The sequence below is a fragment of the Juglans microcarpa x Juglans regia genome, chromosome 1D, assembly GCF_004785595.1.
Source record: "Juglans microcarpa x Juglans regia isolate MS1-56 chromosome 1D, Jm3101_v1.0, whole genome shotgun sequence".
Taxonomy (NCBI): domain Eukaryota; kingdom Viridiplantae; phylum Streptophyta; class Magnoliopsida; order Fagales; family Juglandaceae; genus Juglans; species Juglans microcarpa x Juglans regia.
This window is the reverse complement of record NC_054594.1, coordinates 47,394,563-47,535,927: the sequence shown is the minus strand read 5'-3', so window position 1 is coordinate 47,535,927 and position 141,365 is coordinate 47,394,563. Positions and strand designations below refer to the sequence as shown.

General features: G+C 35.7%; 16 protein-coding genes, 1 long non-coding RNA gene and 1 pseudogene across 26 annotated transcripts in view; 9 read left to right on the top strand and 9 right to left on the bottom strand.

Annotated features, from left to right (window-relative positions):
- The window catches only part of LOC121236230 (40S ribosomal protein S15a-1), a 1,849-nt gene extending 1,426 nt beyond the window's left edge, over positions 1 to 423 (top strand). The window contains exon 4 of the mRNA XM_041132775.1: positions 107 to 423. Within this exon, the coding sequence (XP_040988709.1) occupies positions 107 to 205 (99 nt within the window). The 3' untranslated portion in view covers positions 206 to 423. The remainder of the gene's footprint in view (positions 1 to 106) is intronic.
- A 2,366-nt stretch (positions 424 to 2,789) lies between these two features.
- Positions 2,790 to 6,888, top strand: LOC121253872 (ras-related protein RABE1c-like). Its single transcript, XM_041153801.1, has 8 exons — positions 2,790 to 3,172; positions 4,239 to 4,311; positions 4,941 to 5,041; positions 5,486 to 5,551; positions 5,714 to 5,811; positions 6,017 to 6,079; positions 6,166 to 6,258; positions 6,440 to 6,888. Exons 1-8 carry the CDS (start codon positions 3,100 to 3,102, stop codon positions 6,521 to 6,523), a joined length of 651 nt encoding a protein of 216 aa, XP_041009735.1. The 5' UTR covers positions 2,790 to 3,099; the 3' UTR covers positions 6,524 to 6,888.
- Positions 6,889 to 7,267: 379 nt separating this feature from the next.
- Positions 7,268 to 14,077, top strand: LOC121253863 (2-oxoglutarate dehydrogenase, mitochondrial-like). The gene is made up of 9 exons (XM_041153795.1): positions 7,268 to 7,500; positions 8,121 to 9,733; positions 9,929 to 10,155; positions 10,269 to 10,601; positions 11,194 to 11,440; positions 12,209 to 12,337; positions 12,444 to 12,659; positions 12,857 to 12,980; positions 13,619 to 14,077. The coding sequence occupies exons 2-9, from the start codon at positions 8,183 to 8,185 to the stop codon at positions 13,855 to 13,857; spliced, it is 3,066 nt and encodes a 1,021-aa protein (XP_041009729.1). The 5' UTR covers positions 7,268 to 7,500; positions 8,121 to 8,182; the 3' UTR covers positions 13,858 to 14,077.
- A 1,350-nt stretch (positions 14,078 to 15,427) lies between these two features.
- LOC121241123 (WAT1-related protein At2g39510-like) lies at positions 15,428 to 18,911 on the top strand. Of its 2 annotated transcripts, XM_041138745.1 has the most exons (7): positions 15,428 to 15,652; positions 15,755 to 15,817; positions 15,937 to 16,053; positions 16,157 to 16,394; positions 16,837 to 16,998; positions 17,970 to 18,121; positions 18,351 to 18,911. In XM_041138745.1, exons 1-7 carry the CDS (start codon positions 15,459 to 15,461, stop codon positions 18,598 to 18,600), a joined length of 1,176 nt encoding a protein of 391 aa, XP_040994679.1. In that variant the 5' UTR covers positions 15,428 to 15,458; the 3' UTR covers positions 18,601 to 18,911. The 2 variants fall into 2 exon arrangements, with proteins under 2 accessions (XP_040994679.1, XP_040994688.1); XM_041138754.1 differs by lacking the exon at positions 15,755 to 15,817 and having other exon boundaries at positions 15,428 to 15,601.
- A 14,750-nt stretch (positions 18,912 to 33,661) lies between these two features.
- Positions 33,662 to 35,972, top strand: LOC121234489 (WAT1-related protein At2g39510-like). Of its 3 annotated transcripts, none has more exons than XM_041130439.1 (7): positions 33,662 to 33,893; positions 33,998 to 34,060; positions 34,149 to 34,265; positions 34,379 to 34,622; positions 34,759 to 34,920; positions 35,133 to 35,281; positions 35,527 to 35,972. In XM_041130439.1, exons 1-7 carry the CDS (start codon positions 33,700 to 33,702, stop codon positions 35,732 to 35,734), a joined length of 1,137 nt encoding a protein of 378 aa, XP_040986373.1. In that variant the 5' UTR covers positions 33,662 to 33,699; the 3' UTR covers positions 35,735 to 35,972. The 3 variants fall into 3 exon arrangements, with proteins under 3 accessions (XP_040986373.1, XP_040986367.1, XP_040986381.1); XM_041130433.1 differs by having other exon boundaries at positions 34,134 to 34,265; XM_041130447.1 differs by lacking the exon at positions 35,527 to 35,972 and having other exon boundaries at positions 34,134 to 34,265; positions 35,133 to 35,394.
- A 1,133-nt stretch (positions 35,973 to 37,105) lies between these two features.
- Positions 37,106 to 43,190, bottom strand: LOC121265887. Of its 5 annotated transcripts, none has more exons than XM_041169562.1 (6): positions 43,032 to 43,190; positions 42,685 to 42,763; positions 37,987 to 39,393; positions 37,811 to 37,879; positions 37,508 to 37,706; positions 37,106 to 37,355 (listed from the first exon to the last, which is right to left on the bottom strand). In XM_041169562.1, exons 3-6 carry the CDS (start codon positions 39,367 to 39,369, stop codon positions 37,285 to 37,287), a joined length of 1,722 nt encoding a protein of 573 aa, XP_041025496.1. In that variant the 5' UTR covers positions 39,370 to 39,393; positions 42,685 to 42,763; positions 43,032 to 43,190; the 3' UTR covers positions 37,106 to 37,284. The 5 variants fall into 5 exon arrangements, with proteins under 5 accessions (XP_041025496.1, XP_041025492.1, XP_041025504.1 ...); XM_041169558.1 differs by having other exon boundaries at positions 42,560 to 42,763; positions 42,952 to 43,145; XM_041169570.1 differs by having other exon boundaries at positions 42,952 to 43,145.
- A 6,501-nt stretch (positions 43,191 to 49,691) lies between these two features.
- On the top strand, positions 49,692 to 50,550 carry LOC121248681 (zinc finger protein ZAT12-like). Its single transcript, XM_041147222.1, has one exon. It carries the CDS (start codon positions 49,860 to 49,862, stop codon positions 50,439 to 50,441), a length of 582 nt encoding a protein of 193 aa, XP_041003156.1. The 5' UTR covers positions 49,692 to 49,859; the 3' UTR covers positions 50,442 to 50,550.
- A 7,753-nt stretch (positions 50,551 to 58,303) lies between these two features.
- Positions 58,304 to 58,782, bottom strand: LOC121253904. Its single transcript, XM_041153864.1, has 2 exons — positions 58,661 to 58,782; positions 58,304 to 58,525 (listed from the first exon to the last, which is right to left on the bottom strand). The coding sequence occupies exons 1-2, from the start codon at positions 58,736 to 58,738 to the stop codon at positions 58,439 to 58,441; spliced, it is 165 nt and encodes a 54-aa protein (XP_041009798.1). The 5' UTR covers positions 58,739 to 58,782; the 3' UTR covers positions 58,304 to 58,438.
- Positions 58,783 to 75,870: 17,088 nt separating this feature from the next.
- LOC121235604 (F-box protein At2g39490) lies at positions 75,871 to 78,246 on the top strand. Of its 2 annotated transcripts, none has more exons than XM_041131947.1 (4): positions 75,871 to 76,263; positions 76,354 to 77,176; positions 77,325 to 77,483; positions 77,638 to 78,246. In XM_041131947.1, the coding sequence occupies exons 2-4, from the start codon at positions 76,364 to 76,366 to the stop codon at positions 77,998 to 78,000; spliced, it is 1,335 nt and encodes a 444-aa protein (XP_040987881.1). In that variant the 5' UTR covers positions 75,871 to 76,263; positions 76,354 to 76,363; the 3' UTR covers positions 78,001 to 78,246. The 2 variants fall into 2 exon arrangements, with proteins under 2 accessions (XP_040987881.1, XP_040987876.1); XM_041131942.1 differs by having other exon boundaries at positions 75,872 to 76,263; positions 76,351 to 77,176.
- Positions 78,247 to 78,407: 161 nt separating this feature from the next.
- On the bottom strand, positions 78,408 to 79,941 carry LOC121235619 (aquaporin TIP1-3-like). Its single transcript, XM_041131957.1, is given in 4 exon segments — positions 78,408 to 78,984; positions 79,217 to 79,359; positions 79,362 to 79,466; positions 79,687 to 79,941. Coding segments are annotated over 4 exon segments (756 nt in total). The 5' UTR covers positions 79,820 to 79,941; the 3' UTR covers positions 78,408 to 78,609.
- A 2,715-nt stretch (positions 79,942 to 82,656) lies between these two features.
- Positions 82,657 to 85,897, bottom strand: LOC121247782 (receptor-like protein kinase THESEUS 1). Its single transcript, XM_041146497.1, has one exon. The coding sequence runs from the start codon at positions 85,479 to 85,481 to the stop codon at positions 82,977 to 82,979; it is 2,505 nt and encodes an 834-aa protein (XP_041002431.1). The 5' UTR covers positions 85,482 to 85,897; the 3' UTR covers positions 82,657 to 82,976.
- A 2,011-nt stretch (positions 85,898 to 87,908) lies between these two features.
- LOC121251368 (ABC transporter B family member 20) lies at positions 87,909 to 99,357 on the bottom strand. Of its 2 annotated transcripts, XM_041150632.1 has the most exons (11): positions 98,490 to 99,357; positions 95,863 to 95,917; positions 95,597 to 95,772; positions 95,274 to 95,474; positions 93,493 to 93,752; positions 93,094 to 93,404; positions 92,693 to 92,913; positions 92,231 to 92,571; positions 91,238 to 92,037; positions 90,909 to 91,150; positions 87,909 to 89,744 (listed from the first exon to the last, which is right to left on the bottom strand). In XM_041150632.1, the coding sequence occupies exons 1-11, from the start codon at positions 98,865 to 98,867 to the stop codon at positions 88,515 to 88,517; spliced, it is 4,215 nt and encodes a 1,404-aa protein (XP_041006566.1). In that variant the 5' UTR covers positions 98,868 to 99,357; the 3' UTR covers positions 87,909 to 88,514. The 2 variants fall into 2 exon arrangements, with proteins under 2 accessions (XP_041006566.1, XP_041006571.1); XM_041150637.1 differs by lacking the exon at positions 95,863 to 95,917 and having other exon boundaries at positions 98,490 to 98,628.
- A 3,384-nt stretch (positions 99,358 to 102,741) lies between these two features.
- LOC121248321 lies at positions 102,742 to 105,305 on the top strand (annotated as a pseudogene).
- Positions 105,306 to 105,963: 658 nt separating this feature from the next.
- LOC121235578 (60S ribosomal protein L23a-2) lies at positions 105,964 to 108,302 on the bottom strand. Its single transcript, XM_041131922.1, has 4 exons — positions 108,168 to 108,302; positions 107,894 to 107,938; positions 106,522 to 106,885; positions 105,964 to 106,220 (listed from the first exon to the last, which is right to left on the bottom strand). The coding sequence occupies exons 2-4, from the start codon at positions 107,907 to 107,909 to the stop codon at positions 106,136 to 106,138; spliced, it is 465 nt and encodes a 154-aa protein (XP_040987856.1). The 5' UTR covers positions 107,910 to 107,938; positions 108,168 to 108,302; the 3' UTR covers positions 105,964 to 106,135.
- Positions 108,303 to 110,111: 1,809 nt separating this feature from the next.
- LOC121240513 lies at positions 110,112 to 116,501 on the bottom strand. Its single transcript, XM_041137970.1, has 4 exons — positions 116,152 to 116,501; positions 110,495 to 110,827; positions 110,290 to 110,365; positions 110,112 to 110,256 (listed from the first exon to the last, which is right to left on the bottom strand). Exons 1-4 carry the CDS (start codon positions 116,410 to 116,412, stop codon positions 110,168 to 110,170), a joined length of 759 nt encoding a protein of 252 aa, XP_040993904.1. The 5' UTR covers positions 116,413 to 116,501; the 3' UTR covers positions 110,112 to 110,167.
- A 4,223-nt stretch (positions 116,502 to 120,724) lies between these two features.
- Positions 120,725 to 122,122, top strand: LOC121250130. Its single transcript, XM_041149075.1, has 2 exons — positions 120,725 to 121,421; positions 121,727 to 122,122. The coding sequence occupies exons 1-2, from the start codon at positions 120,849 to 120,851 to the stop codon at positions 121,817 to 121,819; spliced, it is 666 nt and encodes a 221-aa protein (XP_041005009.1). The 5' UTR covers positions 120,725 to 120,848; the 3' UTR covers positions 121,820 to 122,122.
- A 183-nt stretch (positions 122,123 to 122,305) lies between these two features.
- LOC121250121 (protein-tyrosine-phosphatase MKP1-like) lies at positions 122,306 to 127,607 on the bottom strand. The gene is given in 4 exon segments (XM_041149065.1): positions 122,306 to 122,640; positions 123,623 to 123,795; positions 124,446 to 125,011; positions 125,014 to 127,607. Coding segments are annotated over 3 exon segments (2,493 nt in total). The 5' UTR covers positions 126,884 to 127,607; the 3' UTR covers positions 122,306 to 122,640; positions 123,623 to 123,738.
- Positions 127,608 to 129,756: 2,149 nt separating this feature from the next.
- On the bottom strand, positions 129,757 to 131,020 carry LOC121249221. Its single transcript, XR_005937614.1, has 2 exons — positions 130,534 to 131,020; positions 129,757 to 130,232 (listed from the first exon to the last, which is right to left on the bottom strand). It is a non-coding gene; the product is annotated as an uncharacterized LOC121249221 (long non-coding RNA).
- Positions 131,021 to 141,365: the final 10,345 nt, after the last annotated feature.

The window sequence follows — 141,365 nt, the reverse complement described above, 5'->3', positions numbered from 1 at the left end:
AATAGGTCTTTCCGTCAGATTATTCAGCAATAATGTGAATTACATCTTTAATTTATTCTTTTTAGTATTATTTTCCTGACCTTTTTAACATTTTCGAAAATTGTAGTTTGGCTATATTGTGTTGACAACTTCTGCTGGTATCATGGATCATGAAGAGGCTAGGAGAAAAAACGTTGGTGGTAAAGTGCTTGGTTTCTTTTATTAGGCCGAGTTTTTTTCGGGAATGATTTGGAATTTTCTGCTTGAGATGAGTTATTTGATGTATTTCGAACTTCCTAATATAGATCAGGGCTATGTTTCATTTGATTGATGCTTTTTTATTTTGTGGGTAGTGCGTTGTTACCCACATCAATGGAAGGCTGTAATGTTTCATTTTGGGTTAAACTAATCAATGGAAGCCTGTAATGTTGCTTTTTTGCTGTCGCCCTATCGCAAAGGTACTATGTTTGTTTAATCTTGTACTTTTTGTTTGATAACCATTTCAGCTTGGTTCTATTTAAAAAAAACTAATGCATTTTATTAAAGGCATAAAGTGGCACAACCCAAATACACTGAGGGTAAAAAATAAACTATTAAGATTAAGGTCTCGTTTGTTTTTTCAAATTAGATGAGATAAGATAAAAATTAAAAATTAAATAAAATTTTGTTAAATTTTTTTGTTTTTAATGTTGTTATTGTTTTGGAATTTAAAAAAATTAAATTGTTTATTTTATTTTGTGTGAGAATTTAAAAAATTATAATGATGAGATGAGATGAGATATATTGTGTTGTGAAGAGAGGCCTAAAAAGTGCAGGTGCCTTTCCAGTCTATTAAACAAGAGATCCCAAGTTGTGGGCAGCCATACAAATATAGAGGGTGCGGAAGATGGTAGTTTTTAACTCATTACTCATACACCGCCCCTTATCAAATGTTCGGGTGTTACGTTCTTGTCAAATACACCATATTAAGTATAGGGGACGTTCTTGTAAACATCTGAATTTCTTCGGCCTCCAACAACTAATAAAATGGGAGATCCACAAACTAGTCCTAAACAACCCTGCCAACCTAAATCTTGGGCTTTAATCATTTACGTATCTGTATGATTTGTAATTCTCATAATTAGTAAAATGGACAGGGAAAAGCAAACAACTAGGATCGCTGATGATATGATAAGCTGGTAGCCCTTCTTAAAACACTATTGATTTTTCTATATTAAAAATATGTTTTAGAAAAGTTGAACATAGATCTCAGACAATTGCTGAAAAGATTATATATATATATATAACATATTTTTAATATAGGAATAGGAAAATCAATAGTGTTTTAGCAAGGGCTACCAGCTTATCATATATATATATATATAAGATCCTAGAACTAAAAACCATCCGGAAACGAGTACATGAAATAGATCTAACCGTTAGTAAAGAATCCACGAGGATAAAACCAAGTTAAAAGCATTTCTCCCATCGAAACAGCTTGAGTAATAGCATTTAACGGCCATTATTATGGTCTCGAGTGAGTTGCATATGACATTGCCAAAGATTGTAGTTGCCCTCAAAATTGCAGGTTTCCCATCACAGTCATCGCCCACCTAACTTTCAGGATCACTCTCCACTTCGTCCTCCTCGTCGCCATTGTTGCTGCTACTGCCAGCCTCCATACCCATGGATTTACGATAAGAGTAAAAGTTTAGATAGCAAAGTGGAAAGGAACGATGGAAGACGAGTTTATAGTCTGTGAGTGATGGAAGCTTGGGCCTGTGAGTGCCCTTTTGTAGGTGTAGAGAGAGAAGAGGTGGAGCATCTTCTCAGCATATACCCTCAAAGTACAATTTTCTTTTTTAACATTCCCTTCCTCTGCCCTTTCTACTTGCTTTCAGTTAAAAACCGAAAAGAAAGCATATTGATGTTAGCAGCAATAGTGGAATATACGTAATAGTGGAATATACGTAATACAGATTCTCTTGTGATTTTTGTCGTTCCTTGGTGTTATATGAATTTTGAGTGTAGGCAGTTCCTAACCCCTTCGTGGCTTATTTATGAAAAATCCACTCATTATTTTCGAGCAACACATTATATATAATTTTTTAATTAATTAATTATTTTTATTTATTAAATATGTGGTGTATAGATGATAATTAGATGAATTCAATTAGTTTTAAAAAATAAAATAAAAAAAATTTAAAAAAATAAAAATAAACATAGTTTATAGTGTATAAAATTATGAGAAGCAAAATTACTTATTTACTCGCTTGCGATATATTTAGAAAAAGTGGACCTGGACTGTTTTCAGTAAGAGAGTTGGGCTTGTCTTTCGGCCCAGATACGGGTCTACTTCTACCGCAAAATCGTTTAGATAGTCAACTAAATTTAACTTAGTTTAACATCTAAATTTAACTTTAAAAAAATATATTTGACGAGCCACTTCTCAATTATATTCAATTAAAATATTAATAATATCTTATCTAAGGTCAATGTCGTCATTAATATTTTTATTATACCAAGATTCTAATTTCAGACTTCTTAAAATAATAAAAATATTAATTAATGATATATAATTGTAATGTGTTTAATTAGACTATTTAATTCAATCATATAATTACCCTAATTATTGTTAAACAGAACAAGCTTCACATAAATCTCTACTATCTATTTTTCCATCCAATTCCCATTTGAGAAAAAAAATAGAGAATATTTCTCTTATAATCACACTCCTTGGCCGACGGATCCAAAGACAGTTCTGCACTCACGTCATGTGTGTGGGGAAAATCATGGAGTGCATCCAAGGACCAAGACCATCGAAACAAGGCCTCGGGTCCCACTCCTCGTCGTAGAACAGTACCGCACCAACCTCCAACGTATTCAGTACGAGACCCCAAAACTCACGCACAGAAAACTATCGGATCGTCTCTCTGAATCTGTCGCCGACAATTTGCTAACCTGCGCCCAAAGCATTTTCTCTCCGTCTCCGTCTCTCATTCCATCTCAGATCTCGTACAGTCCTGCTCGTGCATTTATATCTTCTACTTTTGGTTTGATTGAGAGAGAGAGAGAGAGAGACAGAGACAGAGACAGAGAGAGGGATCGATTTTGTGGTTGTTGGGGGTTGGTGATAAATAGATGGCTGCAGCACCAGCAAGGGCTCGTGCCGATTACGATTACCTCATCAAACTTCTCCTTATTGGCGACAGTGGTTAGCTTTTCTTCTTCTCCTTCTTTCGTTAGCTTAAAAAATGGAGGAAAAGAACGTGTACCATAGAAAACTTGACTACTTGAGATATTTTTAATCTTCTGTGTTTTTTTTTTTTTTTTTTGTTTCAAGTTTGGTTGTGACGATTACGGGTGCTCTTTCTGCTTTTCATTTGCTCCGCGAAACGACTGGTATGTGTAATTCCGAGTGACATTCCACGTTGGAGAAGAGAAGTCATTGAGGATTATACAGTTTGTACTGACTGATAAAAAAAAATACAGCTTATACTGATTCTAAGGGGTTATAGTTATAAAATAAAGAAGATGAAGAAGTTCATGTGATTATTCAAAGGGACTCCAATTGTAACATTATTTAGTACTTCTGGAATATAAGTCTAGATGTGGTGTACTTTCCTTGGGTTGTTAAAGTATGCGTTATGTATCTCATTTTATTGGTCTTAGGTTGTCCATAATACGTGATTGCTGTAATTTTTAATGCGAGTTTTCACGCTTTCTTTTAGGCCGTTGATTCTTGATTTTGTTCAGCTTTGTCCTGTATTGTCCTACATGGTCTTTAGTAATGAACTTAGAGAAAAGCATAGGGTATTTATCCTGATGAGTACGCTAATGTGTCTGGAATCGTAATGGAGGCAAATGCTGGTGATCTATGGGGCTTAATTTTGATGGGTTCGCTTGAAAGATACTGGACATGATATTCGTGTTGATTTTCACATCGACACTTTTTTGTTAATAGATACTTAATAATGTTAACATCTGGAGTTTTTATTTCCTGTCTTGTTTGAACTCCCCAATCATGCAAAAGCATGCTCTCGTTTAATTCCCATACCTTGTTTTGTGGATTCCTGGTTTTCTTTGTTAGTTAGCCAAGTGTCAGGGATTGCCTGATCTTGACCATTAGGTTGTTAACTCACCAAATAGATCACAAAATCTAATGCATCATTCATTTTTATCATGTAAATTTGACTTGGTTCAAATTCCTGAAAAATGTGGACATGGATTATATTTGATATTTTTTCTGGTTACTGGACATTCCAATGAAATCTCTGCAGGTGTGGGCAAGAGTTGTTTGCTTTTACGCTTTTCCGATGGTTCCTTCACAACCAGTTTTATTACCACCATTGGGTTTGTATCATCTGGAACAATGAAGATTTTATGTTTTGAAATGTTATAGCATATTTGCATCAAGCAAAAGTGGCTGTCAAGAAGAGGATCGAGGAAAATGACGGGTCTCTGTAAATAATTGGGAAAAAGTAATGGCACTTGGATGATTGTTGGCCTTCTTCATCCTATGCTGGTATAAAAGATTTCAATAAACTGATGGAAATGAAGTCAAACTTCAGATGGTATACAATCACTCAACAATGGTCATAGCTATTCTAGACGTCTCTTTTAGGGAGGGTCTAGACTTCCAGGCGCCTTTTAGTAATGGATTGAGGAGTTGAGGACCATCATAAACATGCATGCATATATAAACACATACATACAAACATACGTGTGTACATGTGTGCGTGCATACATACAAACATACATACATACATACATATATATATAGCCATATTCAGATGCATGCGTGTATTTTTGCTAACAAGCTCTAGTTCAGAAGGCACCTCCTCTTCCTGTAAGTGCAAGGTGGAAGATGTGGTCATGGGCTCAAAAATCATAGGATGTGTGTCACTTACCAATAACAATTTCAGCACCTCAGTTACATATGCATAAGATTTCTTCTGATTTTGATACTATATTTTTTACAGCATTGATTTTAAGATAAGAACCATTGAGCTTGATGGTAAAAGAATTAAATTGCAAATCTGGGATACTGCTGGTCAGGAGCGGTTTCGAACTATTACTACAGGTTTGTTTCTTGTTATTCACTAATTGCATTCTTGATTTTAATGTGGGTTGATTTCTTGGTAGTTTGCCTCCTTATTTTCAAATGAGTGTTCCCTACGGTAAAAGCCGTATCTTCATTGTCTGTTCAAGCCTTGACATCCTAAAGCCACCCAGCTATTGATCTGTTCATTTAGAGAATCAAGAAAATGATTCTCCTGAAAACCCAAAACTCAAATGCTGTAGGCCGGATGATGATGATTCCATGTGATAGCTATCAGACCTTTGATGGAGTCCTACTGTATTGATGGTTCCCAGATTTCTGTGCTTGCTGGCATATAGAATGGGAGTTCTGATATATGCTTGTAGGGGCGGTTCATTTTCCAGTATTATCTTTACCTGAATTGTATCTCGCATTATCTTCATATGTTAAGAGGAGTTTGCTTATATACTTTATGCTCTTTTGCAGCTTATTACCGAGGAGCCATGGGCATTTTGCTCGTGTATGATGTTACTGATGAGTCATCTTTCAACAGTAAGTTCTCTTCCCATCTTGGTTTTGTTTTTGTGTCCGATGACAATGTTTGATGAGTTCATAGCATAATGTGACATATGGATCTATCTTTTGTTTTTTGGAGCTTTGAAATAAAGACTAATATCTATATATATATATATATATTTTTTTTTTTCTGTTCAGACATTAGGAACTGGATTCGCAACATTGAGCAACATGCATCTGACAATGTTAACAAAATCTTGGTGGGGAACAAGGCTGACATGGATGAAAGCAAAATGGTAGGTTTTCCTGATTAATCAATTAGCAGAAAATGCTTCTTTTTCACCTGTTGGTTTTCCTGATTAAGCACAGAACTGCATGGATGGCTATAACAGTCTATTCAATCCAACATGGAACACCCTGGAAGTATGTGTGTGTGTATTTGTGTGCCCGCCAACGTGTTCTACATTGTTGAATGGAAAGAGATTTTCTTTGTTTTCTTAGGCTGTGCCTACCTCTAAGGGTCAAGCTCTTGCTGATGAGTATGGCATCAAGTTCTTTGAAACTGTAAGTGGCAACAGGCTGTCAAGACGTAATCTACATTTGAAACACCAGATAATCTCCTGTTTGTAACAAAACAGTATCTTCTACAGAGTGCAAAGACAAATATGAATGTGGAGGAGGTTTTCTTCTCAATAGCAAGGGATATTAAGCATAGGCTTGCAGAGACCGATTCCAGGGCTGAGGTATGCGTTCTTTTTTTTCCTTGTTTTGTTTTTCCCAGCTCCGTTTTGACTTTCTGTGTGATCCATTCTCTTTTTATTTTTTATGTCCTGAAAAAGCAGTAGATTTGTCCCATCAAACATGGGAATCCTAGTTTATTCTTTTTCTCCAATTTAACGGACTGATTATTCCTGGTATTTTCAGCCTCCAACCCTCAAGATCAATAAAGCGGACCAGACGGACGGTGGTGGTCAAGCTGCTCAAAAGTCAAGTTGCTGTGGCTCATAAAGGGAGAGCATGGGGATGTTCTGATGGTCACACCCATTTGGGTGTTTAAGCAATTCCGATGACACTATGCAGGGTGCATGCATCTTCCCCGGTGTTATTCTTATAAAGTACAACCAAGATATGATGCCATTCTAATAGTCTTTTCTTCCCCCCCTTTATTCTGTAACCCACCATGTTGGGGCTTCAGATAATTGACTTATTTTTACTTGACTACTAGTCTTGCGTGTAGGTAGATGCTGAGCATCAAGCTTTTTTTCTTACTAGAGTTAAAATGCTTTGGTGTTCCTATTTACACCTTTCGAATTGAGACTACTAGAATATGTGTATATTTGACATAGAAGCGTGGAAACCTGCCTTGGTAAAAATATTTGGCAAAAGCGTTCAATTCAAGTTTTTTTTTTTTTTGAATAGGTGGTAAAAGTAAGCTGAAAAGATGGTAAGATAGCAATATTAAATATGTTTATTTATTTTTTATTTATTGAGTAAATTCCTAAGTGGTAAGATTCTCCATCTTGTACAATGGATATGATCATGTGACAAAAGTAAAAGGTTCTTGCGTTATAGGAACGTATCACGTGAGTTGATAAAGCTTATGTTGCATTTGAGCAGGATCTGGAATGCTCCTTAAGAAAATATTATTTATTAACATACTGTGTACTATATTATCGTGTAACAAAGGTGTGCATGTGATGTTACGTCGCACCAAACAGTAAACGCTTGGGAAGCCAAAAAGAAATGCAATTTAAAATGTTCGGTTCGTCCAAACAAGAAAGATCGTAGCTTCTGAAATCTATATCCGGTCTGGCCCGGACCAGAAGTTTTACGTCTTTCATCATGTACTCTTATCAGTTACGAGAATCTTCATGTTGTCGTTTGGGACGGAAGGCATAAAGAGTCATCGTGTTGCTGTTTGGCTCAGTCAGAGTCTTCACCGTTGCTTCAGAGATTCGGGTTCCCCCCCACTCTTCTCTCTCTTGGTAGGTACTCATTCTCCTTTTTTACAAACAATCTCTCTCTCATTTTGGATCATCGCTTCCGTTTCGTATTTGCTGAAACATTTACCAATACTTGTAGCTGTTCAGCCGGAGAATTTTGTTCTTTCGATTTTTTTTTCCAGTATGCAATTTCAATGTCTTGTGGGATATGCTACAAATTATAAAATCCTGTTAATATATTCATGTCACACCGACTTTGGAATCTGTAGGTTCATTTCGGGCGGTTATTTTTGCCTTCACTTTCGTTGTTCAATGTGATCTCAGTTTAATTTCGGCACTGGTTTTGATCTCTGGCTATTTTTATCTCAAGTAGCGTTTTGCTTTTAGAATATTTTCCGTTGTCTTTCACATTTAGTTGAGTTCTAGGTTCTTTTCTGTTCTGGTTTCTGATTGCTAGATTTAAATTTTATTTGTATTCATTCGTTTTCTTATGATTATACCGTTTTTCTGGAAGTATTATAAGTGGTGGAATTCACGATTCAGAGTCAGGGTGTTCACGACTTAGTGATAGTGCGCGTTTGCATATGCTTCCTTATATATGCTGGGAGTTCACAGTATCGGAAATATTTTTATTTCCTAAATAAGATTTGTTTCCTCTGCAGATCATTTAGATGTTCATCATTGAGCTTTGAGATTGGTCGCCAGGACAGTTGAATCGATAGTGATGGGTTGGTTCAGAGCTGTTTCTGGTGTAGCAAAGCTTGCCATTAGGAGAACTATATCTCCGGGTAGATCATATGCAACAAGAAAACGAATCCTTCCATCACAGAACCGGTATTTTCACACCACTGTCTTCAGATCGAAGGCGCAAGCTGCACCTGTCCCTCGTCCTGTGCCTCTCTCTAGGCTAACTGACAGCTTCCTAGATGGGACAAGCAGTGTCTACTTGGAGGAGCTTCAAAGGGCTTGGGAAGCTGATCCAGATAGTGTTGATGAGTCGTGGGACAATTTCTTTAGAAATTTCGTGAGTCAAACCGCCACATCCCCAGGAATTTCAGGCCAAACAATTCAAGAGAGTATGCGGTTGTTGTTGCTTGTGAGGGCTTACCAAGTTAATGGCCACATGAAAGCCAAGCTGGATCCTTTGCGTTTGGAAGAACGAGAAATACCAGAAGCATTGGACCCTGCTCTTTATGGGTTCACAGAAGCTGATCTTGATAGAGAATTCTTTTTAGGTACGTGGAATATGTCTGGATTTTTGTCTGAAAACCGACCCGTGCAGACCCTTAGATCCATCTTGACCCGACTTGAACAGGCTTACTGTGGGAGCATTGGGTATGAGTACATGCACATTGCAGATCGTGATAAATGTAATTGGTTAAGAGAGAAGATTGAAACCCCAACAACGATGCAATACAATCGGCAGCGCCGTGAGGTAATTCTTGATAGACTTATATGGAGTACAAAGTTTGAGAGCTTCTTGGCTACTAAGTGGACTACTGCAAAGAGGTTTGGGCTTGAAGGTGGAGAAACTCTTATTCCGGGCATGAAGGAGATGTTTGATAGGGCAGCAGATCTTGGGGTTGAGAGCATAGTTATTGGAATGCCTCACAGAGGAAGATTGAATGTACTGGGTAATGTGGTTAGGAAGCCATTGCGTCAGATATTTAGTGAGTTTAGTGGTGGTACAAAGCCTGTGGATGAAATTGGCCTTTATACAGGAACTGGTGATGTCAAGTATCACCTAGGAACTTCTTATGATCGACCAACTAGAGGAGGAAAGAGAATACATTTGTCTTTGGTTGCAAACCCAAGTCACTTGGAAGCTGTGGATCCAGTTGTTGTTGGAAAAACTAGAGCAAAGCAATATTACTCAAATGATGTGGACAGGATCAAGAATATGGGTGTTTTGATTCACGGAGATGGTAGCTTTGCTGGACAAGGTGTAGTGTATGAAACTCTACATCTTAGTGCTCTTCCAAACTACACTACTGGTGGCACTATACACATAGTGGTGAACAACCAAGTTGCCTTCACAACTGATCCGAAGGCAGGCAGATCTTCACAGTATTGCACTGATGTTGCAAAAGCCTTGAATGCCCCGATTTTCCATGTAAATGGTGATGATGTGGAGGCAGTTGCTCAGGTTTGTGAGCTTGCAGCTGAGTGGCGCCAGACTTTCCATTCCGATGTTGTGGTCGATTTAGTGTGCTATCGTCGTTTCGGGCACAATGAGATTGATGAGCCATCCTTCACGCAGCCCAAAATGTACAAGGTAAGCCCTTTCTCTTCAGCTCTCTGAAGTTTGTTTGCTTGTTTGTTTTTTTTTTTTTTATTATTTGAGTAACATTCGCCCAGAAATCTTGATATTTTTTTCTACTTATCCATGATGATCCTCAAAGCTACTCACACTGCTGCTCTCCAGCTTAGTCAGCAAAACTGCTTAGATTTCTCAATTGGGTGCTAACAGGTTATCCGGAATCATCCATCAGCTCTTGAGATCTATCAAAACAAACTATTAGAATCCGGGCTGGTGACTATGGAAGACATTGATAAGATAAAGGATAAGGTCATTAAGATCCTTGATGAAGAATTCTTGGCTAGCAAAGATTATGTTCCAAAAAGAAGGGACTGGCTTTCATCACACTGGTCTGGGTTCAAATCACCTGAACAGCTTTCACGTGTCCGAAACACTGGGTATGTTTGTGTTGTTTTGGTCAATTTCCACTTCTACTTGGCTGTCTTGACTATATATATATGCATGTATATGTAGTAGTGCGTGTGAATGACATTGCTTTTCTGATATAAAGGGTAAACCCAGACATTTTGAAGAATGTTGGCAAAGCAATCGCACACCTTCCAGATAACTTTAAGCCTCACAGAGCAGTGAAAAAGGTCTATGAGCAACGTGCTCAAATGATTGAAACAGGTGAAGGCATCGACTGGGCAGTTGCCGAAGCACTTGCTTTTGCTACATTGCTTGTGGAAGGTAACCATGTTCGATTGAGTGGTCAGGATGTTGAAAGAGGTACATTTAGTCATCGCCATGCAGTAGTTCATGATCAGGAAACTGGGGAGCAGTATTGCCCTCTGGATCATGTAATCATGAACCAAGATGAGGAGATGTTTACTGTTAGCAACAGGTAGTCTATGGTAACTTCTTCTTTTGTAAGTAATTCATAGCAACATTAGTGTTGGTTTCTAGCAAGGTTTTCATTTTCATTGTCATTTGTGTTTACAACCTACAACTGCTGTATATCAGCTTTATGGTGATATGGTGCAACTCTTTGCAAATGATTATTGACACAACATGCGATTCTCTACTGCTATTTTTTCTGCTGCCAAGAATTGTTTGTATAATTTATTTAGTGACACAACATGACGTACAAAAAAAATTATTGAAACAATATGCATGTCCATATTTTGTGTGTGACAGTGATGCTGTTGGATTTTGCCATTCTGGTTCTAGATGCAGTTTGTTTCCCCTTATCAGAATTAGGAATATTGTCAAAATTGTATGATGATCATATGTTGTTGTCAAAATTGTATGATGATCAAAATTGTAGACAGCATCTACTTGTTTCCAAAATTTCAGTACTACAGGACAGCTAAATGTCAGCCCAAACGTAAGAAGATTGCTGAACTCCTCCATATAATTTCTGGTGCACAGTGATTCTTGCTGAATTGGTGCCTTCTTAAAATGTCTCTTACATGAGCAATATGTGTTGTGTGCAGTTCTCTTTCGGAGTTTGGTGTTCTTGGATTTGAGTTAGGTTACTCTATGGAAAACCCAAATTCATTGGTAATATGGGAAGCTCAGTTTGGCGATTTTGCAAATGGGGCTCAAGTTATATTTGATCAGTTTTTGAGCAGTGGGGAGTCTAAGTGGCTTCGTCAAACTGGGCTCGTTGTGCTGCTTCCCCATGGTTACGATGGCCAGGGTCCGGAACATTCCAGTGCACGGTTGGAGCGTTTTCTCCAGGTATTCCAATCAAGAACTTCATGTTGTTTATATGTATAACAATTGGGCGCTTTCCTATTATTTTTCTAGAATTATCTCTCCCTTGAAATATTAAGGAAAACTCTCTCTCTCTCTCTCTCTCTCTCTCACACACACACACACACACACACACACACACATCCACGTTCATATTTGTATGTTCCTTTATTGATCTGTGCTTGTGATGGAGTTGGAAGAAAATTTGAGGGCATAGAATTTTTTTTATAAGTAAAAATATATGTTGGAAGAAATGTCAACTTGAACTAAATGGTTGTATATAACAATTGATGCATCATAAATCCTCAAACACTTTATGCTATGTGCACCTGCCTTGCATTTTTATTGGTGATTTTGTGAGCAAGTATATTGTACTCCTGGTTTGAATCTCTGGAGGCTTAATACGGTTTTTTTACCTCTATACTTAATCTCAGCATTACAGAAAATCAGTATTTCCTGTAGACTTCTCAGGACTTGATTGGTGCTCAAATCAATTATATTGATCACTGAAAGAACTTAACATATAGTGTGAGCATGTTATCAATTTTTCTAAAATGATCTTTGATTCTCCACCTTTTGTGCTGCAGATTCTCTGTCTTGGTTGAGGACTACCTTGTTTTACATTGTTCAGCCCCTCCCTCTTTCCCTTTCTTCCTCATGCCCCTTCTCCACTCTATTTGACCCCCATGATCTATTGTATTCCATATTATCTAGCGTATTCCCAGCTTATATCTACTCTCAATTTTATGGCAGATGAGTGATGACAATCCTTATGTTATTCCTGAGATGGATCAAACTCTTCGGACTCAAATTCAGGAATGCAATTGGCAAATCGTTAATGTCACAACTCCTGCTAATTACTTCCATGTCTTGCGGCGTCAAGTGAGTGCAACTAGTTAGACCATGGATACTTTCCATCTTTAATTTTTATGAACTACTTTTCATATTTAGCTTTTATTTTTTCATGATTTCCTGTTTCACTGCCTAGATACACAGGGAATTTCGTAAGCCTCTCATCTCAATGGCTCCTAAAAACTTGCTTCGTCACAAGGACTGCAAATCCAATTTGTCTGAGTTTGATGATGTCCAAGGCCACCCAGGTTTCGACAAACAGGGGACTAGATTTAAGCGTCTAATAAAGGATCAGAATTTTCACTCTGATCTTGAGGAGTGTATTAGGCGCCTGGTTCTTTGCTCTGGAAAGGTCACACTTTGACTGCTTTGCTTTTTTAATCTAGGTTTTTAGTTGAACACAAGGCTCTTTTGGTTATATTAGTTTAGGATTTCTAATATGTTTTATCTTGGTGAGTTATGATTTCAGATGTTTATTGTTTTTCATTTAATGCAGTTTTTCCTTTTCCTGTCAGATGCTAAACCTTATTGCTAATTCATCTCTTGCAGGTTTATTACGAGCTGGATGAAGAGCGAAAAAAGGTGGGTGCGAAGGATGTTGCAATATGTAGGGTTGAACAGCTTTGCCCCTTCCCGTATGACCTCATACAGCGAGAGCTGAAGCGATATCCAAGTATGTGTTTGGAACTTTTAACTAGAAAATAAGATCTATTATGTTTTACATGGAGTATCTCAGTACGACCTCCCTCTTTTCTATTTTCTCTCGAGTCACTACCAATATGTCACTCTTTAGTCAAATTTGGATTTGCATGCCTAATCTTGGGCTGCTTATTTCTTTCATTTATGTCAGTGGTTGGCACTCAATCAATCCACCTGTGTGCCAAAGTTGTATCACTTTTCTGTCTCCCCATAGATAAATACGAATATAGGCATATAGGATCATTTGAGATTAAAATTCTAGCTAGGTGTTTATCTTATATACGACCTGTGTACTTGGGCTATGCCTTGTTTTATCAATAAAAATAGTGATTACTTATTAAAAAAAAAAAAAAGGATCATCTGAGAATGATGTTTGATTAGTCCATGATCCTTAAAAAATTTTTGAAGCTGAGAAACAGCTGAGGAATGTGAATAGATTACAAGAATATTGGTTAATGTGAGTGGGTGCACGTGCATCCCTAAAACGGTGCACTCCCGAGCCAGGTCATTTTCTGAGTTGCTAGGTCATGCGAGGAGAGTGGATTTTGTCGGTTTTTTACTTCGCAAGTTCTGTTCACATTTTGAGGCTGAATCATTCTTCGTTTCTGTTAGATGCCGAAATTGTCTGGTGCCAGGAAGAGCCAATGAACATGGGTGCATACAGTTATGTTGCACTCCGCCTTTGCACTGCCATGAAAGCACTGGGCAGAGGAACTATGGAGGACATCAAGTACGCTGGCCGCGCTCCGTCTGCTGCCACAGCTACTGGTTTCTATCAGGTTCACGTTAAGGAACAGACTGAGCTTGTGCAGAAAGCCTTGCAGCGTGAACCAATAAACTATCCTTTTTAAGGTGAATTATTTTTTATGAAGAAAAATTACACACAGAGATCTACATTTACTACCTCCCCTAGGATCGACCGTCTATTGTTTGCGCGTTGCCGTTTCAGACTGCACTCACTCGTATGTGCTGAATAAAGTAATTTTTTGAATATTGTAATAATGACAACTTTGACACCCCCAATATCTATATTAGTAGGAGGCTTTAGAATTGGCTGTTCTATTTTGCAAATGATTTTCTTGGCTTTGGATGCTTTTTAATAGGACAATGATAGGTCACTGAGAAAGGTGATCCCTGTATTGTATCAATAGTGCAAAATGGTACCTTTTTTTTTTTAATTTTATTTTCAAATATTTTTTAAATTTCTTTAAATATTTTAAAAAAATCACAAACATATTAAAAAAAATACTTCTTTAATTATTAAAATAATAATAATAATAATAATAATAATAGAGAATCGGGTTGTCTGCATTGGGATGTTTGCGGCTGAATTCAGCCCATACTACGGCTCGAATCCTCCTAGCACCAGCACCACATACCTTATCTGCTTCCTGTATTAATACACACAATATATTTTACAACACATTTCGTAATAATATTGTAAGATATGATATTTTTTGTGAAGTAATGTTATTTTTATAAAGTGTTTTATAAAATTATCTTTCATTTAACACATTGTTGTGAAATATGTTGTATATAAATCATATTTCATTAAGGGTGGACTGATGGACAGAGAGTGAAATTTAAGGAAGAAAATTTTGAAATCTGGGTGCTGCTTTCACATCCGTTGATTGGTTGCCGATCATTCGATGAAAGTGACATTGATAACGGGCAAAAGTCAACAAAGGGCTAACAATAGATCATAAGATTAAATTGACAATGGGCTATATATGGCCTTGGTTAACCAAAATCAAAAGGTTAAAAATGGGTCTGCGACTTCAAACAATACTCATAACTGATCAAAATCTAATAAAAAATGCTCATAGTTAGTAAAAATATTCTCACTTAAAAATCTTGTGAGAGGCAAAACTAGCAGAATAAATTTTAAAAGAATAAAGAGTGGACGAACTTTTAAAAGAGATAATCCACAACATTGAGCGTAGTGTTAGCCAATAACTCTAATACCATGAAAGAAAATAAAATATAGAATAGAAAAATGAGATACACAAAGGATGAGAAAGGATATATATATTTTGAAGGCTACATTTTTACCATTTTGAATGTGTTTGAATACAAGGAATAGATCCCTATTTTTAAGAAAATTACATTGAAATGAGATAACGTAAATATTTTAATCATTATGATCAAATCAAGACAACATTAAATCAAATCCATAATTTGATATTATCTCCTACACTTAAGATATTATTGAGGAAAAAGACTGTTGAATCTGATGTTTGTGGTGATAAGTTATCTTTTGAGGAATGTTATTTGAGTATATGCAAGATCGTGGGGACCCCAAACTGTAGGAGGAAGACGTGTTCAGATTGATTTCATCCATGACAAATGAACCAGAACCACACACACAAAAGGGCAAAAAAAAAAAAAAAAACTGCATATAAAGTATAAACCCTTTGATTCGTTTTTTGCTCAGCAGAAGCGTAACGGGTCCATGGAATCCGTAGCAAAAATTTATATCCGGGCGAAGCCATTTTTGGCGGTAACTTTATTACAATCTATCTATGCAGGGATGGAAATAATTTTTAAGTTTGCTCTAAACCAGGGGATGAGCCAACATGTAGTGATAGTCTACCGGTATGCAGTTGCTACTGCTGTGACTGCACCATTTGCTATTGTCTTGGATAGGTTTCTCTCTTCTCTTTGTTTATGCGTGTCATTTCTTTGCTTCATCTTATAAGATGAATGAGTTGAATAGGCTTATCACATTGCTTTTAACATTCTTAACAGGAAAGTAAGGCCCAAGTTGACCTTCTCTGTCTTTGCTAAGATCTTTTTTCTCGGTTTATTGGAGTAAGAATCTCGACCATTAAGAAACAAGCTAGCTTTAGGTCTTGAGCTTCATTTAATTATCGTCATTATTTTTTCCGTTCTGTCTCACTTATAAGCATTCGTGACTTTCTCCTGTTCAGGCCTGTAATCGACCAGAGCTTGTACTATACTGGGATGAAGTACACTACAGCAACTTTTGCATCTGCAATGTGCAATATTCTTCCAGCCTTTGCATTCTTAATGGCTTGGATTTGCGGGTAAATCAACTCTCTTTGGACACATACTCAAATTCTTTCTTTTCTTTCGAAGCATATGGCGGATGAACTTTCGGGTGCTTCAAATTTGTGAGTGCTTTTGTAGGCTTGAGAAGGTGTCAATTAGGAGACTGCACAGCCAGGCAAAGATATTGGGGACTATAGTCACTGTCGGGGGAGCAATGGTTATGACTCTGTTTTCAGGACCCACGTTGAAATTGCCATGGACAAATAGAAATACCCACCAAGAATCTACGAAAGCTGCAAATGAGCAAGATCACATCAAGGGTGGTCTCATGGTTATAGCAGGTTCTGCCTGCTGGTCTGGTTTCATCATTCTCCAAGTAAGAGCAACTTAATTAACCACTATAATCAACTTAATTCTTGCATATGATATTCTCAATCATTTTTGTGATAAAGGGACGCCCAAAGTGGGCACTCCTTCCTCTTGATTTGCTCGTAAGTTATTGGCTAGCTTCGATGGCTAGCCTTTTAAGGGGGTGGGGTTACAGTTAGAGGCCCTTCCATCTTTGGATGAGTCGCACCATAAATATAATCTCTCTCAGTGTGTTGGTTCTCTCTAATTTCGAAATTTAGACCGTAGAATATGCGAATGTTGCTCTAATCTTGCCACGTAACACACTTTGTCATTGACGATGATGATTTCGGATAAACAATAACGATTGAAAAAAATCCATAAAACAACTGCACTAGATTTATGATCTGCCGTACGGGATAATATCGCTCTGATCAATTTTAATTAAAACGTGATTTTTACTTTTGCAGGCAATTACACTGAGATCATATCCTGCAGAGCTTTCCCTTACAGTTTTGATATGCTTGATGGGCACACTGGAAAATACCATACTTGCACTTGTAATTGAATGGGGCAACCCGACGGCCTGGTCGATCCACATGGATACCAAGCTTTTAGCTGCTCTATACGGCGTGAGAAACTCTATGTTTAGTCACACTTATTTCGTTTGAACTTTTAATGTCATCTAAATCATGCCCGTCTGGGTATTAATCTATTAGCGAAGAAAATAAAAACATGTTGAAGTACTTATACAGATACGGGTTTAAATTGCGTAGGGCATATTACATCAGCAATCGATTTGGACCATGTCGGAGCTGATCGTGTCGCTCAAACGGAAGGGACTAAGAATATATAGGGGTCAGTCTGAGTTAGGGGAAGAGGGAGCTTCTCTCTCTTCGAACTTTTGATATCTTTTGCGTCGGGCCGATACGGGTCGAATAGGTATGTGAATCTAGATAGGGTTAAATCAGTTTGGATGGATTAAAAAAAATATTCATCATTCTTTTCTAGTTATGTTATATTTTCATCATCTCTTAACGTGACATCAAATGATTAAGAAAAATTACAAATAATTTTTTATAATTTACTTATATCGCACTAAAGAAAAATGAAAGGATGGTAGTTTATAGTAGGATGAATGGTATTAATAGGGAAAGGAAATGGATTTCATAATGCCCAAGTTGGAGATCAGGCCAGACCAAATCGAATAACATGACATATACAATGTAGTGGATGAAGATATCTAGTCCTACTTATAATAATATGGCATGTACGATGTAATACGTGAGTGAATATATAGTATGTTATAGCAGATTATGCAAAATACATGAATAGCAAGTCTAGCTGTCAATTCATGTTGTCGTGTTAGGTTCGGATTGTATCGTATTTAACGATCGAGTCAGCTTTAATACGAACACAAATCTCTTAACCGGTTTAGGGGTTATATATATCTATATATATAGCCCAAACTCATAAATCGTAATAATTAGTTAATTTCGTGTTTGATTTGTGTCAGAAGTTACCAACCGTATTAGTATAACTTGAGTACAAAACGTAGTTGATATTTTTATATATACTAAAAAATGTTGCATGCTGCATGCAGGGCATAGTAGCTACAGGAATTGCATATTGGCTTCAAGGAGCGATAATAAAGGAAAGGGGACCAATTTTCGTGACTGCCACTGGGCCCCTGACTATGGTTCTTGTAGCAATTATGGGTTCGTTCATTCTAGCAGAGATGACATCCTTGGGAAGGTGGGCATGCATGTGCATTGGATCCCATTCTCTACAACTACAATTACCACAACAAAAAAGCTCAATCTTGGACTGATCTTACGAATGGTTTTGATATCCATGCATTTTCTTAATTATAGGATCAATAGTATTATAAAATTCAGTTATATGCACGATAGCATGCAAGGGCTAGTTAAATAACTTGGATACAATAACTAATTCATGTTTGTTTGTTTGTTTGTTTTTACAGAGTTATTGGAGCGGTTGTGATTGTTGGTGGCCTATATCTGGTTGTATGGGGCAAGAGCAAAGACGGACATGAACACCTAATTACGAGTACGTCAGACGTCGATAAGGCGGCAGCAGAAGCAGTAGTACCTACAACTGCCCAACATATGGCTACTACCAATCACGCCATAACGTTAACCACTACGACTTCTTCAAATCAAGATCAAATTGTGGTCATTGATCATCATCCGTCCGAGAAATCTAGCCTGTAGAAATATATATATATATATATGTAAGATGGCAACTGCATGCATGCTTCAATATTATCATGGGACGTACCTGCGTACGTACGTATATTGCTCATGGGTTGGGATTTATGTCTTCCACGTACGTGCGTGGAAAGAGTGTTAAGAACCTGCTATGATTTCTATTCATGTAATGACTGTTGTGTTTGCTATTGAGCTGCCGAATGTAATCCAGGAGATAGTATACTGGTAATTGAAACCGTGCAGCAATGGAAGGAAATGAAGGATGATAGGTGTTTGTGGAAATGTATGAAAGAATCACAAGATTGTATTGATAACAGGAATTCTTCGAGGGAATTCCCAACCTCCGTACAAGTTCAGATTTAGAAAATTCCAGATGAAAAAACACTACCTGACTTCCCTCCCTGGCCTATATAACAGAAAGATGCTCACCACCCCCCACAAGGAAAGCATATAAATCTACAATGAAAACGAGACTCACAGACATCAAAACTCACTGTTTTAACACTACTGACCCACTACTCAAAACGCACGTTTAGGACAGGACTCCCAATCGCAGCGTTCCGTTTATTCTCACAACACAAACTTAAACGACGTAACTTGGCTTCCAGCATGCACTTTACCTTCAACTCGTTACGCACCATTTCAGAACCACTTCCTGTCATCGAAACCTAGGGCACTTAACAAAGAGTTCCCAAGCTTCAACGTGAAATAATCCAATATTAATGTAAGAAAAAGTCTATTTATTATAAGCTCCTTTATTGATATACTAAATACATTTTTGATGTGCAAATCCGCCGCATGATTTAGCTAATATGAAAAAATGCCTGTACGTATTTCTCTTGTTGTTTCTCTGATGTGTACGTATCTGTCTACATTTTACGTGGGGACATCAATAGGTCACATCCGCGTGTTAATTATCTCCTATAAAGAACAAATTAAGTTATCGCCTCCAGACGTAAATGCATCCTATTTTTCGAGTATTCGTGCTCCAAATGATATAATACGTACGATCTCTCCAATTCCAAGTACTAGTACGTACGTAATTGATCCAAAAAATGCAATTTCTGAATCCATGTCCTCAGTAGTACTACTCATGCATGGATCGATCAATACTCATGAAACTCATAATTAATTCCTGAAGAACTTAATCGATCAATTTTGTTTAGTCCCTCAATCTGTCTCTAAATATGGTTCATTTTCGTGCAAGAGATAGTATTTCGTACCCGCGCGCCTCATTCTCAAATGTATCGGCGGCGTCTCAACTATAAATTAATTAGTACGTCGACACGTAACAACGTCTCACATTCTCAATTGGAAAATTTTATCACGATTTTATATGATCCCTAGCTCATGTATTAGATTAAATAATTAATTAGACCCACTTATCATGACATAAATAACATATATAATTACCGGCCTCCACTAATTGATTTACTTTTTCTATAGATCCAACAAAAAAGATGGGCGGGCCCATATCTTTATATATTTAATCACCCCCCGATTAAGCTATCAATTAGCTCATCCATGAAATATATTAATTAACTTCTCCAGCCTTCCAATTATCAGTTTAATTAATCCCACCTACACTAGATAGCGATTGCCTATCCGTTTTGTTAGTCTTCTATTCACTCACACGGACACCCATTTTGGTCAACACTAATTAACTCGTTTATTTTCACAATTCTTCTTAACTCATTTCATCTAATCATTACAATTTTTTAAAATTTTTACACAAAATAAAATAAACAATTCAACTTTTACAAATATCAAAACAAAAATAATATTTTATAATAATATTTTATTTAACTTTTAACTTTAATCTCAACTCATGACCTTATCCCATCTCATCTATAAAAACAAACTAGACTAAAAGATTTCGATCTCTATCTATAATTTTCAGCACAAATCTAAAAAAAAAGAAACGCATGAATATGTGAATCCTCCTGAAATAATTAATGTGCTTAATTCCTTCTTTCACATAAATTAAAACTGCTATTCATACATGCATTTACTTGTCATGTGAGCGATCATAGAGTAGTACTATTAATTACTTTCGTAAAGTGTAGTATATATATATTTTTTTATGTAAAACAAATGACATTACATTAAAATAAGAGCCATGCATGCAGAACTATTAGAGTGAAAAAAAAAGGGGCTAGCAAAGAAGGTAGGCCGTCGACTTGATCAACAAAAGTCCGAGCAAGTCCTAAGCTAGCTGAAGCTGGCTGACAGAATGTATTCTGTCGCGGTACGTACGTCTTGATCGAACTAATTAATGCAATGATAGATCATCGAAGTTATGATCATCATGTGGAAACGTCTCGGGGTCAATGTTTTGTCAAACCTAATTTAAAACGCGTTGCAGCAACAATTTCATGATGACAAAAATTAATCTCTAGCTTATTTTGCTCGTCTCTCGAATGATATTATTATTATTATTATTATTATTATTTTTATTTTTATTTTTATTTTTATAACACCATCGTAACTTCATTCATAAAGAATAGGCAATACAGACAATATCCCTGCATAGTTACATGACAGCATCAAAAAAAATTCTAGCCCGAATAAATTCTAGACACGAATGCGACCAATATTACAAAGTATCATCAATAAAATAAGCATGTCTTGCCAATATATGAACAGCCTAATTCCCTTGACAACCAACATTGAGAACTTCAAATGAATTAAAACAACGAAGAAAGCTTTTAATCTCATTGATCACAGACCCTTGCTTAGATAAATTAGCTTTATTGGAACAAATAACTTCAACAATAACAAGCGAGTCACATTCCAAATTCAGATTCAACAAACCATATGAAGTATTAACTACAAACCCCTAAAGCTTCAATATCATCAACTTCAAAAGCCCCGGTTTGCAGCCATCAAAACATTCTCATTATCATTTCGTAAAATAACACCAATACCAGCTGATGCAGAAGAATGAAATAAAGCTCCATCAAAATTAAGATTCCCTTTACCTTGAGTAGGAGCTATCCAAGAAAGTACTTTTTCCTTATACAACACTATATGACACTTCTTAACATAAAGATAACTCTCAACATACCCAAAACAACTATCAATTAATTCAAGAATGCAACACTCGGAGTTCTGAAAAATTTTTAGATTCCTGTCCTTCCAAACTCCCCATGAAATGGTAATAAATATAGGACCTAAATTAGAATCAGATTTCATCAATATCCAGACCAACTCTGATAAACTTCGCACTTGGTGTAAATGATGCATAATATGTGGACAGTGAATTGCCCAAGCTTCATGTACTAACGGACAACCACAAATAGCATAAAAAACATCTTCATCCCATTGCATGCAGTGAACACAAATGGCTGATTATAGGATCCCTCTTCTCAACAAGTTGTATCTTGTTGGTAAACTATCCTTGCATGCCCTCCATCCAAAGTTCTTCACTTTATTAGGTAGCTTTAAATTCCAAAAGTTTATCCAAAACCACTTAGTAGCTTATGAATGAGAGCTCTCAGGACCATCATTTAGAGAAAACAAATTTAAAGCTAAATAATACCCTGACTTTACAAAGTATACCCCATCTTATTACCCAGCCACATGACTCTGTCATTTTCTTGTCTGGACAGCAAAGGTATAGAACATATAGAGGCAACCACATTAGTAGGAAAAATTGAAAATACTAACTCCTTGTTCCACAAATGTATATTCTGCATTAATAAATAATCAATAGTGGTATCAGATTGAATAATATGCTGAGAAGACTGAGGTAGCAATTGAACATTCATAGGCAGCCATTTATCTAGCATGATTCGGACTTTATCACCCTTACCAACATTCCACTTACAACCAAAACAAAGAATTTATTTAAAAGCAAAAATGCTTCTCCAAACGTAAGATGACTTTCTTGGTAAACTAGCATGTAAGAAATCTCCGTCAGGAAAATACTTGGCTTTAAAGACCCGTGATAACAAAGATTGAGGTTCCATTAACAACCTCCACCCTTGTTTAGCAAGTAAAGCCAAATTAAACATTCTCAGATTCTTAAAACCCACCCCTCCTCTAAATTGCGAATTACACATCTGCTTCTAACTCAATCAGTACATCTTACATTTAGAATTTATTTGTCCCCACCAAAAAGGAGCAAACATAGACTCCAATTCACCACATACTCACTTAGGCAACAAAAAACAGCTCATTGTATATATTGGTAATGCTTGAACCACTGCTTTAATCAATATTTCTCTTCCAGCTTAAGATTGTAATTGTTCTTTCCACCCTTAAAGCTTACCCCACACCTTCTCTTTTAAATCTTGAAAAGTAGAACTTTTAAACCTTCCAACAAATGAAGGAAGCCCCAAATACCGAGAATGGTGTTATAAAGAAGAAACATTCCAAATTTCCATAATAGCTGAAACAACATCTTCACTCACGTTAGGGCTGAAAAGCAATTCAGTTTTATCTAAATTCAATTGTTATCTTGATACAGATTCATAAAGGGCCAAAAGCTGTCTCAATGCCTCATTTTTAGCACAGGTGGCTTGACAAAATAGTAGACTATCATCCGTGAAAAATAAATGACTAATAGTACGTGTCCGAGAGCATACCTTAACACCATTAATCATCCGACAATTATTAGCATGCCTCAATAAATATGATAGAGCTTCAACGCATAAAACAAACAGGTAAGGTGATAAAGGATCACCTTGATGCAAACCACGGGAAGAAACAAAAGACTTGGTAGGCACACCATTCAACAATACCCGATATGAAACTAAACCAATGCATGACCTCACTAATCTCACCCATAGCCGATGAAAATCAAGTTTCAGCATAACTTGTTCTAAGAAGCCCCACTCTACTTTGTCATTTGTTTTACTCATGTCTAACTTCATAGACATCACACCCTTATGACCTTTTTTCTATTTTTTATAGCATGGACAGATTCATACGCTACTAACACATTGTCCATAATTAATTGTCTTGGCACAAAAGCACTTTAACAATCTGAGACGACCTTTGGTAAAATAATTTTAAGCCTATTAACAATAACTTTAGTAATAATGTTATAGATCACATTGCATAAGCTAATAAGTCTAAAATCCTTCATAGATTCAGAATTCATCTTCTTAGGAATAAGCACAACAAAAGTCTCATTTAGATTTGCCTGAACATACCCATTAGATAAACAACACAAAACATATTTAGTCACCAAATCCCTAACAGTAGACCAATATTTGTAGAAAAATAAAGGAGACATACCATCAGGACCTGGGGCTTTCAAGGGTTGCATATGAAATAATGCAAATTTGACCTCAACCTCAGTGTACACCTTCATTAACTTCACATTCATTTCATTTGTTACTTGCAAAGGTATAACATCAAGAATAGCTGTCATATCACAAGGGTTAGAACTCACAAACAGCTCCTCAAAATAATTATTAACAACAATTTCCATAGCTTGCCCCTCATGCCAAATTCCTTCATTATTGCATAGCTTACTAATATGATTCCTTGCCTTTCTTTGTGATGATTTTCTATGGAAAAATTTTGATATCTGATCACCAGAATCCAACCATAAAACATGAGATCGCTGCTTCCACATTAACTCTTCTCGCTCCAATAACAAGTTAATGTCATGACGAAGTGACTTGATTAAGGCCATAAAAGAACCAGTAGAAGAATTACCCACTGCTCTAGATAACTCTGTTCTTTTATTCTTCAACTGAGTTTTAATCTCCCCAAACTGGACAGCATTCCACACTCTCAAACCCCTACTACAAAAAAGTAGAGCATAATTTAGACCACTATGGGCATCCTCATTATCTGACTTTTGCCAAGTACTACAATAGTTTCTACACACCCCATACTTCCTACCCACATTGCCTCGAATCTGAAAGGTCTACGTCCCCTTCTTAAACACTCTAAAGCACCAATCGTATTCAAAACCAAATAATGATGATCAGAATGTGAAGTCAAGAAATTATTAACAGTAGCATACGGGAACATAGAAAACCAATTTGAATTAGCAAGACATCGATCTAGCCGCTCTTCAATCAATGCACCACCCTCATGTAAATTAGACCATGTAAAGAATGGACCCTGAGAGTCAATCCCTTTCAAATCACAAAAATCTAATGCATCGCGAAAACCATGCATCTGTCTACTCGGACGTACCCTTCCTCCTCTTTTTTCAGCATTAGAGATTATCCCATTAAAGTCACCAAAGCACAACCAAGGAATGGGAGTTTCCACTGATAGACTTCTCATCAAATTCCAAACTAATTTTCTCTTACTAACATCAAGGTGCCCATAAACGGCAATAATGTGACTTCTCAAACCCGTGACTCTATCCACTACCCAAGCATCAAAATAATGTTTAGAGTAGGACATCATAGTTAAATCCACATCCCTCCTCCAAAATAAAACCAACCCTCTACTACACCCTTGACAATCCACCGACAATACCCTTGAGAACCCTATAGTAAATTTCAACCGTTCCATTGAGACTTACCAGAGTGCTGAGTAGAAACAGTAGCCTCCCGCCATCGTGGCCTCCCCTTTTTCTTCACATCAGATGCGGAAACCCTAGCCTTCGAAACCACAATGTCAATCTCCTCTACATTTCCTTCACAAATGTTAGCAGCAAAGTGGAACTTAGATCCCTCATTTTCCTTCACAACCCACAGGCCTTCAGCTAATCCAGGCAACTCTTCGACGTCTAAAAGCTTAAGACCTGAAGCAGATGACCCAAAATTAATAAATTTGTGCTTCTTCACATCTCATCTACCTTTGGGCTTGAGTGGGCCTTTAGGCTACTTAATAAAACCCTCCACATCTAGACTCTTCACACCCGAAACAGATGGCCCACGATTATGAGAAAGGCCCATGTCAGTCATCTTTAACCTTCCACAACAGATACCATCAATAGCACCTATATTCCTCTGCATTATCTTCTTCAAACCATGCATATTGGACTTCATTGCTCTTGATTCCTCATTAATAATCTTCTGCATTGAATCGCCATCACCCATACTAATATCTATTTTTGTATTTTCCTTAGTCACTATCTGGGATACATCTCCTAAAAAGGATTTACGTTGTCTATCAAAAGTGGTTCTTGCTTTCGCACGCAACCATGCTCCAAAGGGAATCTCATCATTCTCAAATAAAATCCTCTTAGACACCCATAAATCACATTCTCTATCAGAATGACCTAACTTCCCACAACAGTAGCAAAAATTAAGCAGACGCTCATATTTCAGACGGACCCAGAGCACCTCACCATTCCTCAAACAGAGTCTCTTAACACAGGGCAATGGTAATCTAACATCAATCCGAATTCACACCCTCAAAAACATTCCCCATCTTGGAGATTGACCAGACAAATCAATGTTTTCGACACTACCAATCAACCCCTAATACTACATATTGTATCATAATTCATCCCTGTTAAAGGCAAATCATATAATCTAAGCCAGAAGGAAGCGAAATTCATCTTAATACGTGACGCTTGAACATCACCAACATAGTCCATAAGCAAAACCAAATTCCTATCAAAAGACCAGGACTATTAAGAAGAACCTTTTGCTTATCGCTCGTATCAGTAAACTGAGCAAGAAAAACGTTATCTCCCAAATCAAAGAACTTAACCCCTTTCACTAGATTCCAAACAATGCACATTGCTGACTTAAAAGTCTCTTTATTGAAGAATTTACGTGAGAGTAAACTGAAAATGAGGCAATAATCCTTATAATCAACAATGGACTCCTGTGAAAAATCTTGAATACAAACGTCCACCTGCTCAACATCAGTCGGAGAAAATCTCTTCCATTTATCAACCAAATCATCCCCATCAGTCCAGCAAATTGGCAAAGTAGACCTTTGAAAGTAACAATCTTCACCTAAGACAAGAAAATAGACCCTCAAATCACAACAAATAGCCGAAATTGAGAGAAAACCATGAACCCACAAGGCAGTTAACAAAATTCCCGTAATCGTCGGAGCCAAGCAATTAGCCTAGCAGTTTCTCAATTTTTTAAGGGGTTCGAGATAGATATTAATTTGGTGTTAAAATATTAATTTGGACGTACTTATGTTTTGTGTTGTAGCCTATATATTACAAAGATCAAATGTTTAAAAACCCTATCATTCTAGCTTGAGTCTTTTGTCGTGATCATGAATTAACTTTAAAAGGGTCGTTTGGAACTTGAACTGAATTAAGATCAACTCAATTCGGTTTAATTTTAAGCTGAGCCTAACATCCAAATACCTAACTCTCAAATCACTAAACTCATCTCAACTCAAAAACTATTTACACGTGATACCTATAACTTTTTTCAATTCAACATATCTTTCATCATGGGACCCATAACCTTTTATAATTTTTCATAAATACATCTAAACTTATCTTAGGTGGACTACACAAAACTCGCTTTACTATCTCAACTCATTACTATTCATAAAGAACTCAACTCATTTCAACTCAATTCAACATCCAAACGGGACCTTGAAGTAATCTAGAGAGTTTTTCAATCTCCAATATTGAATATTACTAGTGGATTCTTTTTTTTTTTTTTTTTTTTGGATTTAATGTTGCTTGATGTACTCCTTATCCTTACACCTTAAACTACATGATAAGTTTTGCATGGTAAAATCGTAAGCGCATTTAAATTAATTTGGACCTTCGATTGGCCATATATTGCTGAATGAAAACTTGATTGTAATATATATGGCTATCAGGCAAAAGCAAGACCAAGAAGCTGGATACATTAATGAGATCACGTTTCAAGGCATGTCCAACTTATAAATCTCCACAAAGCCTACAACAATCTCATATTTTCTATATGTGTGTGTGTGTGAGAGAGGAAGGGGCCAGGCCTAAAGAGGTCAAGCTACGAAATTCCAGGCCCAAAGACAAGACCCAACCGTGGGTTGAGAACTCGAGTCAGAGGATCATGTGCCAAGCCTGTAATCGCAAACCAATCCAGGAAGGCCTTTCGGCACGGAACTTGGATACGACAAAAATCTATTTATTATAAACTTTTTTATTGAAATACTAAATATATTATTGATGTGCAAATCTGACGCATCAATTAACGAATATGAAAAAATGTTTGTATTTTGTTTTTTTTATATAATTGTAATATATATATATATATATGTTCTAAATTAAGTACTGGTGTACTCATGTTTACAGTTTCCTTGGTTTTGTAATAAAGTTTGCTTGGTTTTTATATAACTCTCCTTTTGTTCATTTCTTGATGTATACGTATCTGTCTACATTCCAAAACTTATGTGGGGACATCAATATGTCACATCCGCGTGTTATCTCCTATATATAAAGAACAAAGTTTCCGTCTCAGACATTCTAATTTTAAAGTATTTGTTACTCCAAATAAAATAGAAAAATGTTTTAGTCATAAAATATCTTATAAAAATAAATTTATAAATTGACGTAATCTGATATAATATATTAGATTATAAATTTATTTTTAATGTAAAATAAATTTAACATATCATATAAAATCATGTCAATTTATAAATTTATTTTTATATAATCTATTTTTTATTTGTAACACTTCTCAATGATATAATATGAACTCTCTAATTTCAAGTACTGCATGCAGTCTCTTGGTTGCCTAGACGTTTTTTCTCCCTCTAAAAAATGCAATTTCTGAATCCAACTCACTACTCATGAATCGACGAAACTCATAAATTTCGGAAGTACTTCAATTTTATAATTTACTCTCTGTCTCTAAATATGCATGTTTCATTCTCTATTTATGCATAGTTATCTCAAAATATTAGTTGTCTTTTGCCAAAGGCTATATAAAAATAAATCATATTATATATGTATATGTATTTTACAATTAATAACTTTTGCCAATTGTACTTAAAAAAAAAATAGTTTTGTCAATTAATGCAAGAGATCATAGTACGTACTACCGATCGAGTATATACCCGTACGCCTCATTCTCTAATTCATCTGCTGTCGAATATAAACTACGTCACGAAACAACTCACCTTCTCAATTGAAACTTTCATCACCTTCTCTATTTCTTCATCAATTAAATGTCACGAGTCTTTCACGAAACAAATTAATAAAAAAAATTTGTCTCACTAAAAATATACTTTTTCTCACGACTAATGCTTCCGAAAAAAAAATAGTATTTGTTGTTGTAACGCATGATTGTATGGTACTTCTAAAAGTAAGAGGTAATTATATATATATATATATATATATATATATATAGCTTGAATTAGATTAAAGCAGCAATGGATCAAGCATTTCCAAGAGGCCACGGAATGAGTGTATATATATCTTTATATATATATAATGACTATCAAACGGAACTTTGTTTTAATGGTTTTTATTTTTATTTTTTCTTTAAAGTTAACGCTGTTCAAGATCTGTATTAATGATCTATAGAGCTCATAAATTCTCGCCTCCTTTGTTTTAAATCATAGTGATCCGTTCAAGATCTTTCATCTTCTTTTTTCTTTTGCACAAATCTGAATGCCTCTCTCCCCATCTCTGAGGCTCTGATGCAGTTGTCTCTCAATCTTTCGTCTTCTTATAATTTTTTTATTTAAATATGTTTTTAATAATGTATATATTTGTAGACACAGGATGAATATAAGTAGATATAGCATGTTAAAGTTCTATTTTAAAAAACTTTCACCGTTTTTTACTTTGTCATGAAATTTTAGTATTGAAATTTGCATTATTACTTTAAGTTTTCATTAAATTTTAAATCTAAGCATCATTTTTGGATTAAAATTTTTAAATATTTGAAAACTTTTTTATGATTAAGGAAGTGTTTTTAATGATGTACTAGATTTATTTATTTTTTTTAAATATTTAAAAGGATTAAAAAAATTTATGTAAAAAATAACTTAAAAAAACATATTAAAAAAAACATATAGTACAACCAACGACAGCTCAGTATAGAGGCCAAAATAAGAATGAAGAAATTATTATTGTGAGGTAATTGATATGACAAGTAATAATAGATGATATTGATCTACGCCTAGCACGGTGTAGACCAGCTGGCCTAGATCTGAATCATCCACATGTCCTGTGTGGTGTCACAAAACCAGTTTCAGATTTTTCTAATGAAAAGAAATGGGAAAGGGTGCGGCTACTATGCCGCTCCATCTTGACCACTAGGCATATCGTCTAGTGTAATTTTTTTTTTTTTTTTTTCACATTTTTTTAACATATTTAAATATATTTAAAAAATAAAAAAAATACATAAATACATTTAAAATCATTTTTTTAATCACTAAGTAAAAAAAAATTAATTTTAACCAGCGATTAAATAGAAGTGTCAACTTGAAGCGACATAGTAGACTTTTTCAATGGAAAAATGTGTTTACTCTACTTCATGAGCTTGCCTGCAATTCAATAAGATATCTACACATTCGCCAATGACAATTGCCCGCCTACTTATTTAGTGATCCCGCGCCCATTGTTGGAAATCTTTCCATCCGATATTCATTTTATAAACAATTACTTTTCACCAGATATGAGTTGACGAAGGGTTTGCAATCAACGGCGATAAATATTATTTTATTAATAATAAATTAAAATATTTATACAAACATTTTTTTTTTAAAATTGATTATGATTTAACGTAGAAAACAAAATTTTAGATAGAGGCAAAGATAAATATGATTAACTTGGTCCAAGTATTTTATTACATATCATGTGTTGGTTGTAATAAAGAGACTGGATATAAATACTGGATATAAATACAATGAAAGCTTTGTTTGTATATATTGCAAAAACTAAGGGGTCTGCAAACCACAGTTAGTATCTTACAATTTTAATTTATAATTGATATCTAATTTAATTTAGAATTTAACATTGTTCAAATTGAAAATAATATATTCAATACATTTAAAGTGTTAGTGCACATGTTAAACTGGATGATAATATTAAAAAGATAGCTACTACAATGTTTGGTGAAGTAGCAGAAGAGGCACTAGGTTGTTCAGCAGTTAAGTTGATGGAACATGCTGGAGAGGTATCTTTTAAAAACTTTATTCAAAAATTGAGTTTGGTTATAATCAATTAATTAAAAAATAAATTAGGTTTTTATTAATTATGTAAAGCTATTTAAAATTTATTTTGTAGGAATTTTGAATATATATTAAAAGCGTTGTGGAAAAATTATCAAAAAAAATTGGAAGATTAAGTTTATGTAGATCCAGAGAAACTGAAGGGAAAAAAACATAGGCCTTTTAATTTCCTATCTATTGAGGCAATGCAAGATGAGAAAATTGCTGGATTGTCATCCTAGAATCAAAATTATCTCAAACAACTTTCATAAAACTATGGGCGATGTTTATTTATAGGACCATTTTATAGCTTCTATTAATACTCTTCTTTTATAATATATCACAACGTGTAAATATTTATAAATTACATAAACATTACATCGTTATTTAAATAACCAAAAACATTACGTCCTTATTAATAAAAAATTAATTCTTAATAAAAAAGAATTAAATATAAACTAAGCAAACGTGCATTGCATGTTGCTTTCACCTAATATATAAATATACACCACATGACATGCTCCAAACTTTTTTTTTTTTTTTTTATTCCTACTAAACTAATTGAATTCTTTTATTCATCATTCATACACCATATATTTGGTAAGGAAAAAAATTAAAAAATTAAAAAATCATGTATGGTGTGTGGTATAAGAATGATGAGTATAATTTTTCATATAATTATATTGTAAGTACGTACGCCACCACAAGCTAAGAAGCAAGCATCAAACTCTCCTCTCTTTTTTCCCCTTTTGGTGTCAAATAATATTTCATCTGATCATCTGTATTATCAGATCATGAAAGAAAATGGAATGAATTGAACCTTCGATCGGGTTAATAGGCTGCAAAAAGACCCGATTAATTAAGCTATATATCATGAACAAGCAGCTCATCCATGAAATATATGAATTTATTTCTCCAGCCTTCCAAATATCAGTACTTTAAGCTCCATCGGCCAGTACCTATACAAGATAGCGAATATTGCCTATATATGATTCGCTTTGTAAGTCATTTGGTGCAGTGTTGTTCACAAGCGCAACCATTTTGGTGAACACTAATTAAAAGGCTTCTCTCTGTACTCATGTTTTTTCTCAAACTCTAAAAAGTGAATCTTGAAATAATTAATGAGTAATGAGCTAATGCTTTATTAATTCCTCCTTCCACATAAATTAAAACTCATGATGTCATTCATACCGGCCATTAAATTCAAGGTAGTACTGGTACATGTATTTACTTTTCATGTGAGCAATCGAAGAGTTTGATTACTTTGTAATCATGATGTGTAGTATGTTATATATATATATATATATATATATATATATATATATATATTGACATTAAATTAATATATATAAGAACCAATATCCCGCTAGCTAGTCCCAAGCTGAAGCTGGCCGACAGATCAATATTATTGTCTTCGGTCGCTAGCTGTATTAATGCAATTATCGATCGTCCAAGTTATGATGATCATCATGTATTAATGGTCAAACCGGAATTGGCCTGAAACGTACGTTTCGGGGTCAATGTTTAGTCAAACGTCCTTATTTCAAACGCGTATATATGCTGCAGCAACATTAATTTCATGTATGATGAGATAAATTTCTCGAGTTTTTAGCTTATTTTGCTCGTCTCTCTAATGGTATTAATTAATTTGGTGTTATAATATTGTTATTAGCTAGCTAGAGGACGTACTTATGTTTTATGCTGTCGCCTATATATATATATATATATATATATATAAAGAAATGTTTAAAAATTCTTCTTATCATTCTTGCTCGATCGAGTCTTTTGTCGTGATCAATTATTAAGTAGTAATCTAGAGAGCTTTTCTCCAATAATTACTAGTGCATGGATTCCATTTTTTTTTTCTTTTTTTTTGGGTTTAACGTTGCTTGACTCCTTATCCTTATTCCTTATATATATAGGACTGCATGATACGTTTTGCATGGTAAAACCGCAAGCACATGATTTAGTTTGGACCTCGATAGACCTTCGGCAAACTATTGCTGAATGAAAACTTAAATATTGTAATATATATATATATATATATATATATATATATATATATATATATATATATATATATATATGGTTAACAAGCAAAAGCATGCAAGACAAAGAAGGATACATGCGCAGAATGAGATAATGTTTCAAGCTAGGCATGTCCAAATTAATCTCCACGAAGCCCACAATAATCTAATATTTTCTGTATACACTTTTTTTTTTTATTACTTGTTGTCGGCCAGATAAGTTAAGCTTGTACGTGCATGCAGCATATTGTTTGTTAGAAGTATTCATGTTCTGATATCTCCATGCAGGCCGCTAGGCTCCAAAGGAATGTCTCTTAATTTATAAGGGTTTCAGTATCTTAAATCCAATGCGCACATTTCTTCAAAAAGAAAAACCCATGACTATCTAGTATATATAGTAAGCATTGCTAAACCAAGGTTCGTACGTTCTGGTGAATGATTCTTAATTAGATCCTTTTCCTTGACATATTGTATATGCATGCCACCGCTACAAAGCGCAAAGGTAAAACCAGTACAGTAGTACTACTGGATTATGTAAACTCTATGACTCGTCTCTTTGCCAGCCATTGTACGTACTGTTTTAGCAAGGCATTATAATATATACCACTTCCAACTTGGTGCAAATTAAGAGATCAGATGTGATGCAGAGCTGGTGAATTAATTGAAATAGGTTATAAGAGCCTGCGTATTAATTAGTCGTACATCAGGTACAGTTTATGAAATGGCTATAAGTCGATCATAGCCTTGTTTGGTCAATTAGTGCAATTACCTGAGCCCTCTTAATAAGCATCATTTGATGGTATATGATGTAATTAGAGACCGCTGGCCGTTTGATATTTTAAAGAAACGCCATTTTTCTACATTGAGGAATGTTTTCTTAAAGGAGAACGTATAAAAATAAACTTGTCTAATCTGTGTGGTTTAAAACTCTATATAAGCTATATATTTCAGTACCCTAATTTCTATTGTATATATATAAATGCTTATAATAAGCTTTACAAGGAGATACAAAATATTAATATTTATCATGGAGTTCTTCAGTCGCTTATTTCGCCGGGTAAAGCTATATTTGGCAATGATTCTTTTGCAGTTTGGCTCTGCAGGGATGACCATTATTGCCAAGTTTGTTTTAAACCGGGGCATGAGCCATTACGTGCTGGTGGCCTACAGGATGGCCGTTGCCACAGCTGTTATGGCTCCTTTCGCCGTTGTTTTGGAAAGGTCTCTCTCTCTCTCTCTCTCTCTCTCTCTCTCTGTTGTAAAAACCAACAAATTAAATGAAGAAGCTGCTAATAATTTATATTGACATATATAATGCTTAACAGGCAATCAAGGCCAAAAATGACCTTCTCCATCTTACTCAAGGCCATGTTGCTGAGCTTGTTTGAGTAAGAATCTAGACAACTGAGATAGAATTTCTTAACTTACTTCAATCGTCTAAGGATTTTTACTGGGCTTCAGATGTTTTCTATACAGCCCTTTGCTTGACCAGAACCTATACTACATTGGGATGACATATACGGGTGCCTCTTTCGCATCTTCTATGAACAATATCCTTCCTGCTCTGGCATTTGCAACGGCTTGGATTTTTGGGTTAGTTTTAATATCAGGATCATTTATGCATGTGCTTGCATGTAAAGTCAAAGAAGAGATATAGAATTGTTGGAAATAGAGATGTAACTTTTGCGGATGGTAATGATCTGTAGGTTCGAGAAGGTCAATATTAGGAGATTTCAAAGCCAGGCAAAGATATTGGGAACCATAGTGGTGGTTGGAGGAGTAATGTTGATGACTCTAATCCAAGGACGCGAGCTCAATCTGCCATGGACGAAAGGAAGATCAGACCACCCTTCTCAATCTGCTAGTGCAACAAATAAGCAAGATCTCATGAAGGGTTCTCTACTGATCATAGCATCTTGTTTCTGCTGGTGTTGCTTCATCATTCTGCAAGTTAGCTTTCCCAATCCAATGTTATCTAACTCCCCAAGCTTTACATTATCTGGCAAAAAGATTTGAAGTATCATGATTTCTAATTTCCTGTTTTCCTTTTCCTTTTTCCCTCGCTGGTTATGGGTGCTTCTTGCAGGCAATTACACTAAGATCATATCCTGCCCAGCTCTCCCTCACAACTTTGATATGCAGTTCGGGCATGGTGGAAGCCGTCATGGTGAGTTTGGCATTTGAAAGGGGCAATGCTGCAGTGTGGTCAGTACACTTGGAAGTCCAATTACTAGCCAGTCTTTATGCAGTAAGAAAAATTTAACCTCAAATATATATTAATGTAACATTTGCAATCTAAATGTTAGCATTTTCTTCATTGTTTCAGATATGATACAAAAGGATGTCTGATGCATATATTAACAGAGTCCAAAAGTTGTATGTTTGGTGGTTGCATGCTGGGTTACACTCTTAACAGATTAACTTCTAGTTCTAACGCATGCAGATGATGTTGCTATACAGGGAATACTTTCTGGGGTCGCGTATTATATAATGGGAGTGGTAACCAAGGAAAAGGGTCCGGTTTTCCTCTCTGCTTTTAATCCCCTGACCACGATCGTTATTACAATTTTGGGCTCATTTGTATTAGCAGAGAAAATATATTTAGGAAGGTTTGGATCCATCGCATATTATATGATTGTGCTACATGACTCACATCTTACTTATATCCTACTGTAATGATGTGACATTATTCATCATATATTAAATTTTTAATTTTATAAAAGAATAATCGATCTAATAATTGATGAACAATGTCACATAGAAGTGGGATAAGAGTCATGTTTATTTACATATTGCAAAAATTCTAAAAAAACGTGGGTAAAAACTCGGTGATGTTGTCCCGTCGGCCTTGCAGGATTATTGGAGTAGTCATTATATTCATTGGCCTATATGTCCTTCTATGGGGTAAAAGGAGGGATCAACTTGCATCTCAATCAAACACAGGTTCGGCAGCACGAAGCGAACAACAAATGAGCACACCTACACCTGGTGAATGTTTGGGGACTTCCGATCATGCTGCCATTACTGTTAGCAGCGTTGTTCGGACGGATGAAACTGTTTGAAGGAACCAAAGAATTTGAACCCCCACACCCCTTCCCCACCCACTTTTTTTTTTTCTCTCTCTCTTGGTACGTTCCAGTTCCAGGCAACATAAAATATTATCCCGAAAGAATTCTAGAGCATCATCTTTTGCTGCAAGTATATAGCATCATCTGCCTGAGCTAGCTCTTTTGTGGTTGATTTCTAAAATATGAGAACATCAATTCTCTTTTGCAACCTCGTTTCTGCTGTAAAAGTACCTTTCTTTCACAAGCTTTAATTGTGCAGAAAAATCACCACCACTCACCAGATTTTCTTGCATCAGTATCTTTTCCCAATACGTTGTTGGCCAACTTTAAAGCTAAAAGCAAACCATGTAGGTAATCAGATCAAGACGCATGCTTAGGTGAGATGAGCACTTTATATTGTTTGTCGGACTGACAGATATGTTCATCAATGCTATTTCAAGGCACTGAGATAAACAAATCTTTATATTCGTTGCATCAAATCCAGATATATATATATATATATAACACAAACAGTAGACCTATCGCTCTAGTACTGGGAGAATTGCATGTACTAGAACACCAGTACTCTAATATGTGGAAGCCGCTCCACGCGGAATCCGCCAGGCACCAGATTCTTCACGGTGAAGCCACCCACAGACCAACAGTGAATATATATAATAGGTCTTACAGACGAAAAGCTCGTAAAGCACAACCCCAACTCGCATGGAGAGACCCTATCAGGAGCTGCTACTGGGATTTGTCCCCTCTCCTGCATCACTTGCAAGAGTAACTGATTGTGACCCACCCAAGACAATCGATACTGGACCTAAAATGGACCTGGACTTCACTAGACTGCGAAAAAGAACCACACTATTCGAATCTGGGTCCCATACTTGGAAAAACATTAGGTTTGGGCTAAAATTATCGAACTTGAGCTAAAATTTGGCAACATGGGGTGTGCATTGTCTCAATGTACAGTAAATTGTGCAGTCGGGATTGCTTGCAATCTACAACAGCTGAACACCAGATGATTGTTCCAAAAATTCCTTAGGGCATATACACATAATCCCACGAGTTTCATCGTCCCATTATCTGCAGTCAAATGCTTCTGATTTTCTATAATTTTAAATGTTATCTCGTTTCTATATCTGGTTGGTATAAAATAGGACAAACTACCACTCCCCAAAGCGCCTGACCAAGCACCTAACCTGCCCATTGCTCAAAAAGGGATTCTCTTGCACAACGACTAACACAGAAAAAGGCACCTCTAGTGCTCCAATCAAAACCAAAACTGTTAAATCTACAATCTAACAAATAATCCAAATTTCAAAAATTCAAAAAAAAAAAAAAAGTAATAATCTAGAGAAAATACAAAAAGCCATAGTTGTTATAAACATCCATATGCTCAAACTATTAAATCCCAAAAGGAGTCTATATTTTCTATAGGCTATATGCTGCTATGCACAGATCACATATCCACCAACCTCAAAATCGTCAGAAACCAAGGGCTTTCTTTTTTCTTTTCTTTTATTTTCTTTTAGAAGCGGAAAGTAAAGGTTTTCATCTCAGGATGGCATGTTTACTTCATCATTTCCATAGATCCGCTGGAGTTCCCGTGTGGCAGCTTGGTATGATGCTGAGAATAGGAAAAGAAGACAGAAAAAATCATATGAGAGAAAATAAGAGATATTTAGCTTCACCTGGTTCAGTAGAGACAATGGAGACAGAGAATGTATATCATTCCTGTTTATGTTGAACCAGTCACTTAAGTTCTAAATTGTGAATTACCTTTCCATATCCTGAAATTCTTTTGATTAATTGGAGAACCCGTCACATTTTGAATTGCATCAAATAGAATCTCCTGAGGAGTGCTCTTCAGCTCTTGAACAACAGCATAGATGGTCTTTCCATTCTCAAAGTAAATGTGATTATTTGGGTGTTTGGTCTTGCAACCAGCATGACGCTCAAACTCATAAGCATTAAGAGACTGTATAATGCAATCCAACATAAAAGCTTGGTCATTAAACTCAGATTGAACACTCTTTAGTTACCTTTTCTGAAAGAAGCTGAAAAGTAACATAAGGTCCTTACCTTGGAGAGATTGCAGTTGTCGCAGGAACACAAATACCCAGTTCCCTTTATAACTCCTTTAAGATTTTTCTGCCAAAGATGAAGTTTAGCAGATGTAAAATAATAAAACAAAAGAGATCCAGAAAGCAAGATCAGCATGACAAATATGTAAAAGCATCCTAAAAGAATAAATATACCTCGCGTGACCAGGAAACATACTTAACAGGGACCCCATCGAACATACCAGTTGACAACAAACTCTTGACATTTGAAGGGAAGTTGTTAGGAGGAGCCTTTTTAGTTGTTTTTGGCTCCTTTTTTCTGGGGTTGACTTCAAGTTTAGAGTTGGCTTTCGGAACATCATTTACAATTGGGTCGGCATTGGACTCAACCAAATCCTTCTGGCCAGATATTTCTGAAGCCTGAGCTGAGTTCTCAGTACCCATAAACAAATCATAGCTACTAATGATGCCACCAGAGGGATTTGTCTCTGGTTCATCATGTAGACCTCCAAAAGATATGGTATTGCTCTCACCCTTACTATAGTTTAGAGCCATAGAGAGAGCACTGGATTCTCCTTTGTCATAGGAAGTACCCATCGATACAACGGTGGAATCTGCCTTTTCATAGGTAGGACCCATCGATATGATGTGATCATTCCCCTTATTGAAGGAAGAAGTAATTGACATGAAATTCTCATTGGATTTACTGTAGGTTGGGCCCATTGTAAAATCCTCATGCCCCCTGTTATAGGAGGCACCCAATGATATGACACTTGTATCTCCCTTTTCATACGACTGACCCATGGTTATAAAATTTCCATCATCCTTGTCAAAGGGCTGACCCATGGATAATATGCTATCATCTGTCTTTCTAAAGTTGTGACCCATTGTTATGAAATTGCCATCTCCTTTATTGAAAGGGTGCCCAATTGATATGAACTTGTTATCTACCTTACTGAAGTTGTGGCCCACTGAGATGGTATTCTCATTTCCATTCCTGTATGCAGGGCCCAACGATATGGTGCCTTCATCATTCTTATTATATGAGGCATTAATAGAAAATCCAGTGTTATCAACCCTGCTGTAGGAGTGCCCCATAGATTCAGACATTTCATTGTCAGAGTTAACTTCATTGACTCTGACTTTTCTTATCCCACCAAAGCTCAGACACGATGATGGATCTTCAATGTTATGGGACCTAGACAAATCCACTGAAGGATCGTTTCCATACTGATTCTCAAAACTTCTCATTCCTATATCCATATTTCCACTTCCAACAGAAGGAATATTCCTATCAACAAGATTGACAGTCCGTAAAGGCTCAGATCCAAAGAGGCGTTCAGTGAACTGCCCTGGAACAGAATGGAAGCCAGAAGTGTTATCCCATGGAAAAACATTCATTTGTGGAACTCCTGAAACTGGCCTTCCATTCACAGCTTCTACAGCTTGCCTCTTAGTATTGAATAGATCTGGTCCACTGGCATCCATAAACCACTGATGACTCCGCTTCGGTTCAATTCTGGATGAATTATCACAACCGATCTCTCCATCGGTAAGACACCCAGCATCTCTCGGCATCCAAAAGCTTTTCTGCTGGAACGACTGCCAATAACAAGAGCTTATAAAGGTAAACTGCGAATGCACAATCTTCCTACTAAAAAAATGAGAATGCACAATCTTAAAGAAAAAAAAATAGAAGCGTGTCATAACACAAATTTCATGTTCACTAATCTAATAACAACAATAAAGACAAAATTGAAATACGGAATACAAGAATGGATAATCAAAACAGCCATATATAGAATGCTGCATTTTAGAACAAAAAAACTCATTAGTTATTTCTATTGGAAATTGGATAAAGTGACGAAGCTTTGGTGACTTAGGCAGTACATCTACCTCAAATGCTCAAAAATCTTCAGGATGGTCCACAGCCACAGGTTACATAGTTACTTCTAAATATATATATATATATCCACTCTTGCCTCATCCAGAGCTTATCCATACTGAGACCCTCAAATTCCCTCCTGAGATGCTCTTCTAACACAGCCATTATAGAGTTCTGTTTTCAGGTCTGAATAAGTTCTAGAAAAGGCACCCTTCAAAGGGACTTTTTAACAAGAAGATATTGGCAAGAATTGGTGTGAAAAATGCATGCCAGCTTCTTGCTAAGTTAAGTTATATCTCATAGAAACAATCTTCAAACAATTACAACTGATGCATAACTGACTTGAAGGAAAACCATCTCACACCATACTTACAAAACTTGCCTCCTAATGCTTTAGCATATTCAAAACCTCAACCCATTAAAAAAAAAAAAAAAAAAAAAAAAAAAAAAAAAAAAAAAACATATTCAAAACCTCAAGGAAACTCTGGTACAAGGGTACCCCCAAAATCCAACTGATATGCATAGTTTGTTGAGATCTTTGTCAAGACATTAAGGCTTGGTTTGGGTAATGAGAATACCTGAGAAGTGTTGAGAATGTTTGTGAATAGTAGTGAAAAAGTAATCAAAAAGTAATAATAAAATATTGAATAGTAGTAAAAAGTAGGTGAAAAGTAATGAATAGTAGAAAAGTAGGTGAAAAGTAATAATAAAGTAAAACACATTGAGATGAGACATCGGTCTTTTGTTTATGCCAAACAGAACGTGGATTGGCATAAACAGGAAAATAATAGGCTAGATCTTTTGACTCTTCTCAGGAAACTATTTGGGAATTTGTTCTATAACAGATAGGTGCAGCCAGAGGCACTTAGCTATAAATGAGAATTAAACATTAATAGATGCATACAAACTCAGATTCCATTTCACATGTCTAAGCTGTGTTTATAGCTAAGGCATTTCCTTGCTCAACCAAGCACAAGATTTTAGTTTATTTGGCTACAGATGAGAACAATGCAGCTCTAGAACAAAGATTTGACTTTTACCTATATATGATAGATGTTTACTTGGGCTATGCCTTTTATGTTTTTCAATAAAATCTTCGATTACTTATTGAGAGAGAAAAACTTACTATATGTATGAGATTAGGAAACTTGTTTTGGGATGGTCTTTATGTATGGAAGGAATGGTGGAGTTATGGAAGAAAAGGATGGTCTTTTTGATTAGTTGTTTTAGGGTTTGAGATTATGGAAGAAAAGGTGGAGTTAGCTTTCTTAAGAAAATAAGCAATAATCAAACACTCATGACCAACTGATCTGGACCCATAAACTGTGATATTAAGCTCTTCTCAAGAAACTCCAGCAGGTCTATCCTTGTAATTTGATGAAAAGTTTTCAGATACAATATCAGATACAACAGATTGATGGTGGCAATTAACAACCAGGTGTCCACCTTACAATTTGATGTGGAGTGGAAAAAGGCTAGACCTCATGCAATATCACTTGTCAAGTAATCCAAACCCAGTGAGATATGGACAGACTCCTAAGGAACTCGATGAAAGGCTGGATCACTTTATGAGCAGGGTCCAGACTCACTCAAATATCTTATTTAAAAACTGAATGTTTCGAGTTAGAGAAATTTTAGTCAGCCTAACTTACAGGGAGTAATCTCTTCAATTGATTCTTAGAAATAACTGCATTACTCCTTTCCTCTTTACAACTTTAAATAGTAGGTACGAAACCTTATAACTCACTAAATTTCCCTGTACAATTGTACAATTTTTTGGTGATCAAGTAATCTAAGCAAGCACAAAACAATGTTTATAGGAAGTATATAAAAAGGGGATCAAATTGTCAAGCCCTGGTTTCCTAAAATTCCAGTTGATCATATACCATAAACAGGACACTTTCTCACTCTAGAGAAACCATTTAACATAAATTTACGGAAATTGAGATGAAATGTAGAACAGTTATTTACAAATCAGCCTCATTATTATAGATATTTTATATTCAAAGACACAATAAATCTCAAGATTTCTTCTTGTGGACAGCATCCTTAGGAAAGATCCTCACTATTGATAACCTAAGGAAATGTGGTATCATTGTAGCTGATTAGTGCTGTATGTGTAGAAACAACAAAGAATTTGTAGAACACTTTATACTTTATTGTGCGGTTGTCAGATCCTTGTGGAAAGACTTATTTGATATAGTTGGCTTGGCTTGGGTTATGCCTAGAAGGTAGCAAAAATCCTTGAAAGCTAGAAAAGGTTATATAGCAGCCCACAAATTGCAGCAGCGTGGAAGGTTACTCCTATTTGTCTAGTATTGTGTATTTGGAGGAAAATAAACGATAGAAATTTTGAGTACCACGAGCAGATAATGGATGAGTTTAAAGTTTTCTTCCTCAATAATATGTTCCATAGGGCAGCCGCAATAAATTCAAATGGGCTGAGTTAATGATTTTCTTGTATTTTTTTCTATTTCTAGTCAGTTGTTTCTCTTTTACATGTCATGTATACTTGGGCTATGCCTTTCGGATTTTTCAATAAATCTTTCTATTACTTATCAAAAAACAGAATTCAAGATTGGCCCAAGATACTATCTATATAAAATGGGGATTCAACCAATGTATACTAAAGTATCATAAGCACATAAACGTAAATAACTTCAACACAAAGAAACACGCATTTTAGATATGGAACACATATAAAATGTTCAACCAAATGGAATATAACAAAATAGTAACAATAAATATAAAACGCAGAACATGCATAATGACAGAGCCAAAGAAAACCTCTTTAGCGCGAAAATTAGATACAAAGTACCCAAAGGACCACAGATTCGAACACAGCATTTTCATGCAAAAACTTCAATCGGAGTTCGAGCCTACCATTTTATGATCCCAGCCAAAGCAGGACTCACTCTCACACAACCCGAACTATCTTCTAGTATCCAATCAGAGTCAGCCCACTCTCACAAAACTCGAACTATCTTCTAGTATCCAAACCACTATACCTTTTAGTGCGCCGATTTGACCATGGAAGACACAAAGCACGCAAATCCCACCTCAAAGCCTCTATAGTTGCTACTTCTTCTGCACACAACCACAAAACCTAACACTTCAAAAAAAAAATTCCAAACCCACCCAAGAAATCGAGCTTCGATCACATACGGCATGGAGCCAATGATCCACGTAGATTTTAAAAAATGAATCGTATTGGAGTGAGATAAAGCTCAAAGCGACCAAAGTGAATTTTCAGAAACCTATACATAGACATGTACATGTATGTGTGCACTAGATATGGAAATGGAGGCTGAACCCTTAAACTGCGATCAATGAGAGGGTTCCGGAGAGAAAGTACCTCCCCTGTTAATTGAACGGAGCGATCGCCGGATATGTTTACCGACGGCGACGCGCCGGGGATAGAAACACGGGCTAGGAGAAAAGAAGAACTTGGGGAGCGCTCTCTGAGCATGTGATTCAACTGTGACGAGTGATATTGTAAGGAGCTCTGTACTATTCCATATATGGTTCGGTTCATCTGGGCCGTCAATTTACGATTTTGTGGGGACCACAGTGTGATTTTAAATCTTCATCGTGAGTTTTATTCGTTGGGGTCTATGGGGAATTAACAGAAGAATCATGGCCATTGACCGCTAAAGTAAGAGGCGTACGTATATGGGAATCTAATTTGAAATGACGCTTTACCATACGAGGTAGATGTGCCAGGTGTTGGTTCCTTATAGGTTCGCATATTTCGCTGGATCCAGTGGTGTGCGATTCATGGAGGAAGCCCGTGAGCTCGTAAAAAAGTTATAATTAAGCATTAGACTCGTCATATAACTGTCATCTTTAAAATTTAAAAGATTTGTATTTAAAATCACTATATTAGATTCGGCATATACTAAAATCTTTAACTTTAAGCTACATTATATTAAAGTTCATCTCTAAATTTGAAAACTAACTTGTTCAAACTCTATAACCATTATTTCATTTATTTAAATTATTATTTCTTAATTTTGAGCCACAATATATTTAAGTCGAAAAATAATAATTTAAGTATCAAATTAAATTATTAAACATATAGTTAATGTAATTGTGAAATATGAAAAAAATAAATTAAAAAATATTATTATTAAAAAAATAATATTATATTATTATTTTGACTAATCTAATGTAGGTTTTTGGCTAGGGAGGTTTTGAATATATTTTTCTTCAAATTTTAGAGATAAATTTGATGAAACTAATGCCAATAGGGTGGAATTGGTTGAATTCAATCTGATTTTGAATAAATTTTACAACTAAATCAGTATAAATAGGTTTTGGAAATTTATGAATTGATATAGACCAATTTATCACCAAAATCAAAACTTTCGATTTTTCTTATAAGTCCGATCTGGTTCAATTTTTTCAGTTTACCGTTTATACGTGTGTTACTACTACATAAATTTAATTTTGCAACATTAAACTTAGTTATTATAATTTAATATTTATTATTAAAAATTATTAATCCATTAGTGTCTCATTATACTAGTATAATATATATAGTGTCTAACTTATTATAGTGAGATTAACAAATTTGATTAATAAGATTAAAATAGTGTAACTAGTGCCTAATTATACTAGTATAATATAAGTAGTATCTAATTTATATCAAATGATATATTAATTAACAATTTAACATATAGTATTTACAATATAATATAAAATATATATAATATATATATACTAGTCCGTTTCTCGAAAACAAATACCAAACCGAATTAAGATTGTTTTTTTTTTTTTTTGATAAAATGGATATTACCCTTCATTAAGAGAGGACTTACAAAGTTGACTTGAAAAATAAGTCAATTACAATCGTTAGTAACTTCCCAATACACTTTCGTGACTGACATGGTTTAGTCCAGACGGTAAATCTCTAAAGACCTAGATCTTAGAGAAACTATCACATCTGTCCACGACAAAAGTTACAAAGCCTCATACCCCAACTAAGCAGGGTAGGGTATACCAAAACCCGTCAACGCGGAGGGGGGACTACAACTCCATTCGGACCAAAGTCTAAAGGCACTACTTTTTTTAGATTTTTATTTACCTAGAAACTACATTACACAAAAGAAACTACAAATAAAACACTGCACAAAAAGGAAAAAGTAGTGCACATAGGCTGTTGTGGCCCGTGCAGTACACGCGCTACTTTGGGAAGAGAACCGACAATCGACCTTGGAGATTCCGAACTCACAGACTCCAGAAACGCCGCGCATGGCGTTGGCAGAAGTCTCTCCGGTGGTGCGTGAATGTCACGCACCAAACGACGTCGGAACTTCGACCCGTGCGTGCGGGCTACTCGCCGCTCTGTTTGATGCTTCGGTGATCTTGAAGATCGGCGGCTGGACAACACTATGGTGGAGCGCGTGTTCTACTCGAAATTCTAAAGAACGGGATCCAACCTACCAATTATGTTCGACCGGTTTTTTTTTTTTGTTTACACCCAAAAAAAAAAAAAAAAGTAAAAGCAAAAAACTATATGAGTTTTATTTAATATGGTTGACCAAATATAATACGAGCAAAAAAACCAATGATTTGTCTACACTTACGTCCCATTCCTAATTTGGGACAAGACGTTAGTAATAACAAATTATCTAATTGTCTACGACCTAAATTGTACGGATATTAACGTTTTTTATATTAAGTTTGTGCGCCCAAGCTTTCAGCAATTATAGTTAATGAGCGGTTTAAATTTGAAAAGCTAAAACTAAGCTGTTGGCAGATAGATATGAGAATTACTTGACTTAAAAAAAATGGCCTGGTGATTTGTGAAAGGAAAACATTACTTTACCTCCTATTTGACAGTTCAAAGGGATCGCTTTACTTTTTTTTTTTTTTAACTTAGTAATTAAGAAAGTAATTTTAAATATATTAGTGTATTTTTTTTTTTATTTTTTAAAAATATTTAAATGTATTAAAAAATGTGAAAATAAACAAAAAATACCTATACGATACACCCAGTGATAAAAGTGGGGCGACATAGTAACTCCACCCTTTGTGATATGGTAAGTGAGGTAGGTAATAAGGTTACAAGTGAGCATGCATGTCAATTTTCAGGCAAATATGCTTTAAATTTTTTGAATTACCGTAACATGTCATTGCTTTTAAAATCAATTGTTAAGATTTTACCATGTTAATATAATAAAAAAAAAAAGGTTAATTACACTTTATCCTTTTGAATTTTCACTCAATTCACAATGTGCCTCTAAAACTAATAATTGAATCAAAATAGACTCTTGAACTTTTAAAACTTTCCAATCCCCCATTTCGTCTACTAGCAGTGTCAAATCTAACGAAAATTCACTGCACGTGCTGCTCATGTGCATAAGAGTTTTTTGTACATATATTATTTTACATTTTATATAGTTAATGATAATAAATTAGATGAAAATTATATTTTTACAGTGAATTTCTATTAGATTTGACGCTGCTGGTAGACAGAATGGGGGATTAGGAAGTTTTGAAAGTTTGAGAATCTACTTTAATGTAATTATTAGTTTCAAAAGTACATTATAAATTAAATAAAAATTCGAGAGGATAAAATATAATTAACTCTGAAAAAAAAACCCTTATCATCGCTCGTTTAGGTTTGTAGCTCGATTTTCTATCCCTTTATCAATGAAATATTATTGGGAGAAGCTACTATTTATAGCAGCCATTTTTGTACACATTATGTGGCAAAATCTACACTACACATTTCTTAAATTTAAAATTAGAGATGGATGAGAGAGAGCAAAGATGAGAGAGAGAGAGAGAGCGGAGATAAGAGAGAGAGAGAGTAGAGATGAGAGATCGAGATGAGTGAGAGAGCGGAGAGGAGAGAGAGGACGACGAGGGAGAGACGACGAGAGAGAGGCCGAGATGAGAGAGACAGTCGAGGAGAAAGAGAGAGAGTCGGTGAGAGAGAGAACTGAGATGAGAGAGAGACGATGATGGATGAGAGAGAGACGTTGATGAGAGAGAGAGACGCTAATGAGAGAGAGACGCTAATGAGAGAGAGAAAAGCCATCTGCGTTTGAAGGAAAAAAAAAAACAAGTGGATGAGAGGCATTCACGTAGTGTGTGCATTGTGTGCACCACTACAATAGATGCTCTCTAGCACTACTCCTTTACCAATCCCCCAGATTTAATGTGGGCTAATAGAGCGGGCCAAAGTCCAAAATGGAAAAATCACAAACCGAACAGCGAACGACTCATTTCGATTATCGAAGTATGGGCCGAGATTTAGTAGCAATCATGTGTTGCTGTCTGGGCTAAGGCCCTTCTACCTAAGAGGTCTATAGTCTATACAGGGAGTAAAGGGCTAATGACGGAGGTCATTTTGTATACACATTAACAGAAATTCTTGTGGAAGTAAAATCCAAGATTATTATCAAAAAAAAAAAAAAAGTAGCCCAAATAAAAATACTTCATGTCAATAAGTTATTTTTTTTTTCATAAGCATTATTTCATGAGAAATGCTATTTATTATTCTTACACCACACATTAATATGTAATTTATTATTTTTATCTTTATATTTAAACATACTCGATGTATAAATATGTATGTTTAAATAGAAGGAAAAAAAATAAATCACATATTGGTGTGTGGTGTAGAGGATGATAAGTAAAATTCTTTTTATTTCCTAGATTCAATATTATTCTGAAAGCACCTTGATTACATTATTTTTAACAGTGTTTAGACAATATTGTTAAAACGAATCAAACGATCCCTATGTGCTGTGGCGGTTTAATGATCCGTTGACATGGACAGAATGATCATGTACTTGCCAGCAACACTAAATTAAGATGTGAATCTTGACTAACAAGTAAAAGCATTCTCATCCAGCAAGCGAACCGAAAGATACACACATACTCCATATAGCATTCCAATCAAGTATCTATTGACCAAAACGATAGGGAGGCGGGAACATATCTCTGCGTGGCAGGACCGTCAGTATAATACATCACGTACGTATCTTGCAAGTTTTCAACTACTTCCAAGAAAAAGTACTATCAACGAATTTATTTTTTATTTTTTGAACTTTGGTATAGTATATACATATATATTGGAAATTAATATATTTTTGTAATTGATATAAAAAACAAATAAATTCAGTGGATTGAAAGAATATGGATTCAACTTTCAAGACTATTAATTCATTAAGACTGTGTTTGGTTAGTGAAGTATTGTTTGTAATCTCAAAGTTCAAATTACTTCACTACTATTAACTAGTGTTTACAAACAGTTCACTACTTATATTCACTACTTTTTCAATATTATTCGTTATTTTTTTATTACTATTTACACATTATTTGAAATCATTTCAACTTTCAGATACACCCTATGTACGTGTTTGGTAAGTGAATTAGTCTTTTTACAAACTATTCACTATTTTTTTTATTATTATTCACTATTTTTTCGTTATTATTCACAAATCATCTGAGATGATCACCTCAATATCCAAAAATAATGTTAAGATTTCTTATATATATATATATATATATATATATATATATATAGACCATGCAAGAGCTAGAAGTTCTTCGATCGACAGTCACCCATGGATTTAGCGAAGTATATACATATATGGCGGACAATGAAAGTCCACGTAAGAAGCTGGATGAGATACGCACAGTTTTGCCCACCGATGATCAGGATCAGACGCGGAACTTTGAACTTTTTACACGGTACGCCAACTTTTCCAAATCCTTTCACAATTCAACATCAGCTAGCTAGCATTAATATTTAATACTATAGGCAGTGAAAACGTGAAGAAGACATGCATGTATTAGTTTCACCACCACAAGCCACAAAGATCAGCTGGAGGAGGCGAGTACTAGTATTCAATCCACAAATAATTAATACGAAGTGCCACTTCGGAAGTGATGATCATCAACTAGATAGAAAGGTCATGGGATAAGATTAAGCCATAATATATTCAAGGCGCGCAGGCAGACACGCACGCAGTGTGAGAAACATGCATGATCGAACAAGGTATAAAATTCCATGATCTCTTTTAATTTGTGCGCAGCAGGCAGCCATACGTACTGTTTACTGTTACTGTTACCAGTAATGAGATCAGCGAAGACGTGATTCACACTCCACTAATTTCCAAATACATTATGATCAGCAGCTAGCTATTTCATTGTATATAATATTAATTATTAATGCTTAATTTGGACTATCCAGCTAGCTAGCAAGGCTAGCTGTTTAATTAACGCGTAACATCTTCGTTCACATGATCCTGAATTATTAGAAAAAAAAATCCAAAATTAAATATAGAAATTCTAAATTAAGCTAGTCACCGAAAAAACCCAAAAGTAAAAGCAATATTTAAAATAAAAAATAAAAAAACTTATTCGTATAATATTCCTACGTATAATTACATTTGGCCCATGATAGATATATCCAAATCGCAGCATGTGTATATGTTATCTTTTCTCTCTTATTTCATGTGCTTCAGAATAGTCTACATGAAAATTATGAAGCGGAGAAGTTCTAGATTTTTTTTTTTTTTTCCTCACAGAAAATTTAATGTAATCGAGAGTCACGCTTTTGAATAGTAGAAGTTCGAGGAGTACTGACGACGAGGGTGCGATCTGTTTCATACTAGGAAGTAAGTGAAATCTGATTCTTCTTCGAGTTCTAGAAGTTGAAGAAGATTCTGGGAAGGACTAGTCATGAGTCAGCACTGAAGCTAGCTTGCTGCCAGTACTGGAGACTTGTTCTTGGTTTATTGCCTCAGCCACGAGGTCATGCTTACGCGGTCGATCCGATGGCGGCACTTTCACACTGAACCCTTCCGGCCCCAATATTTTACTTAATTCCCAAATTAAATCCCCCCTTACAATCATACTCCTCGTGTTGCCTTATTGTACAAGTAATTAACAAGCTGGTTACTGGTGTCATTCCAAAATGTCAACTTTACAAAAGAAAAGTCACAGTCCGCAACTAACAAAATACGAATTCCAACCAGCCGCTATATATATATATATCGTAACCCCGCAGACTGCCCAAGTTTCATTCAGATTTTCATCACACCAAAGCCAAACTTCTTTCACACCAAAGCCATATTATTCATTCAAAAGGACGTATCCTTTACCCTTTTTCACACCCTGAATATTTCCTGATTTCTGTTTGTTTAATTAGTTTTTGGCACACATGAAGAGAAGCATAACAGAAAGAGAGATCGATAACATGACCATGGCAAACTGCTTGATGCTACTCGCTCGCGGGGGGGAAATGAACGCTTTCTCCGACGACTCTCCAAGCCGTGTCTTTGAGTGCAAGACATGTAACCGGAAATTCCAGTCGTTCCAAGCGCTAGGCGGTCACCGAGCGAGCCACAAGAAGCCGAGGTTGATGATGGGAGGCGCAGACGGAGGAAATCTCGATCAGTCGCAGTCACATGGCTCATCCCCAACCAAACCCAAAACCCACGAGTGCTCTATTTGCGGCCTAGAGTTTGCCATAGGGCAGGCTTTGGGGGGTCACATGAGGAGGCACAGGACAGCCTTGACTCATCACGAAAACCAAGCTCCTTTCAATCTCACACAAAGCCTGCTGCAGGTTCCTGATCTGGGTGCTAGTTCTTCTTCTTCTTCTTCACAAGTAGTACCCGTCGTAAAGAAAACGACTAGTCGGAGAGTCTTGTTTCTGGATCTCAACCTGACACCCGTTGAGAATAATCTGGAGTCTGTAAGGCTTGGAAAGGCAGCACCCTTGATTGATTGTTTTTTGTAATATGATTAAGCTTGTCATGTGTTTACCCATGCGGTAGGCCGCTAGCTACTGTAGTTCTCTCGTTTGATCTTTCACAGGATCATGATCAGTACGATATATTTCTTATACATATATATTTGTTCATTAATTATAGTATAAAACCATCGGGTATTTGTACGTACGTAGGTTAATTTAGTGGAGCTTACATACATATAAACATGCATCTTGTATATATGCAATATCTGAGAGCTTAGAATTAAGATTTCCAAGCGTACTAAACTATCCAAGAACACATGGCGCGAGACGCAACGTACGTACAAGAGGACGTATGTATATATATATCAGATCGAGATCATGTAGTAATTACTGCTGGGCTTTCATGATTATCAGAAATAATCCGTAGAAGAAAATTAGTGTATTTGTTATATATATAGCATGATCAATTGGATGAACAGACAAGGTATAAATGGCTGGCAGATGCAGGACTACCATTGGTATCAGCTATGGCATTATAGATATATATGATGAAAGGCAAAACCTAACTATTCATGATTAATATGACCGGCGTGGCGATTCTGTAACTTGTATCTAGCCAGCACACTGAATCTGGCTTGGTTTTTAGATGAAGGAAAGCTAGGTGTTATGAACTTAAGGAACAAAGAATAGACCACCCTCCGCGCGTGCGTGGGTACCTCGTGGTATTTAAAAAAAACACTCATTTGAATTTAAAAACACTTCAATTCATCTCAACCGATCTCATCTTATTATTATAATTTTTTTAAATTCTCACAAAAAATATAATAAATAACTCAGCATGCATTTTCAAATTCTAAAATAACTTTATCAAATTTTTACACAAAATATAATAAATTAAATATATTTAAGAAAAACTTGAAAAAAAAAACTTAATTATCCACATGTATATATATATATATATATATATATATATATATATATATATTGCACGCTATTGCTAGTTTTTTTTTTTTTTTTAAGTGGTATATATGTTTATAAATTATAAACCGATGGATGAGGTACGTATATATCGTGATCAAAATAAAATTTTATTTAGAATATAAGGAAATTTTGTCTTTTGGAGATTATCACCCAATTAGAATAATTAAGAGCGACAAAATCAGGAACCTCGGGTAGTGATCGAGATGTAAAGTAAAAAATATAGCATATTGTACTAATTGAACATGCAGTAGTGTCCGTGCTTCCATATAATTAATAAATAAAAAACCAGGCAATTTTTCCCAAAGTCATAATTCTAGAAGACAACTATATATATAGAGGCGGGGTAATTCCTAAATTAATGTGGCGTGTGCAGCTTAGTAATGTCTTCTTTTTTTTCTATTCAATTACGAATGAAATTCAAAGAAGAAATTAAGAGGATAAGGCTCATTGGATATAATACTTATAAATCAATCCAATGACTTTTAAATAATTTAAATACTTAATAAATTATAACCGCCCTTTTTAATTAGTACTCTCTTCGAATTAGTCAGCATATAATACTAACAGATGGAAGTAATTTTTATCATGTTAGTTTTTTCTATTTTTTTATATAAGAGGGTGGGAGTTTTCGGACTCTCGTTTTTTATTAAAAAAAACGGATTATATACCATTAGACCATCAGGTTCTTGGCATTTTATCACGTTAGTTAGGCTTGCATTGCTAACCGAGGAAGGTTAATTTTAATCACTCGTTAAAAGTTGTCATCTTCCCATGAAATTGTCTCAAAATTTGCTTAAATTACTGGCTAGGATCAAAGTTGCCCCCCACCAAGTGAGAATTTAGACTTCTTTTTTGTTTTAATTTATATTATATAATTGGGTGTCACTGGCGAGCAATCGATCGAGGAACTCATGATCAGAATAAATCAAATCAAACTCTAGATGATCTCTCGGCATGCGTACGAATACGAACGGATTAAAACATGCGGCCTAGCTAGCTAGCTAGATACATAATATTATTTCTTTATCTTGGCTGTTGCCAGTACTTCATGCATGCCACATACGTTACTGAGTAGCATAAACCTAATTAATTAATTTCTAATTGGCTTATAAGAAATATGTATATAATTAATTAATTAATTATTTTTGACTTTGCTTACTTTGATATGATGAACAAAACAATATTAATGTCTTTAATTATAATCATGATCATCCCCGGCCAGTTCAGTCATGGACGCATTTATTTATTTATTATCGTCCCCATAGCATAAGTAAATAGTGCATGGATTATTATAACTTAGTACTGGCCGTGGTGGACTATTAACTCAGCTCTCATCAAATTATGTAACGCCATATTAATTAGAGTTAAATTCCAAATTGATCTTTGCATTTCATTTTTCTTGAAGTTAGATTATTTAATCTATTTTTTAACTGAACATTTTATTAATTTATGTGATTTTAAAAAAGATCACTCAAATGGCCCATTATATGACCTGTAAATTATTAATTAAGTGATACGTGTCGAATTGTTTTTACTTATTAGTGATGATATAATTGTAGGTTTTTTTTTTTTTTTTTTTTTGTAACAATTTACTAACTGATCAATTTTTGACAGAAAATCAATTTGATCGTTTTTAATTAATTACGTAGATTATTAAAGAGTTCAGGAAATAATTTGAGTACTTTAAGACAAGCTATATTATATATAGGGCAGACCAATTTTATAAAGACAAACTATAAAGAAAAATTTAATATTTAATCCTGTAATTAGTTAAGTAATAGCTTGTGTCTTAAATCATGCCAAACCATTTCTTTTTCTAAGAATTAAAAAATTTTGTCTATAAATAATCCACGTACGTACAGCTATGTTTACTGTTTAAATGAGCCCAGCCCCGTCCTTTCAGCTGCCTCATGTCATGAATAGCTAGCGTGTAGAATAATCCCTCTCTCTCTCTCTCTCTCTCTCTCATTTTCCTCCTAATTTCACGATTCACGCAATGGATGGAGGCAGGCTTAGCCGATCGAGCCATTAAACCCCTCGTCTCTCCTCTTTATTTTGTCTGTTATATCTCGATCGTCGTGCATGCATCAGCTTCTTGCTAGATCTTTGGGTCTCGACTCTCAACACAACTATTTGTCTTAATTTTAATTAATCGGCCTCTTCTTAATTAAATTGGAAGGGAATTAATTCCTTAATTTCTTGTAAAATATGAGTACAAATAACTTAACATAAAACCAAATAATAAACAACTGTAATTACAAAAAAAGTCTTTAGTCTTTCTTTGTTAATTATTGATTAATGATGCGCAGTCGGCAGTACTCTCAAATCAGCCCACCAATTTATATAATTAAGGATGATCTTGTCCTATAGACCTTAATATTACCGAACTAAGCGGCCAACTATAGTAAAATGCATGATTACCATATATTAAATTAAGGGGCCAACTACTGATCATTATATTCTCGATCGGTCCTAGCTAGCAGGCCAAATGGTTGGAAAACGCATATATATTATGATACATGCACTACGTACGTACATTAAAGATATTCGCACGCTACGACATGGTCCTTAATAATTAGTGCCAAGATCAAGATCATGAGAAACCAGCTTGTTCAAACAGTTGGCATAATATATATATATATATATATATATATATATATATATATATATATATATACACAAAGGTAGATAGCTATATTTTAGCTAAAGAGTTGGTGCAAGTTGCAACTGATCATCTTCCTATTGTACCAGTTTCCTACTTCCCCTAACAGAAATTAACGGCCTACTTACTTATACATGATATATATATATACATGATATATATATGCATATATACCAATGTGTAGTGCTGTATATATACGAAATTAACGGAGTATTCTTTGTTTTATATATGGTCATCAAGCTAAACGTACACAGATATAACTGCAATTCTCAGTATAATAATATCGATTCAGAAATGCTTTTAGATCATGATTAATATTGGATGTGAGCCCAAATTAGCACTACTCTGTAGGTATACCTCCGCCCATGTGTGTATACGACCGGCCGGCCTTGATGACTTAAAGTCATACCCAACAAATATGTGTGTGTGTAAGACGTGTATTTTTTTTTTTTTTTTTTTTCCGGTCTTGATCTGTAGATCATCTCGAGGATGATTAAAGTAGTGATGTTTAGGTACCAGGAAAGAATTATCACTTATCAGGTAAGCGGTGACGTTAAGGGAAAAGAAATTCCATTGGTTTGATTAAGACTTCAAATACTTATGCATACCTATCTCATTGTTTGGGCGTAAAGCCGCAGTAGTCGGCTACCTATCCCTGCTGATATCCGTAGCTGTACCGACCCCTCTCTCGCATTAATCCCAGACGTAATTTCTTTGCAATATTTTTTCCCATATATGATGTGTATCACAGCATTTTGCGTAACTTCACTCTAAAGTCCGCATGTGTAAGATATAGACTTTGAGAGAGAGAGAGTTTAATGCGAAGATCTAGAGAACATGAAAAGTCAGAATTATTTCCACCATCAGCGTTATCAGATATATATGGTCCCACTCGCAGCTAGAGTCGACTAACGCTGCAGTGGGAGTGTTGACATGAGTTGCACGAACCGGTTGAGCTTATCTGCATGACCATCTGGGCTGGATGGAGTACGGTTGGAAAAATACTTACAAAAAATATATATAGACTTAGAAAAATTGTATTAATAAGTCTCACATACCACACACTATTTTTTTATTATTTTTTTAATTTTTTTCTCTTACTAAATATATGATATATAGATGATAAGTAGAAAATTTTAAGTATTTTAACAAAAAAAAAAAATTATAATATATGATACGTGGAACTTACAAATAACAAATTAAAGCTCATAGACTTATAGTATATATAAGTCCGAAAATTAACGAGGTACATACATACGTAGAAATGAGATCCGGGTACATCAGATGCATGGTTGGCTTTATGTGAACTCAGAAATTAATTGTTGTCCGGAGCCACAAATTCCGACGGACAACAGACAATCTTACATGTATAAAAACGGTATTCCAATCGTCAGAAATAGTCACTACCAACTGAAATGAATAAAATATTGAATTGGTTGAGAAAAAGACCGGACCGGGTTTGAGGTGGGACTCAAGTTATATATAAGGTCAAAGAGGAACTCATTCCCAAGTTAAGTAATTGGGACCAACTTAAGTACAACAAAAAAATTGGGACCAACTTAAGTAATACTTTACTACGTGGAAAATAAAGTTATATAGCATTCATGCACCTCTCTCTCTCTCTCTCTCTCCTTGGAGCTGGGACCTAGCTAGCTAATAGTCAGTTTAGCGAGTATTTGCTTTTGCGACACATGATTTCACGGGTTTAAACTTTAAACGTCAGAATTGGAAATGACACGTTTTCACATGTTCACGACCTACACGATCAATAGAACTGCCATCTTCTCGAACGAGTTTGAATACATTTACGGTTAATAATATATACACAATATATTATACAATAATATTATAAAATGAAAATATTTTTATAAAATAATATTACTTTTTTAAATTATTTTATAAAAATATATTTTATTTAAAATATAGTTGTATAAAATATTATAAAAAATTATTATGTATAAATAATTTTCCTTTGCATTATTTGGGGTTGATATGGTTATGTGGGAACTTCAAAACATCCGGGTCATTGACCCCGAACGGACGGCATTGACACTGAAGCAGACCCGGGATACCGTACGTACCCAGAAATCACAAGCGATGCAGGCTTCCTTCCAACTTTTCTTATTTTCCTTGATGACGACAAGATGATCTCACCAAGGACCAACAACCACGCCATAAGTCTTTACATGACATTGCAGCATAGATTTTCAGATCATTCTGGCCTGGTGTGAAACAAGCAGTATACACTAAACGTTTTTTTATAATATTTTATACAACTATATTTTAAAATATATTTTTATAAAATATCTTATAAAAATTATCATCATTTTTCAGAAATATCTTTATTTTATAATATTATTATATCTGGCCCCTGTACTAGTAGCCTGTACTCATCAATCCAGAAGCCTGTATTTCGACGACACACCCACCCAGCTTATTCCTTTCTCGCCGTATCTTAACCCGTACGTGTGGACGGGAAAACTTTATTGATCAAGCTTCTCGGCCCGAAGCTCATGTCAATGGATTTACTTACCTAATTATTATAATTTTTTAAATTCTTATATAAAATTTAATAATTAATTAATTTTTTAAAATTTTAAAATAAAAATTATATTTTAACAATATTTTATTTATTTTTAAACTTCATCTCATCTAATGTGTATAACCAAACGAAACCTAATTTATTCTATTTTCAAATATCTTTAAACATTAACAAAAATACACAAACTCACTAATACTAAATTTTTAAACATTTTTTTAAAAAAAAATGCACTAACGGTCAAACCCAAGGTGTAAAATGAGCGACATGGGAAACATAACACAACTAACAACAAATTGCCATGTTCACTTAGTTTGGATAGTTAGGCCCTAGTGGAGAGGGTCAAAGATCTTCACTTTCAACTTCCAATTAGAGCAACTGTTAGTTACTCCGCTACACTCTTCTACTATAGATACATGATCAGACATCCTCTGAGAACTTCCCTAGCCGATTTTAAGAATACAACAATAAAAAAAATGAAGAGACAACCTGCAACATGCGCCAAACGTTTGAGCCTTACACATGAAGCTCCTTAACATTTATCCTTACACCAATATTTCATCTACCTTATGTCAATGCTATGGTAGCTGCATCTACATGATTTGCTACTCTGCCAAGCACGTGTATATCAGAACTGCTTCTTCAAGCAACGATATCCCCACCCAGCAATGGCAACAGCAAGGAGTTGAACAACAAAAACAATGGGGTACTGAAGTTTTAAGATACTGGTTTTTTGCACAATTATATACCTTCTCCTTCGTACTCCCACACGACCACTCACCAGGGGAAGCCACTGCTGGTGGTGGGGGCTCCAACCCATACATTCGGTGTAACAATCATCTAATGTGGTGGTCAATTTTCAACTGTATGAATAAAACTTATTGATCGATTACCTATCAAAAATAAATTTTCAACTGAATATCTAAAAATTTGTCACAGCTTCACAGGGCCTAGAAGCAGAGTTATATAAAACCATTATATGTTAAGACACCAATTAGTTTATTCCTCAAGAAATTGTGAAGGAAGTAGCAACAATCATTTTATGCTAAGCCATGATTCCTCCATGTCACCATGCTAGAGGCCACAGCCGTACCAGCATAAAAGTCCTCTTGTTTACTTTCTTTCCATCTCTTTTCCACATCTCTAAGCTATCGGTGTGAAGAAAAACTCAAGGGTTACATAGATTGTCAATGCATAAACTGCTCAAAACTATACACATAAGTCATAACCTGTAAGCAAGAGTTCATCACTTATAAACATATTCTACTAGTTTCACAACTTTTCACTGGTAGATCACAACTTACACTATATATTGGGGGCTATGAGCATATATGTAAACCCAACGAGGTCATACTGAACTTAAAAGTTCTCCACCTAAGCCTAATGGCAACCAACTTCCTACAAAACAAGCTTTCTCTTGGTGAGTCCCAACTAGGCCTTTCAATACGGGGAGTTCACACAAATTCCTCAAAGGGAATTAACCGACCAACAGCAATATCCAAGAAATAACTCACTCTTCTTTACACTTATCATTTAGCATCACACGCATGCGCAATATCCAAATTAAGTAAAGAACCATTGAAAATGCTCCTAGTTATCTTTCGCACTACTTAAATTCAGTGCATCTCTTGGTGTTCCCAGAAAAATTGAAAATTAAATCCAAACAGGCAACACTGGTAGCATGTAAGCAAGCCCATAAGAACAAGAACTCGATAATTATCCAAATAAAAAAGATACCAGGGGTTTTTTCCCTTTATGTAATCAGTTTCACCAGTATTCAACAGAACGATTTCAGATGAAGGACTTGAAATCAACAACTACCAAGACCCTGTTTTGCTTAAAACATAGCACAGGGGTGATTCATTTCTCATCATCACTACCATTTGTATTGAGAGTACCAAACTTCTGCTTGAAGGAGTCCTGCCTCTGCAACCACATCATATGCCCCTGCAAACCACATCAACCCACAGAACCTCATCAAAATCATTCACCAATTGGATGGAATGTAATTTATATATACGCACGCAATATTCATGCGTAATTAACGTCATGGGTTGGGCCGTGTATAAGAAATAATTTTACCTGGAGAGCTGCGGCCCAGGCAATGAGAAAGGAAGCGAGCCAGAACTTCTTGTCCTTGAGTAGATTCTTCAATTCCATGTTCAAATCAAAACCCTAACCCTAGAAATGCCCTGGCTCCGGGGTTTTTGCTAAATGAAAAGGCAAAAACAAGATGGCCAGAATTTGGTTTTCAACGGTTTTTATAGAAAGAGTTTTGTTACAAATCAATAATTGTTCACGTCACACATCATGTGAAAATTTATTTATTTTTTTTATAAGTTGTGAGGATGATTTTTTATAGAATAATAAATAGTAATTAATGAGAAATTTTTTTTTTTTTTTTTTTTTATTGAAATCACATGTCCCATATATGACCACATCAAAGTTGTGGGGCTTGAATGGGCAAGAGATTATGAGAGTTGGGAGTTGCGAGAGACAGATAGGCCAATTAAAAAACTCCACCCATTTTCTTGAGTTCCATATCTATCAGTGGATCATATATTTTTGGAGCTGGACTATCTTCTTAAGCAAAAACTGGGCTCTAGAGTCTAAAATGTGTTCAGCTAGGTCAGCCCACAATTTTGTACTAGTGAAAACAAGGAGTTGAGGATTATCTTTGATTTCGGGCCTTCATGGAGAACACGGCGATTAACATAAAGAGGCCGAGGCCCGACTGAAAATGTAGTTACTTTTGTTATAATTATTTTCTTTTTTCTTCTGCAGCTAATAATAATCTTGAGAAATGTTATTTGTTATTTTAAATTTAAGAAACGTTTTAACCATAAAAATATTATATAAAATAAATTTACAAATTAATATAATTTAATGTGGTAGGTTAAACTTTACAATTATATAAAATTATATCAATTTATATATTTATTTTTCTAAAAGAGCCATTGACGGACCGAATACGGACCTTTATGTGCCAAAAGTCACATCTTTTTGTGACTATAGTATTTTTTTTAAAAAAATTTTCCATTCTAATCATGCCTATTAACGTGGCATATAGTATCTGTATTTTCATGAATGAATCTTATCATTAGGACACAACGTGTCTAAAATATTGAAAAATTCTATCCCAAAATATTCACCGACCTTAATCTATCCCAAATTCATTTATTTCATTGATATTTCATGGTTTAAACTCCAATTTCTATGCACAAATCATACTTGGTACTCCATATTCATCTAACAGAACACGGATGCCTTCTTGCAGTACAACACACCGTTTTGCCAAAGAAAAAAGCTATATACAGTTGACCCGTGCAAACGGCGTGTAAGCGGCTCCCTCAAAATCTTTTTTTTTTTTTTTTTTCATTCCATTCCTTCCGTCTCTTCATCAGTCCCTTCCTCTCTGCGTTTCTTCTCTACCTCTCGATCCTTCCACGAAGCTGCACATCCCATCAAACTCCACGAGTCAACAGCCGCTTGAAGCACCGAAGAAACCTCGACGGCAAGGTCTCTCCCCTTGAACCCGCCGCCCTCTCTCCCTCAGCCGCCTTCTTCTTCGGCCACAACAAAGTTGATGAAGTGAATTGCAGAGTTGAGAATGGATGGGTTGATGGTGGGCGTTGGGTTCTGTGTGGAGGAGATGGGGAAAGAGTCTTCGGATGCCGTGGAAAAAACAGAAGAAAGAGAAGAAAAAAAAAATTTGGTGTAAAAGAGAGAAAATCTGTAATGTGAGTATTTGCCTGAGTTGATGGGTCGATGGTGCTTCTTCTTCTTGGGCGGCTGCTTGTGCACTTGCTTTATTTTCTTCCTTAATACTTACGGACTCAACCACTTGAAGCTTGAGTGAAGACCACATCACAAGAGAAGCACCGTTTCTCTTAAATACATGATGATGTGGCTCAAATGATTAATATCATTGGCTGAAGTAAAAGTTAGTTAGTTAGTTACATTCAAGTTCTTCTATAAATAGACTGATGTAAACAATTGTAATTCAATCAAATTTTTCAATACAATACAGAAACGACTCTGTTCTATCCCCTCAGTTTTTAGTTTCATTCCTTGCATCAAGATTTCATGTCTTGATTCAGATTTTATCATGGTATCAGAGAAATCTGATTTCTTTGCTTAATCTGATTCTACGTGATCTCTCTTGAAATGACAGATTCAACTCCATCAGTTCCACAGAATTTAGTTGAAGATGCTTACTACTTGCATCATGGAGAGAATCCTGGCTTGACACTAGTATCACAGCAGTTAAATGGAGACAATTATTCTTCATGGGCGAGAGCTATGTCCAAAGCACTCAGTGCAAAGAACAAAATGGCATTTGTCAATGGAACCCTAAAGAAACCTGCAAGCACATCTGATCCAAAGTTTTCAGCATGGGAAAGGTGTAATGATATGGTATTATCGTGGATACTCAATTCAGTCACCAAGAACATAGCTTCAAGCATTCTGTATATTGATGTGGCAGCAGATGTTTGGAAGGATCTACAAGAACGTTTCTCACAGGGAAATCGACCCAGAATTTTCCAGTTAAAGAAAGCCATCAGTTCTTTAAATCAAGAACAACAATCGGTTAGTGATTACTTTACACAATTAAAAGCATATTGGGATGAATTAGCCAATTATCGCCAGTTGCCACAATGTACGTGTGGCATAGTTAAAAATTTTCTGGAATTCCAGCAAGAAGAGTATATTATGCAATTTTTGATGGGATTAAACGATTCATTCACCAATATAAGAGGACAAATTCTGTTGTTAGATCCTCTACCATCTATGAATCGAATTTTTTCTCTTGTTGTACAAGAAGAAAAACAAAGAGAAATCAAGATCAACTCTGCCCCGAGTTTTGACTCCATTGCTGCTATGACAACAAAGATTACAAAGAATGGCAATACCTTCAATAAGCAGTCTGGATTTCGAAAGGATAGACCTATATGCAGTCATTGTGGATATGCAGGTCACACCTCAGACAAATGTTATAGAATCCATGGGTTCCCGCCAGGATTTAAATCCAAGAAATCCAATGTTCACTCAGCAAATCAAGTATCTTCTTCTCCTACAGTTAAAGAAAATAATGATGTTCCACAACTATCATTTACACAAGAGCAATGTCAACAAATTCTTGCCCTAATCAATCCCTCTTTTAAATCAGAACATAAAGTAAACCAAGTCTCTACTTTGTCTTCTGATGTGCCTAGTTCATCTGGTATTCTTCCAACACCAAACATTCAATACTCTGAAAATATTTCAGGTAAAACTTCTTCAGTTTTTTCTCTTCTAGAAAATATTGTTCTTGCCTCTGTCAACTCTTCATCTATTCCTTGGATTATTGATACTGGCGCCACAGACCACATGGTCTGCTCCACCAGTTTCTTTTCTTCTATTAAATCTCATGTTTCTTCATCTGTCAAGCTACCAAATAACAATCTTGTTTCGGTTACTCACATAGGAACCGTAACTCTATCCAATGATTTGATATTGCATAATGTTCTTTGTGTCCCTTCTTTCTCATATAATCTCATATCAGCAAGTAAATTGACTAAAGACATTCACTGCTGTCTCATTTTCATTTCCAAATTCTGTTTTGTACAGGGCCTATCTACATGGAAAACGATTGGCATGGGTGAAGAAAAAGCTGGTTTATATCATCTCTTGCAAAAACCCTCAGTTGATTCATCATCTATTGCTCTCTCAGCCAATAAGGAATTTGATCTTTGGCATTATAGATTAGGCCATCTTTCCTTCTCTAGACTAAAAGCTCTCAATAAATCTGTACCAGGAATTACAATTTCCAATTCTTTTCCATGTACTGTTTGTCCATTGGCAAAACAGAAATGTCTTCCATTTGAACACAGTAATAACACTGCTTTGGTTCCATTTCATCTTGTGCATTGTGATATATGGGGACCATTTTCAGTTGCTTCCTTAGATGGTTCTAAGTTCTTTCTAACAATTGTGGATGATTTTTCTAAGAGCACTTGGGTGTATCTTATGAAACAAAAATCTCAAACTAGACAATACTTGCAATCCTTCTTTTCCCTTGTTGAAAATCAATTCAATCTCAAAATTAAATGCATTCGAACAGACAATGGGGCTGAATTCAATATGCCTGACTATTATTTAGCTAAAGGTGTGATTCATCAAAGGAGTTGTGTTGAGAAACCACAACAAAATGGTGTGGTGGAAAGAAAACATCAGCATTTGCTGAATGTTGCTAGATCTCTTAGATTTCAGGCCTCACTACCATTACAGTTTTGGGGTGATTGTATTTTAACAGCAACACATTTAATCAATCTAACTCCCACACCTTTACTAGGTAATAGATCACCATATGAAGTTTTTTATTCATCTCCTCCTTCTTATAATCATTTAAGAGTATTCGGATGTCTTTGTTTTGCATCCACTCTTTCCAGAAACAGATCAAAGTTTGATCCTCGAGCCAAAAAGAGTGTTTTTATTGGATATCCTTTTGCTGTGAAAGGATATAAATTGTATGATCTTGAATCTCATACAACATTTCTGTCTCGTGATGTGGTATTTCATGAGTCTATTTTCCCTTTTGTATCCGTAGACTCAAATTCTCCTTCTGATATTGATCCTTTTCTGGTTCTACCCAACATCATTCCTGAAACATCAATTTCACATATGGAAGATAGCATTCTGCCTACAGATTTATCCTCTCTTAATTCTAATGCTTCAGATTCAAACAATTACTCTTCATCCTTATCTCCCATTTCTTTATCTTCATCTCCTATTCCTTTATCCTCATCTCACATTCCTCCTCGACAGTCCACAAGACAAAGAAAACAACCCAGTTATTTGCAAGATTATCACTGTCAACTAGCTTTGACAGAAAACAACCAAGCTTTTCTTCAACCTTCTCAATCGGATTTCATGGCAGACAGCTCTCAAGGTACATGTTATCCTCTTTCTAATTTTGTTTCTTATCATAAACTCTCACCTTCTCATAGATGCTTCACTTTGTCAATTTCCTCTCACATTGAACCAAAGTCATTTTCTCAAGCCACAAAAATACCTGAGTGGCAAGAAGCTATGCATGCTGAAATCAAAGCTCTTGAACAAAACAAAACGTGGACTCTTACTTCCTTACCTGTAGGAAAGAAACCTATAGGCTGCAAGTGGATTTATCGTATAAAATACAAGGCAGATGGGAGCATTGAAAGGCATAAAGCCCGATTGGTTGCAAAAGGCTATACACAAGTTGAAGGCTTGGATTTTCAGGAAACTTTTTCTCCTGTTGCAAAACTAACCACTGTGAGGTGTTTACTAGCTTTGGCTGCTGCGAAAAACTGGCATTTACATCAATTAGATGTCAATAATGCCTTCTTGCATGGTGACCTCAATGAAGAAGTCTATATGGACATACCACCAGGCTTTGCAGAAAAAGGGGATACTCGGGTATGTAGACTTACCAAGTCTCTTTATGGGCTAAGGCAAGCCTCACGCCAATGGTTCTCAAAACTATCTTCTGCCATTCTTGACTATGGATTCACCAAGTCAAATTCTGATCACTCACTCTTCATTAAGACCTCTGCCTCTTCATTCATTGCTTTGTTAGTTTATGTAGATGACATAATACTAGCAAGTAATGATATTGATTCAATTAATGCACTAAAGTCATTCTTAGATGACAGATTCAAAATAAAAGATTTGGGAGTATTGAAGTATTTCTTGGGTTTGGAAGTGGCCAGATCCGACAAAGGCATCACTTTGTGCCAAAGAAAATATGCATTAGACATTCTCCAAGACTCAGGTTTACTAGCAGCAAAACCTGTTCAGTTTCCCATGGAACAAAATATCAAACTCTCTTCATCTGAGGGTGATTTAATTGAAGATGCTTCAAGCTATCGCAGGTTAATTGGTAGGTTGATATACCTTACCATATCTCGGCCAGACTTGACTTATGCAGTTCAAGTTCTTAGCCAATACATGGATAAACCACGGCAACCTCACCTAGATGCAGCCCATAGAGTCTTAAAATATTTGAAGGGAACACCTGCACAAGGATTGTTCTTTCCAGCACAATCAGATTTTCATCTCAAGGCTTTCTGTGACTCAGATTGGGCAAGGTGTGTGGATTCTCGAAAATCAGTAACTGGCCTTTGTGTTTTCCTTGGTGATTCACTTATATCTTGGAAATCTAAAAAGCAACAAACTGTGTCAAGATCTTCAGCCGAAGCTGAATACAGAGCAATGGCATCCACTACTTGTGAATTGACTTGGTTACTTACTCTAATGAAAGACTTTCAGATTGATCATCCCCAACCTGCTCTACTGTTTTGTGACAATAAAGCTGCTCTTCACATTGCAGCAAACCCCGTGTTCCATGAGAGAACAAAACACATCGAAATAGACTGTCACATTGTAAGAGAAAAGATGTTAGCCAACCTTATCAAGCCGCTACATGTTGCTTCCGCTCATCAACTCAGTGATATCTTTACCAAACCTCTTGGTTGCACTCAGTTTCATAGTTTGCTATCCAAGATGGGAATTTTAGACATTCATTCTCCATCTTGAGGGGACTCTTAAATACATGATGATGTGGCTCAAATGATTAATATCATTGGCTGAAGTAAAAGTTAGTTAGTTAGTTACATTCAAGTTCTTCTATAAATAGACTGATGTAAACAATTGTAATTCAATCAAATTTTTCAATACAATACAGAAACGACTCTGTTCTATCCCCTCAGTTTTTAGTTTCATTCCTTGCATCAAGATTTCATGTCTTGATTGAGATTTTATCAGTTTCTTCATTTAATTCTCTATCTCTCGATTCGTGGTCTTTGTTGTGGGTTTGGTTGTACTGTGGGTACGATCGTTTTGAATGTTTTTCCTTTCCTTTTGAAATGTATTTCTCGTCTTTTTGTTTGCTGTATTGTTACCTTGCATTCTATTGTTGTTTCTCTCATCGTGTTGTGAATGCAAGAGTCAAGTTAGGATTTTTTTTTTTTGGTTTTGTTGTTGTGTTCGTTCAACTCCCACCCAAAAATCACTCACCCAAGCAGGAATCACCCAGAAATCCAACCACCTTTGTTCAACTCCTGCCGCTACAATCACCCAGAAATCACTCACAAAACCAACCACCTTCCTTCGAGTCCCGCCACTACAATCACCCAAAACACCGCAACAGAGAGGAAGATTTCTAAGATTTTGAAATTTCTAAAATATCACTAAAACACTATACCCATATACACGAAAGCCAAACAAGAACAAAACCAGAAACAAGAGCACTTGGATTTGTACAAAATAAAAGTCGAAGAGAGTTTGTTGAAATTTGTAAATATTCACAAAAAAAAAAAAATACCCATATACCGTCAGAAACCCAAGGGAAGGAACAGAGAGTACGAAGTGAAATAGGGAAGAGATGGGGAAAATTGAAGTTGATGTCTTTCCATCAAATTTCGGTTGTGCACTGCTGTTACTGCTTCTTCCATTGTTGAGGAGAATGAAGCAGGAATTGAACTCTGTTCTTCGTTTTTGTTTTCTTTTTTTTTTTAATAGCAACTGCCATGTCATCGATCCACGTAATCCGACTGCGCGATGACTGCAACTTGCGACTGTACGTAGCGGGACTGTTTCCCAAATACTATTGACGTAAACGACGGGATTTGTTTTGCCGTTTTCAAATTGAATGTTTGTGCCCGGCCCCATCTCATTGACAAGGTTAATCATCAACACCTGGACCCTAAAAAAAAGCTCAAAAAGGACGAGAGATGATAGATTATCAATACGTTGCGTGTTACAGAAATGGGACGGAATGGTTTTCAGTGAAGGGAGTCGAGTGGAGTGGAGGCGTCAATTGATGTCATTTTCCATCCAATTCTAATTATTCAGATAATTAACTATAGTTTCATAATAGTCTAAAAATGTAACGTGTCAATATGGACAACTTGGATGTTGTAAATTTCTCCATAATATTTGACAATCTGAAACGTTGTTAATAAGTAATTATTTGAATACAGAAATATTCTTAATTCACCTCGTTTTATTAATACAAATTTTTTAAATTTTTATATAAAATATAATAAATAATTTAATTTTTTCAAATTTTAAAATAATAATAATGTTAAAAAATATTCTAACAATATCTTATTCAATTCATCTAAAACTATCTCATTTCACTATCTCAGTGAACTCTAATTAAAATTAATTAATATCTTTAAACAAATTATTAATTATCCCATAGAAGAAACTCAACGATCAGAAGCACGATTTCTATTACGAACAGTTATTTCAAAAATAAAGAAAAAGAAAAATCCATCCGTCTTGTTTCCATTTTCTGTTTCTTTTTTTTTTTTTTTTTAATGCTTTTAGATATTTAATATGTATAAAATGAGATGAAATAGAATAAAAGTTAGAAGTTAAATAAAATATCGTTAGAATATAATTTTTCTAATATAATTTTTATTTTAAAATTTAAAAAAATTAAATTATTTATTATATTTTATATAAATTTTTTAAAAAATTATAATAATTATATCAAATAAAATAATTTAATTTAATTTTTATGTAACTGACCCATCTAATCATACCGGCAGAGTAATTAGCACCACGTGAGTTTTTGGACTTTGTCAAGTAGGAGATAGCTAGAAGCCTAGATCTATGATTCTAGAAAGGAAATTGATGGCCGAATGAGTTCACTGAATAATACATTTTATTTTTTTATATATTTTTTAATCATCTTAAATATTTTTTAAAAAATAAAAAATTCATAACATCATATAAAAATATTTTTTAACCACTAAAATAAAAAATTCAACCCGGACACCATTTCGTCCTCAATTCGGAATCAAAGCATTTATTCTGAAGAGTGGGCCTATACCTACCGTGGGGCCTCTCGCTAGGCCAAATATAAATATTTTTTTATCACATCATTTTTTTAATATTTTTAAAAAATATTTTTAAATATATATTTTTAAAAAAATATTATTGAATAATATTTTTTAATCCTTAAGTTAAAAACAATTAAAAAAAAAAAAAAGCTGGATCCTAACTTTTTCCTATTCTGAATTGATAAAGCTAAGGCGCCTACTGGCTACTCCTATTCTACAACTTTGATACAATTTAATATTAAAATATTAATTTTTTATTTATCTTTTATTGTAGTGTCTGACATAATATTTGACAAAAAATTAATTTATTAATATTAAATTTTGATACATCTGTAAAAAAGAAATATTTTAGTTATAAAGGATTTTTATTTATAAAAATAAACTTAAAATTTATTTAATTTGATGTGATAAATTAAATTTTAAAATTATTTTTATTATAAGATAAATATATCATATGATGTAAAGTTATGATCTCCTTATAGGTGATAGCTGAAATAATAGTTGTTGTATTAATATAATGTCCTTCTAGAGACGATTGCCAATCGAAAAGCAGTGCAGGTCCGGTGACAGTTTTGGATGGCATTGGAGATGAAGATGTATTAATATAAGAACAATGATATTTATAGTCGTGAATATATCATATAATTATTTAAAAAAATAAATAAATATGAAATTTATATGAAAAAATTATTTTTTTAATAATAGATCTTATTTTTTTTAAAACGACTGTACGGTACTTACGTATTCTACAACTGTATGTAACATTACTCATTAATCAATAGACATTGTTTCTGTCACCGCAACAACAATTAAGGACGTCTTCTGCTTGTTTCTACCCATCTGTGCATCTGTCTGTACATCAATGCATGCATTATTAATGATAATTTGGGGTGTGAAATCGTGTTAACCGGTCATGTTCGTGTCGTGTCAAGATATATATATATATTATACTATATGAGTCAACCCGAACACGACCCATTAAAATTTATCGTGTCAAAATCTTAAATCCTAACATGACTCATTAATATAATGGGTGGTGTTATGTCAATCCGTTTTGACCCGTTAATGAATACTATAAAATAAGTTAACACGACACAACCCGACTCGTTTCAACCCATTTATGTAAATGAATTGAACAGACTCGAAATTAACTCGTTTAATTTGCTTAAATTTAGCATAATTTTATATAAATGTTAAAATCACATTATCTATAAAAAAAATATAAAACTAACTACATGTCTAAAATTACAATACAAACAATACAAATATCGAAATTTAAATCTCAACAATTTTACTTTTAGATATAAAAGTATAATTGTACCTTTAACTTTTTTTTTTTTTTTAAACCCTCACTTTTGACGGAGAAAAACCGTGGCAACAATAACATATACATGAGAAAAACCCTCACTTTACAGTATAACAATGTCAACCACATAGAAATTAGGCGAGTCTAATATGAGGTAGACCCACTCTTTCTATTTGCGAAATTCCTTTTAGCTGACAAGGGACGTCCATTGGAGACCACCATTGACCACTACACCCTTTTACTCCCATCCTGGCTAAGAAATCTGTCGAAGCGTTCCCTTCCCTATATATATATATATATATGTGATACTTGAACCTGAAAATTCTTAATAATATTCATGACTTCCTCCCAATAATCTTCAAGGTACCAGCTTTCACATATTTGCTCCTTTAGCCATTTAACCACCAACAACGAGTCTAGCTCCACGTCAAGCTAATGAATACCCATGTTTTTTGCCATGTGAAGACTATGTAACAAACTCAGCAATTCCGCATAATTATTAGTACATGTACCAATATGAGCCGAAAAAGCCATAATCATATTTTCACTCGAATCTCTAATCACACCACCTGCACCAACCAAACTAGGATTACCTCTTGAAGTCCCATCTATGTTCAGGTTCAGTCTCCCTAGTTTTGGACGTTGCCAGCAAACAAGTTGTGTATGCCTCTATTTTGGAATCTTGACTGGAATGTTGAGCTCCTTAAGAATCGCCTCATCTGGGGGTGTAATTTCAAACTGGAAAACCGGTCCGGACCGGACCGGACCGGTTTTATCGGTTTTAAACCGGTCAGGTCCGAGACCGGTTCTTATAATGGAAAAACCGGTCGGTTCTGGTCCGGTTCCGGTTTTGGGATTTTCCGGACCGGACCGGACCGGTTTATTAAAAATATATATAAAAAAATAATATTTATATTATTGTATATATAAGTTTTATACAAAATATTATATATATATATTAATAATTAATATATATAAGTTTTATATATTATGTATAATTATAAATTTTTATGTGAAATTTTTATATATAATATATGTAATTATATATATGAAATAATATCATATATGAAATAATTTCTTATTACAATTTATAAATTATTACATAAAATTTTAATACTAAATCACTAAAAGTTTATAACTAATACTAATATTAAATATATAGTTTATAACTAATACTAATATATAACTTATAACTTATAACTATACCAATAGTCTAATATTAATACTATTATATAGTCTAATATATTATTTAGTTATACTAAATTACTAATATATAAGTCTATAACTAATAGTTATAGACTATTTAACTATTTAACTAATACTAATAGTAATAGTCTAATATAAACTATAGATTATAGTTATACTTATAATTAATACTAAAAGTTTTTATTAAAAGTTTATAACTAATACTAATATATAACTATACTAATAGGCTAATATTAATACTATTATATAGTCTAATATATTATATAGATATACTAATATACAAGTCTATAACTAGTTAACCAATAGTCTAATACTAATAGTTTAATATAGACTATAGACTATAGTTATAGTTATACTAATACTAATATAGTTATACTAAATCACTATAACTAGTACTAATATATAACTATACTAATATGCTAATATTAATATTATTATATCGTCTAATATATTATATAGCTATACTAATATATAAGTCTATAATTATTTAACTAATATTAATAGTTTAATATAGACTATAGTTATAGTTATACTAATATAGTTATACTAAATCACTATAACTAATACTAATAGGCTAATATTAATACTATTATATAGTCTAATATATTATATAGATATACTAATAAACAAGTCTATAACTATTTAACTAATACTAATAGTTTAATGTAGACTATAAACTATAGTTATACTAATATAATTATACTAAATCGTTATAACTAATACTAATATATAACTATACTAATAGGCTAATATTAATACTATTAGACTATGGTATATTAAATGTATTACAAATATATATGTTATATAGTCTAATATATAAAATATTTGACTTTAGTATATTAAATGTATTACAAATATATATAGTTAATAAATAATAGTTATATTAAATCACTATAATCACTATAGTCTATAGTCTATTAAATGTATTAGAAATATATAAAAATTTTAATTATCATTTAAAAAAAAACACATTAAAAAGATTCAAAGAATTAAATTTTAATTAAATAGTAAAGGGCAAATGTCAAACGGCGCCGTTTTAATATGTTTGAAAAACCTAAAGTGAACTCATCACTATCACTCATCTCCTTCCGTCCTTCGTGAACTCTGAACTCAGCAGCAGCGGCGCCCTTCGTCTCTCACTTCTCAGTCACTCACTCTGCTCTCGCCTCTCGCAGCAAGCTCTCTCTGTCACCGCTCGGTGGCTCACTCTCTCGCAGTCGCAGACTCGCAGCTCTCTCTCCGTCTCTCACTCTCAACTCTCCCGCTTCTCACTCTCTCGTCTCTCAACTCTTTCGTCTCTCACTCTCAACTCTCCCGTATCTCACTCTCTCGTCTCTCAACTCTCTCGTGAGTCTGTGACCTCGTCGCTCTCAATCTCTCTTCTCTCAACTCTCTACCGATCTGCCCCCAGCCCACGGTAAGTTTTTTTTTTTTTTAAATTACATACTAGTAGTAGCCTATTATGATTTTTGTGATTGGATTTTGTGATATTAGGATTTTTGTGATTAGGTTTTGGGATTTTGAGATTTTTGTGAATCTTGATTGCCGATTGGATTAATTGGGTTTTGTGATATTAGGGTATTTTTTTTTTTAATTCGAAATTTATTAGTGTTTGTTATTGCCGATTGGGTTGTCGTTGGTTGTGGCCTAGGCTTTGTCGTTGAATTGGTTGTGACCGATTGGGTTTTGTTGTTGGTAAAAGTCAGTCTATGTATGTGTGGTATTTAATGTTAACAACTTAACAATAACACCAGGTAACTTACCCAAATAAAATGAATGGCCTAGATCAGTGGATGGTTAACATGTATAGAAACCTATGGAACCATGGGATTTTTCAGATTTTACAATCATTTTCCAGATTTTACAATCAATTGCGAGTAAGCTTTTCTAAATATGATCAACAATTAATGTTTATTTTTGTTACTACAGAATCACATATGGATCCTTCAAATGAAATAGAAACACACGACAATATTCAACCTACAATGGAAAGGTTATTTTTGTTACTACAAAATCACATATGGATCCTTCAAATAAAACAAAAACACGCGACAATATTCAACCTACAATGGAAATGAGTCAAAAGACTGTGGAATCAATGGCGACTAATGATCCGCTTTCTCCCAAATCCAATGTAAGTAAGTCATCTATTGGTAGGAAAAGATCAGTAGTTTGAGATTATTTTACAAAGATTCGTACTGAGGATAAGTCGAGACCTAGGGCTTCATGTAACCTTTGTGGGATGACTTATGCTTGTGATCCTAATATAAATGGCACAAAATCAATGTTGGGGCACTTGGAAAAAACATGTAAGAAGTCTCCACTTAAGAAAGTAGATAGAAACCAATCTATATTGGGTTTCTAGTCTGGATCAAGCAGTGGAGGGCTTGTACCTATTTCTTTTAGTGTTGAGGCGTGTAGAGAAGTTTTAGTAGAAATGTTGGTTGTTGATGAGCTTCCTTTTAAACATGCGGAAGGGGAGGGGTTTAGGAAATTCATGCTTGTTGTGCAACCTAGATGGAATGCGATTCCATCACGTGTAACTATTGCAAAAGATATTTATAAACTTTATTTGAGAGAGAAAGACAATTTGAAAAGTGCTCTTAAGGGGCAGCGCATTTGTCTAACCACGGATACATGAACATCCGTGCAAAATTTTAACTACATGTGTCTCACTGCACAAAAAAATTATCAATTTTTGCAAGGTTGAAAACCATAAAGGTGAGACACTAGGTAAGCAAATTGAAATGTGTTTGCTAGAATGGGGAAGGCCCAAAATATTTACAATTACACTTGATAATGCAAGTTCAAATAATGGGGTAGTTTCGTATCTCAAAAGAAAGACAAGGAATAGAAGTGATACTATTTTGAAACATGAGTTCTTGCATATGAGATGTTGTGCTCATATCTTGAACTTGATTGTTCGGAATGAGTTGAAAGAATATGATCAATCAATTGCAAGAATTAGAGGAGTTGTGAAGTATGTAAAATCATCTCCACAAAGGTGGAACACATTTAAGCAATGTTGTGACAGTGAAGACATTACTTGTAAAAATGGTGTATGCTTAGATGTAGCAACCCATTGGAACTCCACTTATATGATGTTGGATAGGGCAGAAAAGTTTTAAAAAGCATTTCAACGGTTAGAGGATGAAGATCTGGGATATCTTAAAAGTGTTGGGGAGGATGATAGTGAGAATGATGATGATGTTAGTGAGTTGGGTAAGGGAGGGGCATCCAAGTTAGGGCCTCCAACCATGGATGATTGGAATAAGAGTAGGTTGTTTGCAAAATTTTTGAAACTTTTTTACGATTCAACCTTGCATTTCTCGGGGACCAATTATGTCACTTGCAACAGTTTTTTGTTTGAGCTAGCAACAATTCAAGCTGCAATTAATTTGGAGTGTGTGGAAGGGCCTCATAATTTGAGGACAATGACATTTAGTATGAAATCTAAATGTGAGAAGTATTGGAGAAATATTGAAAAAATTAATCTTTTGTTGTATGTTGGGTTGGTTTTTTATCCTCGGTATAAAATGCGCGGTCTAACATATATTTTTGAAGGAATATATGAGGATAATAGTTCAAAAGTTCTTATGTTGGTGGATCGGGGTCAAGATGCCTTGACTCGTTTATATGATAGTTATTGTGAAAATGATGAAAGTAATGTTGGGGCACAAGATCAAACTATAAGCCAATCAAGCGAGAGAGGGGCTAGCAGTACAAGTTCAACTGTTGGGGTAGGTCAAGGTGATTTCAGATCATTAATCTATGCACAAATTAAGAAGCGTTTGGAGTCGGATAACTCTTTGGCGACTAAATCTGAATTGGAGAGACATTTATTTGAAAAATGTGAAGAAGATAATATGAAATTCGACTTGTTGACTTGGTGGAAGGTCAACTCCATTAGATACCGCGTGCTTTTAAGAGTTGCGCGGGATGTTCTTGCAGTTCTGATATCTACAGTGGCCTCTGAGTCAGCTTTTAGCACAGCAGGTCGAGTACTTGATCCTTTCCGCAGTAGCCTATCTCCACTTATGGTAGAAGCTCTTATTTGTACACAAAATTGGCTCCGTTCTTCTGCTCCGATTAACATTCGTACTTTAATGGATGATGTTGAGGAGTTTGAGAAAATTGATACAAGTATGTAGCATCATTCACCTTTTCTTTAACTATATCTAAAGTGTAAATCATATTAGTAATTTGTTTTAATTATTATGCTTATTTTTTTTTCCCTTTTGTGTAGAGCTCATGGAAGACCTAGGGAATTTTTCAAGACCTACTTCTTTGGCTGGAGATAATTAAATTTAAGGTAGGTCAACTTGTATAACATCTTTCCTTAATTTTTTTTATTATTTAATGTAATTACTAACTTTTTATTAGAATTAATCACTTGATTTATTTTCATACAATTGCAAGGATTATTGAAGGGACTATTGGAGTTGATGGCTTGGTGCATAGCTATTGAATTTTTTTGTTGGATGTTCTAAGTTATTGTAATTTGGACTTGTAATTTGTTGGATTTTTAGACTTGTAATTCAGACTTTTAAGTGTTTGAACTTGTAATTTGGACTTTTGGACTTGTAATTTGTTGGACTTTTGGACTTCTAATTTAGATTTTTGAACTTATTTTATTCCATAGGCTCATAGGCTTGTTGATGTCCATTATTGAATTTATTGTGACTGTTAGGTTTGTGGAAAAGTTTGTGCATTCAGTCAGTAAAAGAAATAGATCTTACTGATTATCTTTCCAGAAATTAAGGTTCAGACTTGTGGAAAAGTCTAGAGTTTGTCAAACATCTAGCAAAGTTACAATGCATTACAGAATAAAAGATCCAATCCACTAAACAAAACTAGTTAGATTAACTAATAGAACCTGCCTGTGAATAGCACCAAATCTGGCTGTGAACAAATTTTTTTTATAAACAAACTAGTTAAATTAGTTTTTTTTTTTTTTATAAACATTTTTAAAAAACCAGAAAATCGGATCAGACCGGACTGGAAACCGGTAAAACCGGAAGTACCGGTTTAGGAAGGTAACCTGTGCGTAATCGGTGCGTAATCGGTTTTGAAAAATACAAAACCGGTACATACCGGTTCAGTCCTAGATTTTGTCTAAAATCGGACTGGACCGGACCGGTTACACCCTTAGCCTCATCCCACAGATTCCAAATAACCCGTTAATTTTAACTTTCTTAACATGTCGTAACGGATCAAAACGGGTTAACTCATTATCAAACCGTAAGCAATCGTGTATTCACAGATCAACTCATTTTAATCCAAACCTGTTAAGACAATTCAAACCCATTATTATTGTGTCGCATTTATGTTGAATCAACCTATCGTGTGCCACCTCATATAATAATTAATCACTGATAAAGTACTGATCTGATGGAAGATAAGCTGCTTTAGAATTAGAATTCCCCAACCAAATTCAAGACGTCCCATAAATGATTTACCTATGCCTTTAATTATTGTACCTATATGTCTTTAATTTCACAGCGGAAATCTTCCCAAAATCCATTGCAATTCATGTACAAATCTGACAGCCAGCTAGATGAAGTCAATGAAATCAAGATCTTGGATGCCCAAGTGGGAAGGAAAAACAAAAATCTGCAACTCTTGATATATAGGGAGTGCAGTAAACGCAACAAATATTATATATATTGGCTGTATATATATACAGCTTGTGACAGACGATAATATATTGTCGCTGATGAACTGTGAAGTTGACCGAGTTGTGGTCCACGCACCCACAATGTATTTCCACGCAACTTTGAACCTGCACTTGGATCCAAGCTATCTCGTCCCATTGGTTGCTGCAGTCCCAGCCAGTTTTGATACAAGGAATCGGTAAGAGCACTTAGTACTTGGGCTTTGATCAGCCAAGTCAAAACGAGATTTCTTTTTCTGTAAGCTTCGATCATTATTTGGAACTAAAATGAAAAGTCCTTTAATTAGGATCTCAATTTATCTCTGTCCAGAAAGATTTTGTCACGTAGATCAAAGGCTAATAAGTGATATGATATATATACACAGAAAGTCAAAGCATTAGAATTGGTCCTAATTCTGCATTCTTATTATTTTAGAGGGTGAATTGATTATAAAAGTGGGAATTAAGAAGCGTCAAATGGAAAAGAATGGTGATCTAGAGTTGAATTGAGCAAGAGGTAATGAGATGGAAATTGTTATCGTGAAGACCAGAACCCAAATGTAAAACCATATCATCAGCATGAAGATCATCAAGAAACAAGCTGTGCTGCAGTACTTCTGACACAAGAAAGGAAAGACCATACAAAAACGTAAGAACTTCCTCTTTCTTGATATATAATCTAATTGTTGTATGGTCTATACTGCAAAGACCAATATTAATCTATTTTTTGGAACAGGAGGAATCAATTCATGGAGGAAAAACTACTGGATTTGCTAAGCAGTTTACCGGATGAGATCCTTTGCCGCGTCATTGCGTTTCTGCCTTGTGAATCTGCACTGGAGACCAGCTTCCTTTCTACTCGATGGAGAGAGCTTTGGAACACAGCTTTAGTGCAACGAGGAACAATAGAAGCTGCTGCCACCGCAATTTCTGGATTCTTAACTCAATTTGATGAGCGTGATCCCTTGAGGCAACCCCGGAAACTTCGATATCACTTCTGCAAAGATGGCGTTCTCTTGGCTACCATCGCAGCTAATAATAAACTTTATGTGGATTTCTCTGCTGGGAAGCAAGGATTTTCAAAGCAGTTTGGTTGGCAGTTGGAGCTGAATCGCCAAAACCTTACCTACCTGCAGCCAAGTTCTTCTACGGCCGCCACCTTCGTAAAAACGCTTCATCTAAAATCGGTGAGCTCTCAGCTTACCAGTGAGGCCGTGTCTTCTATGGTATCGAATTTTCAGTTTCTTGAAAACTTGAAAATCGTTGAATGCAACGGATTAGAAGCTTTGGAAATTGACGCCGGTTTGAAGCTTTTGAGCTTGACCATCCTTGATTGTCCGCAATTGAAATCTGTCCATATGAGATCTTCGAAACTCAGGTATTTCAAGTATCGAGGTCTGCTCCCTTGGCTGTGGCCCGAAGATCACTTTAACCTGAAAGATGCCATGCTAGATTTCAGACAAGGCCCCGGCGACATCAGCTTCAAGAGTGGTGATTTCGACGCAACTCTATTAACCATAAAAAACGCCGAAACTCTTACACTATGCAGATGGACTTTTGAGGTATATTCTTGTAGTTTCTGCATATTTTAATACAGTTTCAAAGTTCTGCGCTCTGTTTGTAAGACAATCCACTAATAGCTAGTTAGCCTATAATTATCATGTTTTCCCATCATCAAACATAAATAAGTTGAGAATTTTCATGTTGCAGACTCTGATTTGGCCATCGATTTCCTGTATACTTAGCCACTTCCAGTTCTACAAATTGAAAGAGCTATGGTGGATTGATAATTACACTGAAAGATATAACAGTGACGCCTTGATCTCCTTCCTGAAACAGTGTCCTGCCTTGGAGCAACTTTTTGTCACTGTAAGTTCTATAATTTTCCGCCAAAAATGGAACTGATCAAACAATTTTTGTTATTACTTTCATCGAATACTTCACCAATTATTATTATTATATATATTATTATAATCACCATCAATATCATCACCTCTCTCTTTTATCTTTTTCCTCTCTTCAGATTGACCCCTCGAGCTACAGCATCCCAAACAGTACTGCTACGTACTCAAAACAAGTCAATAGGAATCCAGAACTTGAACATCTCAAGGTGATGAAAATGGAGGGATTTAGAAATCAAGAGGATGAGATCTTACTGGCAGAGCAATTGAGAAAGCTAGCTACCGTGGATCCACAAATCATGGCAACATCCGATAGGAATGGATCACGAAGTTTTGTCAAGGTTCCTTCACATCAGCCAAAGCTGCAGTGTGGGAGCTACTTGGAAAGGGTCCCTCCCCGGTCACAGAATGGAAAGCGTGCCAATAAATTTGCTCAGGTGATGGGCAGTGAGGTGTATCCTAAACATGCTCACATGGGTCCATAAATGTAACCCAGTCTTCAAAATCTTTCTTTTTTTTTTTCATTTTCAGTGTAAAATATTTATTATATATATATATATATATATATATATATATATATTATGGCAACTTGTAAACAAAGTATCTCTACCGTTTGTGTTGCAACCACAAATACGATTGGCCAATGTGGTTCCTCCGTTGGAAGCAGTCGGTGGTGTTACTTTTCAACGAGCTAGTAATAGTAAATGCCGTTTGTCTCAAATAATAAAAAATTTGGTCTCGATCAGCAGCTTATAATATAATTTTTGTATGGTCCCAATGGCTTGACCAAATATGATCAGCTTCAAATATGACTAACTTTGTTTGGGATATCTTCCTCTTCCTAAAAGAAATTTCCCAGGAGATTATTGTATGAAAAAAGCTGCTCAAGTACTAAATGGTTCCAAAACAAAGAAGACATAATCCACTAGCTTAACAAAACATACAAGAAGCTCACTCATTCGTAAAGCATAAATGACACAACAGCAAGCACACCTCTGGCCTACAAAAGTACTTTCCCCCAGCTTCTAATCTTTATTCTCTCCATAATCCAGAGAGAGGGGATTAAATCTTAATTAAAAAGGGGGAAAATATGCCTAAAAGTCACTGCCGGGAAGTGGCTCATGTGTAACCTCGCCAATAAAGATGATGTCATAGACGATGGCTGCAATGGCTGCACCAATCAGTGGGCCAAGCCAGTAGACCCAGTGGTTAGTCCATGTCCAGCTAACCACCGCTGGGCCGAAGGAGACTGCTGGGTTCATGGATGCACCATCAAAGGCACCACCAGCCAAAATGTTAGCACCCACAATGAAACCAATTGCAATAGGTGCAACTATGCCTACATTTCCCTTCTTTGGATCCACTGCTGTGGCATACACAGTGTAAACAAGGCCAAATGTCATCACAATCTCCAGAACTACCGCATTCCATGCACCCACCCCAGATGATAGCGAGAATGCTGAGGTTTCCTGCAGTGGGCCAAGAATAAGTCAAGTTAGACATGAAAAGAGTATTATTTATTTCAAAAGAAGATCTTGCATGTACAAAATAAATACATCACTCCTATTGTTCATGGTAGTGTTAAATTGATGACTTCAAAACCAGAATTGGACTGAATCGAAGGGACTCCCTAAAAATTAGGTCCTTGACTTGGATATCATTGGTTAGTCTAAATTATAATTCTCATTCCCCAATGCTTACCAGTCCACCAGTGGCAAACTTAAGTAGCAAGCAAGCGACGACTGAACCCAGCAGCTGTGCAATCCAATACAAGATGCTCCTCAACAGAGTAATGTTTCCACCAATAAACGCACCAAAAGTAACAGCAGGGTTTACATGCCCCCAGAAATGTTTGCACCAACAGAAACCGCCACAAAGAGCGCAAATGCATGTGCCAATGCTGCTGCTACAAGCCCAGATGGTGTCGTTGACCCATTATCAGTAAGCTTGTCTGCCAAAACAATTACCACGAATCATCAGTCTTTGACAATTACAATTAAGCCTTTTTCCTTTGGGCGTCATTCAATACATTACATCAACCAACGCATGCAATACCGTCACAGTAATCTTTTACACACAAACATTTCTCTTTTTTATACCACTTATTCATCAGTCAATATTCTAACAAATATATATTTTAAAAAAAAGATATATGTTAATAGCGATCTTACTGAAAGCCATCCCAGAACCTTCCCCGGCAAAAACAAAAATAAGCGTAGAGAAAAACTCGGCAAACGCGGCTTTTATCGCGTCCGGGCGGGATGCCTCTTCCGGCGTACCAATTGCAATTTTAGTGATCGGCATTTTCTTGAGATTTCTGCTTGAGCTCTAAGCTCTTTACTGACTACTAGTATCTTTGCTCTTTTCCCTCTCTATCTTGATTTTGTATAGCCTATGATATAGCAGTGTTGGTTTTATTAAAGAGCTTTCCTCTTTATATACCTCAAATAACCGCGGGCTTTTGTCGCAGCCGCCTGTCGGTTTGAAATGATGCCCTCGCCTCGTCCTTGTGCGCCATTTGTGTGGTGGCAATAAAATTTAGCTACGATTAAATCGGCGATGGATCGCCGGCCTAAGATACGGAGTGGGCCTCGGGTGATTTCTTCGGTTTCCGTGAAATAAGTGGCACGCAGGGTCGGCGGCGTGTCTTTGGCACTAACCGAACCGACCATTGAATATATTAAAAAATGGGGATGTTTGTAATGTGTTGTTGGGTTGGGTCGGCTACAGTGGTCCCACCTGGGTCCGGACCCTTCCACTGGTCCATTCTTCACGTGTTTAGGTTTTTTTAGATACGTGGTGTCAATTATATTCTAAGTAAGTGTATAGAATATATATAGTTTATAATTATTATTTAAATAATAATTTTTAATTTATAAAATTTTATTTTTATTTTTTTAATTAAATTATACCATATAAACACTTTATTAAACATACTCTACACACCGATTTGAAAATATATATATTTTTGATAATAATACTCACCATCTTCGTAATTTGAAATTCTAATTATAAAACTTCATTATTATTTTTTCTAAAAACTAACAGTCTACATTAAAATTAGAACTCTTTTATAGAACATTTTCTTTTTAGGCTGTGTTTGGATACGAGATTCAACTGAATTTAATTTAATTTTAAGCTTAATCTAACATCCAAACACTTAACTATTAAATTATTAAATTCATCTCAACTCAAAACCTTCTTACACGTGAGATCTATAATTTTTTTCAACTTAACACATCTTTATACGTGAAATTAATAACATTTTTTAACTTCTCATAAAAAGTACTAAACTCATCTTAAAAATTGAATTAAGCTGAATTCAACTCAACATATAAATGCAGCCCAAAAAAACATAAGATTCTGTACTCAATTCAAAAAAATTATGGTGATCATGAAAAGGTTTTTTCTCTGCAGGTTTTTCTTCGTTGGATTGAAGACACCTTAACATATAAATTTCTTCTCTCTCTCAAGGGGGAAGGACGTGAGAAAGCAGTGAAGGCAGAGAGCGATGGAGGAGGAGGGAAAGGAAGGAATGAAATAAGGAATGGGTCGAATTGAAAATTTGAAAGGAGCCGAAAGCTTTTTTAAAATCTTATAAAAAAAAATCTCAAATTATAAAGAGTTCTCAATCCTATAAACAAAATATATAATCTAAAAAAAAATAAAAAATAAAAAAATATAGCTGGACCAAGTATATCAATCACAGCAAATGATGGTAGGTGATGCACGAGAAAGATCCTTTCGGCTGGTCGGTCCATTTGATAGAAAATGATACAAATCCTTTTGTCGGCATATATAACATATTAATTGGGATGAAATTATTAGTCAAGTTGTTTTGTCATCTTGCTTGAGCTGCAGAAGCACACCAGAACCAAAAAATGGAAGAAAATGTAAAGGGGTTCAGCCAGTATTTAAAAGTATTTGGTTAAAAAAAAAAATTGTTAATAAAAGAAGAAGAATGATTTGTTATTTATACCTTATATCTAAAGAAATTATGAATTATTAGGGACTAGAGTTTAGCTATAAATAATATGGACTATTGTCACTGGCCTAATCTATTTGATGTTCACCTATATTTTTCTTCAATCCAACTCTAAAATTAGAGACTTTCTAAAACATTTTGTAAATTTAGGGTAACATTTTTTTTTTTCTTGAGAGATCGTTATCATTTTTGTTTTTGGTGTTCTTTATTTGTAAGATTCCTTACCATATTTCATTATGCATGATTTGAAAATGATTACTATTACCAATCTATTAATATATTTCATTATACTTTGAAATGCTCCGATTAGTAAAAAGCAGTCTTTCTATATGGCTCAATAAGTAATGGACTAAGACTATAAGAGAAATAATATTTGCATTCGTGGAATGTGCAAATGCCAAGCAATTTTTTTGAAAAAAGTGAATAAATGCAAAATTCACATAAAAAACTAATTTTTTAACAGTAGACCTCACTCTTTTTTAATAAGATTGTTCGGTACTTGCGCACTCCACGACTGTATCTAACATTACTCGAAGTTATGAGATAGAAATCTAGTGTATTTGCTATTGAAAAGGTAATTCCATGGAGGCACGAGTGCTTGTTTCTTACTTCATGTTCCATCTTGTTGTAAACTTTTTCTCAGCAACATACCATTCACCAAGAATACAATCCCAAAATTCCAAAATCTAAAACCAGCCCTGCTAACCATTACTCATTGGAAATGCAGACAAACCCAACTTCTGAAAATGCAAATACTTATGAGCACACACGTCGCACTCTACTACTATTAATTATTTTATCATTACTTTTCACATATTTTTTATTACTATTTATTATTATTTATTATTATTTTTTTACTACTATTTATAGAATATATGATATGAGAAATTCTATTTACAGTCCTCAAGTGGGGACTGTATGTGCATGCACATTATTAAATGAGAAAAAACATCATTTTAGAAGAGATAGTTTTATAATTTTAAAATATTTTAAAATTAAAATAACCTAGACTTACATTGCAGTCCTCAAATAGAGATTGTACCTAGCATTGCTTATATGAGATTACCTCACTGTCCCAATGTAATCTAAGAGTATGATGTGACAGCATCAACAGCAATCACTCAAGAAAGTGGGCTTTGAAAGCAAAGAAAGACATTCAGTTTGGCATATGAAACCGTCGTTTTAATACAAATTGGCCTATTGGAAGCGACTGGCCATAAAGATTGATTAGTTATATGAGATCTGCCGAATTGGAAAGAGAGTAATTAATGCTCCTAATTCTAGACTTTGTCATCCGCAATCACATTTGTTGATGTAATATATTCTAAGTGGTTGTCATTAAACTTAAGATGAATATGTTACATCAGCAAATATGGTACGGAATGACCAAACTTAAGATGAATAATACCATTTTTGATCGAGAAAAAGTTATATTCGTGGTAAAAATTGAGTCTTGGTGGCTTGTTCCTTGCCAAACTATCTTCCCTTTGGATCCAACAACTGTGAAAATACTCCGTTTGAAGTTGTATCAGATTCTTGGTAGCTTATAGTGTCAGCACCATCACCTTCAGCAGGTTGAATTTGGGAAACCCATTCCGGAACATCAGGAATATAATTTGCACTATTCTCAGCCGATACCATTTGTATAGAAGCCTCTTGTAGCTGAAGAGCATACTCCAAATTCCACAAGACATCTCCCATTGTTGGCCTCTCAGTCCCATGTTCAGCAAGGCACTTCTCTGCTGTTTCACCAAATTTTCGCAGTGATTCAAGATTAACAGATCCTACAAGATGGGGATCTATCACCTTCTCTAACTGCCCCCTCTTTTGCCAGTTCATTGCCCATTCTGCTATGTTAACCTGATCTCTTGGAAGAGCAGGGTTTATTGCTGGCCTAGCAAATAACACCTCCATCAGTACAACTCCAAAAGAATACACATCAGATTTCTCTGTGAGTTGTTGTCGACGAAAGTACTCAGGATCGAGGTATCCGAAGCTCCCCTTCACTGCAGTACTCACATGGGTTTGATCCAGAGTGGGGCCTAATTTAGACAATCCAAAATCTGCCACTTTTGCAATGAGATTTTCATCCAGCAGTATGTTAGTTGTTTTAACATCACGGTGGATAATACTCTCCGCTGCTCCAGTATGAAGGTAGTGCAAACCTTTTGCAGCTCCAATGCAGACTTGAAGCCTTTGGTTCCAAGTTAGTGGGGGAAGATCTGAGCCATACAAGTGCTTACGGAGGGGACCTCCAGCCATGAACTCGTAGACAAGGATCATCTCATCGAACTCATCACAGTAGCCAATCAGAGAAACTAGGTGCCTGTGTCGGAGTTTAGAGAGCATCGCAATTTCTGTTCTAAATTCGGTAAATCCTTGCTGCGATTGGGGGTTTCCTCGCTTTACGGCGACAACAACACCACATTCTAACACTCCTTTATAAACCTTTCCAAAACCCCCCACACCTAAAACCGAGCTTTCATCAAAGTTTTTTGTCGCTTCACAAATCTCGGAGAAAGCTAGAACACGGCCTAAACTAAGAGAATGTGCTGCTGAAGCAAAGCTACCAACTGAAACTTTGCTATCAGAATTCCCCACATGTGCGGTCAGTGGCACCCAAACGGAGGTCTGATGTCTTGGCTTCTTTGGATGGCGCAAATACAGGTAAAAAGCCACAGAGATGAGCACCAAAACTGCAAAACCAACTGAAAAAGTAACTGCCAGCAGTACCCACTTGTTTGTCTTGGGGGTATTGTAATCTTGACTAAGATTCCCGACAAGGCTGTCACGGGGATCACTCATTTTCATTATCTCCAAACCATTTAGAATTGCATTCGGTGGAAAATTCCTCATAATAGGAGGACCTACTTGGACAAGAACCCGATTCGAGCCCGCTGAAACATTGGCAACGAAGTCTACAAAGTAAGCAGCTGATAATTCCATTGTTTTGCTTGAGATATCAAAAGACTCCATAGCAGATTGGTTGTTTATATAAACATTGAAAACTAAAGTATCAAGAGTTAGGCTAACAATGTCACAAAAATGCATCCTAATCAGATAGGGAAACATGGGTTCTACTTCAAATGCCCATGAAATGTTAAATATCTGGTCAATTACATTTGCATCTGCCATTTCTTGTGCTGTCGAATAAACCCAATTTGGTGCAATTTCGACAGAGACCCCATTGAGGTATTTAATTGAACTAGGATTGACAGTTACATTCCGGGCTGAAGCAGCATTGACGAGAAAGGATTGATCTGGTTCCCATATCCTAAATTGTGAATCGTTGTTGGGAGTTATAAGTGGACCTCCCATATTAACTCTATAAGCTGTCTCAAAAGCTACATGAGTGGGGATATTAACGGCGGGACCCAGTGGAACAGGCATTGCACTGGAAGGGAGTTGCCCATCCGGCATCGATACAACTTCTATCCCATTGATAAATGCAATTGAACCATTCCATGGAGACAAGATCAGCACCAACTTTTCTGGACTTGAACCACCCACTTCGATTACATATTCCTTAAGAAGACCGGACATTTTGCCCAACTTCGAAAATGAAAACCCGTGAAGCAGAGAAAATCCATTAGCCACAACTGAAAAAACTGCGGATTTCAGATGATAACGTGGATTCTCAACTGGATGCAAATGCAACCGTAGCCAATGGCGGCCAATCTGCTTGGTAATAATAGTATAAGTCGAAGTTTCTTTGAAAACACGAGCAGAATGATACAGAACTGAGTCATTTGAGTCGCCCACTCCAGTCTCAGAAACCACAATGTGGGAATGTGGAGACAAACCCACATATCGATGCCCAGAATCGGGCTCAAAAACCCGTCCATCATCGAGTTTTAGTGCCTTACTTCCACCACAATCAATAAAAAGACTATCTTCAGGAGTAAAAAAAGCAAATACAATGAGTGGAACACAGGAAACACATACAACCCAGAGAACATATAAGCTCTTCGAGTCACCCATATCTTCGAGCGTAACTTCTACCTCAGCTAACCAAGATAGCTCATAAAATGCAGAAAAGAACCTAAATTTGGATCACCCATCTCCGCATTCCCATTTATACAGGAATCCCCTAGTAAGAGGAAAGTCGAAGGAGATCAGGTTGAATGAAAGAAGGCATACCTGGTTCGGAGTTTTTCTTGAGAAATGGGTTTGAACAAAAAGAAATTTTCTCCCTGACAAGGGAAAAGGAAAAGAGGCGGTTCGATATAGCAATGTGTGGGAGTGATGATGGTGATGCTGCTACTTCCAAGGACAGATCTGCGAGTCTTTAAGGACTCAACGAACGCTTTAAATAAACTAATAACGTCTTCTTAAGGAAAACAAAAAGGAAGAAATCTCACTGAAATTTGCGAAGCGGAAAAACTGACATAACTGAACTCAGCTGTTTCTTTTTCTTGTTCGATTATATTTTGTATTATTTATTCAGAAAAAAAATTATAGAATGAAAACGGGTGTGACTAAGCTTCATTTGGTGGCCTTTTTTTTTTTTTTTTTTTTTTTTTTTTTTTTTGAAACATAATTCATCTCAATTTATCTCAACTCATCATTATAACTTTTTCAAATTTCAACACAAAATATAATAAACAATTCAACTTTTTCAAATCCTAAAACAATAATAATAATAATAATAAATAGTATTCTAATAATATTTTATCAACTCAACTCAACTCACTTCAACATTCAAACGTACTCTTAATCTATCTATTCTGAGATCAATGTTTAGGCTAGTGCTTATATAGTATAATTTAATTTAAAAGATAAATTTAAAATTTTAATCTTACATATCAAGTCTTACTATTTAAGCTTGATTTGTATTATGAGTTGAGATAAGATGAGTTGAGATGATTTATGAATAATAATAAGATATTTGAGTTAAGATGAGATGAGTTGGTTTTGAAAAATAAAAGAGAAAAAATTGAATAAAATATTATAAAGTTAAAATATTATTAGAATATAATTTTTTTAATATAATTTTTTTTTAGAGTTTGAAAAAGTTGAATTATTTTTTATGTTTTGTTTAGAAATTTTGAAAAAATTGTAATAATTAGATAATTATTAAATGAAAAAGTTGAACATTTGAAAAAGTAGTTGTATTTGTAATGTTTGCATATTGAGATAAAATGAGATGAAAGCAGCTCAACAGCTCTTTATTAAAATTAGGCCTTAAATTATGTAAATAGTGTACTCTACACACTAACTTGAAAATAGAATAATTTTTTTAACTTGACGCGTAGTTTGTTAAATGTTTGGTTTTTTTATATAGTAATTTGTAAAAAAGAAAAATCGAGGTTTTATTCTTCATATCTTTGCCTTGCGATTGCTTAGTAAGTATTATGTAAAATATTTTTTTAGGAATATAAAAATAAATATAATTGAGTACAAATTATTTCTATTGCAAATAACTGACAAACTGACAAAACAATTGCACATGACCCTACCGTGTCAGCTCTTAAAATTAAGATAATAATTATAGACAACTAAAACGTAGAGATGATTGATCGCCAGTGAAAAGGTAGTTCGCCAATCGAAGGGGGTGATTTACCTAATGCCAACAACGACCCCTCGACATGGGTGTTATTTAGAATGATTAAGCCTTCTATTTTATTTTATTTTATTTTTACCTCTGTTTTCTCCTACCAATTTGGATGAATTTGGTCGGCTTAGTTGAATTCGAATTTGAAAATAACCTTGAAGAAAGCTAGAGCCTTCTTTCAGGAGAAAAAAAAAAAAAAAAAAAAAGAGAGCTAGAGGCTGATCACATGTATTCTTTTCGAATGATGTGCGCATTTAATTTTTTGGATGAATGTTTCTCTTTAATCTTCTACTTCAAGACCCACCCTATTGAACTTGATTTTGTGTACTTTTATATCTAATGGGTTTCGACGGATAATGGCTTAGTTATGGGAATTATCACATCAAAGAATGTCAAATTTTACCTTTTCTTTCGGGTTTAATTGTTTCTGTGGGCTAAGCGAGCAGAACATTGATTGTGCTAGCCCTGCCCTGAGTCTGCTCTATCTATCCAATTGAAAGGCCTTATTTTCCACTGCTATCTCATCTAATATAAGGTGAATTAAAAGGCATTTAAAAAGTAAAGAGGGAGACCGGTTGATAGCAGACGACAGACCAGGCAAGAGGTGGTAGATAGCAGTACTAGAAGCAGACGAATCTAAGGCCAAAGAATAGGTCTCAGGAATTTCAATGTCACAATACATAAATTTGACATAAAAACCACTGCAAGCTGTACACAACTGTCTAGGAGTTAAAAGCCAAATAAGCAGAACACGACAAGAAGAATGCCTGTTTTCATGCAGTAACAACAGCCAACATGCTCCAAGTATGAACCAGAAAGAAAATGAAATATGGTACAGTTTAACTCGAGGGATCAAACAGGCAAAAATGAATAGCTTGTAAATTATAAGTATCTATTTACAAAGGTTACAAACTTCTTTTACCTCTTTTAACTTTCTACAATTTTCACAGATGGAAGTAGATCTTACAAGAAGATATAAAATTCATCGTGCAAGCTGGAGGGAGACAGAGAGAGGGTTAAAGTTCAATAAAAATGTAAAACGAAAAACACCTCAAAAGAAAAAGTAAAACTAGAATTAATTCAAACCCACTTTCTGCTTGAGAAGCAAATCAATTATACCCAGGAGACTGAGCACAATGCCAATCTAATGGCTCTTGCCTCCGAAAGAATATGCATCCAGCCCTGAGAGCACATCCTCAAAGGCCAACCAACTCCAAAAACCCTACTTCTAAAACCTACTTTTGAACAATGTAACTAGCACTACCGCCACAGGATACACCCACCCACTCACCCTGAAATATAAAAATTGTCACACGCCACATTGGTCTCATTTCTCTCTCTGCCCAATCTGGATTACCACCAATATGATAGGGAAAAAAACATCAGCATAGATATCCCAGTAATTCAAATTGAGCAGAGTGAGAACTGTCGATGAACCAAATCCAATCACAAAACCAATTCTAGACAAGTCGGTGCTGACGCAAACCCTTCCCAAATTGAGGTTGCATCAAACGGACATACAGACCGTTCTTTGCGACCAAAGAATCATGCGTCCCTTCCTCTACAATTCGCCCTCCATTCAGAACTACAATGTTGTCTACATGCCTCATCATTGCAGCTCTGTGGGCTATCAGAATGGTTGTTTTGTTTCCCATGATCAATGTATCTAGAGCCTCCTGCACCACCCGACTTGACTCGGATTCAATTGATGAGCTTGCTTCATCTAATAACAAGATGGGTGCATTCTTTAGCACTACCCGAGCAATTGCTATTCTCTGTTTCTGCCCTGGGGTCAGATCCACACCCCTCATCCCCACATGTGTGTCATAACCATGAGGCAAACTGCTGATGAAATGGTGAGCATTTGCTATCCTAGCAGCCTCTTTTATCTCAGCTTCACTAGCATTGTGCCTTGCATATATTATATTTTCCCTAATAGTCGTTGAGAAGATAATTGGTTCCTGCTGGACAAGACCTAGGTGGTTCCTCAACCATCTCAAATTATAAAGTTTCAGATCTCGCCCATCCAGTAGGACTTGACCAGCAACCGGATCATAGAACCTCTCAATCAAAGATATTATGGTGCTCTTTCCAGACCCTGAAACTCCCACCACTGCCACAGTTTGTCCCCCATTGACTTTGAGACTGAAATTGCTCAATACCAACATTTCTGGGCGTGTAGGGTAACAGAAATCAATATTTTTCAACTCAATGCTTCCATAAACATTAGGTGGTTTCAATGCTGAGTTATCATCTGGGTCAATCTTGGGCATTCGATCTATGATTTCAAACACTGAAATAAGAGATTTTCGTCGTTTAAGTATGTATGGAGCCAATCCAAAAGGCTCCACCAGTGCAAATGTCGCAAAAGAGAAAACCATATATTCCTTGAGAGCAGTAGGTAGGTCCATAAAGCCATGTTTAACTGAGTATGCAGTGTACCAAAGGAGAAGCGCATTACAGGCAAAAAGTAGAAACTGTGAAAAGCCAAAAGCGAAACCAATGGCCATTCCATGAAGGAAACTCTTCTTAAATATTTTCTGTAGTTGCAACCTGTAGAGCTCCATTACCTTGTTACCAGCACAGAATGCTACAACAGTGTATATGTTTCGAACAGCATCCTCAAGGACCAAAGATGCCTTCCTGTGCATCTCCTGGATGCCCCTTGAAAATCCAGCAAGCCACAATTTCTGCAACATTTAAGCATTGTTTCACTATTGAAGAAAAGAATAAATGGAGGTGAATCTTATAAATGAAACTCAGCCAATATGTAATTCTTACATCCATGGAATACAAATATATTACACAGGCATAGAATATAGATCAATAAGGTTAACATGCTGATAAAAAAATTAGACAGAAGAAGACCCAAATATAAAGACAATATTGCCATACCACACTTAAACACTGACCATTTTTCTGTCACAATAATGCTACAGTGTTAGCAAATGTGTTAGAGACTTGGAAAAAGCACCTTCATTATCAAAAAAAGAATGTGCCAAATTACTAGATGGTGCATATGCTTATGCTTTGCAGCCTGCACAGCAAGTTGCATGTAAGGGCAGATATAGGCGTGAGGTGCGTGCATTGTTTTTGTAGGGTGTATAGGAAAATATGGGAGAATCATTGTGGTTACAATCGGCAGGCAGCAGCAAGTGGTTGAGCATGTGCGGAGTGATTTTATGTGGAAGTGGCATGGACTTTATTCATAAAACGTTCTTGTGGGACTTGTTAGAAATTATGGCTTTCCTTCTTCAGCCTTCAAACCATACATATTGTCAACGCCCTTATGTTTATATAATAAATAAGTCATTAGTTAAACCATTCTGAAAAATATGAAAATAGACAAGATCTTCCCACATGGGAAACGGATTTCATGTCGCTTTCAGAGGCTTTATCCATAAACCGTTCTTGTGGGACGTTACAAATTATCGTTCCCCTTCTTCAGCATTCTAACCATATTGTCAACACTCTTATGTTTATATCATAAATAAGTCATTAGTTGAACCAATATGAAAATATACAAGGTTCTCCCACATGTGCCAAACATATTTCATGTTGTTTTCAGATTTCCTACCAAAGTGGAAAACTTAAAAATTCTCACTGAAACATTATCAATAAAAACACACCGTGTGTAACTCATTTTCTACACAAAAAAAAAAATATATATATATATCCTTTAAAGCAAGGCCCTGAAGCTGATGGAAAGAATAGTTATATGCATCATGGGTAGAATGACAAATTACCTATTAAGAAAAGACCTAATCTAAAGAATTAAGTTCAAATCACAACTCAACTATCCATTCAAGCACAACATGTATTTGTAATGGGAAGCAAATAGATATGGTGCAGACCTGTGCAATGGCAGAAACAGTGAGAACTGGTAGGGTTGCCAAAGCCACAAGTGCCAATCGCCATTGTAGCAACATCCCAATAAGAACAGCCACTATAACAGCAGCACTGTCCTGTACAAATATGGAAAGCCGGTTGCTAAAAGCAGCTCGCACAAATGTAGCATCATTCGCCAAACGCATGGATAAGGTGTCAGCACTGTTTTCCTCTTCATCAAACCATCCAACTTCATTGCGCAACATTGCTGTCACATCAGGGAAATAGTTTGTGAGAATAAACTGGATGGTCATCTCAAGAAATCTGCTAGGAGATTAAGGAAGGAGTCATGCACCTGAGAACATCATTCTACGAACTCGTTCAGTCATCTTCTCCCCCATGATACCAAAATAAAAGTGCTGCAAAAAATTGGCAACAACTGTCACTATACCCATGCAGGCAATGATCAAGCACCATTTGTCTACTTCCTGCTGCAAGTGATGTTCTTCCTCATGTTCTTCCTTATGTCTATAGTATGCTGTCACTATCAGTGCAATAACATAAGCAAGGAGAGGATTAAAAGAACCAAAGATGGCAGCACCAGTGCTTCCTAATACAGCGTAAAGCCACTCTGCAAGACTAAGCTCTGCCAACCTCCAAAGTGATGGTGCTTCTCGATTCTGTGCACTTTTTTCTTCCTTCACTTTAACAGGAAAGTCGTCAGATTGACTATGTGGACGGCTAAAAGTCTGTGAATGTGAACGTTCATTTTTGGGATCAGACGTCAAGAGGGGTGAAACAGGGGATTCGGGATCAGAACCATTTGATGTTTGTCTCTGTGCAGACTGAACATCAATCTTGGGTAGCTCAGGTAGTCTCATTTCAAAACTATCCTGCCTTCTAATTGATGGTTCCTTATCTGTTGCATCCATGGGCTGGCCATTTTCCAGCAACTTCTCTGCTGGTGGGCTCCCAGCTCTGGGTGAATCCTGTGAGGCAAAGGTGCTATCTGAGGGACGAAATATGCCAGGAACTCTCTGGAGAGAGGGCGATTTGACCATTTTCGGAGATGATGGTTCTTGGAAGTTGTAACTTGCAGAAGAATCCTTTTCAATTTGGAAAGCCGCAGTCTCCTTGTAGTTTCTCAATGGCATCCTGGGAATAGTTACATGACAGAACTCAAAAAACATGCAACTTAGCCAAAACAAAAATGTGAAGTTAAAGGGAAGTGCAATTTAACTATCTAGCAAACAAGTCCGCAAATTAACAAATGTCTCTTTGCAATGATACAAAATGCTTAAACTTATTATTGCTGCCTAATCAAATGCAGTTTGCTCTTGTATTATACCTCCTAGGAAGTTTTGCTGCTTCTTCACATTTGAGAAGCTCCGCATATAGGCCATCCAGGGTCAATAATTCATCATGAGTACCCATTTCAACAAGTTGACCGTCCTCCATTACAGCTATGTAATCAGCATTCCTTATAAGGCTAAGTCGCCGAGCTATAATTATAGTTGAACGTCCCAACATGAGAAGATCCAGAGCCTCCTGAACAGCTCTTTCAGCTTCAAAATCAAGTCCACCTGTAACCTCATCAAGCAGAAGAATTGATGGGTTTAGAAGTACTGCTCTAGCAATAGAAAGTTTAATCTTCTGCTCTTCCGTTAATGCTAAACCAGCCCTGCCCACCTGAAATGCAAAAGAGTTTTTCTTTTAACTTACCCACCCAAGTCCACAGGAACATGAAATGATCCAGACAATTCTATGAAATATAGGTTCAAGTAAATATCTTCTATTTTTCAAATTTTACCTGTGTGTCGTATCCTTTCTCGAGTGAGCTGATTAAAGTATGTGCATGTGCTATTTTAGCAGCTTCTTCAATTTGATCAAAGGGAGCATCCCGTCCATAAGCAATATTGTCTCTTATACTTAAACTTAGCAAGGCAGGCTCCTGGGTAACTAGTCCTATTTGGCTTCTTAGCCATTCCAGTTTAAGGTTCCTAATATTTTCTCCATCCAAGAGAACTTCTCCTGCACCACAAAATGAAAACCATTGGTATAAGCAAGGATACTAAGGATTTCATTGGGACCTTCCCAGTATTGTATATGCACCTTTACAATAGGAGAAACATATGACCATTGTAACCCCCGCCTACTCCCAAAAAAAAGGTACTAGAAAACATTTAAAGGTAAAGAATAAGACCATCATACCTAATGTAGGATCATAAAACCGCTCCATGAGTGGGATAATACTGCTTTTTCCAGAGCCATTTCTGCCAACAAGTGCCACAGCTTTCTTGGCAGGTACAGTGAGATAAAACCCACTCAAAATAGGGATTTCAGGACGAGATAGATAGCTGAAATATACATTCCTAAACTCTATATTTCCTTGCACTGAAACTGGGGTAATTCCTTCTTGATCAACTGCGGAGGATGAGCGGCTTATCATCTCAAAAAGTCTATAGGCAGCAATTCGTCCTTGGTCAAATGAATAGAAGTTTGTTGCTGCTTGATTCAGCCCACTATTATAGAAAGAAAGAAAGAAAAAACACGAAGTAAGAAAAACGGTGGAAATGATGGTCAGGGCATGAGTTCAAGAAAGATACTTACAGGCCACTTAAAATTATAGCAAATAGGGCCGTTATTATTTCACCACCATGAGCTTTTCCATGAGTAATTAGGAACCTTCCAACCCACAGTTGTAAGGCACAAGAACATATGGCAAGCCCATACGTAAATCCAAGACCAAGTCCTTGCACAAGGCTTATTAATATACCATATCTCAGAGTTGCTTGTAGTGAGGTTGCGTAAGAATACTTGGCCAATGTTTCATTTGTAAATGCATACAATGTCCTAATATAGGAGACTGCCTGCATTTTGAAGAAACTATTCATGCTTCAGAATCACTGGAATTAATTACTTCACAAAAATGACCACAAGCATAATTCAAAAATTGTTGCTATATTTAAACTATTTACCTGTCACTTTGCAAATATATATATATATATATACATACATACTCCAAGTACACATGTTGTATACAAGACAAATACCCATCTAGAAAGCGGAAAAGATACAAGAAAATCATATAAGTTCAGCCCACTAAAGTCTATAAAAGTAGCCAAAATGAGTAGTCTTGAGCTCCTCCACAGTCCGTTCACAGTCCTAAAAAATTATATTATTCTTTCTGTCAAATACACCATATGAGACAAGTAAGAACCATTTTCCATGCTGCACTAATGTTCTGGGCTTCCACCTAAGCCTCCCCAAGGGTAAAAAAGATCCACTATTTTACCTATATTGCAAAAAAAAAAAAGAAAAAAAAAAAAAAAGATCCACTATTCTGCTAGGCAGAACCCAAGACAAACCAACACAATGGAAAAAGTTACTCCCTCTCCACTCCTCTTAAAAAAGAAAAACTACTGAAAGAAGGGTCATATATATATATATATATATATATATATATATATATATATATATATATATATATTGGGGCGGATGAGTAAAGTGGCGTGGATAATAATGAGGACAGATAGATAACAAGGAACGCAGGACAAAACGAAGATGACCTTGGCAGAAGGCAGATTGCCACTAGCAGTGACACGTTATTCAACCACTATGTTGGGAAGCAGAAGGGAAGACAAATCTGGAAATCGTAGTGACAGATTGGTAACGAGTGTGAGAGGAAAGAACAAAAGAGAATTATAGTATATTAGAAAAACATGAAATGGTTTGGCATCGTTGCCATATTCATAGAAGAGGAAAGAGGAAAATTGAAGGACCGACAAGAGGGAATTTACAGACTCTTTTAAATACCTCTTCTGGTCTCACAACCCATTTCAGACGGTAATGCTATATGTATGATTAAATCCCAACAAAAGAAAAAATATATATCCCAACATGTTAAAGGAGATTGGTTGGGCTGGAAATAAGGTATGGTTTAATTTAAACATTAGGTGGTGACATTTATCGGTGACCAGGGTGAAAAGACATTTTATATAATTTAAATGAAAACAACGCCACCAATTGCCAACTGGGATATAAATTTTTTCGACAAGTTACTTAGATAGAGATAATACAAATACTTCAGAATATTCAAAAGCAACAGAAAAAATAGACGGACCCACCCAAAATCCTACAAAGACCAAAAAACTTGATGCAAAACACATTCATATTGGTGCAACGATTCAGCATATTAATTCAAAACTCCAAAACTTCAAAAAAAATTACCTTGATCCAGAGCTAGTGATACAGTGAGAAATGAGCTAAAATTACAAAAATAGGCGAAAAACGTTGCTCTCAAGAAATGATAGTCTTCATTTTCTTTCTTTTTTCTTCTTTTTCTTTAGTGGGAGGGGTTATGTCAAATGGAAAGAGTGATATAAATAGACCTGTTCGGCAATGCTAGCTGCTTCGGCATATGCATCCTGAATATTCTCAGCAAGCCTGTGAAGAAAAATATTTGATATTCCTCCAGCTGCTACAATGAATGGACCAGTCGCTAATGTTATGAGAGCAATCTGCCAACAGTTGATAAAACCAAGAACTAGACCACTGAAAAAAGTAGCCATGTTATGAATATAATTTCCAACCTGTATCATCAGAGTCCAAGAAACAGATTAGACAAAACAATGCATGGAGAGGGAGTTAATAATCTAGAAAATTTCAAAAAATATACATAAATGTATATGCGGTATGTTAGATCTTAACATACTTTTTCACTGAGAGCAGATTGAATAAGTAGCACATCACTCAATACTTGGCTCACAATGTCCCCATTGTTCCCATAGGTATCAAAAAAGCTCATGTCTTGATTAAGTAACACTTGAACATAGCTTGACCTGATGACAGCTGTCTGCCTTTCCCCAGTCAGTATCCAGCATGAAACCTCTATAACACAAAAAAAGTTAAGTATTGACGGCTGCAAATCTGACACAAAAACAGGAGTGAAGTGTTGACTAATCCTGATAAATCATTTACCAATCCAACCAGCAGCGAAAACACCCACAGCAATATACACGATTGTAAAAGTAAGCTGCAGCAAAACAATAACACATTCAAATGACCATAAGTTTGTCAACTCTTCAGCTTCTAGATCATGAACAAAAACAATTAAGATTTCACATTACCTATAGAAAAGAATTAATATTTCACATTCTATATTGAATACAAACTACGTGAAAATTTTGTGTAGTATGCAAAGGATAATAACAGAATGCTATTTTTTGGTAAGTAATAACAGAAGGCTGTTACTTGCGGTAAAATAAGGATAAAACGGTAAAGGGAGAATGTAAGACAAACAAAATCGTTAGCTATTAGAATTTTCCTCCATAAATAAGTGATGTTTCACATCATTGCTAATCAAAATGGTCGAACCAGATACTTCTTTCAGATAGAAACTTTTGAACCAAAAGCAACCCCACAACTACAAGCCATGGACCAAAACTTAACAGGCCGCATACTTCACAGACTGAATTTTTTTTTTTTTTATAAGTAATAAGAAACTTTATTCCCAAGAATAGGCAAAGTCCAAATACACGGAACGTATACAAAGGAAAAATTCACGGACTGAAATATTACTTTTATATTAAGATTTTCCTCACTAACCACAAAAAATTAAATCCAAACATTTGATAGTTGCCTCTTTCAGAGATCGTAGAGAAATAAATTGATAATACTATAAAAAGAATTTGGTATCAAAGGAGAATGCAGAAAAATTTACATATGGTCAATATCTTTCAATTTCGGCTCACACACAGGACCTTTGATACCAAATGACCTCTTCAAAAACCACTTGAAAGCCAAATCTTAAACGTCAATTGCCAATGTGCCATACTAACCTCCAGCTTACCACCATTATAGTCTGACTAATTTTTTGAAAAAACAAGAGATCCAAAGGTTTGTTCTAGTGCAAATTGACCTAAGATTCCTTTTAAGCGCAGGAATATATGTTGGAAAAGGAAATTTTAGAGCCACCAAATAATAAATATAAACTGCACTGAACTAAGCCAGATGCAAACTATTCAGCTAGGGGTCCGCTTGGCAACACAGTTGTTCTCAAGAATTCTCAAATATTTCTTTCTCAAACATTATTCAAACACAAAACACTTTTCAATTTCAAATCTTCAACTTTTTCATCTAATAATTACCTAATCATCACAACTTTTCCAAACTCCCAACCAAAACACAAAAAACAATACTACTTTTTCAAATCAAAACAAAAATTATATTAAAAAAATTATATTCAAACAATTTTTTAACATTTTAACTCAAACTATTTCACTATTAGTCATAGATATATTGAGATATTCTAAATATCCAAACGGGCCCTAAGTTGGGTTAGTGATTTCAGTTCTGGAAACAAAAAGGGCAAATGCAGGAGTCAAAAATGTAACTTCGTGAGCAATCTTTCACTCTCCTCACAAACAAAAGGGCAAATGAAAACAGAACATGTGGTCAAATTTTGGGCATAGATCAGTTCCAATTCAAATCACACACAACATCCACTATCTAATTTTTGTAAATGGATAGTCTTCAGATTAAGAAAGCAATTGCGATATGATATAGCCCCCCATATTTTATGTACAACCCAAGAAAAAACCCAAGCAGCATATAAGCTTATATTCCGACTAGTCAATGTTATAATTAGACTTTACTTGGATTGTTAAAAATGGTATCAAAGTCAATATAGAAGCTTGGTGAATGTGAGGGAGAAGATCTTTACATTTATAATGATCTAAAGGAATCTCCAATTGTAGTTTTAACTTGTCTTTTTGGAGTATAAACCCCAATGTGGCTTGCACTTTTCCTTGCGTTGTTACATCTTATCCCACGTCAACTCAAGAATACTTCCAATACAACAGAAACAACTATCTTTCCTTTTCCAAAAAAGTTGTCCTGATATAATAGATTGCGAAAAAACAGTTGGCTTATACTCTAGTCAACTTAGTCATAAATCGCTTTTGGAAGGTTTAGCTCATAAAATATAGATTCCCTTTGGCTTTAAAAACAAGGAATGATCGTCAAGTTTGAGACGAGGATTATAACAAAATCTGCAGCACCACGGCAAATGTAATCTCAACTCACAGATTCTAATTACCCCCAAAGTTTCCCAGTACATCTCCATAATAATTTCATACATATGACAAACTAATTTGACCGGAGTAATAGTACAATTACGGTAAATTCACAAGCGAACAAAACTTTTATTAAAAAAAGTTTATGATAAGTGAAAATAATAATAATAATAATAATAATACCGAAAATAACTTCTCACCGAAACAGCCTAACCAGAAAATAATAATAATAATAAAGTTTATGATAAGTGAAAATAATAATAATAATAATAATAATAAAAGTTTATTAGTCATTTAGTTCTTCATGAAACAGCCTAACCAGAAAAAATAAAACAGAAACTCTTCTATTACTTTACTGATGGGTTGGATCGGACGTCGACCTGTGAGCTAAACACAATTACTGAGTCAAGCTTAGCGAGTAAAATTAAACCTAAAGATGAAAACCCTAATTCATTCCATTTCAAATTTTCTAAGCAGCCAAACGAATACAATAGATTAACTCAATTTACGGCTTCGTAAACTTTAAATTACCTCCCTAAACTTCTCGAACTGCTCTTCGTGTTTATCGGGGCCAATCCTGAGAACGTGGACGATCTTGGCGAAGTAGTGGAGGTAAACGACGAGGGCAGTGCCGTGGGCGGCCGCAGCGAGCGAGCCGACGAGCATGAGGGCCCAGTCAAGGCGGTCGGCGCAGGCGAAGAGGCGCGAGAAGGGGACGGCGGCGGGAGGTGGCTCGATCTCCTCGGGCTCCTCGATCTCTTCTTCCGGCTCTACCTGCTGCCCCGCCGTATCAGCGCTCTGGTCCATGTACGGGGACGGAGACTCGGGTGGCTCCGATACCTCCGACACGGGCGTCAAGGGCTGTATGTGTGGTGGGGACCACCCGAACAGCCCCCTCGAGATCATCATCTTCGGGGAGTAACTCGGAACCCCAAACTCTCACTGAAGTCGAAGTAGCCGAGTCACTAGCTCCCTCCACCACCAACTGCCTCAGGCAACAACGGCTAACAGAAAATCCCTCTAAATTTAGCAGATCCGCTAAATTTAGCAGGACGGACTACTGATATCAAATCATCAAATTCTTTTGTGTTTTTGGGGTTTTGAGAATCTATATTCTCATTGTTTCTTGCTTTTCCCAAAAAGCAAAAGCCAAAAACAGAAAGAAAATGAAATTTGGGGGGAGGGGGGGGTCTTTCGCAGGTGGGTGCGCTACCCGGTCAAAGAAGGGGGGGGGGAATGTTTGACTGACTGACGCACGGCGACACTAAATAGGATCCTCCTTTGCTCGCTTGCTCTTCTTGAATGTTTTCCCCTTTTCTTTCCAAGAATTGGTTAACGGTCAATGCCGGCGATGCGTTGGAAGGGAAGGATATTAAGTTTGTACGGTAAAGGAGCAGTAGGAGATGTTATGTACACAGTAAAGCCACCACTACCCGCTGCGTACATGTTTGGTGGGGTGTTTTGGTCAATTCGGTAACGAAGTTGTGCTGTTGTTTGGTAAATGCGTTAACAGCTGTATGAACGAATGGAACGATGAATTTACGTTGAAGTCCGTGGAATGGGTGGTTAAGTAATGACACGTGGTGTTTTGTTTTGGTTCAGGTGACAGACATCGCCGGTGAGGTAAGTGTGAATTTTTCATTTAAATTATAATATTTTATTTGAAAGAAAAAAAGGTTGTTTTATAGGGTGCGTTGAGTTGTGGTCTGTGACCTGGGAGAGGAAGATTGAGAGGAGGGGACATCATAAATAAAAGGAAAGAGGATGATCCACTTTTTTAGTGCCAGTCCATTTGCTCTGTTCTGTTCCCTTCTCTCCCTCTTTTTCATTTGCCTTTCCCAATTGGTAATGTTCTTTATTTTTGGCAAGTGGGTGGTGGACTTGTGCCTGTTGGTGTTTATTTTTTGGTTTTTGTTTCTTGAACAAGTGAGATTTTGATTGATGTTGCTAATGTGGTGGTTTGGTAAATGCAAACAAAGAACGTGTTTTGTGGGTTTTCTTCTTTCTGATAAAGCTAAATATATTTAATATTTGTTTTTTCTTTTTTAGCCAATATACAATTGTAACAAAATGCAGACTACAATATCCACTTTTTTGTTGTTTTTCTTATGGCATATTTGCATAAATTTTACCAAACTGAGTTGATAATTTCCATGTTTGATAATCATATATTATTTTTCTTAATTAAATATATACATCAGTCACTATTTACGTACACATTTTATACTTATAAATTTTTTTTCATAGAATTTGAGAATGTTTTTTATAGAATGTGAGAATATTTTTCGTAAAACGTGGAGTGTGTGATAATAAATAATGATTGATAAAAAGAATTTTTCATTTTTTTTTTAGCTGTGTTGAAAAAACCATGCAATAATAATAGGGATAGACAATCTTAAAAACAAAAATGTCTCATTATAATAGATTCAAGGATGCTGCTTCTCCGACCGATGAAGGATCGATGCATATACGATGCAGGGTCGAAAAGAAAATTATTTATGTAGATGATTCATGAGTGTGCAGCTAGAAAAGTAGAGATGTAACAGACGCCGGGATGCATACTAAAAGAGCGACCAACTTCTGCAGCCCACTTCGCACGCTTCATATAATGTGGATAAGTCGACCGAAGACGGAAAAGGGATAACAACGTTCTTCAGTCTCCACCACAAAGCCCGGAGATCCCCCCACCATTTTTTTTTTTTTTAACTTTTTTTTTCACTCCTACGTACGTAGACCGCGTCACATTCACTAATTCTCGAGAATAAGGCTAAGCTCCTGTTTGAATGTTTAGCTGGATTGAAATTAATTGATTTTTTTATAAATAGAAATGTGTTGAATTGATAGAATAAATTTTATAAGATTTATTTAAAATAAATTTAAATATGTTTAAATGTTAAGATGAGTTTATATATATTTATAGAAAGTTAAAAAATATTATAAGTCATGCGTATAAAGAGGTATTGAGTTGAAAAAGATTATGCGTCTCACATGTAAAGAAATATTGAGTTGAGTGATGTTTAATAATTTGGAAATTAGGTGTTTAGATATTAGACTCAGTTTAAAATTAGACTGAACTGAATTGATCTCAGTATCTTCAAAAATCCAAACGGGGCCTTATGAAATTTCAAGCAGACAAATTTTGTATAAGTATTTTATAAGAAAAACGTTTGTTGTAAGCAGTTAGTGCAAACGACATACAAACGAAACTGGCGTAGAGATATTTGATGAGAGAGAGATCGAGCTGATGAGAGAGAGCTGAGGAGAGACCGAGCTGATGGAGCTGATAAGAGAGAGAGCTGATGGGGGAGAGAGAGAGACGACCCGATGAGCGAGAGATAATGAGAGTTGATGAGGGAGATAGCTAATGAAAGAGCTGATGAAAGAGAACATGTGCATTTAGATAAAGAGTAAACAATTCATTTTAAATCTGACGTGGCATGGAAGATTGCACGCCTGTTGTATCTACCGACTGTATATAGAAGAATTGATTTTATAAAGAAGTGGATTATATTAATAAAGAATAATTTCTTTTTTACATTATTTTTAAATAGAGTCAATTTTTTTACAAAGACTTGTGCGATCCATCTATTTAAGATTTATACAAATCATTTCTCAATGCTAGGTTTGGATACAAAAAGCATTTCATGGTATGTTATGTCCTGACATGTCATCTTATCTAATTATTACAAATTTTTTAAATTCTCACACAAAATATAATAAACAATTTAACTTTTTCGAATCCTAAAATAATAATAATATTATAACAATATTTTATTTAACTTTCATCTCAACTCAGTATCCAAATCTCTCATTCTCTTTCTCCCTCCCTGCTCCAACAATCCCATTTGATTTAAGAATTTTGTTATCCATTATCCTCACGCACTATACATCACTTTTATTTTTTATTTTTTTGTTTTATTGTTCTTAAACTAATTGAATTCTTCTACTCATTATCCATACATCATACATTTAATTTGATAAAAAAATTAAAAAATTATGTATGGTGTATAGTGTGTGATGTGAGGATAATAAATAGAATTATACTTGATTTAATCCATTTCTTCATTTTCTCTTCCAATGTTTATGCATATATGGCGTATGCTTGCTGTTGATGTCGTGTTTTGCGAGCTTGGGCAATTTCACTAGGTCAATGCTCGTACGATCACCTGCATAGTGACGAAAGGGGACATCGGGGTCCGTTGATGCTCCGATGATTAAGTCAGTATGGTGCTAAGGTTGAAGATGAAGTATATTGACAATGATTGTGTTAGATTACCAACGTGTGTGCTGCAGGTAATGTTATTTATACTTGTCGACCTGGTCTCCATGGTAGTGGAGCGTTATACAGCAGGAGATCATATATTCATGTTGTCCTCTCACCGAACTATCATTTTTTCTGTCGGTTCGCTGGGCTATGAAGTGCTTAGCGTCACTGTGAGTTGTTCAAACCTTGGGCCGCAATTGAATGCGGCGTATATTCTATCTTGGACCATTTCCATCTCATTAATGCTGGGTATGAACACCGCAAGTTTTCTCGTCTGACATTGAATGCTATACTCATTCCCTCTTAATCATTGCCTATTTTTCTTGATGTAAGTAAAATCCGACCCGAGTCTTATACCTGAGCCTTGACCCAGGTGCTACCTTTCGACTTAGGCCATATTATGCACCTGGGCCTTGATCTGGGCTTTGTGTCCAGCCCAGACCCAAGATCTAGGTTTTAATCTAGGCCCTACTTTTAGCCCCATTCAAGGAATTTTCCCCCTTCACACATGCTTATATTATGGCTCAGTTCCAGACGCATAGTAAGTTGCCTTTGCATCGAAGAGGCGGCATTTCAATCTTCAATCCTGGTCATGTCCGAGTAAGCAGAAACATCCTCAACAGGCCCTCTCTCTCAAGGTTAACTTTGCTTTTAAATCTGCATTATTATTATTATTATTATTATTATTATTATTATTAGTCTGCTAATTAAATTAAGTATGCAGCAGTGGCTGTCTTTCTTTTTGAATGTGCACGAGGGCATGCAGTGCATGTAATCAGTCCTGGCACTTTATAATCATGTACTTTATTTTTGTTTAATTTAATGCCAAGAGACTCAAACTTCCGCTGATCCTAACTGGAGTTGTTTAGCTGGGACTTCTGCATAAAAAATATAATTCAAAAGTATCTTTGATATAATAATCACCTCGTACCTAGGCCAGTGCATGGGTCAATTATACCGAGGTCCTCGAGATGTGCTTAGCCAGACGGAAATTGCCTGTCTTGTTTCGAGTTGGATCTGTTCACACATAGTACATTTACCTATGTCAGACATCCCCACACCAGTATCATATGGAAGGAACATTAATCTATATGTTGTTCACCGCATTTTTCTACTCTCAGTGTAATCACTACATTGGTTGGACCTGTGGTAGACCCTGACGATATATATCTTTCTTCTCTAGTTTTTTGTACTTTTACTTTTTAATCTGGCAGATAGACCCGGGAGACGATAGGTGCCAGCTATACGGGGAGACTGGAGTGGCCCCTTGGGTTCTCTGTAAAGCTCGGCTTTCAATGAGATGGTTTTTCATGTGGAAAATGCTGGGAGACCGATGAAGTGAAAAAAAAAAAAAAAACATAGAAATGCACATCGGTGCACTACCCGTAGCACCACCCTTTCCATGTCGTTGACCTTTCTACTGATGTAGTGTGAGTAATGATGATGGCTGATATGCTAAGAGCACAACCTTGATATGACTCAGTTGCTGCAGAAACTAAGAAGGGATTTCGGTTAGTCACTGATAAGAAAGATGGATACGAGTTTGTTTATCCATTTGGGTGGCAGGTCATGTGTTTTGCCCTGTTTTATCTGCAGCTTCGATTTTGTCTGGTATTTCTGAGGCTAATGTCAGTGTTTTTAAGTTAATCTATCAGCAAACTGCTAAATGGCAACAGTTAAGAGTAGCTTCTCCATGTTTTGCTGTCTTGGGCATTTTCAGGAAGCAGTGATTGACGGTCAAGACAAGGTTTTTAAAGATGTCATTGTGCCATTAGAAAGTGTTAAGCGTGAATGTGATCCCAACAAGCAAACAGAACATTCAAGTCTTTGGGCCACCACTAGGGGTTATCCTTATAATCCCATGCAATCAACATCTTTACTCTTTTTATTCTTTTGGCTTCTTAATTCTTTACCCATTTTGATATTTTCTATTACTCACTATATATACAATGATCACAGCTTGCAGAAACTTTGATAAAAAAGGGTCTTGGCCCCCCGCCTTCCCAAAAAACAAAGATAATTGAGGCAGCAGAGGTTTGACTCCCTCCATAAGTTTGGTTAATCAGGGTACAATTTAAATTATGCTTTATATGCTTTTGCTTGTGACTAAAGACACTGCAATGGAGATAATATTCCTTCTTATACAAAAGTTGGTTATCTTGGTCTCGTATCTTCTCAAACCTTGACTGCTTTTGAAGTATGGTTGTACCGTTTGCCACAGTATTCAAAGATACCGGTATCTTTGAGAGATGACCGTACTTGTTTATTTTATGTAAGAGCAGACCATTTTAGCATGAATCAGCAGCTTTTACTGCTAGTCGTTGGAGGTGAAATTCTGTCATTTCTGGGCCCATACTTCCCGTAGACACGTTTTTCCTGATACTGACATTCATGCATAAGAGTAGATCACTTACATAAGTGTTCCTTCTACAATTATTTATTTATTGATTATCCTTTGTAGGAAACAGCATGATGTTGATGGGAAAGCATATTGTACATTTGAGTTCATTGCTGAGGCTCCAAACTACACCCGCCATGCTCTCAGCACAATCTCCATAGGTATTAGGCAATGGCATAGTGCGCTTCCTATATTTGTATATATGTCAGGTGCATGACATGAGTAATGCATTCTGGAAAAGCTTGTTATATTACCATCTTTAGGTACACTACAGTATTCAGTGTCCTTCGGGTACGAAACTCTGCTTTTCATTGAGAATCACTTTGTTAATGACAGGTAAGTTCTACGGTTTAACCACAGGGGATAGATAGGTAATGAGAGGAGGTGGGAGAAGATGAAAGACAGATTGCATACGGTTATTGATTCCTTGCAAAGTTTCCAGGTTTGAGGTGGCCATTCGATTTTCCTATTCAAGATTAGGGACACCCGCTTTTGAACTGCAAGCGTCACTGCATTCGAGCCAATACCAGTCAGTAACTATTTCCTTTTTTTTTCTTTTCTTCTATGGCTTTCCCTTTCATGGAATTCTTGGATAAAGACTATTGTTCAACTTAGACGCATAAAGGAACAGTATGTTGACGAGGTGTATTTTGTTGTTCCTAATGAAATTACATTGAAGATTATATAATATATATGTGCAGGAAAGCATTTTTGCTATAATTATCATATGTTATTTGCCATATAGAACATAGTTATTTTACAAACAGTATCCCGTGGGGACATACTAGATAGTGAAATGATTAAAGCGTGGAAGATTGGTATTTACTTGTCTAGAATATAAATTCGTCAGCAAAACCAGGCATATCTGATCAGTTGGAACACACATCTGGTCAATTGTTTGTTTCGTAGAAAGTGATTTGCCGTTGCCCACCTCGAAGGAAAGAAAGAAAGGTCCGTGATAAGTTGCCCTTGTTTTGTTTCGTTTCATTCCAATCGGGTAACCAAAAATATAAGTAAAACCATCTGCAACCTTGACAAAACTTGCAGATTAATTGAATTGATTATCAAGCAAGCCCTCGCAGGGAACCTCAAACTCGGAAAAACATCAGCAGCGTGAGCGTCTCAATTCAGTCACCGTGGATGTCAAGAGGCACCGCAGCTCCCTTGATCCTTTGAATGTAGAAGCGTATGAGGTGATCTCATATATCACCTCCAATACTGCATTCTGACCGATTTCACCATCCATTCCGAGGTGAAATGGGGCTTACCAAATAAATAAGAAGAAATTGCATTGCAAAAGATAAAACATTAAGGAAGTATAATCAGGCAGATAGAACCACAAGTAATCTTAATCGGCATCCAAACACAAGCTGTATAGAAAACATTGTTCCAGATACAAATTTAAATAACCAACTGATATTGAGTCCTAACATCGTGTGCCTCGTTGTACGAACAAAACTGTCTTAGCAAAAATGGGATCACTTTGCTTGGGACAAGGGTATACAAAATTGTAGCTTAGATTATACCGATTTTGTTCGCCACATCCAAGGCATCATAGTCTGGTGTCAACCTAACATAAGCCTTCTTGGTTCCATCCGGCCTGCATCACATAAGTTAAAGGTTCAGTGATGAATGGGAAATAGGTGTCCAATTTTTCCAATCTTAAGGGCGTAAATCATAGTGTATTGGAGAAGGGCAGACAATGATTTAGAACTATAATGGAGTATGTTATCCTGGGTCTTTCAATCTGAGACAAAATATGAGTTGCACAGCCCCGCTCCAATTGATCCCTCATTTTACCCACACCAAAATCAAACCGACGAATACTGATGCCTTGGATGTTTAGAGGTACACCACCTAAACATTTTTGCGGCTCTTAGGTGTGAATCAATGAAATTTACCTGATCAAAGTGTTAACTTTCTTGGCCTTAATGTCGTACATCTTCTTCACAGCATCTTTGATCTTCTTCTTGTCGGCACGAATGTCAACAATGAAAACCAGGGTGTTATTGTCCTCAATCTTCTTCATTGCAGACTCTGTAGTCAAAGGATACTTGAGAATCTGATAATGGTCCAACTTATTTCTCGGTGGAGCACTGATGCGGGGATATTTGGGGTTCCTCTCCTTCTTCAATGTCTTTGGTCGATGAAATGTGACTGATGTCCTGATCTTCTTAGCTTTCTTCTTAAAAACAGGGCCAGATTTCACAGCCTTGGCAGCCTTCAAGGCTTGAGCCTTTGGATCAGCCTTTTTTGCAACATCAGCTGCAAATAGATAAAGCATTAAACCCAATTACAGTAGACAAAGTAAAAAAATAAATATCATGCACATTTTCTTAAGAAAATGGTGCAAAGACAACAAAAAGGTGAAAGTAAATATGACATTCAATCGTGATTGCCTATGACTCCAACCTTAGTTACCGCATTAATAATCTAACTACACCCGCCCAGAGAATATACTTGTCACACTATCGAGATTAACACCATCAAGTACAGCATCATAAATATATTCCACATCAATATAAGCTTGATGTTTGTACCTTGTGAGCAGAAAGGAAAGAAGGGTGAGCAAAAGCACCAGGATTTTGCCTTAAAAGTTGGGCAACATGGAAGAAGGGAGGCCATCAATTAGGCTAAACCAATCAAATATACAGAGATACCGCAAGAAATTCAATCAAAACCACTAGAATATCAAACTAACATCAGATTTTCAGCTTACTCACTCTCAAACTAGATTAAATAAATGGAGTTAGCATGCATAACAGATCTGAAAATCCGAGCTGAATTGTTAAATGCAACAAGAAGCCTCCCCCCCCCCCCCCCCCCAACCCCCAAAAAAAAAATCAATAAAATGGAAAATTATGATGCGTCACTGCACCATCACAATTTTACGGCAAAATTATTAATTTAATGACTCGTAGGCATTGCGCTCTTCTTTTAGCTTAGAACCAGGACGAATGACGAGGGCATACATATTCTCTAATAAAAAAAAAAAAATTATGCCACACATTCATAAATACTATATGGGCATGAGCGCTTCATGTATTTTATTAGCCCATAAAATCGAGTATTTAACATATTCATAGTTAATCCAAACACATAAGAGGCATAAAACTCAATAACACAAACGTAAATTTCTAATCACGGCCAAAACAGAAACCCACAACATAAAATATTATCTGCATTGAAAGCCCAGCAACGAATAAATGACACTTCAAATGAAAAAATTAAAAAAAAAAAACGAAAAAAAAAAACTCGGAAGAAGAAATGTACCTTTAGCCGGAGCCATTGGACGCTGGAGCCAAAGAACTTACTTACCTAACAAAACCAAAGTAAAGCATGAAAAAGTGTTAATCCACATTAATAATAATTAAAAATTAAAAATTTCCAATCTAGATGATAAAACAAAGCTCGTTGAAAAAGCTTTGAACAGAACAAAACAACTGTTCGGAGAAATTGATATCGAATACTTCTGTGTGCACATAAAAACGGAATAAAGAAGACAGAAAATGGATTTTTACTGCGGGGGCCAGAGAGAGGTTGTGACCTGGGAAAGACAAGGATAGCTGCAGCGGCCGTGGACTCGTGGAGTAGGGTTTCTAAACGGAGAAGATGAACGCTGCTATATATATGGAACAGAATTACCGATATAACCTTATTTCATTTTGGATCGAGAATTTAATGGGCTGGGCTTCGACGATAGTTATTCGTTTGGCCCTTGGGCTTCATGGGTAGACATTAGTAGTACTTTATTTTTCGTTGAAAAATAGTTTAAAATACTACATAATATATGAATTATATCATATACAAGTTTGGTGTGTAATGCAGTATTTATTTTAAAAGTTATTATATTTATAAAAATTTAAATAATATTTACTAATTAATATTGCAAGTCACTATACTTTTCACATCAATGGTATGTCTTAATACGTCAATATATAAGTTCACTATAATAAAATGACGTTGTCTACTAACTTTTAGATTTTATTTTTATTTTTTTAAAATAAGGAATGGTCTAGAAGGGATGAAAAGTGAGCTACTTTCTAATATTTAATTGTTGGTTTTAAATAAAATGGAACCTAAATTAATTATCATTGCCTTTAATTACAACAGTCAAGTTACTTGATTGATGTTGTAGGAGGTTAAATCAACAATCTATAATTTAATCTCTAAATAAAGTCGAAAATTAAGTTAAGAGATAAAGTTAAGAAAATATAGGATAAGTAGACTTAGACTCTTTAAAAAAAAAATGCTTCACAAAACAATCACTCACAAGAAATAGACTTCTATATATATGAGGAAGCTCTCTACACAAAAGGGTTGGATAGAAGCTTTATATGCCAAACTTCACAGCACATAGCAAATCTAAAGGATCTTTTCTAAATTCTTTAATTGTATTATGAGAAATATAAAATTATGAGAAATGGTAAAATAACCCATCATAATGGATTTTGTCTCCAAAAATCTGTAAACGTAAGTAATATACCGAACAACATAAATTCAAGTGTCTTTTTATTTATTTTTATTCGTATATTTATTATTTATATTATGGATGAACGCGATAAACATCGTATCAAATCCCGAATCATCTCGTGGGTTGGAATGACTCTTTTCGTCCATTATGGTCTGTTAAGTGAATGTAGGCATTGACAAATGATTTTTTCACTTTTTTTTTTTTTTAACATTTCGTACTATTTTATGATTCTGATGGTCGTATTTCTATTAGAGAAGGGAGTAATGTATTACATACGCCATAAATAATGACATCTCCGTGAAAGTACTGCATCTAATTTTCTGATTAAATCTACATCCTAATTATTATTTTTTATTTGTGAAAGTTAAGCTAATAATTTGCCACAAGAAAATTACTCGGAATTCTTAAAATATAGATGATATGGTATTTCACAAATTATCATATATATGACCAGAATTCTTGTGTAAATACTGCATTTTAATACATTATATGTTATTACAATGAGACATAGAAATAAACATGAATACTCATTTGAAAAATCTTATAATTATTCTTGCATAAAGAGAGAAAAACTTTGGGCCTTTCGTTTCACATGGGATGTTATTTTTTTAAGAAATGTTTTGTCTATAAATAGATTTTACAAAAAAAAAAAAAAAAAAATAGAAATTGATGTGTCTTAATATAATATGACAAATAATAAATATATTTTGTCGTAAAGTAAATATGACATATCCCATAAAACTACATCATTCATCTTTTTTTTTATTATTATTATTTTAAGCGAGTCAATGTGATAAATACAGAAGTTTAATCGAGAAAAACTTGAAAAAAAAAAAGAAAAAAGAAATTAGATTCCATTTTGCAACAAACTCGTAAAAAAAGCCGAGATAACTAACTCCTCGAGATAGTTCGGCAATGCACATACTAATTTCCTAGTTGTTTTCCGGGGCTACATTCGACGGTAAAATAGTCCCCTTGCCAAACCGGAATTGATATCACCCCCAGTGACGTGGAATATACAAAGAAAAGAGAAATATATTTGGATGAACAATCACACGCTATTGCAGCTAGAATTAAGAGATCTGCATATATAAAGATGGAACACTGCCTTCATCTTGCCCTTTAAATTCTAAGTTTGAACATTGGAATGTCCGATCCAATGTCGTCAGGCTCATTATTTTCAATTGACTCTCCAATTTCAGATGGCCTCGACATGAAACATCAGTCAGAACAGTCTTGGATTGCAAAGAAGCCGCGAGCAATTTCACACCCTACAAACAAACCATGAAAAGGAAACAAATAATAAATTAGATTATAAATAAAAATAACATTAGAAAATAAAAAAATTAAGCAAGTTGGGATGGGATAGATGAGTGGTGCCTTCCAGTCTGCCATAATACCTCATCCATGCCAAACTCAACCACTTTCTCCTCAATAGCCCCAACTTCCTTGGCATTTAAATCATTAAGAAGAGAGATCAAAGAGGTGGTGAACATGGGCTTCACCTCCAAATCATCCATCACCATGTATGTAACCGTCCCTTTCACGTAACCCACCTCACTTGAATATGTAACCGAGCGATTAGCCAAACACGATTTACAACTTCCGACCCCTTCATACACAGTTTCCGTGGCGCGAGTACTACTTTGGCAAGACCCGTAGCAGTACATAGTGTTTCTGCTCGTAAATGCCACGACGCCCGGCAAGAGAAGAGGAACTTTGGGGCTAGGAATTGTTGGAAAAATCAACACAGCGGAATGGATAAAAATGGTAATAAAAGAGTACACTCTACGCACTCAGTGACACCAAGAATTTAACGTGGTTCGGCAACTGCCTACATCCACAGAAAAAGAGCTTCACTATTAAATAGTGGTACACAAGAAAATATTACAGAGGAGGAGGATCACACTCCACTCAACTCAACTCTCTTCTTTTCTCTCAGAGCTCTCCAGGCTCTCTCTCTTTTCTTTTCTCTTCCTTGGGTGTTTAAGACTCTCGCCATAAGCCTCAATTTATAGATGCATTGCTTTACGTATGAATGCATTTATTGTTGCATTCAATGGACAGTTGAGAGCTGGGCTTTGGAGGTTGAGCAGCAAGCAGCCATTGTGGACTGCTTGCTTGGGCAGGGATTTCAACAATTCTCCCCCTCCATGCCCATTTACCTATATGCTATCCATCCCAACTATGTCTCTGCATAGCTCAAGCTTCTCACTTGTAACCACCTTCGTCAGCATGTCCGCTGGATTCTCTTTCGTATGGATCTTCACAAGCTTCAACAGCTGTTGTTCCATCTCTTCGCGTATCCAATGATAGCGGATGTCAATATGCTTGGTGCGGGAGTGGTACATTGAATTCTTGCTCAAATTTAGAGCACTTTGACTATCACAATGTACCGTGTAGTCTTCTTGACTAACCCCTAGTTCTTGGAGGAAACGCTTCATCCACAACATCTCTTTTCCAGCTTCCGCTGCGGCAATGTACTCTGCCTCAGTTGTAGATAAAGCAACACACTTCTGCAATTTAGACTGCCAAGAGACAGCTCCTCCTGCAAAAGTGAAGAGAAATCCTGAAGTAGATTTCCTGCTATCCAGATCTCCTGCCATATCTGAATCTGTATAGCCTTTCAAAACTGGTTTAGCTCCCCCAAAACACAAGCACATCTTTGATGTACCTTTTAGGTACCTGAGAATCCACTTGACTGCTTCCCAATGATCATTTCCTGGATTTGAAAGGAATCTGCTCACCATGCCTACAGCATGAGCAATATCTGGTCTGGTACAAACCATTGTATACATCAGGCTTCCTACTGCTGAAGAGTAGGGAATTACTTTCATTTCTTCAATCTCTTTCTTTGAAGAAGGACACGAGGTCTTGCTCAACTTGAAGTGGTTAGCAAGTGGAGTATTGACTGGCTTAGCATCTCCCATGTTGAAACGTCTGATGACCCGTTCAACATATTTTTGTTGTGATAGCCACACCCTTTTGACATTCCTATCACGAACAATCTTCATGCCCAAAAGTTGCTGTGCTGGGCCTAAGTCCTTCATGTCAAAGGACTTGGATAGTTCCTTCTTTAGTTTGTTAATCTTGGACCTATCCTCACCAACGATTAACATATCATCAACATAAAGAAGGAGTATGACAAACTTAGCATCCTGGAACCTTCGAACATAGACACACTGATCTGCAACAAATCTCTTGTAACCATGACTTATCATGAATGAGTCGAACTTCTTGTACCATTGCCTCGGCACTTGCTTGAGGCCATAGAGACTCTTCTTTAGCTTGCAGACTAAGTGATCTTTCCTTGGAGCTTCAAACCTTTCTGGTTGCTCCATATAGATTTCCTCCTCCAAATCTCCATGGAGAAAGGCTGTCTTCACATCCATCTGTTCGAGTTCCAAATTCAAGCTGGCTACCAATCCGAGTATCACTCGGATTGACATCATTTTCACCACTGGGGAAAATATCTCGTCAAAGTCGGTTCCCTTCTTTTGTTGGAATCCTTTGACAACCAATCTGGCCTTGTGCTTTATCAGCTTTCCTTGGCCATCTTTCTTCAGCTTGAACACCCATTTGCTCTTTAGGGCTTTCTTTCCTTCAGGAAGTTTCACCAACTCATAGGTCTGATTTTTCTGCAAAGAACTCATCTCTTCTTGCATTGCCTGCACCCATAGGCTTCTATCAGCATGAGTTTGAACTTCCTGGAAGCTCTCCGGCTCCCCCTCATCAGTAAGCAGAATATAGTCTGATTCCGAATATCTCATCGACGGAATCAATAGGCGGCCTCTTGCCGATCTTCTTGGTTGAGCTTCATCAACCAAAGGAGGTTCATCACCATCTAACCCTTGTGGTGGTACACCAGCTGCTGGTGGAGAGGGTTCTTGCTCCCCCTGCTCGACACCCTGAGCTTCTTCTTCTGCTTCTGGATCTCGATCCTGCATATCCTCATTATCTGTGGCGAACTGTAATGGTGCAGGATGTGTATAGGAACTAAGCTCTACTGACATCGAGGAAGCTTCAGTTCCTATATGCTGGTTTTCATGGAACACAACGTCCCTACTTCTGACAATTCTCTTTGTCACTGGATCCCATAATTTGTATCCGAATTCTTCATCTCCATATCCAACAAAGATACATGGAGTTGACTTGACATCGAGCTTCTGTCTCAGCTCCTTGGATACGTGTGCAAAGGCTTTGCACCCAAACACTCTCAGGTGAGAGTAAGAGACATCTTTTCCAGACCAAACCTTCTCAGGAGCTTCAAATTCCAGTGGTGCGGAAGGTGATCTGTTGATCAAGTAACAAGCAGCACGAACAGCTTCACCCCAGAATGGCTTTGGTAACTTAGCCATACTGAGCATGCATCTTGTTCTTTCAATGATGGTCCGATTCATTCTTTCGGCTACACCATTGTGCTGAGGGGTATATGAGACCGTCTTCTCATGTCGAATACCGCGATCAGCGCAGTATGCAGCGAACCTTTTGGAAACATATTCTCCTCCATTGTCCGTTCGCAGTGTGGAAATTCTTGAAGTGCTCGAAGACCTAATCCTTTGACTTCAAAACATATACCCAGACCTCTCGTGAAGCATCATCAATGAATGTCACGAAATATCTGTTACCTCCCAATGACTCTTCTTCCATGGGACCACATACATCAGAGTGTACCAGACTCAACAACTCTGATCTTCTCTTCGTAGAGGAATTGAACGAGACTCTGCGTTGTTTGCCAAACAAACAGTACTCACAAGGGTTTAACGCTATTCCTTTGGCAACCTTGATGAGTGCCTTTTTCGCAAGCGTATCCAACCCTTTCTCACCCATGTGTCCGAGTCTCTTGTGCCACAGATTTGGTGATGCCTCGTCTTCCGCTGCATTGAGGCTATCAGCATCAATCTTCACATGGGTCTTGTACAACGTACCGCAAATATGTCCTCGGGCGACAACCATGGCACCTTGTGACAACTTCCAAGTGCCATTGCTGAAGTAGCTGTCATAGCCCTGTCGATCAAGGGCTGTTCCCGAAATCAGGTTGAGCCGAAGGTCAGGAATGTGTCGAACATTTTTCAACACCATGGTACAACCAACGTTGGTTTTTATCTGCACTTCGCCAACTCCCACGATCTTCGAGGAACTGACGTTTCCCATCCTTACCGTACCAAAGTCTCCTGCTTTGTACGTAGTGAAAAATTCACTATGGGAAGTGGCATGGTATGATGCTGCTGTGTCTACTACCCACTCAACATCATGGCTTGCAACGTGCAGACACGTCTCGTCACTGGTGGAGAGTATTGCCACATCTCCCGAAAGAGTGACAAGGGTTTCACCATCTTCTTTCTTCAGCTTATTGCTTTGACCTTGCTCCCTTAAAAACTTGCGGCAGTTTTTCCTTATGTGGCCTTCTTTGCCACAATGGTAACATTTCATGTTACCCGTCTGCTGGTTCCTGCTACTGCTGGACCTTCCACGTGGTTGAGACTTCCCTCTGTTTCTGCCTCCACTTCTCCCTCTATCATCACCTCGAGGCCTTTCTCTACTCTAGGTGACAAGGACATGAGTTTGATTCATGCTTGTCTCTTTTCGTCTGGCCTCCTCATTAAACAGGGCATCCTTAACCATCGTCATGGTAAGTTTGCCATCTGGAGTAGAGTTACTAAGGGAGACCACCAGCGTCTCCCAACTATCTGGTAATGAACTGAGAAGTAGCAGGGCTTGTTCTTCATCGCCAAGATTCAGGTTGACGGATCCGAGCTGGTTAACTAGGTTTTGAAACTCGCTAGTGTGCTCGGCAACAGAGGTGTCGCTCTTCAACTTCAAGTTAACAAGCCGTCTCATCAAGAGGGCCTTGTTTCGAGCAGTCTTAGCTTGATACATATCCTCTAACTTTTTCCAGAGGCTATATGCATCTGTCTCCTGGGCCACGTGGTGAAAAACACTATGGTCAATCCATTGTCTGATCTGACCGATAGTCTTCTTGTGCATCTTTCTCTACACTTGATCTGTTACTTCATCTGGCTTCTTTCATTCATCTTCCAAAGGGTCAGACAGATCTTTACAGTTCAATAGATCCTCCATCCGAGGCCTCCAAAGACTGTAGTTTGAGGCAGTCAGCTTTATCATGGCGCCTGATGCTGAATCCTCTATGGATTTAGACTGATTCTAAAGATAAAATGCAAGTACAGGATCTTTGAAGTGGAATATCACAAAACGGACAGCACCGTTGTGTCCGGAACGATTGATTTTGTTAGAAACGAGTCTTGTTTCGTCAAAATCGGACTCAGATAGCACAAGGAATGAGCAAAAGAACCAAAAGAGGAACACTGTCGCGCGTGCAGCACGTGGCGCGACTAACAGCGCGTTGGCGCGTGTTATTAACGCGCCAGAACCTCATTGGAGCGCGTGTAATGCGTAGGCGCGTGTAACTCACGCGCTTTCTGGGTCAATAGAAGCGTCAGGCGCGTGAACTTCACGCGCAAGGGCGTCTCTGTAGCGCGTGCGGCGCGTTCCGAGAGTGGGTATCACGCGCTCGTACCTCACGTTGGCGCGTGCGGCGCGTGTCGAGAGTGGACTCACTCTCCGATCTTCAGACGGCGCGTGGAGGAGCGTGCGGTGTCCGTCCGGCCTCTGGTTTTCACCGCTTTTCTTGTCTCGATGAGACGAACACAGTGGTCTGCTCAAATTTGAAAACTGAGCTACACACTAAAAACGAGTTTTCTGAAAAAAAAAACTCTTCCCAACAACAGCTCTAATACCACTTGTTGGAAAAATCAACACAGCGGAAGGGATAAAAACGGTAATAAAAGAGTACACTCCACTCCACTCAACTCAACTCTCTTCTTTTCTCTCAGAGCTCTCCAAGCTCTCTCTCTTTTCTTTTCTCTTCCTTGGGTGTTTAAGACTCTCACCATAAGCCTCAATTTATAGATGCATTGCTTTACGTATGAATGCATTTATTGTTGCATTCAATGGACAGTTGAGAGCTGGGCGTTGGAGGTTGAGCAGCAAGCAGCCATTGTGGACTGCTTGCTTGGGCAGGGATTTCAACAGGAATGGCTACTTTAGGCTTTAGCAGATAGGCTTTGTGTTGGTCTGGCTTAATGTAGTTACTGCTCAGATTCTCGATGCTGTTGTAGAGGCTTGGCAAACAGCCTGCCATTCCTTCCCCTTTTAGGAGCCTAACGACATTGCCGAAGGGCAGAGTTAATATGTTGAACAGAAAATCAACGAATTCCTTGCATGCTTCGGCGAAGAGAACGCGTTTGCTGTTCTTGTCTATCAGAAGTTTCAGGTTTACCTTCGCGGCAGCTTCCATGTTTTAGCTATCTGAATAACCCAGAATATTTCCGATGGATTCGGCATGCAGATGCATGGGCGCCCTTTTATCAACGGGTTCTTTTGATTTTCTTCTTTCTTCTTGCGGTGTTCTTTCTCTCACTTTTACTTTTACTTTATTTTATTTATTTTTTTTCGCTTTTTCTTTATCTTTTATTTTCTTAACTTCTTAACTACTTTTTCTTCGTCCTCATTGCTTTTCGTTTCTTTTACGTTTTTGACTACTTTTTCGAACTACGTCCTTTTCTATTTCACACATTTACCAAGCATATAATTTTTTTTATTTAAAATAGTTTTATAGATGTTTGAAATTACGATGAAAAATATAGTATATAGTTTTAGAATTTATAACTTACAGTTTAAATAATAAGTTTTATTATTAAAAATTTATTTACTTTTTGGTAATTATATATTTAAAATATTTTCAAACATATTATATTTGTTTGGAAATAAATTAGAAAAATGCTTTTTGAGGTAGAATTGAAGATTATTTGATTTTTTAAAGGTTATGATCATATACTTGAGAGTTTGAACGTTGTGATTATCTTAAAATTATATGGATATTTTTGCCCTTTGACAGTATTTTTAAAATTTGAATTACGTTTTGAATTATTTGAAAAAGTACGTATAAAGAAAAATATTTTTCCTCAAACGTACTTTTTAATTTATTTGAGATTAAGGACCTGTTTGGGATTGTGTTAAGAGTTTTAAAAAATGCTTAAATATCGTTAAAAACTCTTTAATAGAAAAATTAAGTTATTTGGGTATTACATATTAAAATACTTTTTAATCTTAAATAAGTCAAAAGTAAAAAAAATACGTTTGAGGAAAAGTATCATACGGAACGTAATTTGAATTTTCAAAAAACTATCAATAGACGAAAATATCCATAAAATTTTCAAATAATTACATTTTTTAAACTTTAAAGGATATGGTCATAATTTTTTAAAAATCAAATAATCGTCATTTCTATCACATAAGTCACTTTATTGATTTGTTTCCAAACAAATGTAACATATTTAAAAGTGCTTTAAACATATGGTTATCAAACACTAAATAACTTTTTAATAATATAATTTATTACTTAAGGCATAATTATAAACCCTAAAACTATAAGCTATATTTTCCACAGCAATCTCAAACATGCACTAAAAGATACTTTAATATGTAACACCCAAACAATCTAAGTTTTACATTAATGTCTCGTTTGGTTACTCAGTTCATATGAGATAAGATGATATGTTTTGTTGAAAATTTAATAAAATATTGTTATAATATTATTTTTGTTTTAAGATTTGAAAAAATTGAATTGTTTATTATATTTTATATGAGAGTTTGTAAAAATTATAATGATTATATGAGATGAGATAAGATAGTTTGATTTTGTGTAAATAAACAAATCTTAAAGAGCTTTTAAGACTATTTACACATTTTTTAAGACTCTTAACGCAATCCCAAACAGGCCCTTAGTCATGTTTGAGATTGTTAAGGATCTGTTTGAGATTTTTGTAGGAAATATAATTTATAATTTTAGTGCTTATAGTTTAAGTAATAAGTTTTAGTATAAAAAAGTTATCTACTGTTTGATAATCGGATGCTAAAAATACTTCTAAACATATTATATTTGTTTGAAAATAAATTAAAAAAATTATTTATGATGTCAAAATGACGATTGTTGATTAAACTATACATTTAAGAGTTTGAAAGTTATAATGATATAAAAGTTGCACGAGTATTTTTGTCTGTTGATAGTATTTTTAAAATTTGAATTACGTTTCGTATTATTCAGAAAAACATGTTTGAGTAAAAGTATTAAAATAATATTTTTCTCAAACATACCTTTTAACTTATTTGAGATTAAAAAGTATTTTAATATGATATACTCAAACAACCTATATTAAAGAATTTTTAAAAAGGTTTTTAAAAATTACCTTTTAAAAATATTTTTAAAACCTGAAAATCTAAGACTATATTATTACTACCTAATATTTTTAAGAATTTTTAACATATTTTTACTACCTAATTACTACCTAAGAGTATATCATTACTATCTAATATTACTACCTAATATATTTTAACATATTTTTAAAAGAATTTTTAAAACTAATATTTTTTAAAAAGGTAATTTCTAAAAAAAATTTTAAAAGGTAATTTTTTAAAAAGTACATTATTTAAGAAATTTTAAGTAGTAAGATGAAAGTAGCCTAGTAATTTATTAGATAGTATTTTACTCTTTCTTTTTTTTTATTTTTTAAACGTGATCTCAAGCTTTTCTTTTTTCGATTTTGCTTTTGCTTTTCGCTTTTTTATTCTTAACTATATTCTCGACCTACATCTTTTTCTTTTCTTCTTGGTTAAGATTTTCTCCACCACCATCTTTCTTGTACAGGTCTTTTAGCACTACCCTTTTTCTTTAGTCCTTTCCTATCGCTTTTGACATCTATACAGATTTACTTTTACAGTAATGGTTTTCCTTTTTTCCCCTTTTCTTTGTCATGACTTTTGTTGTCCTCCTGCTAATACGCGTCACGCAGTGGAAATACTTTTGAGTTGCCCCAAGTTGCCCCTCGAGTTGTTATTAGCATATTTTAATTTGAGTGGGGCGGTACCGCCCAGCTTTTTATTTTATTTTCATATTTTTTTAATATATTTAAATATTTTTAAAAAATAAAAAAATATATCAATACACTTAAAATCATTTTCTTAATCATTAAGTAAAAAAATAAAAAATTCTTACCAAACGATCAAATAGAACGGTAAAAATGAAACAACATAATAATGTTTCTCTTTTAATCTTTTTAAATATTAAAAAAAGTTATCACTAATAAAAAGTTGAATTATTTTCAATATTTACTGTTCAAGTTGACCGTTTGAGTAATTTTTTTTTATTTAATGATTAAAAAAATGATTTTAAATGTATTGATATATTTTTTTATTATTTTTAAAATATTTAAATATATTAAAAAAATATGAAAGAAAAAATAAAATAAAAAACAAAACAATATGCGATAATGTTAAAAGGGTTACTCGGACGGCAGAGTAGTCTAACTCTAAAAGGTTATCAGTAGATATTCATAGAAGTACGCTGTTACGTTCACCAACAAAGGCTACCGATCCTTTCTACCGATAGTGCATTTGCATTTTGTTTTTTAGTTTTTATTTAGCTTTTCTTTTCAAGCATTTTTTAAAAAGAAAAATACTATGCTCACACAAGATTTCTACCAATTTTTTTTTTTTAATTTTGTTTAACTTACTGATTAAGTAAATGTTTTTAAATGAATATGTGATTTTTTTATTTTTAAAAAATATCTAGATAGTTTAAAAGTAAAAAAAAGTGTTTTGAGTGTTCGGTAAAAGTTTTCTGTGGACGTAGCAACTTCTTTTTAAAAGAGTTGTTCTTCCCAATTTGTCTCTCAAGTTACCCGAGTGTATTTTAGGTTTTTTTTTTAATATTAAAAAAATTATCACTAATAAATTTGTGTGCATATTATTTTTAAGAAAAATACTACATAGAAGCCAAAGAAAAATCTAAAATATACCGAGGGTAATTTGGATGCAATGTAGCATTACCCTATTTTTAATACGTTGGACGGATGAAATTATCTGCTAGCAAGACTGAAGAAATCGATACAATCAAGCTCCAAGCTGACCATGAGACTAATATCTCGAATGCTTAAAAAATTATATTTATCATCTCTTATACTATATATAAATATGTAATTTATCATTTTTATCATTATCTTTAAACATATATATTGATTTATAAATCACACATGATTTATCATTTTTATCATTTTATTTAAATATATATATTGATGTATAAATATATATTTAAATAAGATAAAAATGACAAATTGTATGTTGATATGTATTTTGAAGATGAACATTTTTCATCTTTTAAATTTCTCTCCATGGACCATCGCGAGAAAATATTGTTCAGTATATTTTTTCTATTAGAATAATGAAAGAAATAGCGACCAAGCCTTTTAGTTTAGAAAATCAACAGTCCCATTCTGGAAAGTGTATTGCTACTATATACCACCCATGTTTCTCCGCTTGATATGAAATTATAATTTTTTTTGCATTTTTCTTTTAAATATTTTTTAAATATCTTTAAATATTTTAAAAATTTTAAAAATATATCAATATACTAATAATCATTTTTTTAATAATTAAAAAAATTAAAAAATAAAATAAAATATATGAACGGTCACTTTTGAAAAATAGAAAATCACGGCGCCCGAAGTTTCATGAATCGCAACTGTCTCAATGCAGAAAGAGGGTTAAAAACATGAGAGAGAGAGAGAGAGAGAGAGAGAGGCTATAAATGGGAAACCAGCCAAGCCAAAGGAGGAGGTCCCTTTGCATACCGAATCCATTCCCAGATTTATCATCATTCACAGAAATTACAAATTAATGGCAACAACCAAAGTAAGCCTGAAGTTGTTAATAGACAAAAAGAAGCAACGTCTGATTTTTGCTGAAGCAGACAAGAAATGCGTTGATTTCCTCTTCAGCATTTTGACTCTGCCGGTGGGAACTGTTGCTGAGCTGCTAAAAGAGGAAGGAATGGTAGGCTGTCTGCCAAGCCTCCACAACAGCGTTAAAAATCTGAGTGCTCCTTGCTTTCTCAATGACCAAGGCAAAGACTTCCTCTTAAACCCCAAAGTAGCCGTTCCTGGTGCTAACGTTTCTCTCCTCTTGCCAAACGATGCGTCATTTACATACAGGAAACTGAGCCCCGATCAGTGGGTACATTGGAATTGCAGGGCCTATATAATCGAGGATGCTAATCCGATCAGAAGTTGTGGACAGTGCGCGCCTACTACTGAGGGCGGTTTTGTAGAAGGGATGGTCACATACATGGTGATGGATGATCTGGAGGTGAAGCCCATGACCACCATCTCTGGTATAACTCTGCTTAAAGAGTTTAATGTCGAGGAAGTTGGAGCTGTTGAAGAGAAGGTTGTAGACTTGGGTATGGATGAGGTATTCTATTAATCGATCCCTTCCTTTATGTGCATTACAGCTATCAATTGCTTCTTTACTTGCCTCTCGCCACAATACAGTCCATTTGTGAATGTCAAATGAGTCTAGTTCTGTGATGACTTTGTAGTTTCTTTTTCTGGTATGCAGTTACTCGCTAGCTGATTGATTCATATGTGAAATGGGAACGATATAATTCTTATTAATTGAAGAGAGAAAAATAAAAAGGAAAATAATGGATAATGGTAGAGCCATTATTATAATTACATATGACCAATGGTTTGTTCCTTTATCTGGTTTGTTGCTAGGGTGTGAAATTGCTCAAGGCTTCTCTGCAATCCAAGACTGTTCTGACTGATATCTTCCTTTCCTGCCCGGACAAAATTAGAACCAGGGAGTAAATTAAAAACGAGGGATTATAGAAGGACCAAATGAAGGCGCGCAACGTTGCATCTTATTCGTCTGTTCGGGTTCCAAGGGCAACAACTGTACGTGTTATTCATCCAGAAATTACAAAAAAAAAAAAATTCTGTGAGATTTCTACTTAAGATGTTGTGTTCCTTGTAAGTCAGATATGGTGTGGCAATATGCTTTTTCTTTTTGTCTGTAAAAGAAAAGGCAGAATGATATTTAGAAAGAAAGTATTTTTCTTGTTCATCCGTGGACGTAGCAGCTCCCTAATCTAAATAGAAAGTAAACTTGTGCTAATTCTGCCTGTATTGCCACCGGATATGGATACGACTTCTCCGATAAAGGTGCTTGAAATAAAACTGACTGCTTCGGATCCCGATCCACTTTTTTAGTGCCATGCCAACACGGCAATAGCACGTATTCTATTGGCTTTCAAACTAGAGATACATGAATTCAACTCATGTACAAATGAAATATCACGGGGAAGATGGATGACATTAGCACAATATTAGCATTTTTGAGTTGCCCATGATACAAATTGTGATATGGCTTGTACCACGCACACAACATTGCGCATAGAATTTAATGATAAGTAACCATTGAAGGACGATTCAAGGGAAGAACTAATAACAAGAGTATCCAGCAAAAGAAAGTATCAACTGCATCTATTCTGTCTGCCAAGGCCCTCTGAGATTGTTTCTAATGGTGTGAGTGAATATACAAGAAAATGAATGTTACACGAAAGTGAGGGTGTTACGACACTGTACAACCCAGGTGATGAGCCACGCACCAACTTCAAAGAGCAGCCTTCCTGCAAACAACATTAGGAAAATATCCCAATAAGAAAGAGGGGGGTAACAGGCCAGCTGAACGATTGCCCAATACATCAAAATTATGACCGTTTGTGAGCACAGTGCACACCACAAGGGCAACAATTTGAAACCCAGTCTGAAAATTTCACAATCAGATATACCAATATAAGATCGATGAAGCAGATGCAAATTAGTTGAAAATTCCATTGGCAGTTGTACAGTTTTCAAAAAGACCAGTGGCCGTGAGGGAACATAACTACCAAGTGTTTCACCTAACTCTCATATATGACATAAATCTACGTATGTAGGTATGTATGTACCGTTTATTATAAATTTAAATGAAAAAACTGTAAGTCCTTTTGGAATTACTTATTAAAAAATGAATGATCGAACAACTAATGTATCTTCTCTTAACTATATTCGAGTTTAACTGTTCCTGGAAATTAATAAGCATCTTAGGCCCCGTTTGGCTTGCAAAATGGTCTCAGCTCAACATCCAAACACTACAAACACAAGCATTTTTCAATTTTAAAATTTCAACTCTTTCATCTAATCATTTTCTAATAATTACAACTTTTTCAAACTTTCAAACAAAACACAAAAAACAATTCAACTTTTTCTAATTTCAAAACAAAAATTATATTAAAAAACTATATTCTAACAATATTTTAACTTTAGAATATTTTTATTCAATTTTGTCTCTCTTTTCCCAAAATCCCATAAAAAATATTAACTCAAATCATTTCACTACTATTCACAAACTATTGCACTGCTATTTACAAATTTTTCATCTCATCTCATCTCAACATCCAAACGAGACCTACTTCCGCAAATTTAGCATGTTGCTAGTAAAAGTCCAAGGAGAATAATCTTGAAGAAAACCTTCTTCACCTATTACAACAAGAATAGATACACCATCATGTGCTTTGGTAACTAGAAGAAATGCATTTAGATGGAGGATGCTTGACACATAGTCATTACCTCAATGATTTTTTACCAGCGAATGTTTATCTTGATGAACGAGAAAGTTGCAGGGAGTTGAGCCAACCTAAGAAACAGAGAAAGAACCGGGGCATTGTATTGCAGAATCTACGCAACTACAACGAACTCAACAATGCAAGAAACTCCATTGGCTCTTCATATTCTTTAACAATCTGCTTATAAACCACATCCAGCATTCAGATTAGAGGAACTATAAGACACTGCAAGAATACTTCAGCATGAATATTTATGCCATTGCCTGTCAACGTGTTATGTAGCCAATTTAAATTAGAGTGACATATTTCTTCTCCAAGGCTTAAGCTTATAAAGGATTGAGCCCCAATTGGCTCAAACCCGAAATCTTTCCCACGCATCAATCCCAACAGCTTTTACCACAAGGCAAGCAATTAACAATCCATGGGGTCGATAGATAGTTTACCAGTGACAAATAAATTGCTCAAAAAAACTTAACTCACATATGCCACCATTTAGAAGCAACAGTTCTCAGATGTCATTCAAAAACATCCTGACACTTCAAACCAAGGTTTCCTTGAAAGCTCAGAACATGTTATTCTACATCTTTTCATTTCAAATAAAACAATTTTTTCATGTCTAATACCACCTGAGCTAAATCATAAAGGCTTAAAATATAGTTGCTGTCCCACAATACAAAAAACTTCATATGGCAAACTGACTAAACCATACAAGGCTACAAACAAGTAAAAACCTTGCCTTAAAGTTCTAGGCATTTGAAGATGATAAAAATTATACACAAAACAGAAGAAGAAAATAAAATATAACACCGTAAATGAAGATTTAATACCTTGATAGTGGTGTCTCTCGGAAGACCCATTTGGTTAAGAGCATCACGACCGATTTGTTTCCAGTCAAGCTCTTTTCTATCATCTAACTCTATGTCACTGTCTAATTGAATCTGACTTCCATCGTGGTCGAAAGACCTTCCTACCCAAAAATATAATATTCTATTCTCATTTTTGCCTAAATCTGGAGAGAAAATAGCAAAAGCATCTTTAGAATTCATATCAGTTGCACCAAATGTTGCAATCTTTTCTAAACTGGGCCATCGGCATACTAAAGGTTGCATACTGTTACAATGTGCTGACCCACTTTCCTCCATCCCATTTGAAACAGAAGAGCCCAGGTCGTATCCGAGAGGATGTTTTTTCCAGGATTTAGTTAAATCTCCCACCCCATTATCAACAGCATCCTTGAAGTCAACTTTATCTTCTATCCTATCCAGTTCACATGGAGAGCAAGTATTATTGTTCATCCTAACACCGTCCTCTTGATCAGCAATATAACTTGAGGGGGTATATGCCACCCTCATATTATCAGCCATCAATGGCAATTTCAGAGACTTTGATAAGCTCCCCTGCGTTCAGCAAGGGAAGGTGAAAATACTTTAGATTGGACAGAAGAAGTTGATTTAGAACGTGGCTGCGACTTCAAATTGACACCAACAGTTTCTGGACCATCAGAAGTTTTGGATGACAAGAGGGACAAGTTAGAAAAGTTACGCAAAGTTGAAGATACTGGAAGAGAACACGAAGCCACAGAAGGAGAATCCAGAGAGGATTCTGACAAATACTTTGAAGTGGCGCCTGAATCTGAACAGATGGAATTTGGAGAGAGATAAGGAGGCGAAGAAGCAGAAGATGAAGATGACAACGACGATGATGAGAATGATGATGAAGGTGACGACGATGACGAGAATGATGATGAAGGGGACGATAGATTTGTAGATGGATGTCCCATCATCCTAGAATCTGAGTAGACCCTTGAGAGATACAATTTGGGAGCTGCCACAAACTCTTTCATGTCGCCAGACGCAAACTTAAGCCTTGATACACTCCAACTGCTTTCTCTGGCAGGAAGGTGCGTTTCATGTTCATTCTCAGATGATGCAAGTGGAGGCACAAAACCCCCCTTAATAGCTTTCTGGAATATCTCAAAATCAACATTATAGGAGTCCACTTTCCTGGCACCTGTACAAATCTTGACTTTTAATTCCCCAGCCTCTACACCATCGCTCGGTTTCTCCATCAAAGGTAAAAGGTGCTTAAAAGCATCCCAAAAATGAGCCGGTTCCTCTCCTTCCTTTATCATCCTTACTGGCCCTTGCGCTTTCTCATACCGAACGATCTGACATACAGCCCCTCTTGCATCCTTTTCCATGATGGTCTCACAGTTCTTACCAATCCAAACATATATTGCAGAAGGTATATGGACAATAAACGCACCCCTAGAATCCAGTGCAGAAGAGGAAGGATCATTTAACATTTTTGGGACAAGATGCAAAGGATCATAGGACGAGTGTGGGGCCATTCTATACATCCTCAATAAAGAACTCGGGCTAAGAGGGAATGCATGAACTCTCTTTTGGCACTGTAACAATTGGCAAGCAAAACCCATATTTGGATCCGCAATACCCCTCGCTGCCTTGACATACTGAAAAGCATCATCAAAACTCTGTCCTTCTCTCCACATAAGATACGCAATCACCAAGGATGTGGATCTAGACACCCCTTGGCAACAATGAACAAAAACCCTTCCACCCTGTTCTCTAACATCTTCAAAGTAGTCAAAAACATCATATAAAATGCTAGTAATATCCTCGGATGGACTGTCCTGCAACCACAAAGTTCTGTACATAAAATCATCTTTGAAATACTCAGGACAAACAAAACCTACACAATTCAGAACATGAGTAATCCCATTCTGTTTTAGTATATCCTTATCTTTTGCAACTGCATCTCCACCAAGATATACGTGGTCAGCCACTTTTGAGCACTCCTTATCAAAGGATGCGATCTTATCCCTCTTCACAAGCCCGCCATTCTTATCTGGGTTTCGCTCGATTGATGACAAATCAAGCTTCAATCTCTCCCTCCCACTTGGTGTAGGTGGTCCTGGCCACTCGCCAATATCATCTGACCCAGCCTTGGGCCATTCATCCAAGCTCCGGCGAGCAATAGCCAATGGCTGTAGTGGCGGTAAACATGACCGAGCTTTGAAATTCTGCTGTGATCGCGGGGTTAATGGAGCAGGAAACCGACGGTTTTGCCCGTTATTGTTTCCTGCATTACCATTTGGATCCCCGCATTCTCTCTCTCCAGAATCCGGGTTTTGGGAGGCAGCACGGGAAGAGGACCACGATGCCGAGCGCAGAAACATCCTATGGTTGCCAGAAACTTGGCACGGAGCCCGAGAATTACTGGAGGCATCCTCTTTACCCACCATGCCCAGTTCAAGATTCACTATCTCAGTGTGAAAACGGAAGCAAACCCAGAACCCTTACTATTCAAACACTATCCTCGATGAGTGAAGCAAGGTGGGGTTAACCAACATGTGAGGAATTAAACCCATATCAGATCAAGCATAAGATGCACACTGCGACAGATAAAACTTGATAGTAAATCAATATTTAGGCAGCAAATTAATAATTAAGCATAAAATCTAGAGGGGGAAAATTGAAAGGAAATTAACAGAAAAACAAGAAACAAGCATTCTGAATTTGGAGAGAGAAGAAAGTGGCAAATCTAACGGGCAAAATAGCAAGAAGAAAGCGGAAAACCTAGTCTCAGTCTTGAAGTGAAATGCTTAAACACGAAAAAAAAGGACAAAACAAAATGAAATAAATTAAGAAACTCATATCATGAAAGAAACCATAGTGTAAATTTCTAGGGTTTTTGTTTTCTTGTTCTGCTTGTTTTCCTGCTATGCGAAGCTGGCAGAGAGAGGAGGGTGGATTAGATTTGTGACTTACAGAGTGAGGTACGTAAAGGAAGCCATGAAAGGGACGTAGTTTTGAGAGAGAGAATGGATGTGGGTGCGAGAGACAGAGAGCTTCAGAGCAAATAGAGGGAAAAAAGGAGGCAAAGCTGAGCAAAGGGTAGAACGGGGCGAGGTGGGGGAGGGGGGAATAAGGAGTCCCTGCCAATTGTTGCGACTGTGAGTGTGAGAGCCAATTTAACTTTGCTTTTTTCTTTGAGTTTTTAATATGAATAAAAATAGATAGAAGTTATTGTTGAGAATAATTATTTTATATATATGATGTGGTATTATTTAGATTATATATTTTTTAAATCTAAAAAAAAATAGAAAATTAGAAGCAGTCTGTAATAATTCTAAAGTGTGCACTGCTACAATAATTTCTCTCTAGCATTACTCTTTTAATATATATCATAATTTCATGTTTTGAAAAAGTATATTCTAAAATTATGGTTTTTTAAATAAATAAATAAAAGTAAATATATCATTTATTTAAAATTATTTTTAAATAAATATTATTAATTAATTAAATATTAAAGGATCATTGTTCACCATTGCTATCGTTTAAGCTTCCTCCCAAGACATAAATGGCATCTCATACCACTGGATTAAATGGAAACCCAATTCAACCCTTTATTTATTTATTTATTTTTAAAATAAATACTTCATTAATAATAATAATAATCATGATACATAAACACGATTCAACTCTTTATTTTTGTCCCTTAGATTGCTGGAAGGTAGAATTTATCTTTTTCTTCAAAAGGGACAATTTATTTAGGCCGTTTGGATTCAGAAACTATATCAGCTCATGTCATTTTATTTTATTATTATAATTTTTTTTTAAATTTTCACACAAAATATAATAAACAATTCAATTTTTTCAAATCTCAAAACAATAATAATATTAAAAATTGATATTCTAACAATATTTTATTCAACTCATCTAAAACTATCTCATCTCATCTCGTCTCAATTTTGGAAGTGCTTAGTTTAGATCTGAGTAGAAATAAAATGGCTCAAAAGATGTGAGAGAGAGAGAGAGAGAGAGAGAGGGAGGGATAAACTGAAAAGTTGGGAGAAATCTGTTTTAGCAAATGATATTGAGATATAATAATAAGATATAGAAGTAAGGTCTGAAACCAAAAAAAAATAGTGATTGATATTAGAGGGAGAGAAAACGACATTTTTTGGCAGCATCGAATTATTTATTAGTCTTATCTAAGCACTAATCGACTTGATAGTAAACGTTTCAAGACGTATGGATTTACATGAGGAAAAAAACACTAAAAAAGATGGACCCAGTTATCTGCAATTCTGACTTATGACGAGGAAAGTGACATTGGATAGACTTAACTCTAATCCTAGTTTCCCAGGTGTACAAATTGCCGGGGGGAAAAAAAGAAAAAAAGAAAAAAAAAAAACACTATGCCAAAGCTGAACTCATGATCCATGGCCTACATGCTTTAAAAATCTCTGGAATTCACACTTAAATGTATAGCCCGACATGTAAACCGATGTTTGCCATTTGACTAGAGAAGGTGCAAGAGGTGTGTAGTTTGGAATAAAAGGCAGGGATGATGGGAGGGAACACATTTTCAGCACATGTATGACAACACCTCATCATAATATGTTGAATACAAACAAACACTCAAGGATCGCCTTCACAAGAAAAAATAAATAAATAAACTTTCACCAATGGGGAGGAGGGTCCTTCATTATGTACCAGGGCCCAGCATTTTATTAGGAGTAAAGGCACTCATTCAACTTTGAAAGTCTTTTTTCACCACCCTAAAATGCAAGCAAAACAAAACAGCAGTGCAGAAGGGGAAATGCAAGACATGGAGCCTTTGCAAACAGCTAACTTGAATGAATTACCTTCAGGGTTTGGCAATAGCCAGTAGCCACATATGCGGGTTTGGTTAGCTCAAGTCAATTTCAATTTGGGGAAATGCAAGAGAACCGATTCCGGAAGCATGGAATTGGAACATGAATTGGGGCCATGCGAGCATCGCATTCATTGTTGTCTGCAGGTCTTTTTCCTGGTTATCTGAAAAGTATGATGGCAGATTAGAATATCTCAACCTAGGTTGTCATCTTTCCTGGGAGTTTCACTAATTTTCGCATGAAAACTCCACCCTCTGCCATAGCACTTTCAGCCTACAAGGAATCAGAACAGACGATATTTGTTCGAAACAAAAAAAGCCAGAAAATTCCCATCCCGAATGAATCAGTGACATTTTTTATGGACGCCCAACATCTTCCATCGTATTTGCAGGGCTACAGTAGAAATATCTACGAGTTCACGACTCTGCTCAGGAACTGGTAATTTGAGATGGTAATAAAACTGAATACATCGATTTATTTATTCCAGGTAAAATTACAAAAACAGTATTAACATCATCAATACCACATCACCAGTGACATATTTTTTATTCATTTGACTTCACAGTCATTACTGATCTTAACTCTTACAAGCCAAGGGGCCAGGATTCCAAACCCATCCATATGGGATAACAATTCAACAGCATATAATTACCATACAGTATGCTGGACTCAAGAAAGGATGATTCCATTTACTTGCATTCTTTTGAGTACCATGTACAAAACACAGCCCGAGATGTTTAAACTCGCCTAGTCTCCCGATAGGGAATCTTATCGATCAAAGCATGACCCTGGACGATTGGGGGGCTCCGGGCATTCTTGCTGGTCATTGGGGTGGCTTGAAGCCCACACCTATTTTTAAGAGACATTCGAAGTATTGCAACCGGAGTGATGCAGTTGTGGTATATGTCATCTCTCCTGCCCCACAAGCACCCTATAGGAAACAAAGTGGAGTCAAATGCAATTCTCAAGAGCCAATAATAGCCATGAAAGTAAAACAAAGGAAATATTCCACCCAATATTAAGACAATCAATATAAGCATCTATAAATTGCAAAAGTTGAAGATAAGAGAAACGATTCGAATGAAAACGTGGGATGAACTTGCGCACCCCTGGGCATCGCAGCAAAAACTCAAAACACTGCTGAATAGTAAATCATCTGTCGAGGGTTTGTATCATCAATTACTTGTAAATCTTGACAAGTAATTGATGATTTACTATCCACATATGCATACCTGCAGCTGCTGCAGCTTAAGGTCATAACGTTTGCTGAACAACTGATGTATCAGCTATTTCCACCCCACTTAAAAACTTCTCCTCCAAGCACAAGCTCTTGCTTGGAAGCATCATTTATTCCTTCTAGTGGTTCGGCAGTATAGACTCTATCCCAATGGACATCGGGATGGTCAAGATAATACTAAATGCCTCGACTGCTGAAAAATGCATCTGAAACCCTTTGCAACAGCCTTTGGAGAAACCCCAAGTCCCAACCTGTACCAACATAAAATATTTTTAAGTTGACACAACTGGACATTTGGCTTTATGCCAATGTGAAGTTACTGCCAGGAACCACCAGTTATGCACTACATTCTGTGGGTTAAGATTTGCTTCAAATGAATTGAAGGTTTCTCCCCTGAGATGTAAAAATTCAAATACTTTACAGGCATTGGTTTGTATAAATGACACTTCCCTTGGGGGTATTTGCAGAACAGTATGGACATTTTTTGCTAAAGACATCTGTTATAAGCTATGCTCAAATCGTAGGACTTTCCAAACTTTCGACTTGATCCAAACAGGCCATATAAACATATTACTAGGGTAACATCAAGTTTATATAGCAAGCAATACTTACTGAAAAGATCCAAATAGTTTATCACCACAAACGCCTTAATTACCGTAAATCATCCGAACTGACTTGGAAAGATCCACATAGTTTACGAGTTTTGCATTTCATTTCTGTGATATTAATCACCATCACCCACATATATGGCAAACAGATAAAAATAAACATTTTTTCAGTTAAAAAAAAAAAAAAAAACAAGTGAATCAAGGTTATAGGACTAACATTCGTCTGTGTAGGGTATAAGGGCAACATGTAAAACAATGTAAACAAACTAAGTACACTTTGGACAGTGAGCTTAGATCGGATGGTTTTAGATAAAAATTAAAAATTAAATAAAATATTATTAAAATATTATTTTTTAATATTATTATTATTTAAAAAATTTTAAAAAAATAAATTATTTAATATATTTTATATAAAAATTTAAAAAAAAATAATGATAAAATGAGACAAAACTAATCACTGTACATACGCACCTAAGTAGTAAGTAATTACGTAACCAAAACGGTTGCGGTACTTTCCTTTCCACAAAATTTGGAATTGTATGTTCTTCAAGGTGAAATGATTGCTCGTCTCTGATGTGCCAATTCTCAGTATCAGAATTTTATTTTTTTAAGAAGTATGAGGGTAGTTAATTCTACTGAAAAAAATATTATTTCCAATTAAAAACAAATTACTTCTTTGATATCAGAGTGAAATAACATTCAATTCGCTAATATCGTACACGGATTTCCTTTCCCATAAGCCTACAATCCGTAGAAAAAGCATCGCTGTGATTGAACAGCATCGCTCTGTATTTATCAAACAGTTTTGTTACGTACAATTGGCATGCGTGAAACCGGCTGTACGTGATAAAATTTACGTGGAAGTAAAAATAAAATTAAGAAAAAAAAATAAACAGTAAAAAGGCAAAAGTAAAAGTAAACGTCAAAGTTCTATTTTCCTTATTTTCCTTCTTCCTTCGATAGCAGACCGTATTTTGAAAATTTTTTATTTTTTTTCTTCTTCTTCGATTGAGTAGTAAACCATTGCAAGAATAAAGATTAACATAAATTTTTCTTCTTCTTTCAATGTAGCAAATCACATTTTGAAACAAATAATATTTTCTATTTTCCTCTTCTTCGATCAATAGTAGACCATTGCGGTAATAATAGTTCACATAGATTTTTTTTCCTTTTTTCACAGACCACACTTTTCGTTTCTTTTTCAAAGGGAAAAGGATAAGCAGATGCTATTGCCCATTTTCGTTTCTTTTTCTTCTATTTTCCTTTGCTCTCATTAATCCAAGCTGGTCAATCTTTCCACTTCACACCTCCTTTCATTTTCCTTCTCCTTTTCATTCCCATTTGGAAATATTCAAATTGTAATTAACGCATCACTTTCTCTGAGTTATTGGTTCTCCGATAATTTTATCTTCATCTAATTGCTCTAAATCGCGTGTGCTTCCATTTTAGATGTGAGTTTTTGCTAGGATCGTTTTGAAGTTATTTGAGTCATTATTCTTCCATTTAAGATTTTTTTTTCTTAAAACAACCGGCCACGTGGGATGCAGTGCCGCTACGATTCCCCTAGCTAGTTGTAAATAAACTTTTTCTTTATCAAACGATGGAGAGTGAGAAGCCGGGGTCAACAAACTGCGTCTAGTTACCGAAGCCGAAAGTGAAGTCAGAGGGCAAATGCCAGAGAGAGATGAGAACTATCTGTTAGAAAGGGGCACCCATAGTGGGCACCCATTCACCTCCTCTTGGGGGTTATGAAGTGGCTTAAGATGGTTGGCTCTTAATGACCAGTAAGGGGGTTATACTAGAAAGACTATTTACATAGTCTCTCACCCTCTTTAGAAAAAACACTTAGATAATCAAGAACGATCTCTCTCTCAAATGGTTCTCTCTAGTCACGACATCTAGGCTGTGGAACGTGTGAGTGTTGTTCTGGTATTGTCACATAGCACACTCCACCATCGATGTGAAGATTGTGGACAAATAATGACACTGGAGAATCCGTGGAACAACCGTACTAGATCTGATATATTTCTTATGAGGTAAAACCGCACTATATCTGAGATATTTCTTGTGAGGTAATATCGCTTCCGCTATGTATTCTGATCTAGTTTTTCTAACATTGGTATCAGAGCAAGATCGGTTGTTCCCATTTTATTTTTTGACGTGCACGTTGTATTTCATTTACGAGAAATTTTTTTGATGCACGATGATTTGTAACCATTGTTGCCGACGAGTTGGTCGTTACGGTGATGGTGCCGTTGCACAGGCAATGACTGCGACGCACGCAAAGGGGAGCACGACCTTGGTGTGGCTGTTCACATGTGGCATTGCAACCACCGTGATGTGTCGCGCACCTGATGGTGTTTATACACCTCGGTGCTGCATCCACCAGAGGGTTGGTTGCACCCACGTGACATGCATCCAAGGGTGCTGCTACCGTGGACTGAAAATATCTGTACACAAAGCCGCGGCCAGCGACTACTTCACATGGAAGCGTTGCGTACACCCAGGTGCGACGTGCACGACCTGGAGCTGCTTGCCCCTTAGTGCATTACGCACCTAGTACCAATCCAGCATGCCAAAGAGTGGAGGTTTGCCGCGCTGCAATGGTGCACTGCGCGCACATGGTTTCGGTCCCACCGCTGTGCACATCTAGGTGCAGCGCTACCAGGGACCCATCGGCAAGTGGCAAAGCTGCAAGCAGTGCCTACGACGGCTTCAACCAAAGCACCTGGCTAGTGCGGTATGCTTTGCTGCACCTAGAGCCACGTGAAAAGGCGATGCAGCAACCTATGCAGAAGCTGCATGCTACACCGGGTGGGGCAGCGCCGCCATCGCTTTCTGTTGCCGCTAGGAGCTGCGACGGGGAGCTGGCAGCGAGCACAAGGTGCTGCGCACACCAAGCGCAGCGCACACTAGGAACGACGCGCACCAGTGAGCGGCAGGAACCCTAACGTAGTGGCTGAAAGCTTGAAAGGGTGGCGGTGGCAGTTACATGCTATTTTTTCTCCGTTAAGTTACTCTGTAACCGTTGGGGAGGAGGAAGAAGAACAGTGATTTTTTTTTTTTTTTTTGTGTTTCATCTATATGGGCTGGAGGCTACAAGGTGAAATGGGTTGTGGGCCGTAAAACAAATGGGTTGTTTTTTAATAAATAAAGCTTTTCGGCCTGGCCCTTGTATTTTTTTTTTCAGCAAAACAAAAACAGTTTTAGTTATCATTTTTAGGCTTATATTGTTTTGGGCCATTTAAAAAAAAAAAAAAAATCTGGTCCATATCATATCCTGTTAAGAGTGCTTGTGGATTGGGTTGTGAGCCCAGCAGGCACAAGCCTGCTTTGCAGCTGGGCGCCCAAAGGGGTGCGGCCCATTGGCTGTCTAAGAGCACTGACTTTTGACAAAATGCTTGGGTGGTGTTTTGAACCCAAGACCTCACACACAAGGGCTATAAGCTCCACCATTGGGCTAGAACTTATTGTTAGTGTGTGCTAATTTTATTTACTAATTCATAATTGTGGCATAAAATATTTTTTTTCTTAAATATGTTTTTAGCACGCACTTGTTAAATACATGCATGTCAAGATATTATGATGTCATATTTTATCGCATTTGTTAGGCTTTTTATTTTATGTTATAAATTGCCTAGATTATTATTTTTTTTTTTTGGTAAATAATAATTATTTGGATGAAATGTGATGTGATTATTTTTCATACATGTATTGTGATTGCATGTAATTGTGAGCTTAATTTATCACTTATATTGTTAGACTATTTTTTAGAATTGTCTTCAATTTTTTAAAATGTGATAAATTAGAGGATTAAGTAGTCCGAGTTTGATTAGTCCATACTTTTGATTGGCTCAAATGAATTTCTTCGATCTGAGAAGAAATTGTTTTTTTTTTTTTTTAATGTGACTAACTCGGTAAATTGCTTATCCTAGTGGGAGTATGATTGAGATTGATTTGAAATTAATCTCCTATACGATATAAATTTGCGTAAAAATTAAATTAGAAATTAATAATTAGACATTGAGGTGCAAGAGATGATTAAGAAGCTTAGCGCATTTTCGATCTTGTAACGTATATTAATTATTTTCGTTCTAACTTAGATTAACACGGTAAATTTTATAGATGTGTGTGCAATAAGATACGCATAGTTTAGTAACTTTGAGATAACCAAGAATAAAGCCTAGAGATTATGTATGCGACTTAATTGTCATATTAATCTCCTCCATGAGCAGTAGTCGGAAACGAATGAAAATTATTTTGAGTGTCAGATAGTCTTAGACCATCATTATTGTGAAACCTCTAAAATGTCTAGAATAAAATTGGAAGTGCGCGTAGGACGCATGCACTATAATTTTTATAGAAGTTGATGGGATCAACTATCATATAGAGCTAAATCACTATTTTGCCTTTAAGAATCTTGTGGGTAATAGTAGAAATTGCGCGTTGTTTTTGTAACGCAAAAATTAATTGCTCTTATATTTTGAGGTTGAGCATTATAATCTTAAAGCAACTTAGATTACTCACAGATAAGAACATACTCCCTAAAACTTGCTAGTATGTCTGGCGAGTAAGGATATTAAAATCTGAGTGTGCAAGGGTGTTGAGGACATTTTTTATTGGCACATTCATTTTTTAAAGATTTTATCAGTGCACCTTTATGAGCTATTAGCACTGGTAATCTTGCTTAAGTTTTATTTCTCTCTAGCGAGAACAGATAGGTTCTTGTAGATATATAAACTTTGGAGCACCCCTTGAGAGTAATACCAAGCACCTTTGAGGTTTGCATAGCAACTGTGGCAAAAGTCTGAATAATTAGGTATGACTTATCTAAACCTAAACTAAAAATTTTGCTCGTGGTTGCACTAATGCAAGATAGGTTTTAGGCTAAGATAATTTCTTGCAAAGTCTTTTTTCTTTTCTCTCCTATAGTGGATTGGAGAATATGAAAAATATTGAGTATGCAAGAAATAATGATATATCGCTAGTTAGCAGCTAAAGCGTCACATACTGCACTTGTTGCACAAAACGATGTTTTTATTAGCACTTTTTTAATGCGATATTAGTGAAGTCTATACTTAATTTGATTTAAGACTGATTGAAAGTAGTGGAGTTAGTGAGAATTTCTAGAGGTTTAGAAGTTGGATGGTCACTCATTGACTTAGTAGTATTATTTCTCAGGTGGGGAAATGATATACTAAAATATGCCATTGAGGTATAGGATGATGGATGTGAACCTTGAGAAATTGAAATTTTTCTCGCTAATGAGATCCTTCTCCTTGGTTTAGTAGAGTCAAAGAGAAAAGACAATATGAGCATTTTCTATGTGAAAGTTTCTATACATGCATACTAAGGACTTTGATAATAAATACGTTGTTTCATCATATAAATGTGATCCAAATTTTTTTTTTGAAAATATATTTTTCAATTTAAAATTTTTCGAAATCGCAATCGTATGTGTTATATGATGAAAACAATTATCTCGTAATTTATTGACTTGCTGAGAATGGTGTTATAAATGAATTATGGCACAAAGCAGTTGTTACATCACACTTGGGTTGATATAATATGGGGTTGTAACCTTAATTCTGATTTGTCGTCCTTAGATTGAGTTCATTCGCTTTTGAGAAAGGCTGAGTGACTATTTTGTGCAAACGTGAATTCTATTAAAACTCGAGAGGATCTAAGTTTGATCATTTTTTGGTTGAGTCAAGAGAATTACTCGTATTTTCGGCGAGGGTGGGGAATTGTGAATTTTTGTAACACTTATTTTTTAAAAGAACGTTTTCATCACGTTTCATTCCACATTACCTTAACCTTAATATTTTCAAAATTCTTTTTATATAAGATAGCTGAAAATAGTGGGAGTAATTCAACAACTAGTGGAAGTATACCTTTGAGTTAAGGTGTACCATTAGTGATAGTGACTCCCAAAAGTTATAGAATATAAGGATCCTCATAAATAGCGTGGTAGCTTTATATCAATATTCTCTCGTCGTTTAGAAACTAGAAGAGAATATTTGTAATATGGCTCCATTAAAGGTATTGAATTCACATAGTAGGAATCTCAACATAGAATCTTAGATTCGCTTCACTTATATGATCCAACCTAGGGTTGTTGATCTAATTGACAAAGGAAAAGTGGAGTTAACAGAGGTATAGATCCATCTCTTGGCACTAATTGAGTTGCATTTAGATAGCTATTGATCGCATATCTATTGAAAACTTTTCTTAAAGGTGTTAAATAGCTGATTCTCATAGGAGAATTAGATGGTTGGCTTTTGTGCTGTTTAGGCATGAAGTATTTTGAGCGCACGATTGTTATTAGTACTTTTTTGGTACAGAAAGCGAATGAATGCTGCTGGTACTGTTTACATGCGGCCTAAACAAACCATCTATTTAGAGATACCCAATGTACCTAGTCGTTGTTTTTTATTAAATGACCTATTGAATAAAATAGGGTTCTTTGAACGCTGTTGACAATATTTGAAAAGTGTCATCTTAAGAGATATTGCGAATTGGTTATCTTAGATAATTAATTGTCACCTAATAAAAGGTTTTCCATACTACGAGGTAATGGACATGGGTTTCTGAAAAGTAGCTCAGACTTCATGTCTTGTGAGACTGTTTATGAGAAAAACAATTTCTAGGAGCTCTTGTTCAAAATCCATAAACAATTAATGAGATGGAAAATACTAAAGAATCTCGTTTTGCCTATACTGTTTGGTGTTTCCATTTTGGTTTTCTCATGGGAGTTAGAGGTTTAGATTTTGTTAGAGGGTAAATATGGCTTACTTGGTTAAGTGAGTTTGTGATGAGATTGTTGTTAAAAGTAATGACTAGACTATTATGATTATCTTTGGGGGCAAAGGCCCTAATCGCTTTACCCTTAATGAAAAATAAATAATGGTTATTTCACATGCTTTTGTTGAGTGCAAGAGATTTATATGAAACTTTGAAGTCGCAAATTAAGTTTGCTGAATAACATTTGTGGTCACCTTGTAGATTCTTAAAAATCGCAGTTAGACTTGCTAATTAGAATCTACAGCTTATATTGTGAGTCTGACTTAAATGAGATTCGCGATGAGTCATTGCTGACTTCATGGTTGTGCAAATGATTTTTACATGTAAAAGCTGAGTCTCTTGGTAGGAGCATGTTTTGGAAAGTTACTACACATTAGAATGTGCACGGAGAGAAATAGTCATTAAACACCACTTGAGAGTTGTGATTTAATAATTTGTTGTTGACCATGTGATTTCTCTGTACCTCATGGTATTGCTCGTCATGCACATGATACTGATGTGTTAATGATCATGTGGCGTGATTGGAAGCATTCTTTGGTAAGCACACACATTCACCATAAATTTAGGAGTTATGGTGAAAAAAGTATATTGACAGGCTTAGATCGGCTCACTCACACGAGCAATCGCCTTTGGCACTACAAAGAGGTAGCGAGCAAAGATGAGACAATATGTTACTCGGTACTTGTCCGGAGAGGGATAAGTTGGAAGACACAATAGATATGTCGCCTTAATGGGAGCTAAGATGAGGTCTAAGGACCGTGCATGGTTACCCACAATCCATATAGCTTGTGGTTTAGCCAGATGCGAGACCCTCTTTGGCGCTTTGGATTGTGAGCAAATGGTGGGACTCGGGTTAGGCGCTAAGATAGCGACTAAACTAAGATCTGTATGGTGAATTGAGAATAGAAATACGCTCTTTCTTTGGAAAGAGAACTCCACTGTAGCGTGCATTTCATACTACATGTGCTTTTGCGACCAGCAGACAACAGTAGAGGTGAGTGAATGGTTCCCTGCTTCCTCGCCGTGTGAGTCCTGTAGGTTATAATTGATGACCTTAATTTATTTATGCCCTTAGGAGACCTTTGACTATGTCACGAGGTTGATGTTTTAGTGTTTGCTACTTTGGCATGTTATCTATGGCCATGAATGATGCGGTCTAAAGAGGCATTGCTGGGAAAGCAACTAGACTGAAACTAAATGACATGAGCACGAAGGGAAGACTATTTGGTAACACATCGGTAATGGTGTGTATTAATTGCCGGCAAGTTATGTTGCTTCTTGGAGGTTGCAATATAGCTGTGAGTACATTATGTTTTATAGAGATTGAGCATTGCTCTGAGTCATTTGGACTCGAGAGGGATTAGAGATGCTTAGTCTGATGTGACCAAATGAGTCGAGGCATAACAAGACACTTTTAGGAATGTTGCTATGCTGGTCTTCTCTCGGAGAGATTTGGTATAGTGCTCCCATTTTTCTTTTACAACTGTGCTCGATGGTCGCACAGCCTATCTGCCAGTATGAACAAGATTGAGAACATACTGAGGAATGCAGACCTGGGGTCTTGCCCACTATGTGTGAGTGAGAGATGTCAGAAAAGGGCACCCATAGTGGACATCCATTCACCTCCTATTGGGGGTTATGAAGTTGCTCTTAATGGCCAGCAATGGGGTTACACTAGAGAGGCTATTTACATAGTCTCTCCCCCTCCTTGGAAAAAACACTTGGATAATCAAGAACAATCTCTCTCTCAAATGGTTCTCTCTAGTCACGGCATCTAGGTTGTGGAACGTGTAAGTGTTGTTCTGATATTGCCACATAGCACACTCCACAATCGATGTGAAGATTGTTGAAAAATAACGACATTAGAGAATCCGTGGAACAACCGCACTAGATCTGAGATATTTCCTGTGAGGTAAAACCGCACTAGATTTGAAATATTTCCTGTGAGGTAAAACCGCACTAGATCTGAGATATTTCCTGTGAGGTAATATCGCTTCTGCTATTCATTCTGATCTAGTTTTTCTAACATCGATTTCTAGAACGGAGCCGAGCCTCCTAGTTAGTGAAAAGTGTTTAGAATAGTTGTGAATAATAATAAAAAAATAAAAAAATATTAAATAGTAGTAAAAACTAAAAAACAATTGATAATAATAAAAAAGTAGGCGAAAAGTAATAATAAAATAATAATAATAATAGAGTATTCTAAAAATATCTGAGATATTCTTGTACCCAAACCTAACCTAAAGACTCGGGCTTTGCCGTCCAGAGTAGCCCTCTCGCTTTGACCATTAGGTACTTTTGCAACTATTTTTTTTTTCATTTTTCTATTCACATTTTTTTAATATATTTAAATATTTTTAAAAAATAAAAAATACACCAATACATTTAAAATCACTTTCTTAATCATTAAGCAAAAAAATTATAAAAAAAAATTTCCGAACGGTCAAGTAGAGCAGTAAGAATTGGTAGACGAAGTAATATTTTCCTAATCTAAAAGAGCTGGAATAATCTTCTAACTGTTTATAAATTATTTTATTACTATTTATAAAATTATCATCTAAATAATTAGTAAATGTATAAAGAGATAAAATGGAGCGATATTTTGATTTAATTTTTGTTTATAATTATTGAGATTTTATTTTTATAATCATTATTACTGATGTAATTTGTTTTATGGGATCAGAACCTACCAATACAATCGAATGATCGTGAGAGGGCTTGGATGCTCATTCACGAATTTAAAAAGTAAATAAATCATATAAATTATAAACAAATAATAAATAAAACATATAAATTATAAATACAAATACAAATATTTACTTAATTTGAAATAAAAAATTACATCATTTGAGGTAATATTCATTATATTTTATCGTTTTCATAGAAATATGGAGAGAGGATCCAAGGAGAATTGTTGTATCGTTTTTTACAGTTTTTTTTTTTTTTTGTGTGAGTTTTTAACAGTTGAATCTTACTTTCCTTACCTCCTTTTGGTCAACTATTTCAACTTTATCTCTTGTTTTTCTGATATTTTCCTTTTATTTTTGCCAATAAATTTCGAAATTTCCAATAAACTAGACCCTACATGGCCATATCATTTTCTATCCAACGATTATTATATTTACATGAGAAATTATATTTATAGATGTGAATTATGTAAGTGGTAAGTATTGTGTAATCATTTTTTAAAAATAAATAAATATAAAATCTGTATAAAAAAATTATTTTTTAATAACAAACTCCACTATTTTTAAAACGATTATAGTATTTACACACTTTAAAATTATATATAACATTATTTTATTTTACCTTAAATAAAATCAAGGTCCTGTAAAGACAGTCGGGAACCACCTGGTCACCACCGGTGACCCCAAAGAGGCCACCCAGGTGGTTGATGAGACGGATGACTATAGCT

What these genes read in the sequence shown, in the direction of transcription:
- LOC121253872 (XM_041153801.1), top strand. Translation starts at nt 3,100, where the DNA reads ATGGCTGCAGCACCAGCAAGGGCTCGTGCCGATTACGATTACCTCATC. An exon ending in TCTCCTTATTGGCGACAGTG is followed by an intron (nt 3,173 to 4,238) that starts GTTAGCTTTTCT and finishes AAATCTCTGCAG; the next exon opens with GTGTGGGCAAGAGTTGTTTG. An exon ending in GCATCAAGTTCTTTGAAACT is followed by an intron (nt 6,080 to 6,165) that starts GTAAGTGGCAAC and finishes TATCTTCTACAG; the next exon opens with AGTGCAAAGACAAATATGAA.
- LOC121253863 (XM_041153795.1), top strand. Translation starts at nt 8,183, where the DNA reads ATGGGTTGGTTCAGAGCTGTTTCTGGTGTAGCAAAGCTTGCCATTAGG. An exon ending in CGCAGCCCAAAATGTACAAG is followed by an intron (nt 9,734 to 9,928) that starts GTAAGCCCTTTC and finishes GGGTGCTAACAG; the next exon opens with GTTATCCGGAATCATCCATC. An exon ending in TGGTTCTTTGCTCTGGAAAG is followed by an intron (nt 12,660 to 12,856) that starts GTCACACTTTGA and finishes CATCTCTTGCAG; the next exon opens with GTTTATTACGAGCTGGATGA.
- LOC121241123 (XM_041138745.1), top strand. Translation starts at nt 15,459, where the DNA reads ATGGAATCCGTAGCAAAAATTTATATCCGGGCGAAGCCATTTTTGGCG. An exon ending in TTAATGGCTTGGATTTGCGG is followed by an intron (nt 16,054 to 16,156) that starts GTAAATCAACTC and finishes GTGCTTTTGTAG; the next exon opens with GCTTGAGAAGGTGTCAATTA. An exon ending in TTTTAGCTGCTCTATACGGC is followed by an intron (nt 16,999 to 17,969) that starts GTGAGAAACTCT and finishes TGCTGCATGCAG; the next exon opens with GGCATAGTAGCTACAGGAAT.
- LOC121234489 (XM_041130433.1), top strand. Translation starts at nt 33,700, where the DNA reads ATGGAGTTCTTCAGTCGCTTATTTCGCCGGGTAAAGCTATATTTGGCA. An exon ending in ATGTTGCTGAGCTTGTTTGA is followed by an intron (nt 34,061 to 34,133) that starts GTAAGAATCTAG and finishes ACTGGGCTTCAG; the next exon opens with ATGTTTTCTATACAGCCCTT. An exon ending in GTTGCTTCATCATTCTGCAA is followed by an intron (nt 34,623 to 34,758) that starts GTTAGCTTTCCC and finishes TGCTTCTTGCAG; the next exon opens with GCAATTACACTAAGATCATA.
- LOC121265887 (XM_041169554.1), bottom strand. Translation starts at nt 43,145, where the DNA reads ATGCTCAGAGAGCGCTCCCCAAGTTCTTCTTTTCTCCTAGCCCGTGTT. An exon ending in ATGTTTCCTGGTCACGCGAG is followed by an intron (nt 37,880 to 37,986) that starts GTATATTTATTC and finishes CATCTTTGGCAG; the next exon opens with AAAAATCTTAAAGGAGTTAT. An exon ending in ACAACTGCAATCTCTCCAAG is followed by an intron (nt 37,707 to 37,810) that starts GTAAGGACCTTA and finishes TGCATTATACAG; the next exon opens with TCTCTTAATGCTTATGAGTT.
- LOC121248681 (XM_041147222.1), top strand. Translation starts at nt 49,860, where the DNA reads ATGAAGAGAAGCATAACAGAAAGAGAGATCGATAACATGACCATGGCA.
- LOC121253904 (XM_041153864.1), bottom strand. Translation starts at nt 58,738, where the DNA reads ATGGAATTGAAGAATCTACTCAAGGACAAGAAGTTCTGGCTCGCTTCC. An exon ending in CCTGGGCCGCAGCTCTCCAG is followed by an intron (nt 58,526 to 58,660) that starts GTAAAATTATTT and finishes TGTGGTTTGCAG; the next exon opens with GGGCATATGATGTGGTTGCA.
- LOC121235604 (XM_041131947.1), top strand. Translation starts at nt 76,364, where the DNA reads ATGGAGGAAAAACTACTGGATTTGCTAAGCAGTTTACCGGATGAGATC. An exon ending in TATGCAGATGGACTTTTGAG is followed by an intron (nt 77,177 to 77,324) that starts GTATATTCTTGT and finishes TTCATGTTGCAG; the next exon opens with ACTCTGATTTGGCCATCGAT. An exon ending in TGGAGCAACTTTTTGTCACT is followed by an intron (nt 77,484 to 77,637) that starts GTAAGTTCTATA and finishes TCCTCTCTTCAG; the next exon opens with ATTGACCCCTCGAGCTACAG.
- LOC121247782 (XM_041146497.1), bottom strand. Translation starts at nt 85,481, where the DNA reads ATGGGTGACTCGAAGAGCTTATATGTTCTCTGGGTTGTATGTGTTTCC.
- LOC121251368 (XM_041150632.1), bottom strand. Translation starts at nt 98,867, where the DNA reads ATGATGATCTCGAGGGGGCTGTTCGGGTGGTCCCCACCACACATACAG. An exon ending in GCAGCAAAACTTCCTAGGAG is followed by an intron (nt 92,038 to 92,230) that starts GTATAATACAAG and finishes AACTATTCCCAG; the next exon opens with GATGCCATTGAGAAACTACA. An exon ending in TCGTAGAATGATGTTCTCAG is followed by an intron (nt 91,151 to 91,237) that starts GTGCATGACTCC and finishes CTGATGTGACAG; the next exon opens with CAATGTTGCGCAATGAAGTT.
- LOC121235578 (XM_041131922.1), bottom strand. An exon ending in AAAGTTAACACTTTGATCAG is followed by an intron (nt 106,221 to 106,521) that starts GTAAATTTCATT and finishes TATGTGATGCAG; the next exon opens with GCCGGATGGAACCAAGAAGG.
- LOC121240513 (XM_041137970.1), bottom strand. Translation starts at nt 116,412, where the DNA reads ATGGAAGCTGCCGCGAAGGTAAACCTGAAACTTCTGATAGACAAGAAC. An exon ending in TGCTAAAGCCTAAAGTAGCC is followed by an intron (nt 110,828 to 116,151) that starts ATTCCTGTTGAA and finishes ATTTTTCCAACA; the next exon opens with ATTCCTAGCCCCAAAGTTCC. An exon ending in ATGTCGAGGCCATCTGAAAT is followed by an intron (nt 110,257 to 110,289) that starts TGGAGAGTCAAT and finishes TGAGCCTGACGA; the next exon opens with CATTGGATCGGACATTCCAA.
- LOC121250130 (XM_041149075.1), top strand. Translation starts at nt 120,849, where the DNA reads ATGGCAACAACCAAAGTAAGCCTGAAGTTGTTAATAGACAAAAAGAAG. An exon ending in TAGACTTGGGTATGGATGAG is followed by an intron (nt 121,422 to 121,726) that starts GTATTCTATTAA and finishes GTTTGTTGCTAG; the next exon opens with GGTGTGAAATTGCTCAAGGC.